Source organism: Hydra vulgaris, chromosome 04 (genome assembly GCF_038396675.1).
Source record: "Hydra vulgaris chromosome 04, alternate assembly HydraT2T_AEP".
NCBI lineage: Eukaryota > Metazoa > Cnidaria > Hydrozoa > Anthoathecata > Hydridae > Hydra > Hydra vulgaris.
Genome location: NC_088923.1, coordinates 10239447 through 10360000, shown reverse-complemented (window position 1 = coordinate 10360000; position 120554 = coordinate 10239447). Strand labels below are relative to the sequence as shown.

Genomic DNA, 120554 nt, shown 5'->3' with positions numbered 1-120554 from the left:
TTGGTTATTTTATTAACTGTTAATAAATTTTTTCTTATTTATTTTGTGAACTCTTTTTAATAATGTTTTTAAACAATAAAGAGTTTATTTTTATTATTTATCAGTTACCGATAACATATTCGTGATCATTATTTTCATTAATTAAACGAACGTCATTAAAACTTTACGTTATTGAATTAACAATAAACAAACTATCTTAATAATAAAATATTTACATCAAAATAAATTGTGCATTTTTCAAAACTATTATGACAAAAAATAATTTTTATATTTAAAAGGAATTTATATATTTAATTCCTTAAGATAAAACTTAAAACACTTTTTAAACTAATTTTTAACAACAACAAAAAAATTATAAAACAAACTGTTTCTTTAACAAAAAATCTATTAGTTTACAATTGCGGTTAAATGCTTTTACTTACGACTTTATTTCTTCTGAATAAAGGTCACGTTAACGACATCAAAAGATAATTTAAATATTCTAAAAGATAAAAGTTTTTGCGTAGGGCAAAACTGCTGAACGCGTAGGCAATTCGCCTTTTCGCAGGCAAAATGCGAGCTGCGTAACGCTTCTTAACAAGGCCTGAGTGACCTTCTTGGCCTTGGGGAGGTAAATAATAATAATAGGTAATAAATAAAATCTCCAAACAGTACCATCCAGATTCTTCTGTCAAATAAAACCATTTTTCATCTACATGAATTGTGTTGAAAATATATACAATCTGAATTGTACCATTTGCAAAAAATTGTAAGCGAGAAAGAACAAAATCAATACGATACTTCCTATTTTGATCTGTTAAAAAATGTTTCACAGTTGACATGCACACTCTCAGATCACCAGTCTTAAGTTGACGATAAAGCGTTGTTGTTGGAATATTTAAAGATCGCCAATGCCAATGATCGAATGGTTTTACGCTAGTTCAATGAGATTTTACTAATTCTTCTTTTCACTTGACAATTTTTTCATCACATCTTCTCTTCTTTTTGGAGCACATGTTTGATGGCATATTTTTTGTCCACAATGCTAAAAGGTTACTGATTGTTTTAGGCTAAACTTTTTAGCAGTATTTTTAACTAAGCCTTTTTTTTGTTTTCCATTAATGCTTTGGGATAACAACTTATCGTTATTCACTCTATGCTGCTTGTTTGTAAGTTCACATATATCACTTTTATTCAATTTTGCAAAAACTTAGTATTTTTAAAGTAACATAAATTATGTTAGACGTTTCTAAATTTAAAATATATTGTTACTGTAGTAGAAAAATTCAATAAAAACGCCACAAATTAAACACCTGACTTTATTTGTTACAGAATTAAAAACAAAAAAGTCATCTGAGCATTATTTGTTACAGAATTAAAAACAACAAAGTCATTAAGTATAAAGCATCTAAACTAAATAGTTTTAACAACTATTAAATAAATTATAACTGGTAATAAATTATTAAAAAGCTGTTACTTATACTAGTTAGGAACTTTTAAAAAGCTGTAACCATTTTCTTTTTTCCACTAAAAACAATAAAATGTTATTAAACTTTTAAACTTATAATTCATTTTTAATAAATCAGAACAGTATTTTGGAACAAAATATTTCATAAAAAAAAATTCCTTTTTAGAAACTAATTGTGTGATGGTATTATATAATACTATTGGAATAAATTGTTTATAACATTATACAAAAACATTGATGTTTTATATAAAAAATGCGTTTAATTAAAAACATAATTTATTTTTAATAATTCTTTACATTCAATGCAAATCAGAACAGTATTTTGGAACAGAGAGAGTATATAATAAAAATATTAATATATATACATAATATATATATATATATATATATATATATATATATATATATATATATATATATATATATATATATATATATATATATATATATATATTTATATATATGTATATAAATTTAATTTTGCTCTGTTCTTTAAGAACATTGAGCACTCTGCTTGTAGAATAGACTAACATAATTTATATATATATATATATATATATATATATATATATATATATATATATATATATATATATATATATATATATATATATATATATATATATATATACGTTTAAATGTACAGTGTTTCATCAATAAAGACTCGTCTATGACTTTAATTAAAAAAATTTTGATAGATAAAAATGTATCAATAAGAATTTTCTAATGAGTTTTTATTGATGATTGATCAATGAAGACTGATTTAAATTATTTAACTGATTTAAAATGCTTATTTAATTATCTAATATAATATATTATTATTTTCTATTTTATTGTAAAAACATCGGAGGCTTATTATCTTTGAATATTTTATTTTTGCAAGAACCAAAAATATTTAGATTTGCAGATACACGTGCCGGTCGAAACACGGATTCAGGCGGATGTTTATTTCAGGCACGTTTCTTATGGATTTACTTAAAAGGGGCTTTAGTAAATCCGTAAAAAACGAGTTTCATTTTACGCATAACATTTATTGAAAATTATACTCTTAGCCTGAACCCAAAAACAAAGTTTATTTTATTGGAATCCATACCCTTACCAAACCCTAAGTTAAAGCTTGAGCCTAACCCTAAGGGTCAAGGTTAGGGTTTGGTTAGGGTATGGTTTTTAACAATACTCGTTTCGTATAAGACTTTTAGGGACTTGCTAAAGGGGCACCCTGAAATACACGTCCGCCCGGATTTACATCATTAAGCTTGGTTTCTAATAGTAGTAGAAACATCGTACAACAGTTGTACAACAATAATCTTTTATAATGGAGATGTTTTCTTGCGTATATTACATAACTTAACTTCGGTTGTACAACAGTTTATGTTGTAAAACCAAATTTACGGAAATAAAAACAAATCAATTTTGGCAGCAATTGTTGTACAACAAAAACGCACAAATGTTGTACAACATTTCTTCAACTATTACAAATCAAGCTTTAGGCCGTTGCTCAAAGTCAGGAACTATGTTTTAAGGAAGTAAACTCGTGTGTTTATATTTAGTGAATCAAAAACATAAATGTTCACAATATTAAACTCCATAGTTTGCCTGTATAAGGATTTTTGCTATAACCTTTCGTTAACGCGTTTTGTGTTCATGATGTACCAATTTTTGTTATTTTGAAAAATGTGTAAATTATTGAACAAATTAACCAGTATCGTTTTTTCAAAAACTAGAATATAATGGTATTATTCAAAATATTACATTAAAAAAAAAATCTAACAACTTATATTAGGGTGTGTAATACTATAGGGTAAAACACCCTGTGTTTGACATGTGACCTAGTCTTCGCCACTTGGTTACTAAAAGACATGCAAAGCAAAAACTAATTTCTGGAAAAGTTTTAAAACCGTATTTAAAAAAACTCTTTAGAACTGGCGAAAACTTGACGATAAAAGCTTTAAAAATAAAAGCACAGGATTTATTGCAACAAAAAAAACTTTGCCTAAAAATTCTTAATGCTTAATGACAAATTTTAGATAAGTTTTTGGATAATCACTTAAAAACATATTATCTATAATTTAATTCATTTTTTTATTTCTCGGGTTGTTATTAGGATGCAGGAATACCTTATAAAGAAGGAATAAATCGATGAATTTGATAGGGTGAGCATAGGGTGGTGGTGGCAATTAATGGAAACAAAATAACCGCCTTGCGGTTATTTTGCTTACATTGATTGCTTTTTTTTAGTTCTTTGATAAAAACACTTTATGTGTTCTTAACAAAGAACTAATAAAGCTAATCAAAAACAAAAAAAACTCCGGTTCAAATTAAAAGTAAGTGGTTTCGAAGATGATCTGAAACTTTAATACCTGGAAACAAACAAAAAAAAGTAGCGATGGAGGTGAAAAGAGCAGTATTTGAGTATAAAAAAAATTAGCCGCTAACGCAAAATCGAATCCAAAAATGATTTATTCTTACATCAACAAAAAACGAAACATCAAAATTGGTATCAAAACGAAATTTGATTAATAAAAAAAAAAAAGTTTAATCAAAAATTTAAAGAGTCTTTTATCGAAAAAAATTTAGATGAACTTCCTAAATTTCCGATACAAACTTACTTCAAATGCGATAACAACACTGAAAATATTTTCAAATAAGAAGTGGTTAAAAAAAACTAAGAGAGTTAAAAAACATAAATCAAGCGGCGTTGACGTTGACGTTGACGGAGTTCATCCTCATGTACTGTCTAACTGTTTTAAGCCATTGTTTCACTCAATTCTATTCTTATTTAAATTATTGTCTAATAGCGTTAAAATGCCGGAATTATTGAGACTAACTAATGTTACGCCAATTTACAAGAATGGAATTCGGGTAATTCAAATTACAGGTCCATTTCCATAACATCGGTGGTCTGTAGAGTAATGGAGAGCATCATAAAGGACATAATAGTAGAACATTTTTCAATAAATAATTTAACATTAAAGGATCAATACGGCTTCGTTAAGTGAAAATTATGCACAACAAACTTGCTTGAATCGCTTGATGTAATTACAAAAGCTACCGAGAACGGCATTTCAGTTGATATAATAATGAAAAACCTTAGCAAAGCATTCGATCAACCACCACACACACAACTTTGTTTAAGAAAATTAATAGCATACAGAATAGTAAATAAGATGCTCAATAGGATAATTAACTATTTAAAAGATCGAAAATAGCGTGTCATACTAGGAGACGCCGTTTCAGATTGGCTTAAAGTGCTTAGTGGGGTTCCTCAAGGCTCTGAGGAACCCCACTAAGCACGTTAAGCCAATCTGAAACGGCGTCCAAAGAAGTGGACGCCATGGGGTTCCTTCTTTGGACTGCTTCAGATTGGCTTAAAGCCAATCTGAAGCAGTCCAAAGAAGGGCAACTAAACTAGTCCAAGAGGTTAGATGTAAAACATATGAGGAAAGGATCCGCTGCCATGGTCTGACAACACTTGGAAAAAGACGTATAAAAGGAGACCAAATACAACAATTTAAAATAAAAAATGGACTAAATAAAATAAACTTTTATTTAAGTTTAAGCCAAGAAAAATATGATCACGGCACAAGACAACAAAACTATTTAACCAGAGAACAAAACAAGTCTGATATCCAATACAACTTCTTCCCAAACAGGATAGTTAAACACTGGAATCAACTACTAGTAAACTGTCAAAACTCAAAAGCAACAAACATTTAAAAAAAGAATTATGACAAATTTACAAAAAATGAATATTTACAACTACTATAAATGGTCTTTATATAGCTATTTCTCACGACTTTGTTGTTGTAGTTTGATATTAATAGTAATAAGCAGATAAATATTTTTTAGTTATCGCCATACTCACTTTCTAGTAGTTGCCACTTTCTAGTAGTTGCTCACTTTCTAGTAGTTGTTTTAGGTAATTGATAATTTTAATTTTTTATACACTTTTTGTCTTTTCCAGAATAATCTTCAAAGTATATCTGTGGCGATTGGTCAATTTATGATAAGTGCAAATATGAAATATTGCAGGAGAAGAGTTTGAAAATTTGATTTGTTGCCATAAATCAGGTAATAATGAAAAAAAAACTTTTCATAAAAATTAATTATTATTTTTTAAATTACAGAAATATACGAAATATAACAAAACTGCATTCTTATCTCAACATGAACAATTTTGCACTTATAAATTGGCCAATGGCCACAGATATATACGAGTAACTGTATTTTAATTTAAATACTTTTTTAGTTATATCGTTAAATATGAAGTAAGTTTATAACTTATAGAAACAGTTACTGGAATTTTTTCTATTCAATAACTTTTTTTCCCTCTTTTTTCGTATGCTGTAAATCTATTAAAGTAAATACAAAAATGTTACACGACGTCAAGTGTTTATGGTAGTTGGTTTTAATCAATAATTGTTGTTAATGTGTTTATACGATTTAATGTGTAATTGTCAAAGTGTTTATACAACTTTTAACAATAATTTTTGAGGATTGTAATTTAGTATAAATTGTCAAGAGAATTTGTAACGAGATAGCTGTAAATCTATTAAGGTAAATACAAGAATGTTCCATGACGTCAAGTAGTTTAAGGTAATTGGTTTTTTAATCTTTTGGAGATGCTCATCCATAAGAGGTCAAACAAAGCAAGAAATTCCACAAATTTCAAAATTTTCCATTATCAGCAGTGTTCGGTTTTTTGGGTATTCCTCTTTTTCAACGAGTTGTAAATGTTTGGCATCATTTGTTTTATTGTGTCGCAGTCGCATCTCAAACTCATTTCATGACTGAAAATTCACTAGATGTTCACTGCTTTTGTCATGCTCTAAAAGAAATGCAGACATGTTTTTCTAATCAAGTGAACCATTAGAAGAAAGAGATACTGTGAATTGCTTCTGCATCAGAAGCAATACACAGTGTCATTACTGATAGAATGCTGCAGCCAATTTCTGCGAACTTCACCTCTATTGACAAAACGGCAGTTGTAATAGTTTTTTGAAAAACTTCTTTGTATACTATCCTTAGCAAAGTCAAACTGATTGACTTGTTTGGGTCTATGTCTTATCAAAAGTTACTAAGTAGCCGGATTGCCATAATTAACATATAAACCAGAGAATTTATTGATTTCATGCACTTCAGATTCTTGGTGTGTAGCATGCAGGATCCAGCTTTTTTTAGTATTTGAGATAGCTAACTTCCAGACATGAAGCAAACACCAAACATTTATATGTTTATACTTATGTCAAATAAGGATGCTTTTCAAAAAATTGCGATGATTGGAGGCTGGGAATAAAAAAACCCCAAATTTTGTGCCCCCCTGCCCCAAACGTGAGAGCAACAAGTTGATGAAATATTTTTTGCATTTTTTTTAACTAGACTAATATTCATCGATAAATTTTAAATTTCATAGTAAAATATTTTAGCTTTTAAAAGTTATGACCATATAAAGTTTAAACCCCCCTCAATTTGAGGGGGTTATAAATTTTATATAGTCATTATTTTTGAACACTAAAAGATAATACTATGAAACTTAAAATTTATCGATGAATATAAGTCTAGTTGAGAACAGTACAAAATATATTTTATCAACTTGTTGCTCTCACGTTTGGGGCAGGGGGGCACAAAATTTGGGGTTTTTTATTCCCAGCCTCCAATCATCGCAATTTTTTGCAAAGCATCCATATTTGACATAAGTATAAACATATAAACATTTTGTTGTTTGCTCCATATCTGGAAGTTAGCTATCTCAAAGACTAAAAAAAGCTGGATCCGCCCCTGGCATGTATTACATTATGTAGTTCAAACTCTTTTGAAACTGTCATCTCATCGGCTTCCTTTTCTGCTTCAACTTGATTGTTTATTATATTTGTGCTATTTTCATTTCTCTGCGGTGTAAATAGATACTTTAACAAAGAATTAGCCTGTTTTGTTACAAATTCTTTATTTGAAGCCCATCCTTTACGATATTGTGCACCAGTCATTTTCACTCTGCCATCGTGAATTAAAATAATGAAAGAAACTGATAACTGTACACCTTGTACATCTTGTGTACCTTTAAAACATTCAAATTAAAATGTTGTTTTAACTTCTTTATAAAAGTTTCAAATTTACATTACATAAAAGTTTTAAAGCCCTATAAATATAAATAATTACACTCTATTAATATAAAAACACAATATAAATTAACCAATTTATTATTATAATACTTCATTATTGCTATATATTTAATTAAAGTATACTTAATTATAAGTATATTTAATTAAAGTAAAGTATATTTAATTAAAATTAGTATACTACTTTTTCTATTAATTAACTCGCCAGTAAACTTAATAACAATATACATAAATTATAGCAAATGCTTAAGCATTTGCAAGCAGGGCAACTAACGAAGCCCCGCTATGATAAATGTCAATTCGTTTTGTTTTTGACTAAAAGTTTTGGAAAAAATAAGTCAAGTTGACTTTTAAGGCCTTAACTGACTTTTAAAGGCCCCAATGTTTCAGTCAGGTACACTGCGATTACAGAGGAAGAATTCTCTTTGTAAACAGTTTGCTACTGCTTGATGTTGAAGACTTTGTGACGTTGAACTCTTTGTGAATAGTTTGCTACTGCTTGACGTTGGCCGTGGAGGACGATGCACGTTTAGTGCTGCAGCTAGTGAGTTTGGTTTACAAAGCTTAACTTCGTTAATGCCGTGGTATAGTTTGAAAAACTGTATTAGGTCACCCTTAAGCCTTCTATCCTTAACAAATTGAATGTTTATTGCAGCTTGACTTTGGCGATAACTTAAAGGCTTGAGATGAGGTACAAGCATAGTGTTTCTCTTTCTTGCAGTGATTCAAGAGCATCTATGTCCCCGCTATAATAGGGATTTTAGAGGGCATAGCAAAACTTGAGATGTGATTGTAAATAAGTTGCATAAATTACACAAAAGCTGGTAACGCTCCAATATCGTATTGCCCTTTTTAACATGCCTAGTATCGTATTGGTTTTGGCTACAACGTGTTTCAATAGATGCAGTATTGAGGCGGTTGTTAACTTTCTTGTTAAAGAACATGGCTTTAAACTTGTCCTCGTTAAAACTCATGTGAGGGTCCATTTAATTAGACGATCGATGTACTCTTGGAAAAGTTGGTAGTCAGAGGTGTCTTTGATAACAGCTATTAGTTTTGTATCGTTGGCAAAAAGTTTACTGCAGTGATGGGTAAGGCTTAGAATATCGTTGATGAAGATAAGGAAGAAGAGGGGTCCTATTACAGAACCTTGTGGAACTCCACTGAGGACATCCAACCAATTAGAAATGTAGTCACCTTGTATAGCTCTTTGACTGCGGCAGTTTAGGAACGATGCTATCGAGCTAAATATACTTGTGTCAAAACCATACGCGCGTAGCTTGACAAGTAGAAGCGAGTGATTAACCTTATCAAAGGCTTTAGAAAAATCAAAAAAGATCACTCCAACGGTAACGAGAAACCAGTTAAAATTAGAACAAGATAAACAACGGTAAGAGAAAAAAATTATGTAGTTGAAAAATCAGGCGAGACGAGACTCGTTAAATGGTGAGAAATTCCGAAAAAATCCAAGCAGAAACGAAATAGATTTATTCTCTAAATTTCTATGAATTTTTCGAAATTTTCATATAAGTTTATCTTAATACCATTTTTGTAAACTTTATTTTATAAAAAAATCAACGCTTTGTTATGGTTTTTATGCTTGGATCGCGAAATATACTAACACTTCAAGAAATAAGGAATTACGAAATTTCATATTTACTTTATAACAGTAAATTGGACCCGATCAGCATCAGTAGCTGTTGTACCTTTTATTGTATGATAATCAAGAAGGTTAGATCTCAGACGTCATTTTCGGATTTTAACCTGTTTTAATAAGAAAGAAATAAAATGTTGTAACTTTTTGAACATGACAATTACTTAAATATCATGTTAAAAACCGTTTTGAGCACTTAACGTAAAATAAATAAAATCTTCTTGAGAAATTACGAATACTTTGTTAACTTTTGGCTGTAAAAACTTTTTGGAAAGTCTTTACAAAGGTTTTTTTTTATTTTCATTAATGAGTTTCACTTGATCGAAGTTCTGTTGGATGTAAATCAACTTGTCAACAAACTCGTGTTTAAGCTTTGTTTGTATAGTTGTAACAATTTCTTCGCCTGCTGAGAAGACTCTTTCAGAAGTTGTAGAGGAGATGGGTATGCACAACCTAAGTCGAGCTTGTTTGGCCAGTAAAGGAAATGTATTCTTCTTATTTTTCCAGCATTCTAACGCATTGCCCCGTTTGTCTGTTTTTAATCTATTCATAGACATAGACAGTGAGGGAGTTTTTCCAGGAATTCAGGAATTTTTTTTTTGGGAGGGGGGGGATGCTTAAGTATTTTTGTATTTTATACAACATTTGTGTCTCCTAAAAAAAAAAAAAGGTTCTCAATTTCTTTTTTTTGCTGCATGGTTCTTATGATGAATGGACGTGCTTGAGACTGAGTTGAAACAAAGGAAATATACTCTCATCCGAAGGATGTAATCATTTAAGGTTTTTCGCAATTAAGAGAAGCTGATATTTTTAATTTGATAGAAACACTAATAACCGAGATCTTAGAAAGTTTTGATATGGATCAATTCTCTTCTATCAACATTACTCTTGGCTCCGAAGATCCTGCAAGAGAAAACCTTAGAAAGCGATATAAAATTGCAACATATCTAGATAACATACATTTGATGTCGATTTCATTAAAAGAAAAACAGCTTCACAAAAATTTAAATTTTTTTTATCTAATTCCAAACAAAATAGTCAACAGTTACACCCATTACCTGATGTAAATCTGTTGTCGACTTTAAAAGAGCTCGTCGATTGCGTTAAAACAATCATATTAGAAAGCAAGAAAGTTATATACGACCTACATGGAAAATATGAAGAAATACAGCAACGTGCAAAAAAATCGAAAAAAATCAAAATGCGCTGCTGTCTAACAGCTGCAGTAATTTATCAAATCAAAAACCTCTTAATACTGAAAACGCTTTTGTTTCTGGTTCCATGGAAAATCATTCCTCAAATACTAAAAATATTTTAAATGATGTACCTTTGCGTTTCCCTTATGATGAGACTACCATTATGTAGTCTAATTTAAAAACATACTAAAACGGAAACCAAAATAGAGTCACCTATGCTAAAAAGACTCAAACGCAACCACCAATTATTGAAAAAGGAGAGAAAAAAAATAATCGTTCCTTTTTGAAAGTTAAAAAAATACAATGTTGCAAATAAAGCCCCAACAGAAAAGCCTAGAATAAAACCCATTTTTGGAAATAAAGTTGCATTCAACTGAAACTAAGGCGAACGTACGGTCAAAGGCGAACGAAAGGTCCTCAAAACAAAAATTTATCCAACTGAATTGTGTCAAATACCCGACGAGCTGGCTAAATTCGTGAAAAAACCGACTATAACTTGAAAATTACCTTCTTCGGGGGTGGTGGGGAAAGGGAGGAAATTTAACACACCCTTACACTAAGGCCACGCGGTTAACCGAACCGTTCTTTCGGTTAAAACCGAACTAAGAAAACCGAATCGAACCGAACCGATAAAAATATTTTAAATAATCAACCGAACTGAACCGAAACCGAAAAAAGCTGAAAAACCTATATAAAAATTTTAAAAATTCTAAAACTTAATTTTATATTTTTTTAATAAACTTTATTTAGGAAAGTTTAGTATTATTAAACCACAGAAAAAAAATAAGTCAAAAAGATGAGATTGTAAACATAACTCCAAAATAGTCGTAAACAGTTGCCGCAAAACTATATCAAATGTTGCGGACCAAGAAGAATATTGGCTATTAACAGTTTTTGATACCATTGTACTGTAACATGTGAGTAAATTGAACTTTTTTTCTAAACTGTTGTAATTTTTTATTTTACTTAAAAATTAAAATATATTGTATAATATTTTTATTATAAGAACGTTGCTTTTTAATTTAGATAAATAATAAAACAAATAAGTTTTACTGTTTAACATATATTTATTTTTCATAATAGCTTGACAAACATACAAAAAATTGTAAACTTTAAATTTGAATAAGCCTTCAATTAAATTTATTTGTGAATATACTTTAAATATAATTTGTGATTTACTTTGTCTTTAATCTAACTTTAACAATTTCTAATCTTATACTACTTGTTATCAACTTAGTTATCTGTTACTTGACCAAAACAAATATGTATATATGTTTATTTTATTTAATTATTTTTTTTACATTTGAATTGAAGAGCATTGATGATATTTTATTTTTTACCTACATTGTTTGATTTTAAATGATGGTAGCAAGTTCTGAGCTCTCAATTTTATATACAGTATATTTAATTCTATGTTTTTAGCATTGAGATATAAAATAAATTAGGATTATAATAAGTAATTATAAGCCACTTTAATAATTTAGTGAGTTTAACGCGAAATTAGACTATTGGCTTTTACTATTTAACTTTTTGAATTAAATAAAATTATTAATGAATTTTTAAAATTTTGTGGAATTATATAATAGTGTTTTTTATTATGCTTCCATATGATAATGTATATTTAAATTTATATTAAATGATTTAATGAGCTCAGTGGGAAACATCTGAATTTTAATTATTCTTAAAGAGCTATGATGAAGTGTTTTATTCTACCTACATCTGTTTACATTGAAATTGAAGATGCCGAAAGAAAGTGGTATTTGGCAATTCTTTGAAAAGCTGAATAAATTTGAAGCTAAATGTAAAATTTGCTTTAAATCTTACAAAATAAACTGTGGCAGTACTTCAACAATAACCAGCCATGTTAAAACCAAACATGAAACATCTTGGAAGGAACATCTTTTAAAAACCATAGAGGCACCTAATAAACGAAAGTTTGATATAAAAAAAGACGACAAAACAACAACAATTGAAAGTAGTATATTAAAAAATCAAAAATATGGGTTAAATGATCCAAAGCAATTAAAGTTTGACTTAGATTTAACAAAGTTTGTCTGCACTCTAGGTCTACCTTTTGAAGTTTTGGATAATAAAGGAGCTCAAGAATTTATCGATGAAGTAAATTATAAATTTACTGTCAAATCTGCATCAAAATTTAGACGTCATAAACTTCCAATGTTGTATGACAAAGTTAAGGAAGGGTTACAACTAGAATTTATCAAAGATTTTCCAAATGTGACTGGAGTTAGTTTTACAACAGATCTCTGGACAAGTCGAAACAATGATTCCTTCATGAGTCTTACAATTTACTACATTAATTCAGATTTTAATTTATTGAGTTTTCTCATTGCTTGCACACCATTGACTGGTAGACACACTGGGGTAGCAATCGCAGTAAACCTTGATACTTTTATTGCTAATTTGAACTTAAATGAAGAAGTGTACAGAGCCTGCGTTAATGACAATGGCAGCAACATTGTTTTAGCTGCTAAAGAAAGTGATGAAATTAACTCAGAGTTGCGCTGCAACGATCACACAATCCAGCTAGTTATTCTTAAAGCAATTAAAAATTCAATTGAACTTTCAAAAGCAATTAAAAACTGCACAGATTTAGCATCACACGCACATAGAAGTTATCTCTCTACTGCTAAGCTTCAAGGTGCATGCGAAGAACTTGGAATTAAGGCCAAGAAATTGATTTTTCCGTGTACAACACGATGGAATTCTGAGTACATGTGCATAAAGTCAGTCCTTCAACTCAAAGAAGCGATCAAAACACTTGCAAAATCAAATGAAGAATTTGAAAGGTCATGCCCCTCAGATGATCAATGGAAGACATTAGAATACAGCATGCCGTTTCTTGAAAAAATTTACAATATTTCAGTAGGTTTATCAGCTGATAAAAGACCAACAATCCAAGATGTAATACCTGAATTATATTCCTTACACCAAGAACTACTTGCCCAGCAAAATCACAAAGACAAAGCAACAAGAATTTTTATAAAAATGCTGATAAGTGAACTACAGGAAAGATATCCTCTCAATGGTGCTGAGCAGCTGATTAATTGTTATGCTAATTTTTTAGATCCGCGTTACATAGGCCTGCATTTAATTGAATATAAAAAAATTGATGATATAAAAGAAGCATTATTGACGCAGAAAAAAGCAAAAAAAAAAGAAAAACTTCCAATCACAAGTAGTAAAATAGACAATTAAAGCAATCCAAATACCAAAGTTAATCACCACGAGTTGCTTAAAAAAAGACTAAAATAAGATATTTCAGCACGCAGCGCTTCGACGACAACTAAATTGAGTTTAGAAATTGAGCATTATTTAGGAGCCGAAACAGCAGACGAAAAAACAAATGTTTTAGAATGGTGGAAAATAATGAAGTTACAGTACCCAATTCTATCTGATTATGCACGAAAGTACCTATGTATAACAGCAACTTCTGCAACATCAGAGAGAGTTTTTTCAACTGCCGGTAATGTCGTAACCGCCAGAAGAACCACATTGGCCATTGAAAATGTCGAGAAAATTGTTTACATAAAAGAAAACATTAAAAAAATAAAAATTAATTTATAATTGGGTATTTTTTAAAAAATTATATTTTAAAGTTGTAAAATATATATATAAATAATTATCTTTAAAACCATATTTTGTTTTTAATCGAACCGAACCAAACCAAACCGAATTTTGTTTTAAACCGAACCGGAAAAAAACCGAACCGATGGGTTTAAGTTTAAAATCGAATCGAAAAAAACCGAACCGAAAAAAAACCTTAACCGCGTGGCCTTACCTTACACCCCCGTAAAATCGCCTCTGCGTACGGTGCGAGAATTTTATACCTTTGTAGGAGGGGTCTGTAACTCAATATCGGAAGATTTGTCTAACCACACCAAGAATGAAATAGGTATCAAACCGATTGATGTAGAACTTAACCGTGAAAATAAATACAATCGTTCATTCAAAGTGAAGATAAAGAGTATTAAAAAAGACAATACTTTTTATTTTCACTTTTAATAAATCCTAAAGGCTTATGTTTGAGACAATAATGTTATCGTTAAACCATTCAGGCTTCATCGTGATACCTCAAGAAGCAGAGTGCAGTTAATACGATACACTTGTACAACCACCTAAAAATGTATTTTCAAAGTACATTTCAAAAATAACATTCTTTTGCACGACAACGTTCTCACTCAACTTGAATACCAAATTTTAATTCAAAATGGAAGGAAACAAAGTAAGTAAAACCTTTAAAAAAAATTTTTTTTTTGTGCATTTAATTGCCAAAGTTTTAAATCGAATTTATATTTCCGAACTCATTTGATATTATCTTCCTATCGGAACATTGGTTTTTGAATATTGAACTTTTTGTGCTAAAAAGCATAACATTGCCGATACATAAAGAATTTTTCATGCGGCAGGAAAAAAGGTATATGGAAGACCATTTGAAGGAAATGCGTTTATTATTAAAAAAGATGTTCTATTGTCTCCTCACATAATTTATGAAAGTGATAATATTCTCGCTATTTAAGGTAAACAAAAGTGTCAAAATCTAGTCTTTATCGGTATTTATCTTATATCATGTAGAAATAACGAGGAATCCCTTTCAAAGTACATACAACCATTAAACTTAATTACGTCCGTCATAAAAAACTACGAAGATGCAAATGAATGTATTATTGCTGGAGATTTTCAATCATATCCCAAAACAGTTTGCGATTCTGAGAATCGTAATAATAAAACTCGCAAAAAATTCTCTAATCATCTAATTAGTTTTATTACATCAAATAAGTTCTCTTTAATCGATATAAGTAATAAGTTGTGCTGGTCCAACATACACCTATCAACATAAAACTCTCGTTAACTCATCGTATATCGATTACATTGCAGCTCTATAAGAGTCATCCTTATTTTTTATAAATACCAAATTTATTCCCCCTTCACCTTTTAATTTTAGTGATCACTTACCAATTGCTACAATTATCGTCGTTGCACATACTGATCTATCAACCGTAATAAATAGCATAATGGACAAATATCATTATATTCCGAAATATGCATGGAATAAAGAAAACTTCATTAACTCGAATAATTATAACCTCTCCATAGCCTTCAATAACTATACCTTCAATAAAGAAAAAATTGAACAAGAATTAAAACAAACATTCAAAAAATCGAAAATGCTTCTTTATTAGCAGCTAAGCAGTGCCTTAATAATCTGTAAATATTCCAAATCGAGGTGGACAATGGACCTTACGAAAAGCAAAGAAAATCTTTCATTTAACTATAAACTATGGCAAAAATCTAATTGTAATAAAAAACAAGAATGCATTAAATACAAAAATTATATACTTGCACGAAAAAATTTCCGTAAAGCGGTTAAAGCAACTCATAACAAAAAGATCCACGAAAATACTATAAATATTGAAAACCTTCGAACTACAAATCCTCAAAAGTTCCGGGATAAAATTCGAAAATTGAAAAATAAAGCAACAACTCGGTTATTTAAAATTAATAAATTGCAAAACATAAAAGACAACATTTTCAAACTCTACTCAATACGCCTCTTATTACAAATAATAACCATAATCCTCCTTAAATTCCACCTATAAGTAACGAGCCTAATTCACTAGTTGTTACATCAATTGATATTATAAATTGCATCTCACAATTAAATAGTAATAAGTCCCCAGATAGCTTTAGGTTAAGTACTAAACACCTTAAAATCTCTCTTAACAACAATCTTATTTTGTAGCTCGCTAAATATTATAACAGTATTCTAACAAATGGTAAGGTGCCAAACGATCTATCAACTTCAAAAATTGTTCCACTTGTTAAGTCTTATAAAAAATCACTTAATAATTCAGATAATTACCGAGTAATAAGTATTTTACCAATCTTTAATAAACTTCTAGAATATCTAATACTATCTATATGTTTTAGTATAACAGATCGCCATTCCCATCAATTTGGTTTTAAAAAAAACAGCTCTACACTCCACGCAGAATTTTTATTGAGCGAAAATATTAAGCACTATAAAAACAATAACAAGTCTTTTTATATGTGCAGTTTAGATGCAAAAAAAGTTTTTGATACTTGCAACTAGGATTTGCTATTTGAGAAGCTCTATTTCCAAAAAAAACTTCCGTTGTCTGTAGTACACACAATCTCATCATTTTATCTTTCTGGTAATGCAAACATATCCTATCAAGGAGTTACCTCAAATCATTTCGGTCTGTCACAAGGGGTGCGACAAGGGTCTATTCTATTGCAGATGATGTAAGATTGCAAAGTTCTATAATCTCTGGTCTGCAAGAACTGATTAATAGATTTCAAACATACGGAGTAACAAACTTTATCAAGCTAAACCCTGAGAAAACAGAATTTCTAATTTCTGGAAAAAGCAATATTTTCAACAACGTAATTCAAATTAACTGAGCCTATTTATATCTTCAAAATAAATTAAAACATCTGAGTTTCCAATAGGATAACGATAATAGCAAAAACAAAAATGCAACACTCCAAAAACAAATTTAAACGAGCGTATAACTCAGTTTCAATCGATTGCAATAGCTCTAATTTACAGTAGGATTCGTTACTGCCAGCCGTCAACAATAGTCCATTTGTACAATACCTTAACTATGCCGAAGCTCTTGGTTTAAACTTCGTCCAGTGCATGATAAGTAACAAAAAAATTAAATACACGCAACCTATCAATGACCTTCAACCTAATGTTGTGTTAATACTGAAAGAAACGTTCCAGCTTTGGAATATGAAAGAAAAGAGAGAGCCGCCAAAAATTTTGATGAAGGAGAATTTTCTGAGAAGTCTGATCCAATAATTTGTGGAAAATACACCGGCTGGATATTAGCATTTAATGTTAGCAACTGCGAGAGCTATGTTATTTTAGCTGATTTTAATTTAATTGGTGGCTGTTTAATTATAAATTATTTTACCTGTAATTTATTACAGGGTGATTAGAAGTCAATATAATGTAATAATTTCTTAGATATTTTAGGACTTTCAGATTCTGATGAGGGAAGTGGGTGAATGAGGGGGGCGAAGCATACTTCATTTCCCCCTGGATCCATCACAGGACGTAGAAGTGTCCCATTTTATTTTTTATGTCTAAATCGCTCTTGAACTCAATACTGACAGTAAATTTAGCTGCAGCAGCAGGATCGGAGTATAATTTTATGACCTCATTGTCTTCGTCAACTTCATCAGTAACAGGTTGTGTTCGAACTTTATTTTGCCTGTCGATGTAGGATTTATTTAAGTATACAGTTTTCTTCTTGACATCTTCAATCTTCCATTTAGTATCAACCCGGTCAAAGCATACTCCTATTTAAAAAAAGTGGATAAACAGTTTGTTAGTATAGCTATTATTCGTTAAATAAATTTTTTCAAGAACTATAATACACTCACTTTTAAAATATGTTTGAATGATTGAGCTAACAGGGTAAATCTTGTTTTTTGAACCCCAAAGTAGTTAATGTTCCAATAAATCTTTTAGCATAAGCTAGAAAAAAGTTTTGGCAGAACAAACATCAATCAAATTGATACTTCTCTCCAATTTTGTATGGTTGGAACTTTGTCTGCAGATGCCATTTCTGAAATTTCTTCGAATCACAACAAAACAGGCATGATTTATTTAACAAGATCCATTTGTTCTGGAGATTCGATAAATTGCGCCAACTTTTCAACATCGTTCCCTAAAAAAAAAACATTTGTTCATTAAGTTTTTAATTTTTTCACTGAGCATATAAATCATTGGACATATTTTTATTTGTTATGATAATATGTAATAATTTTACTGAAATGTTAATCATATAAGTTTGTTATTATTACATTTTAACACATGTTTATCTCGTTTTAAACTGATCAAACATATTAAGTTTTTAGAAAAACAGACCTTCGGCTATTAAAGATTTTCAATTAAAGACTTAGTTTGTACCTGGATTGTCACGGATATGATCCAAAACTTTTCTGATTTTGATCACACTTTCGACCATCATAATGACAGAATGAGCGGAAGGGATTGATCAAAGCAACGCAAGCCAATTTCTACACAGCGTGTCTGCCTTGAACCAGATTTTGAATTGGCTGCGTTGTCATGAACAAGCACAATTTGTGCTCCTATTTTAATTACTGGTATATTATGGATATATTTAAAAGACAAAAATCGTTATCATGAAACAGTTATTTTTATACCTTACAGGGTATGTTACTTTTACATTACTTAAATTTTAAAAGTGTAAATACTGTAGATAAGTAAAAAATGTAAATAAGTGTAAATACAGATAAATTACAAATTTAATTCAGTGATTAAAAAGGCAAAATTAAATTAAGTACATTACTAATTAATAGTTTAATTAAATTTACTTTGACAACCTATTAGCAATTGCTTCTCCAGTGTGTGTGTGTGTGTGTGTGTGTGTGTGTGTGTGTGTGTGTGTGTGTGTGTGTGTGTGTGTGTGTGTGTGTGTGTGTGTGTGTGTGTATGTGACTGCCATTGAAGTAAGTACAATGAGCTTTCTGACTTTAAACTTAAAAACTTTGTAAACAAACAAACGTTTTTGAATGTTGATTTTCATTAAATTTGGTACAGCAAAAGAATTAGGTTTTTTTTTGATTAAATCTCGTTTTGTCTTGAAATGAAGCGAGATTAGATAACTTTTATTTATCGTTATAACGAGATGGCAACGGTATATTAAAAGTAAGCAAATGCCTTCCGAAACAATTAACTGCTGCGTTTCGTTTCGTCAATCTCGCTAAAATTTACCGTTTCTTTCCGTTTAGTTCTGAGATGCAACTGATTAGTTATTAAAGAATTAACAAAAAAAAAAAAAATAAATAAATAAATTGCAAAAAATAACATACCTCAAAAACTTTTTATTGATGGAAAACTCATTTATCATAATGAAGTTATTACTGAGAAACTGAACAGTTTATCATAATGAAGTTATTACTGAGAAACTGAACAGTTTATCATAATGAAGTTATTACTGAGAACAGTTCTTTTCTTGATGTTTGTTCAAGCTTAGCAGCGAAAATTCCATTTAGTCAAAAAGGATTTCCCAGTGGGCACAGGACCTAAATAAGACGTCTTTTGAACGTTCAAAAGACGTCCAAAACGTTCAAAAGACGTTTAAAAGACGTCTTTTTTACGTCCTGTGCCCACTGGGTTGATTCATATCCTACAACAACTAATATAATTATGGACAAACCAATTTTGAAAAAAAGTGAATTGCATAATGCTTTTAATAGTCTTAAAAAAAAATAAAAGTGCAGGTATTGATCAAATTAATGTTAATGTAATTAAATCTGTTTTTAATATTATTCAACCCTCATTATTCCATATTTTTAATCTTTTATAATATTTTTAATCTCTTAAATCTAATATTTTTAATCACTTAAATCAGGTCATATTCAAGATAAATTAAAAATTGCAAAAATAATACCTATTTACAAATCTGGAGATGAGGCTAATATTTCAAACTACAAACCTATTTCAGTCTTGCCCTGCTTTTCTAAACTAATTGAACGCATTATGTTTAACCGACTTTATAAATATTTAACTGAAAATAATATTTTATTCTGCAATCAATATGGTTTTAAAAAAAAACCATTCTGCTGAAAATGCAATAATTAAATTATCTAAACATAAATATCTAAAAGTGATTGCTATACAATTGGGGTTTTTACTGATTTATCTAAAGCTTTCGACACAGTAAATCATGAGATACTTTGGATAAAACTAGAAAATTATGGTGGTAAATATTGTTATGAAAATTCCATATTAAATATATCAAAAAGAAGATCTCAAAAATTATTTCGATATTATATCGAACCAAACCATTTTATTAATAATGAATAAATAAAAAAAATTTAATTTTCGTTCATAAACAGCTATCTTTTTTACTGTAACATTGCCTGGGGTAGCATAAATCACACTAAACTCAAAAAAAGTTATAGCAAACAAAAACATGATTTCAGGATAATATTTGGGGCAACAGGAATGCACATTGCAAAACTCTCTTACCTCAGCTTGGAACTTTAAATATTTATAGGATTAATATTCAACATTTCAGTCTTAATTTAATAAAATCTCTAATAAATATCCTACCAACTTTTCAGTGAATGACTTTGTAATTCCCATAAACCATCTTAAATTAAGCTCGTACCAAATTCAATATCGGGGACGTTTTGTTTGAAGAAATTTTCTTCATATTTCTCATGAAAAAAACAAGACTTCGATTATAAACTGCACTTTAAAAAGTTTTAAGGCTGGTGCAAAACGGCATTTACTAAAAATGATGTAATATAAATACTTATCTATATTACATCATTTTTAATAAAACTTAACGCATTTTTTTTGTGATTGATAACTTTTATGATTATCTTACTTCTATCTTATTTTATTTTCTAAAATTATTCAGCTGGAAGATTGTTAGTAAAATTTTATTTTATTGCTGAAGTTTTGTATGTACTTATACTGTTTTATTTATCATTTATTATTTATGTAAATTTTTAAGAGCGTTTAAAAACACCAATACAACGGGGTTCGGCGATAAGACTAGTCTATCTTCCTCTCCGGCCAGGATTTTTTATTAATGTAATATCTTTTTTGTAATTTTTAACAAACGGCAAAATAAAGAATAAAAAAAAATGTACATTTATATTTATATAATGACGGCTTAATGTTATTTTTTATTAAAAAATAACATTAAATTACTTTTATAATAATAAATTTCATGTGAGACTATTGTATATATAAAGTTACCCCGTTGATTATACACTATAATTAACAAAATACAATATTATACAAGTTCAATGTATAATATTGTATTTTGTTATACAATATAATACAAGTTTAATGTAATTAATGCAATGCAATAATTCATACTGAATAAAATGCATGGCGATGGTTTGATGTTTTGTAATACAAGTTCAAAATTAAATTGGAATATAAAGGTTTGGGATCCTAACTACTATTCAGTGCCTATATTAATTCAGTGCCAGGGCTCTCTTTTTTGTTAACCCAGCACTATATATATATATATATATATATATATATATATATATATATATATATATATATATATATATATGCAATTAATTTCTATTATTTTACAAATTGTAAATACAAAATTGCTTTTCAAAAAATTCGCATGCCGATGCAAAAACAATCGCATCTTTTTGATTAACGTAAATTGTGGTTTTTCTGACTGCAATAGAACTAACTAACGTAAAATGCGGTTGACTTAAAGACAAAAAAAAAAAAAAAAAAAAATACTGCTGGACGTGATTTATGATTATTGCAAATTTTCCGTATTGTTATTTTCCGTAGCAATAACTCGCCCACTACAAGCTTTTATAATTTTTTTGTTCCACTAACTTTATATACTTTTACCATAATAATGTCTAGGAAAAATTAGAATTTGATCCGAATTATAAAATTTTAATAGTTTTTTTCGATTATTTTTGTTATATCAGAATTGTGACATACAAGGTCTACATCAAAAAATTTGATGTAGACCTTGTATGTCATTTAATAATTTGATTTATGAGATATAAATGGGGGTTATGTGTGGCTAAGGTATTTATAGCATTTAGGTGATAGTAACATAAGGCCCACATCTGAATATTATACTTAGTCGAACATAAATTACGTAACGCTCTAAGGAGGGGGAGGGGGTTAGTGGTTTTATGACGACTCGGGACCTGTTACTAAAGTGTTATGATTTTGTGACGAGGGCGGGCAAGGAAATGGTGGTTTAAAACGGTCGAAAATTGCGTGACGTAATTTATGAACGACCCCTATCACCTAAGTATAATAAGTAATAACTATACACATGGCCCATATCTACGTCATCCTATTAATTGAGTGGAGCTATCAAATGCGGTACGCATCAAATTTTTTTTGGGATTCTTTTTGATAACATTTTGTTGCAGTCGTCTTTAATATTTTACATCGTCTTTTTACGTCATTATTTGGCGTCATTTTTTATCACCCATACATAGAATTTTATAATGAAACTTTTACTTATTTTGAAAATTCATTGAAATCAGAAAAATATTAATGTTAACCAACATTTTTCCGATTTCACTTATAAGTGCTCGTGCAAGCAATAATATTGCTGCAATATTTATGAATGTTGAAAAATTTAGCGCAAGATATTTTTAAAAAAGCATGAAAAGCATTTTTAAATAGTTAATATTTCGGACCCTTTGAAGCGAGTTATTAATTATTTTAATTAAAAAGTTTTACCAAGAAATATCTGAATAAAAAATGGCTGCAGGCTGCAGATCGGACTTGACTGTCCACAATTTCTCACTTAAAGCTCAACAGGTACTCGAGCAATGCACTAGCAAGGTAGTTACCTGATCTTATTTAATATTGTTTACAAATGTTTTTAATTTAAAAAAATATATCTATTATATTAAAATATGATGAAAACTAGATATCGTAATTTGTTAACATTCTTGTTTTTGTTATGATAATATTTTTGTTTAATTTCTGGTACTTTTAAGTTTTATGGCAACTACTATAAAATTGTTTGGGAAGATTCTTGGGTTCCTGCTGGTGTCTTATCATTGGTTCCCGATCTTATTGAACGTTACCACAAAAACATTGAAAATAAGGTCCATAATTATTTTATATTATTTTTATAGTATTTTAATGTACGTTTTAATAACGATGCTTTTAATAATCAAAAATAAAATATGGAGTTTCCGAGCTTATTTCATCATAGAATTTTGAGATATTTTTTAATTTTGATATTGTATAAGTACATTTCAAGAATGTTGCATTTAATTTTTTCACCATTACCATACACCAATACCAATGATAAGAATGCTTTAATCTATCAGAAATAGTTATTCCTTGAAAAAAAGTCTGTGATTTGTGTGTGTGTGTGTGTGTGTGTGTGTGTGTGTGTGTGTGTGTGTGTGTGTGTGTGTGTGTGTGTGTGTGTGTGTGTGTGTGTGTGTGCGTGCACATGTATGTATTTATATCTACATATTAAACCTTATGAAAGACTTAATTATGAATATAGGTAATTAAAATTGCCACATATTTGTTAAATTTTTTATCTTCTTATGTATATGCGTATTGCTATTCAGTATGGCAGAAAAAGTTTTGCTTTATTTGTGAGTAAATCTGTAGTGTAAAAAAGATTAAGGTTTCATTAAAAGAGTTAAAGATCGTCAAAAATGAAGCAAATTTTTATTTTGCTTCTGTTTTGTAATTGTAATTATTCTGATCTCATAACTTTATTTTCTAGAAAATTTTTTTTTTGTCTCTTTATATTTTATTGTTTTTATTTGAACTTCTTGTAATATATTAAACTTAGATAAATGATTTTTGAATATAGGTAATAGACTATGTTTGCGGTTGCAAAATGCCTCTTGAGTAATCAGGGCAAACAAACTTTTAATTTATGCCGTAACCGCGATTTTTATAACATTTTCAATTTTATTATTTTTCAAAAACAAATTATTATTATTTAATAAAAGTTTTTTCAAATAATATTTATTATTTAAAAATAAAGCTATAGGTTTTTCATATGTAATAAAAAATACAATTTTGCGTCCAAATTTAAAGAGCCTAATTTCGAGATTGTTGCATTGTTATAAAGCTGAATTAAATATTCTCAAAACAAAATAACAATTAGATATGGATGTAATGGAAACTGGTGATGAAACTAAAGTTGAAACTCTTGAGAATTTTATGGAAATGTCAACCGGAGAGCTACAGTTTTATCTCCAACAGCGCGGTTTAACATCTTCTGAAAATCAAAGCTCCCTTGCTGCTTAAGCTTTAATGGCATTATGTCGTTAAAAGTGCCAAAAATATTTGCAAAAAATTAAACACTGACTACAAAAATCTTTCAAAATCTTTTAAAACAGATTTTGATCCATTGAAAGCCATTGACTTTTAATGGATCAAAATCTGTTAATAATTTGTGGTTTATTTTTGCATAAACCACACCCATATCTTGGCACTTCTCCTGACAACATTTTTCAATGTCAGTGTTGCCTAAGAGCTTGTTTAGAATATATTGATGGTATCAAACAATGGCCTGTTACAAATATTGGACAAATATTTGCTTTTATCTTAGAAAGCAAAGCCTTTGAAACTGAGTATATTGGTCACTACAAACTGAAAAAAGCGTATTCATATTTTGGAAGTGGTTTTGTTGGCAAGTTGTATTGCAAAAAAGTGAATGATTATATTATTATACATACTTGGGTCACACCTTCTCAACATATTCAGGCAAACTTCCATCAACTTTAGATTTTGTTTAATATAGATGGTGCCATTTGCACAGCGTTTTGCACATGTACCACAGAACAAAGTAAATGTTGCAACCATATTGTAGCAGCAGTTTATAAAATAGAGTTTGCAAACACTCAAGGCATTACCGCTCCTACTTGTACTGACAATGTTTGTAACTGGAATGCTCCATCCAAAGAAGTTCAACCAATTATGGTAAAAGATATGAACATTTTTCAACACAAAAGTGGTAAGTCACATAAAACTTATTTGATGTGTAAAGAGAATAGAGATTTTGATCAGAGACCAGAAGAAATGCATGAAGTTATGGGGATGCTGAAAAAAATTCTTTTTTATTAAATTTCAAAACAGTTCTTCTTTAAGGTTGTTTTAAATACAATGTTTACTCCTACTCCAGAATGTGACAGAGAGAGAGAACTGTTTTTTAAACTTTATGTCCAACGTTACCTGCTTGGATTTATACATTTATATACATGTCCATTGTGTGACAAGTCTTAAATGAAAATGATTTTGATACTGAAAAAGATAACAGTATTGAATGCAATATTTGCGGTCTCTCATTTCATTGGGAATGCTGTGGAATCAATAGAAAGACAATATTAAATGATAGATATATTTTGCATACTTTGCCAATAACTAAAAAGTACTTAAATATTGATTTATAGATATTTATATAGTAATGCTGATAAAAAGTGTATCATTTAAAAATTATATAATAAATAATTTATTTTTTTATGAGATTTTCAGTAACAAACTATTGACTTGAAAGATTTGAAAAGTTTATTAATTAATAAGGTACCTCCATATTTAGATTAAACAGTGTATATAAAAAAAATCAAAGATAAAATCAAAATTTTTGTATGCAACAAACCCATAAAATATGTAACAAAGTAGTTTTTCACACACCCTATGACTTGCTCAACATAAATTCTAACATTTGCAATTTTTGAGGTTTCCCATACATCATTACATGTCATCTGAAAATTTGTGTGTTTTGATGGGGGAATAGCTATGTTACACTGGTAAAATGCTAGAAGATCTTTAATCTTAAAACCTCTATCTGCAATAACTTGATCACCAGGTTATAAGTATTTCAAAAATCTTTAACTATAAAAGCATTACTAGCTCTGCCACCATAACAGTTAGACAAAAAAGAAACTGCACCATTGGGCATTATTCCAACTAAATATTTTACAGTATAATGGTGTTTATAATTTGAACGACAAGCTGCAGCTATCTCCAAACTAGATGGTGTTTCAATAAAGAGTTCAGAATAATCAATTATTACAGAGCATTTTGGATAGTACTTTCTGAACATGGTTGGTAAATTTCTTTTTATAATATTTCTGTTTGGAAAATGTATAATCCATTTTAACTCAAGAGAAAATAGTTTTATCCATGTCATAAATACTGAACTAACTACAGAGGTAGAAACCATAAAACGATGAGTAAGATCTTCAGTAAAAAGAGCTAAACGTAATTGCATCGTTACAAGAAGAAATTCTTGCTGCAATGTTAGAGATTTTAATGATATTGCTTTTAAATCTCTTGGTGAAGATAAGTCTTTAGTTGTATTTTTCTTACCTTTCCTGTAGTGCATTACATTTCATTTCCTCTGGATATAAGAAAACAATATTTCAAAAATATTTGAATTTGCTAGGCCAGTAAAAAACTGAACATCAGAATCTCTAGTTAAATTATTAAAAATCATTGATCCTATTATTGGTTCATTGCACTAAATAGATTTATCACAACTTTCACTTTCTATACCTAAATTTGTAGAGAAACTGTTTAAAAGAAACTGATTCCACAATAAGATACAATTTTTTAAGTTTTCTTCTTTTTGTTGGAGATTCCTTATATGCATTACAAATATTCAAATACAAAGTTGAAATAGGTGAAGCAAAAGTAGGTTTTCCGAACTCGAAATGATTAGAGTAAATCACTTTATTATCAGAAACTGTAAAATTTAATAAACCAATTTTTCCAACTTGATTTACCCACTGATGTCTTTTTTCAGAGTCTTTAGGAAAATAATGAAATTTTAGCTCTGTTACTTGACTTCTTTTGAGTAACCTATCCGGACACCTGTAATCGTTATTGCAACACAGCAACAGTAGTTTTGCATTTTATGATTATATTTTATTTATCTATAATAGATTTCTCTATTATAGATAAATAAAAAATTCACAATATAAAACATCAAATCATAAATCTAAGCGCTAGATAATAAAAGAAATAAGAAATTGGTCTTCAGCTTTGATTTAGAAAAACGAACTTTGTTTGCCCTGATTACCCAAGATGCATTTTGCAACCGTGAAAAGATCTATTTAAAGTTTAAATAAATGCTTTAGAATTATCATTAGGCTCAAAAAATTGTTCTTTGCAAAATTTTTGTTCAAGTTTTTTGGTTTTTATACAAACTGTAAGTATAAATAATATTTAAAAAATACTATTTATATTTAAAAACATTAAAGATAGATATTAAACTAAAATGTTGTGTCTGAGTTTAATAACCATATAGTATTTTTAGTTTCTAGAGTCTAGAAATTAGTTAGTTTCTAAGTTTAGAAATCGTTTACTCTATTTTCATAATAAAGGTTCTAAAACTTTTTTTTTAACAACCTTGCAAAAAAGTATTTAAGTTATAACACTAACTTAAATCAGATAATGTACAAATTTCTTGTAAATACATTGTTGACCAATAATCAAAGTAAACATTGACATAAGCATTATATTAAATTACTAAAATAAACAATCAAAACTTAAGTTTTCCTATAGGTGCAGCAGGTGTATGTTCTCAAGTATCAATAAACTGATAATTTTGTAATACATGTTTGTTAAAAACTTATAAGAACTTGAAGCAAGTTTTAGATTTACTTAAAACATTCTTGTAATTGTTGCTTTTAAATTAGCAGCAAAAATAAAACTTTTGTAATCCTAAAAGGTTAGATTAGGCTCAATCTGCATTAATGATATAAGTAATTTTTTAGATTAGGCTAAGACTAATTTAGTCTAATTTGGTTTATTAATAAATATAATTATGCTGCTTTAAAAGTTTTATAAAAATAAACTTGACCATTTTCTTTATTTCATTTTTTTTGGATATTGATGAAAATACCTAAATAGTAGTTTTTTAAAAACAAATTTGCAAAAATTAAAGACTTAATGTTGCAAAATGTTTTTAAAAATTGGTGAAAGTCATGTCTATTTAAAAACCAATACTAAAATTTTTTAAAATTTTTGATTCTTCAAAGTATCCTCCCTTTGCTTTTATAACAGCAGCACATACTCTGTGCATTCTTACAATCAATTTCTGCAATTATTCAGTTGATAATTGATTCCAGCATATTTATATGAGTAGACAAAGGTGTTTTTGATTGGCTTTTTTTTAACTTTTCTATTTAACTCGTCCCACAAAAACTTGATCAGATTTAAATCCGGTGGCTGAGGAGGCCATTCCATACATTTTAGTTCATTTTGTTTTTCTTTGGCTGTGATATAATTACAGCAGAATTTAGACATGTGTTTTGGATTGTTATCCTGTTGAAAAACCACTATACAACCCACAATTCTTTTCCAGCGCAGTAATGCATATTATTGGGGAATGTTATGACTTTTTTTTTTATCCATGATGCCCTCAATTTGCACAAGGTCACCAACTTTTTCCCCAGCAAAGCCTGCCCAGACCATGATTGAAAGACCACCATGCTTGACTGTTGGGATCGTGCATTGTTTTATCATGCGTTCTCCAATTAAATGACAAACATTGTTGATGGTTTCCTCCAAAAATTTCAAACTTTGATTTATCAGTAAACAAGACTTAAGACCATTGTTAAATTGTCCAATCTTTATGTTTTTTTGTCTATTTTATTCCTTTAATTTTATTTAGCTTGCGTAGTAATGGTTTTTTGGCAGCAACACATTCTTTCAAACCGTAATTACGTTTTACAGTTGAAACAGGTACTGGTGTTTCCTGCATAGAATTTCAGGAGGAGCAGTTCAAGTATGATTTCTTTTACTTTGAACACATGATTTTGTCTTCCCGGCTCAGCGTTGCTCTAGGCCTCTCTGAACAATGACGACTTTGGTTACATCCAGTTTCTTGCTTTCTTTGCAACGCTCTCATAACTGCATTTCGAGAAACATTGGTTTTTGAAGCAATTTTTCGTGTTCCTTGTGTAATGGCACAATAACAGCTCGTTTTTCTACACTTAGCTCTGCTTTATTACCCATTTTTTGTCAATCAAAAAAAAAAGTATATTACTAGTCTTCAATTTCAAAACTAGAAAAAAATTCTTTAAATTGTTTTAATGTTCATAATAGTTATCCTATGAACGTTACAATATTTAACAAAAACAATGTTTCATTTACCTTTCTGTATAAATAAGACTATAAACAACAACAGTGAAAATAAAGTTAATCAAGTTAGTTTTACAGCAAAATATATCCAATTATTACAGTAAAATATACCCTAAGTATTCATTATTGTAATGATGATAAACTCTATGTACACAAATAGATGTGTGAATCTCATTGTAATCAAAATGTCATTATAAGTTCCTAAAATTAATGTTCAATTTTTGAAGAAAATTGCATAGAGTTGAAAAATAGAGCAAGTGAGCCCAAACTTTTGACAGGTAGTGTGTGTGTCTATATATATATATATATATATATATATATATATATATATATATATATATATATATATATATATATATATATATATATATATATATATATATATATATATATATATATAAATCTATAGTTTGTTGGCTTTGGGAAGAGCGGAAGGAAAAAAGTGATTCTTACGCCAACATATACGTCACTTTTAATTACTTTTAACTTTCGTCCAACATTTTCGTGTTGGACGAAAGTAAAAACCATTAATTTAATTACAAATTAATCGTTTTTTAAAAAAACCACAAAAACGCAAATTTAATTGACCAGAATGTTTTTAAAAACATTCTGAATGTTTTTAAAACATTTTAAATGTTTTAAACAATATAAACAATGTTTTTATTTTTATTTTTTTTAATAAAATGTTTTTATTCTTATTTTTTTTAATAAAATGTTTTTATTTTTATTTTTTTTACTGTAAATCATGCACGGAGTGTTGCTACATCGACTATCTTATAGCCTGACTCGCAAGGGAGTGCTGCTACATCGACTGACAAATAGCCTGACTCGCAAGGGAGTGCTGCTACATCGACTGACAATGAGCCTGACCCGCAAGGAAGTGCTGCTACATCGACTGAGGGTTTGGTTGGGGCAGGCATTCTATCATTATTAAAAAAAAAAATTCCGGTCTTGCATTTTAATTTTTACTTTTTGTCAACAAAATATTGAAAAAACTTTCGGACAACATCTAAGGGTTCTATATATATATATATATATATATATAAATATATATATGTATACATATATATATATATATATATATATATATATATATATATATATATATATATATATATATATATATATATATATATATATATATATAAATATATTTAAAATTTTTATAAAAGACAAAATCTCTATATATATATTTATATATATATATATATAAATATTTTATATATATATATATATATAAATATATATATATATATATATATATAGTTCAATTGTTATCTTACTCTTTAAACTTCATCTTTTCCCTTCCATTAACTTCCAACTTTAATATTGGTTGCTTGCAGCCTTGTTGGAAGTAAAGATGTTAAAAAAAAAATAAATGTATAAATATATTAGATAGTTTGCAGTTAAATAAAGTTAATTGTTTTTGGCACTTATAATTTCTGCATTATTACCATATTAATTACTATACAAATAATAATGATAATATTTAAGGATAGCAAATATAAATAAATAATATTTTTTAGTCTTTATTTTTAATTTTTGTATAAAATATGTTTTAGAAGGAATCATTGCTGCATGCAAGTAATCGTAAGTAATGTTTAGATTATTATTTCAAAGTGTGAGCTTTGATTCCTCATTGTTATTATTTATCATCATCATCATCATCATCATCATCATCATCATCATCATCATCATCATCATCATCATCATCATCATCATCATCATCATCATCATCATCATCATTTTCATCATTTTCAATATGAATAGATGGATATATGCAAGAAAGATTTAAAATACTTTTTTTGCATTTAATAAAATATATTTTAAGAAAATCCAAAATAATACATATATATTATTCAGAAATTTAATCATTTTTGTGTTAGTAAAAAAGTGTTATTATTGTGTTTATATATTGTATTTATATATTGTTTTAATATTATTGTATTTATATAATATATTTTATTATATTTCTCAATTACCTTTTACTCCTAAATATCTCAAATTAGAATTTTAATCCTTCTTGTATATATGCTTCTAAGTTATACTAGACAAGAGATTTATTGCAACTAGTGCAAGAAACTTTTTAAAATTTTATCTCAACATAACCCATTGTGTTAAACAATAATTTTTTTTATAAATTACAAATCTCCAAAATAATGGTTTTATTATGCAAGCTTTGCCACCATGTTTTATTGAAAATTTTTTGTGTAAAATTTGTTGCACCTACTCAAGGTTACCAATTACATAAACCAGGTTTTTGTAACTAAAAAAATACTTATAAATTTGATTTTGTTTGAAAAGTAAACAAATTGCTTTATTTTCTATTGTTTAAAGGATTTTGGTGTAATTTTCTTTTTTTATGTTCAAATATTTCATAAGCAAACAACAGAAAAGAAACAAAACAGAATTTAAAACAGAACCGGTACTAGCTGATATTATATAACAAAAAGAAAGACAGTTTTTTTTTTAAAACTAAATTTCATTTTAAAATATCCATTGAACATTGAGCCACATAGCTACATTGTGTTTTAAAAATTGACATACAAACTCATAAATTAAAAAGAACTCTTTTTTTTTTTTTACAGTTTTTAAAATATTTACATAAACATTAAGAGCCATTACTTGAGAAATATTGGTAAAATAGGCAAATTTTGGAAGTGATATTTTCAAATTGTCTTCATTTTTATTTTGTAGAAAATAATGAAATTAGGCCACAGTTAAATTTTTTTAAAAATACTCCTATCAATCAAGGAGACATTGAGTCCCCGAATTTGATCCATTTTCTAAAAATATTTTTGCATGTAGTACAATTGCTGCTTTAAAGGGCAAATTTAACAAAATGAGTTTGAGAGACACATTCCTTTTTAATTTTTTTCTTACCCCGGGTAGATTTCTACAGTAAAAATAAAAATTCAATATGTTTCACTTTTTGTTGTCTAGAAATCATGATTCAAAACAGCTAAATTTGAAATTTTACATGTAGCTTGAGCATTAATGTCTCCTGAGGCCATAACTTGCATATGACTTACTTAATTGTTTTTTGAAAGCCACTAAGGCATAAACTTGTTTTATCCACACAAAAAAAAAAGTGCATGAAAGAGCATGGAACAGAGTTAGCTGCCAAAAACAGATTTTTGCGGTTAATGCGCTTTGTTAGATTACCCATAAAACTTGTGGCCATAGGTCTGCCATGAAATGTATAAATTACTTGATTTCCTTATTCATGAATCTTCCAAAATCTGAAAAAAATCCATGTGATCAAGCGATATAAAGCTTACAGAAGTCCTAGAAGTAGTCTTATTTTGCCACATTTTGAACATAAAAAATGCCCAAGCAACGGTAAAGATTTGCTTTGAAATGAGTTCTTTACATCGTGACTAATTGTATTCTAATTAAAAAAAAAAAGGTAAACAACATTTTTATAACGGAGCTCTACTAGAGTGCTTGATAAAATTAGTTTTAAATCTTTTTCAATGAGAGAAAGAACCAAGCATCAATCATTCAAACAATGTCAAAAGATGAATATTTTTGGAGGAAATTTACCTTGGTTGGCCACATGAAAGAGTTCTTTCCAGGTGTAGTAAAATATTTCATACAAGAAACATAATTATTGTTGTTAATCTAATGGTTGAGTTAAAAATAAAGCAACTTCTAATTATTTGTGCTTCCTGAATATTTCTTTCATTTAAATGTGATTAATAAATTAATATATATTACATTTAAATGTATATTAATAAATTACAGATCTTAGTGAATGAGATTTATCACTCAAAAATAAAATATTATAGCGTTACAACATACTGCATTTTGAATTATTGCAGGATACTATTGCATATTATGTTTAATAACAACCCAATCACCTATTTGAATATCAGCAGCTAACTCTTTTTCGATCAGCTGGATATTGAACATCAGTTAGATTAAACTCTTCACAAAAAATGGTTACCAGCTTTCCATCTAAAAAAATATACTTGAAGCATGAAAGAAATTGCAAAATATTATTCTGAAGTCTCAAGAAAAGAATAAAGTCACATTTTATATACAAACTTTGGTTATTGTATATTAGTAAATATACAAATTAATTTCCTTTCTTAGAGAATAATGATCAAACTTGTTGAGTTGTCTCATGTTCACTCAGCTTTAACTTTGTTCTGCTCCGGATTCATTTTCTTCCCGCGTTCTTCTCTAGACATAAACATTTGCATTAACAAAGTTTTTTGGTTTGAAGAATATATGAACACTTTACTTCTTGGTAATGCCAAAGTGATGTTTGTGAAGTTTTCAACCCCTTCTATAATGACAGAATGGGATAATGGAAGATAATCAGAAAAGTTTAGGCTCGAGATTTTCATTTTGTTGATATAAGATAGTCTTGCTCTGTCTACAATAGATTTCTTCACAGACAAAAATTGTGGTTTTCTGATAGTTTTTTTCCTGATAAAATAGAGACTTCTGAGTCTATTTTAACTACAGCAACAGCATTTTGAAGTCCTTTACCAGTATAAAGGGTCTTATAAAGATCTTCTGCAGTCAATAAAGTGTCTCTAGCATTATAAAAACTCCTGATGACACAATTCACTCCTTCTGACTCTCTATCATAATTATTTTCACTTTAAGGTTCATTTTAATCATACCTTTTAAGGAAGAACTGTTTTGCTTAGCAAACTTTGTATAAGGCTTCTAAGTAGATGTTTGACAATTTTCATTGAAGAAGAAGACATCAACATGTAGAGTCATTCTTTTTTTTTCCAAAATACTCTTTTTGGCCTTCATGTAATTTAGCTGGAAAAATTTTTCAGCCTAAATCCAGTTTCCTCATCAAGTTGCTCAAAAGCAATTATTAATGATTGTCTTATAGATAGTATTTCAAATGGTTGTCCGAAGGGAATTGCTTGTGAAACAATCATTAATGATTGTTTAGAATAAATATAAAAAAGATTCTCCGAAAGGAATTGTTTGTGTAGAAATCATTACAGTCATTAACACAATTATCACAAAAAATTAGTAGTTGTGTTAAAAATATATTTCTACCTTACTTTTTTTTTTCTTTCTTCGCTTCCAACAAGACTGCAAGCAACCACTATTAGAGTTGGAATTAGTAACTTCCAACTCTAATAGTGAAGAGAAAAAAAAAATAAGAAGAGAAAAAATAAAGATTGTAGAGCAAGATAACAATTGACAGACGACATAAAAGATTGCAAATTATATAAATCAGGAAAGCAAGATGAAGGAAGCGAATTCCAAAGAATTAATGTTCGAGGAAACAAACTAGACGAATAAGAGTTTTTGGAGCACTAAGGAAAAGTCACAGAAAAAGAATGAGACTTAATTGAATGACGAGTAACACGAGAATGAATTTTAGTAGATGGCACAAGAGACGCTAGCTCTTTAGAGCAGCACCCATTAAAGTATTTCTAGAAAAAAGAAAGAGAAGCAACATTATGGCAGTGTGACAATGACTGAAGGTTGGCTGCAAGAGCAGGTCCAACTATGTTTACAATGCGTTTTCAATGCAGAAAGGGCATCATTAGAAGATCTGCCCTAGATATGGCAACAGTATTCCAAACAAGGACAGATTTGAGATTTATAGAGATAGAGAATAGAATCTGGAGTAAGAAAGTGTGGAGCTTGATAAAGAGATGCAACCTTACCAGATGCTAATTTTGCAACTGATTTGATATATGGTTTCCAAGAAAGATCGGAAGTAAGAGTTAATCCTAAAAGATGAAGGGTAGATGACTCATAGGAAGATCTAACTTATTGCAATAAGGATTGGCTGAAAAAAATTGAGTTTTGTCTGAATTAAAGTACACTAGCCACTGTGAGCCCCATGCTGTAGCAGAAGTGAGATCCTTTTCAAGCTCAGATGCCTTCTCCAAGCAATCAGAGAGTGTTGGCTTCTTATCATGGCAAGAGTAAATGGCAGTATCATCAGCGAACAATGTCACCTTAGATGTGAGAATATCTGGAAGATTGTTAAATTTGATTAAAAAGAGTATAAGGCCAAGGATTGAACCTTGAGGAACCCCTGAAGTTACAGAATAATAATAAGAGTGCTTTCCATTGAGGACAATTTTTATACTACGATTGGAAAGGAAGGATTCAATAATCTTAAAGATGTTACCAGATATACCGTAACAGTCTTTCACAGGAATACGTGCGATCGCACGTCTTCATATGACCAGGCAAATTACATTTTGCTTTGACAATTTGATCGCAGCTATTTCAAAAAATATTTTAAAAACGCGCTGAATGAAAAATATTCTGAATTATACCTTAAGTGAAATAAATTACATCAAAACTTCTTAACTAATGTTTTCATATCAACGAAACGCTTTTTTTAAACAATTTACTGATAATGGTTTTTTTTAAAAGTTTAATTGACAATTGTATATATTTTTTTAATTTATGATATACAAATTGTTTAAGTGTGCGTTTTTTATAATAATTGTTATTAAAAAATAAAAAATTGTTTTGATTTTATAAACGATGATATTCTTCAACAACGAAAGTCTATTTAACGAAATTTTAATATAATAATAATAATTAAGTCAAATCGTCAAAGCAAAATGTAATTTGCCTGGTCATATAAAGACGTGCAATCGCACGTCTTCCTGTGAAAGACTGCCATAAGAAGAAAGCCTATGGAGAAGACCAGCATGCCAAGCTTTATCAAATGCTTTAGAAATGTCAAGAGCGATGGCCTTAACCTTTCCACCTTTGTCTAATGCATGATGAAACCTATTGGTTAAAGACTATAACAGGTATGTTGTCCGGACCACAAGCTGTAGTAGAGTCTAAGCAGGAAATCACTTAAGATACAGAAGCTGGAGTGATACAAATATCAAACAATGGATCAACCTGTTTGGCGGCTAAATCAGATAGAATGCAACTAGTGTAGTCAAGAGATGATATTGATGAAAAGTTCTTAGCAAACAATTCAGCTTTGTCTTTAGGTGAGGTGGCAAAGTCTGAACCATACCAGAGAGGTGGAATAGCAGATTTGCCCTTATTATTGATACTATTAAAGGTTCTCCAGAACCTTTAATAGTATCAGTATTTGATAGATATGGAAATAACAGTTTCGTTTGGAAATCACAGCAGTACAATGTTAAGAAAACAATGGAGAAGAGTGAGGCTTGACTTGGAATCGTCAAGAAGTAATAAAAGATTCCATGCCAGACTGAAGCATCTAAGGGTGAATTTGGAGAAACTGAGCACTGGCTAGGATCAGAAACAAGACATAAGTTGAGTAGAGAAGGTAAATGTTTCGGGTTGTCTGGAAAGCGAGTTGGAAAGTTGATTATTTGAGTTAGAGATTGAAAAAGGCAAAATTTAAGGGCCTTAATGCCAGCAGAGTCACTGATACTAGATATTCAGTGTGATGAGCATTAAAGTCACTAACAACAACATTGGCTGATGGATAAAGAGGGTTTGGTCAATTTAATCAGAAATAACATCAAAAAGAGTGCAGTCTTGAGATGAAGGAGAGTGATATAGAACAAAGAGAAAGGCAATAGTGAAGTGGTGCTAAACAAATGGCATTTGAGCTTGAAAAGGATCTCACTTCTGCTACAGCATGGGGCTCACAGTGGCTGGTGAACTTCAATACAGATAAAACTCAATTTTTTTCAGCCAATCGTTATTGCAATTGTTTCTTGGAAACCATATATCAAATCAGTTGCAAAATTAGCATCTGGTAAAGTTGCATCTCTTTATTAAGCTCCACGCTTTCTTACTCCAGATTCTATTCTCTATCTCTATAAATCTCAAATTTGTCCTTGTTTGGAATACTGTTGCCATATCTAGGGCAGATCTTCTAATGATGCCCTTTCTGCATTGAAAACGCATTGTAAACATAGTTGGACCTGCTCTTGCAGCCAACCTTCAGCCATTGTCACACTGCCATAATGTTGCTTCTCTTTCTTTTTTCTAGAAATACTTTAATGGGTGCTGCTCTAAAGAGCTAGCGTCTCTTGTGCCATCTACTAAAATTCATTCTCGTGTTACTCGTCATTCAATTAAGTCTCATTCTTTTTCTGTGACTGTTCCTAAGTGCCTCAAATACGCTTATTCATCTAGTTTGTTTCCTCGAACATCAGTTCTTTGGAATTCGCTTCCTTCTTCTTGCTTTTCTGATTCATGTAATTTGCAATCCTATAAGTCGTCTGTCAATCGTTATCTTGTCCTACAATCTTCATCTTTTCTCTTCCAATAGCTTCCAACTTTAATTAGTGGTTGCTTGCAGCTTTGTTGGAAGCTAAGGTGTTTTAAAAAAAATTAAAAAAAAAATCTCTAGCCTTAACCAAGAGCCCCAAGGCTTTTTAGGTGTTTTAAGTTGAAGTTGGCTTCACCTAGCCTTTGCCTAAAAAAGTGTATCCTACAAAGCAAGAGATGAAGCAGATTGTACTTGGTTACATGTTACCAGTAGCCGGATAAACTGACTTGACAAAACTTTTGAGATAACACTCTTACTACTTTGGAGATAACACTTTTGTCATTGCATTGTTAATTATTTTGTTACATTAAAAAAGCTTCGAAAATAATTTTTATCAAGCGCTTTTGTAGAGTTCCATTATAAAAATGATATTTGTCTTTTTTTCAATTAGAGTACTAATTACTCATGATGTAAAGAACCCATTGAAAAGCATATCTTTACCGTTATTTTATACATTCAAATGTGGCAAAACAAGACTACTTCTAGGACTTCTGTAAGCTTTTTATTACTTGATCACATGGATTTATTTTCAGATATTGGAAGATTCATGTATAAGGAAACCAAATAGTTTATACATTTCATGGTAGAAATATGGCCGCAATTGTTATGGGTAATCTAATAAAGGACATTTATCGCAAAAATCTGTTTTTGGCAGCTAACTCTATCCCAGGCTCTTACATGCACTTTTTTTGTTGTTGTTTAAAATAAGTCTATGCTTTAGTGACTTTCAAAAATAATTAAGGAGTAGCAAAATAATAAAATAGGAACGAGTCTCTCAAACTCATGTTGCTAAATTTGCCCTTTAAAGTAGCAATTGTACTCCATGTACAAATATTTTTACAAAAGGGATAAAAATTGGGGACCCAATATCTCCCCGATTAATAGGAGTTTTTAAAAAGAAATTTAACAGTGGCCTAGTTTCATTATTTTCGACAAAATGAATAAAAATGAAGATAATTTGAAGGCGTTACTGCCAGAATTTGTCTACTTTGCCTATATTTCTCAAATAATGCCTCTTAAATCTTTATTTTTTGGTAATAACATGGCAAAGCTGTACTTGATTTCTGTACAAAGATGTCTGGCTTTTCATACCCAGTTCATAGCTGTTTAACAAAAGGAAGTTAAGAAATTTTGTGAAATTATGCTTTTATTATATTTGAATTTTATTTAAAACACAATTCATAAGTATTTATAACAAACTTGTTAAAAGCTTGTTTACTATCTATAGTCTATAGTATAGATAGTAATATAGTAATGATATGACTCTTTGTGAAAAGCTAAACTAAAGCATTTAGACTTTATCTACGATTTTGCTTTGCAACTTTCTCTGACCATTCACTTATAACCTTTTAGGCGCCTCAGTAAAGAAAAGGGTTGTCGCTTGCAATTTTTTAATATTATTAGATTGGAGTGGATTTTTGAAATTCAGCCAGTTAAATGAAATACAACTATATTTCCCACAACTCACCATAGTAACAAATAAGCCCAATAAAGCCTTTGGTTAAATAAAAGGGACTTAAAGATATGGTGTGGTCTTTCCAACTAGTATAACAAGAACACTGAATTTCTGCAGTTTTTAAGAAACTAAAGATTAGATCGAAGAAAATTAAAGAGATTCATTGCTCAAAAGACCAAATAGACCAAAGGAACAGTGATACCCAATTTAAAATAATTGAAGTGCAATTTTTAGGTTTGTTCAAAGCATATTTTAAGGTGTTGATTAATAATATTTATAAGGATAGAGACAAAATCTTTTAATGCTTGAATAAGATTCAAACTATAAAAAGCATTACTTGCGCAATTGTGTAATTAAAAAAGTTAAATTAAAAACATGTATTGTTATACACAGTGCAACAATAAAATCAAAACTTTTTATTAACTTTAGTAGAAGAAGCAGTAGCAGAGATTGCATGATTAAATACTCTATTGATATTTAAAGACATTCTTTGAGACAGAAAATTACAGGAATAAAAAACTTTTATAAAGTATCCATGCCATGATTTCTCAAATCATAAAATCAGTAATAGCTTTTATAAAAACACTATAAAAAAAAAGCTTTTCCCTTATGTCTAAATTGGACATAAAAGAAAAGCTTGCTCTTATAGTGTTTTTACTGACCTTCACAATCATTACATCTCAAAATGTAATGACTGTGTAGAAAAGGGCAGAAAAACTGCCTCAATTTTTTTCATTTCTTTTTATATTTTGATTTTTCTCATATAGAATAAGTCCAAAATCTGGATTTAGACATTCTAATTTTTTGTCATAAATATTTGATTATCGAAGAAAAACAAGTAACTAAGAGTAGTTTTTATCGATGCAATTATAAACAGCTTCTTTTTGTAATAACTCTTCGTCTTCCTTTCTTGTATCCAAAGGCTATTATGATATCAAAAATTCAACACGATTAATATAATATCTGGTTGCCTAACTTTAAAAGAAATTATGTTTTTCTCCAACGGACTAACCCTTTTTTTTAACTTAAACTTGCGAATTAAGCGCCATTTTGTCACAACGGCCATATTTTATGTTTAATAAAACACAACTTAAATAAAACACAAATTAAGCAGGTTGTATGTTGAAATTAAGCAGGTTGTATGTTGAAATTAAGCAGGTTGTATGTTGAAAAGAGGAGTCCAAATTTTATTTTCCAAATTTGAAACTTTTTCTCTCCTTATTTATCATTCTTGTATTTTTCCATAGAAATGAAATTTTGATTATAGCGCTAGAAATAACGACCGCTTAATAATTGTCTCCTTTTGAAAAAAATGATTTTTTGATCTCCCAATCATCAGTTGATTAAGTTTGATCAGCAAGAATTGCAAAGCAATAATAAAACATTTAAATACTTTCAAAAAACGGAAAACTAAAAGTTATTAATTAGCAATTAAATGTTTTTGATCGGAATAAAAATAGTTTTTGATCGGGATAAAAATAGTTTTGAGTTTGTAACAATCGTTAAGCTTGGTTTCCAATAGTTGTAGAAATGTTGTGCAACAGTTGTGCGTTTTTGTTGTACAACAATTGTTGCCGAGATTGGTTTGATTCTATTTCCGCAGCCTTTGTTTTACAACATAAATTTTGTTGTACAACCAACGTTGAGTGGTGCAACTTACGCAAGAAAATGTTTCCATTATAAAGCATTATTGTTGTATAACTGTTGTACGACATTCTACAATTATTGGAAACCAAGCTTTAGTTTACAGTATAAAAGAAGCGCAAAAATATTGCCGAGTAAGCATAAATACAGAATTATTTTTTTTCATACTTTATATGTCAGAAAATAAAGAAACAATTAGTTATTAAATGAATTTTTATGAATAAAATGAATTTGAAAAATAGTCCAAATAATTAATATAGCGATCATTAAAGCAAAATAGTTATTTACTTTTGCTTAAATTGTTTAATAATCTTAAAAGTTCGAGATCATGTAATAGTTTTCGTTTTAAAAGTGTTAAAATTGATTCAATAGAAAGTATGAATTAAATAGATAAAGAAAATAAGTCACAAAAATAAAAATTTTTGAGTTAATTCTTTTTCCACATTCTATACACTGAAATCTATCATCTGCTTAAATATTAGAACAGTTATAAAAATTTTGGTCCTAAAAATGGACAAAGAAAATATCAATTTCTGTTGGACAAAGAAAATATCAATTTCTGTTGGACAAAGAAAATATCAAACTAAAAGTAGTTTAGTTTTTCGTTGTTTTCTCAAAATTTGTTTACTTGGACTTGGCGCGTTTTGCAAATAGGCACCTTAAATACAACAGACAATTATTTCATTTACTGTTAAAAGTTTTTACTTTTTTTTTTTAAGAAATAATAATTTTTCAAATTTTTTTCAATCACCCAAAAACAAATGATAGTTTTTTTTTTTAACAAAAATGGTGTTTCCATCGATTAGCTCTTTTTTATTGCAATTTTCTTTCGTAAAGGAAAAACACCCTTAGAAAAAAGTAAATTTTTTAATAAGAAATTATTAACTAAGCCACAAGCTAAGAAAAAGAAAGTTTCTTTTTTCTTAGCGGATGTTTTAGTTAAAAGTGATTATTTAAGTTTCTCTAAGAAAAAGGTAAAAAAAATTTGCTTTTTTCTCTCGGTTGTTAAAGAACTATCGTTTGGGCGATTCAAAATCTATGCTAAAACCGCTGTACGGAGAAGTGAAATGGTTTGAGAGTTGAAAGCAAAATATAAAAACAATATTTTTCATTTCAATCTTTCAATACAGAGTTGATATTTGTTTTTATAGAATACTTTGTTTTTATTATATATACGTATATATATATATATTTTTTTGCTTGTATTACAAAATTACATATATTAAACAATAAAATTAAATTAAGAAAATTCTTATCATAAATTTTTATAGTTTTTATAATGCTCAGTTCCAAAACCACTCAGGCGTTTTTATTATATTAACAAAGCTGTTTTTATCTAAAAAAAAAAAAATGTCCACAAATCGTTTGTTGTCATGGTTTTGAGCTAAGTTTTAAAAGATCTTTCTCTCTCTTCCGAATAGATTTTTATTCAAAAACGATTACAGGATACGATTAACAAAAAATTTAATTAAAAATTATTAACTGAACCTCTCTAGGGAGTAAAAAACTCACAATTTATAAACAGTTAAAATACTTTATCTGCGACATTCCTAACTTTAGTAAAATTCTTCAACTTGTAAATAAAAACTTCTCGTGATTTTGCGTGATTAAGCGGTGTTTTTTGTTTGTTTGTTTGCTTTAAAGTAGTATCGCCAGAAAGAAGTGCTGGATTTTTGTTTTTAAAATTTTCCTGGTCAAATTTGAAGAGTAGTGGTGTTTTTAAGGGTTCAATTATCGATTTACAAATTATCGATTTACAAATCAATTGGTCGTTCATCAACGACTTTTGAATTTTTTTTGTGCTGCTTTGTAAAAGTTTTTTTTAGCAAATTAGTATATTGTATATATATGTTTTTAATTTTCATTTATGTAATATTTTAAAATGCATTTTTTTTAACTATTTTAAGGAAGTGCTTGCTTTATTGACTTTTTCACTTAGTATTGTTTTTAATTTAGTAAGCTTGGTTGATTTTAATTTTAGTAACTATCGTTATAGAAAGTATTGAAAAATCCTAAATTTATTTTTGTTTATTCTTTGAAGTTTTTTAGAAAGGCAGTGAGTTGAAAGAAAGATAGAAGAAGGCAAAAAAAACAGGTTGTTTTTTAAATGGTTATTAGCTAACTGTTATTTTTATTGAGTTTACAAATGTTTAAGTTAGTGAATACTGCAAGAAAGTAATTTTGTTTGTTTCCTTATTAGGTGGTGTTATTGATTTTTTATAAAAAAACTGGTTTAACTTTAAATTTGTAGTCGCCCCTCTTTTTTTGTAGAGTCGATATCTCTGCATTAATATACTTTTCTCCTTACAAAATATAATCTTAAACAAAAGATAAAAGAAATATAGATTCGTTTTTTTATTGCAAGTGAAATATGATCTTTCAAAAATTGATGAAAAGGTTTAGTATTCTTTTGCATTTAAAACTTTTTTTAATAGTTATTATCTTTAACGATTAAGTTAACAAAGTCATTCTTGTTTTGTCTGTATGAAATGTTAAGATTTTTACTTGAATCATCATTGATTTTGTCTTAATGAAATGAATTTTCCTAATAAAATTTTAAACAAAATTTTTACAAATTTATTCGAAAAATTTTAGAATTTTTAACATTTAACAAAGTGCAAAAAAATTTAGACTGTAGCTTATAAGGGTTTTTATACTTGTCTTAATAATGACTTTGTTTTAAAATTGTTTTTTAAAAATTTTATATTTTGATCTACAGATGGCCAAGAATCATTAAAATAAAAAAATGAAAATTGTTTAAGAACAAATTAAATTATTAACATAAGCCAATTAAATTGAATCAATTAAGATGAACCGTATGACAAGCTGATATTTAATTATCCACTAGATTTTATGTTATTTACTTTGATTTTTTTGAACTATCATCTTTTTTGAATAAAACAAGGTTACCTAAATAAAGTTGCCATTTTTTGACAGTATTTCCATTCTGGATATATTACAGTATATACTTGAGATGTTTAAATTTTTATAGGGAGTTAAGAAATTTTGGTCATAAGATTTCTGAATATTTTATGTTCTGGTGTGCCATTGATTTTTAAAAGTACTTTCGTTTTATACTCTACGGTTTTAAATTACCTATAACTACTCAGCAGGTTTCAAAAATATTTGATTTTAGAATAAAATTTAAGGTGACGCTGTTAAACGCCTGGTTGATAAGTTTTTAGCATATACTTGGTTTTAATTATTAGGTGCTTTCCTGAGGTTTTTTGAACTTTTTAACGAATAAATATGAGCAATTTTTTAATTTTGCTAGTTGTTATCATTTTCTTGTTTTAATTAGCAGCTTTTCCAAAAAGAAAAACCTGTAAATTAAAACAAGTCTTTCAGTTAAGAAAACCTGTATATTTAAGGTATTGTTTAGCATTAAGATATTGAACATTAGGAATTTAAAAAAAATTCAACTCAGTTGTTAAAATTATATTTTTGTAACGATTTTCTTTTTTCATAAACGACCATAGGGTGTTATTTAGTTGCGCATGCGCGTTAAAGGTAAAACCCACAATTATAATATTTAGTTTAGAATTATGTTTTCTAGAATTTAATCAATAATATTATGCACAGTAATGCATCTCCATTTTTTGAGGAATCCATTTTTTGCAGTCAGAATTGTTTAAACTTTCCCTTTGCTCAAGCGTAAGCGCAGACGTAAATTGCTTTGCATAAATAATCTAGGTTTAAGCACAAACTAACCTTATAATGAATTTGATGTTAGTAAAACTGACTTTTGTAATATCGTCAAATTTAACTATTTGTAGATGCATGTGTTTGGTGCATTTCCGATTCTTTTTTCTTTTTAACAAAAGGATTGGTCTTTACTTACGTATTTTATGGAATTTCAATTTTTTTTTATTCACTTCATTTCAAAATCATTTTAACAATTTTTTTTATTCACTTCAATTCAAAATCATTTTAAATATATTGTTTTTTTTTTTTTTTGAAATAAGTTGTTTTTTTAGGTAACCATGTTAAATTCACAGCGTCTTAACGTAATTATTGTAATAAAATATTTTTGAAATTGGTTTCTTTTACATTTTAGAGCGTTCTGTTATCAATGGAATTCTTAAAACTTTTAAGGGCTCCCTTAAAAGTTTTAAGAATTTTATAGCAGCTTGTTTTTACTTTAAAAGAAAATTAAAAAAATAAAAAATTAATAACCGTCCTTCCCAATGTTCAGTAATTAATTGCATCAAAACTGCCAAAAATACTTGTCTAGATTTTTTCGCTGACATATGAGATATTTTTAATTAAACTTGAACATCTGTGGTTTCTTTCGCTCATATTCGTTTTATTTTTTCCGAACTATGGTTATAAACTATATACCCGTGCAGCTTTTATTTGTTTGGTTATAGCCGGTTTGAATTTTTTTTCCAAAGTTGTAAATTATTACCTTATTCCTCTCTTAACCAAACAAAATTATTTCTAGCATCAAGTTTAAAAGATTTAAAAAAGTCACCATGTTTTGCTAATAGTCTTTTTTTTTCTCAATTGATAAATCCAGAGTGCCATTAGTGATAAACCTTTTGATCTGAATTACCGATTTTTTTTTTTATTAGTTAAACTTTTGAAATATTTAACTTTTGGCGCAAAAAAGAATCTTTGGAAAATTATAAAATATTATTATATAAATTTGTAATTATTATAATTTTTCTAATTTTTTTTTAATTTAGTAAATTGCTATAAAAGTATTAAAAAGTTAGGGGGAAAATTATAAAAAAAAACATGCGGTGAGAGTTAAAACTTTGTGAGTTAATGATTTGCCTTCAAACAAACAACTGATTTGCTTTCATTGTAACTGCCGATTTCTGATGAACGATTTAAAAAACAAACGAAAAAGGTTCGTTTTTAAAAAAGCTCTGCAGTAATTAAAAGCTATGCAGTAATTAAAAGCTATGCAGTAATTAAAAGCTCTGCAGTAATTAAAAGCTATGCAGTAATTAAAAGCTATGCAGTAATTAAAAGCTATGCAGTAATTAAAAGCTCTGCAGTAATTAAAAGCTATGCAGTAATTAAAGGTATTATTGCTATTGCTATAATAGCTATTTAATTATATAATAATAAAATAAAGTAATTATATAATAATTATTATATACTTATTGGATTTTCTATTCGTTTTTTGTTCTTTAAACGATGTGTAAGCTATAAATGCTGGTTGTTTGTGCTTTAAACGATACGCAGACTTTCAAAGAGAATAATATAAGGATATTTAAATAGTAAACAAATTTCTCTTAATATAAGGTACACTCATTGATTCCCCCCTTTCCCCTTTTTTTTATTTTATAAATCCTAATAAATTTTTTTTGTCATTGATTTAAAAAGTATGAGCAAAATCTCAAGAAGTTTTCTTTTTAAAATAAGTCAAAAAATTTATGTAAAGCATTAAGAATTTTGCTTGGGGCATCTTATGTTAACAAAGAAATTTACATATGTCAACTAAATCTATTGTCTACAAAATCTATGTTTTAATTTTAATTTAAAGGATTTTAATTTTGTAAGAGTCATGAGTTCTTTAAAAGTCTTTAAAATATGAAAAAGTAACAAAAAATAATATATTTAACAGTTTATCTTTCCTAGATGCACAAATGAACATAATAATCAGGATTTATAATTAAACTCACTTTTGAATGGAAAGCTAAACTTTTCATGCTATGACTTTTCATACCATAAAATGAAAGCTATGACTTTTCATACCATAAAATGAAAAAATAAATAAATAAAAAATATTTGTTGAATTGTAGTGAAATTTTTAATAAAAGAAAAAGTTAAAAAATAATATTCTATAGTCTATATTATATAATTTTTGCCAATGGTCGGCGGTGTAGTTTATTTTAATTTATTTTATTTTTTGAAGTTTTTAAGAAACTAACAAGATATTAAATCTCTGGTATACTAGTGTGATTAGGCTTTGTGCATGTATTTTTTGATAAAAACTTTATTTAGCTTCCTCAGTATAAACTTTTTTTTTCATTTCCTAATTGAACCAATGCAAATTGTTTTAAAAACAACTTTTTATGTTTGATAACTAAGGGTTTGTTAGTTTTTACTTTAAAACTTAAAATTGATTTATATCTACTTTTGGCATGGAACTTGTTTGAAGTTGTGGTGATATTTCAAAAATTGTACAATTATATTATTATTTACATCATATATAATAATATCTAGTTACAACAGTATAGTATATTACTACAAAAAAAAAGTTATATTTAGTAGCATTCTCCTGTATTTGCATTTATAGTAAATAAATCTTTCTATTTTAGAAGAGGAATCCAAGAACAGTATGTTAAATGAACAATCGTGCAATTGTTATGTTAAATGTTCATTTTGTAACGAAATGATTGCTGATAATCTGCTACAGTACCATGAAAAAGATCATCTAACTTTTAGTAACTGTTCCAATACTTCTTTACATGAAGCACCATTGAATGTTCTTGTTGTTACTGTCGCTAATCAATATCATGTTATGATGAATGAACATTGTAGTAATAGTTTGTCAACACCCGACTTGGTACCTCCTCTAATGAAAAAGTTTAATTCTATAACGCGTGAAGACTACGATAATCAGTTTGAATCAAAACTGATTAACTCTCAAGATAAACAGCGTGTTCCTCAGTATGATTGTTCAACCTGTCATAGAAAATTTTTTTCTAAGGAATTGTTTAGTAAACACATTGAGCTTCATGCTGAGTCATTAAAGCTTAAAAGTTTACGATCCACCAACAGAAAAGATTTGCGCAATAAGTTACTTATTGGTGATGGATTGTTGTGTCTTAATAATGTAGTTAAAAAAACTACATTGAGCTCTGTGGAGTCTATTGAAACCAAAGGTCTATGTCAGAATGACGTTTTAGAAAATAATAATTTGGTATTTCAGAAAAAGCGAAGAGTATGCGATGATATTCCTCCCATTGCTCTTCAGGCGGCTAAAAGATATATTAAAACTGTTATGCTGAGAAAAAAGCAAGAACAATATTTATCTGGCAGAGATGATTTTTTTAGCTCAGATGAACAAGCTGCACCAATTACATCAGTAGTAAATGGTCGGCAGGCGTATGGCTGTAAGGTTTGTAAAAAAGTTTTTTATAATAAGTTCCATCATAGAGAACATTATAACGTTCATAGTGGTGAAATGCCTTATAACTGTGAGTTTTGCTCAAAGCGATTTCGACAGAGATCTGGTTGGAATCGACATATAAAGTTACATCACAAATACAAAGTATTCTCTGGTCCAATACCTAATCCAGTTGTATGTGCAACTAAAAATACAAGTTTACTTGAATACCAACGTGAAAATATTTGCGAGGAAAATTATGAATCTCCTAATACACATGTAGAAGCTAATAATCAGACTGAACCTTTTGTCTTAGATAAGGAAGAAACAAGCACTGAGTTATTAGTTAATCCACTCACTCGTAACGTTCTATGCGATTTTAATAAAAATAATACAGTTTCTTTTACAAAACCCGATTTTGATTATTGCGGTGGGGCTGGATGCATTGGTTGCACTAACTGTATTAAATCTTACATTGAAAAGTATTCTTCAGGCAAATGGACAGGTATTAAACTAACTGTTAATAACGATAAATCTAATGATAAACACAAAATCAGTAATAATTTAAAACAATCGATGTCTTTAATGACTTCAGGCTATCGTCTCAATACTTCTGAATGTGAAAAAGATCTAAAATTGGAAAGCGCAGAAATTAAAAACTCGTTTAATTCACTGTCTGGAAAATTTTTATCACATGAAACAAGTCCGTCTAAAATTCAAAAAAAAGGTCGTAAATTTCGTTCTGGACGTGAAAAAAGGTTTGAATGTGGAATTTGTTTTCGAAGATTTCTCGCTAAATCGCATCTTAATGATCATAAAATGATACATACTGGCGAATTTCCTTACAAATGTAAGTTTTGCAATCGACCGTTCCGCCACAAGTCTGGAATGAACAGCCATCACAAAAGGCATATCGAAAAAGGTATTTTTAATCGACCTATTCGTTCAAGCGACAAAGATCTGTCAAATTGTTTACAAGTAGAGAATTCCGAAAATGATTTAGAAACAATCAAGCAAAAGTCAAAACAGAAAAGAAAGACGCGAGTTCCAAAACAAGTAAAACAAGCAGACGAAGAAACTAACTCATTTATTTCTACCGCTGATGAATCAGTCTTACAAATCAATAAAGATCAACGTTTTTCTTGTAATTTTTGCAGTCGCATTTTTCCTATACGTACAGCTTACTTAAAACATATGAATAATTCGCATAAAAACACGGCATTATTTTCATCGCAATTAAATATTTTAAATGAAACAACCAATAAAAATATTCAGGATAAAATAGCTGATGCAAGTGCAAACTGTTTTTACAGTACGTTAGACATAAAACAGGAATTAGATGCGGACGCTTGAATGGAAAATTGTTTTTTTAAATAACGTTAAAACTGAGTGAATTAGCTAACTAATCAAAATCAACTGGCTAATCAAGAATTAATCAACTCGCTATTCAAGAGTAGATAAACTGACTAATTAAGACTTAAACTTAGGATGGACAAGTGAAGAGCAACTTCATAAAAAAGTACATAACTTTTACTAATTACGTGTTTTTATAAATGAGCTGTTTTGTGTTTATAAGTTTCGTATTTTGTGAAAAAACTTAACGCTTTTTTCATACTTTTGCAATCAGTTCGATGTTCGATTTTTGTTGTATAATTACTGGTGTTTATTCTATCGTTTATGGTTCTTTAAAGAAGAGCAATTAAACTTTGATGCTTCCATTTTATACATTTTATATCGATAAAAGCATTGTGTTATTCATCACCATAGAAATAAAAATTTTTGTCTTCTATCTTTCTTTACTTACATCGTGGGTAATAGAATGTCTGTACTCCGTAGACGTTACCTTGTTACTGCTGATTTTTTCTAACTAGTTTCTTTGATTTGATTTAATCTTACAAATTGCTTATATTGGAAAAAGTTATTTATTTATAGTTATTATAAAACTATATTTCACAGCAACAAGAACAACCAAATCTTTGAATGAACTGTAGTAAATTTGAACAAAATAAGTAAGCTTCAGTTTTTTGCAATCTGAGCTACACATAAGTTTTTTAAAAAAACATAAATAAAATTCACAGAAATAAGAAAGTAAAACGGCTTTGTTACTTCTCTCAAGTAAAACATTGTTATTCATTACCATAAAAATAAGAGGTTTAGTATAATTAGGCTTTCAGTCTAATTAGACTTAATAAATCGTCTTAAAAATCGCGTTAGTTTTGATTTTTCAAAACTTAGGTTTTTGTTTATTTCTCGCCATAGCAAAAAAACTTATGTAAGCACATTAAATTCTATTGAAATTATGATGAAACAGCTGTTAAAAGATGTGTATTTGACCGCAAGCCGCACTAAAATTTAATTGTTTTAATAAAATATTCCTAACCACCCTTTTGTTAGGACCCCCTCCTCCAGTTTATTATATCTTTTTTTTCTTAAGTTTATATATCACAAACCACTATAAATTTTTGTATGATTTATTGGTTTTGCCTTCGTTTAATTATTTGTCATGTAATCTAAAAAGACCTCCATTTAGTTATTTAAATAATTGCTTTCCTGTACATCTAGTTTGATTGTTAACTAGTGTTTCCATTACTCGGCCAAAAAAGTCTACCCGGGTAATGGGTAATTTTAAATTTACCCTGATAATTTTATCAATTAGATGTTACAGCAGCCATTAAATAACCTATGAGGTGTAAATTTAGTCTATTTTGACAAAAAAAAAACAAGTTTTTGAAAGACTAAAATGAAAAAGTTTTATAACTTTTATCTTTAAACTACATTTTTCTTTTTTTCAAATTTTTTGTAGAACTGACGCATTAAAATCAATGCATTAAGGGTATCATCTACCAATCTATTTCTTATTTTTGTGGCAAAAAATCCCATGGCTGAAAAATCTCGTTCTGGCTCCACTGATGTTGCTTTAAAAGTTAATAAAGCATTAAAAAGTTTTTAAATGCTTTATTAACTTTTTTTTTTTTCGTGCCTTGCACGAGTAGCTTTAAATAAACTCATCTCTTTTTTCAAAATCTTAGATCCAATCTTATCTAAGGTGATAGCTCCATGCTTTGTTTATTGAATAAATTAACAAACTCATTTGAAAGAGGTTTTTTTTTTTTTTTTTTCTATTTTAAATGTTTGATCAGGTGTATTAGTAACTTCAACATCAACTGGTAGCTCTTCACCTGCTTTCTGTGGATAAAGTCTGTTTAAAGTGAAGCAGCCTAAGATATGATATCCCGTTTTTTTTATTTTTAGACGAAACTGACCCTTTTGCTCTTCTAAAGTGTCTGGAGATTTTAAATATTGCATTAATTACAAAATTGGGGTTTCTTTTCTCTTGAATTTAAGCTTCAAATTTTTCTAGAACAGCAAGGATTATTGATGTTATTTGGTTTTTCAGCATCTTGGCAGCAAGTTCAGTAATTTTTCAGCAAGCAAAAGATCAGCATCTTCCTTACATAAATATTCTACAGTCATCTCAATGGGAGCGAGAGCATCACATAGTTCTTTATTCTTCAAATCTTTATCAGAAACATCAAATTCTTGTTCAAGATGGATCATTGCTACTTTAACTTCTTAGCAAACTTCATAAAATCTTCGTAGCATTTTAATAACGCTATTCCATCGCGGTTTACAATCTAAAAATAAAGCTTTTTCCTTTCCAAAGAAGTGAATGTTTTGAGGTTGAAGATTGTCATCATTTGCAACTGGGGACGTTCTGAAAACTTAAACAATTTTACAAATTTTAGCAACAATAGCACCAATATTAGAAACTAGGTTTGTCTCAGTGCTTAATTCATCACATTTCTCAATTGTTTCTTCATAATCCTCTTCCTTTTCAGTTTCTTCAAAAATTAAGTCATCGTTTAACTTATGAGATTTTTAAAGTATATTTCAATTACAAAGATAAATTGCATTTGCAAGACAGTCAACATGAATGAAACTGATCTTTTTTCCGAATTTCATCATAACACTCGCACCATTAGTGGTTGTTGCCACAATAGCGTTGTCTAAATCTAACTGGAATTTAAATAATCTTGACTTAACAAGTTGAATAGTTTTTTCAGTTTTCATGCTTCCGTTGACACGGATCATTCCTAGTGATTGAAAACCATTTAAACTATGTCAGTTCAGATTCACAAAGCGACGGTTTCTGACTGAAGTGGATTTGCCAAGGCTAATAGACATACAATTTCCTACTTCTTGAATCTTTTGAATGTCTTGCTTAATGATGATGATAGTTTTACCATATTCTAAATTATTCTCTGATATTTTGAGGACTTTTTGGCAAACTGTAACCATCTGATTTAAATGCTCTTCTAAGCAGAACACTATTTGCAACTTGGTTGAAACTAAGACCATCAACTGCAACCAATTTGCTTATCACCTCACCAAGAGGTTCAAAGCATTTCTTAAAGAAAGTACCAATGCGAGAAACTTTTGATGTTGTTGGTGATTGTTTTTCTGGTGACAGATCTTAATCGAAATTTAGCTAGAGTCTTATGCTTTGCTTAAAGGTGATATATAAGGCTTTTTTTCCATACGCTTTAAAAACTGCTGAATAAATTTTGCATTTTGCACTATCTTCTGTTTTGCTATACAGAAAACGCTCCCAAACACGTGATTTTCTTTGAGACCTACATCTTTAAAATCGGACATTTTTAAAAAATCTATTTACTCCTGTTAATTATAGTGACGAAAAAGGACAAACAGTAGTTTTATGTTAAATAATAACTATGTATAATTAAAAAAAATAATTACACTTTTTTTTAAAAGAAACCAAGATAATTAAGTATTACTAGATATTACTACTTTTCTTATATTAAACTCTCTATTTTTCTGATCTGATACTAAAAACTCTTTAGAGCTTATTAGGAGTTATATTGAAATATAAATTATTTAAATTTGTATTTCCGTATATTGATTATTTTATGTCTTTCATACGAAATCCCTACTTTTATTTTTATTATTATTATTATTATTATTATTATTAACATCGTTATTTTTATGTTATAAAGTTTATTATTGATATATATTTTGAAAATTAGCATTATAATTACTTTAATTAAATATTGTTAACATTAGTAGGTGTTTACTTTATATTAATAAATTTACTATTTGTAAACATCCTTGAATGTAAAATCTTAATTCAGAAATAATTGATTGATCTACGCTTTTTAGATTTTTAGTTTTAGAAAATCATATTGCTTTCCACATCATATTGTTTTCAACATCATATTGCTTTCAACATCATATTGCTTTCAACATCATATTGCTTTCAACATCATATTGCTTTCAACATCATATTGCTTTCAACATCATATTGCTTTCAAAAATATTATTAAAAGAAGAACTATGATTTTTTGATTAAATTTGTAAAATAAAGCATAATAAGAAAGAGAACAAGAAAAAAAATATCAACTGTACTTCAGAACAGGAAACAGGCCCTTCCATGGTTCCTGAGGACGTTTGCTTTCAGTCCTTCTCAGTCTATAAAACTTTTTTTTGCCTTAGTTTGACAATCTTTTTAAAATTTACTTTTCTATTGTAACATTTTTCTCCGCTTATTTTTCAAAAAACACCAATTTAAAAAAGTTTTATTTGTCCTAGGTTAAGTTTTTTTTTACCTTTTTTTAACATTATGATCAGATTCATTAATTCCGCTGCTGCAACTTTGTTAGCTTTTTAATTGTTTAAATATTTTTAAACGTGACATATTCATAGTACGTGAAAAATTATTAGTTTTGTTTCTAGACTTTGCCAAAGCATTAGATTTGGTTGATTACCAAGGATTATTGTTAAAATTGAATACTCTTGATTTTAAATCAAAATTATTGGACTGGTACCAGGCATTTTTAAAGAACAGACTTTAAAGAGCGGTCACAGGAAACAATAAATCAGAATGGGAAGAGGTAGTGAGTGGAGTACCACAAGGATCAGTGCTAGGACTTTATTTGTAGTGTATAATAATAATATCTCTAACAAAATAAAATCAAGCTGTAAATTTTTTGCTAACGATATGAAACTTTTAGAGCAATAAAAAACAATAATGATATAGTTATATATTGATGAAATTCAACCAGCAAAAATGTAAGAATATAATAATAGGAAATAACCAACACAAAGTTTCAACAAAAAATACAGCCTAAATTTTATTTGTGAATGTCTTAAATTACTGTACTGGTAAAGTTCTAGGATTTCATTCATTGAGTTATTATACTGTTCTAAATTATAGTCACATATTATAATAAAATTCTTAAAGAATTGCAAATGAAAGTCACACACTTCTTTAAGTGAATAAAGAAGTAGTCATATTTAAGGTGAATGAAGAAATGAAGTCATTATTAAGGTGAATTAAAAAATATTTCTGAAATGAAAACTTATATATAGTTAATATTTGCAATTTTTTAATTTAGTTTCGAAGTGATAATTTGCATATCAGGTGGTATAACTACTTTATTTAACATTTGTGAAGGGATTTTTTTATTAAAATACCCAAGAAGACCTCAACTTTGATAAGATATAACTAAACGGTATGAAGTCTAACCTCTTGTTAATAGGAACTCATTACGTAAAGAGCATTTGTATAGTTTGGTTTAACTTAAAAAAGCAAACATCAACAGTTATATTGATAAAGGAAGTAATGTTTGTAAATTTATAACGTATAGAACCTTGTTGATGAGTGTTATACTTACATTATTTGGGGACTTTAATTTAAGTTTATCCAAAACATACTAATGACACCTTTCATTATGTCAATGATAATTTCAATGAAATTTGTTCTAATCTACTCGATTTTCGCCTATTTAACTGGAGACCCTGCAGCTAAAGGTATTCTTTTTTTAAATTCGAGTTTTTTTTAAATTCGAATTTTTAAACACTTAGATCCTTTTGTCTTAGTTACTAAGTGTTTGGATAACAATTGGGCATTAGGATTGTTGTGGTGTCAAATTGGCATCGATAGAATAAAGAAACAGAAGGGATTTAGAGACGATATTAGTGATCCGAGACTATTCAGTTTATTCATAGCAGTTTTCGATGAGATATCAATGTTCCAGGTTGTTTTTTTCTGAAGCGGGACTAAATTAAAATACCTTTAATTGATGCGCCATTGAAAACTCTAACTTTAACTGATTTATAAACACTTTTTTCATAAACGCTTAACTAAAGAACTCGCACATTTTTTGTGCAAGTTCTTTAGTTAAACGTTTGCGACCATGTTTGCGAATGAGACTAAAATATTGACAATCCATGTTTACGAATAAGACTAAAATATTTTACAATTATTTAAATATAATCAATTTAAAAAAAGACACAAAAAACACTCTATATATGACCAAAGGTTTGAAGTTTTAAGTAGATTTAATTTAATAAAATTTCCAATTAAATAAAATTAAAGATTTTAAGATGACGTTTGTTAATTGATTTTATATATCATTTATATATTATATATTATTTATTTATTATTTGCTTACATCGTTTATTCGATCCCATAGATTTAACGTCTTTCAGTTCGTTTTGCAGATGCAAGTTGGACAACCGTTTTCATCAAGCTCGTTTCCATTTTCACAATGAATGAGACATACTGGACCACATTTAGGTTGACCTTAAAATTCAAAAAAAATTGAAAAACTTTAAAAATAAAACAAACGAAAAAAATATTAAATTCATTATTAAAAGTAATTCATACATTATAGATGAATAAAAAGAAGCGCAAATTTATATAAATATCAAACGAGTGTGCAAGGGACCGGAAATAAAGTTCGAGATTCAAAAAAGTTCAAAATGTCGAGTAGTGTAGATATCTAGGGTCAACTGTCTTGTAAGAACTGTGGCGAGTCAACAATTTTATGAGGTTCTTCCAGAGCTTTGCATTCAAATGTGACAAATTATATAACATGACAAATTATACATAAATAAACTTAACACTTAAGATTTCAAACTTCTATTTGAGTGTCCAATACCGGTCAAAAAATCAATACCGGTATTTCGGTATTTCAAAAATATAATACAGGAATACCGGTATTAAAACCGGTATTAAATATTTTAAATTTTTAAAGCAAAGTAAATAAATTTTAGAATCACGAAAACTTGAAAAGAATGCAAATTTATTGATCTATTTGGTAGAAACTTTATCTTTTATTCCATGAAAGTAACCTCTTTAAAAAAAAAAGAGCATCCAGAGTTTTTTCGTCCATTCTGCACCGCAACTTGTTTAAAATAATACCGGCGGCAGAAAATGCTCTTTCGGATTCAACGCTAATTGACCAAATCGTTAAAAGAAGATCATAAACCTGTTTGAGATATTTTCCTCGCACACCTTCATCTTCGAAGAGACTCGTTTCTTTTTTTAGACACTTGATCATATCACCAGTGCGTTGTGGTTGCTTCCCAACAGCCTTATAGTTTATTTGTTTACAAATGACCTTGTACATTGTCTTTTTTCATTGATTTCTCTGAATTTTTTCCTTCGTCAATCTCAACTTCGCTAAGCTCAAAGTAAAGAATTTCCCGGACTCAGCAGTGCTTGATTCCAAAGTCCCTTCTGATTTACAATGCCCAAAAGTGAATTGAGATTACTCGCTTTTGGTGCACGTGGAAAATTAAAACTTAATAAGTTTGAGTTTCTAATAACATCTTCTAGAACTTTATGCAGATAAGAAATTAAATTAAACTGTCAAACATAAATGTCAATGCTGAATCCGCAGAAATTAAGTTAGTATCCTTGCAATAAAGTGACTCAACGGCTAATTTTACCGACAAAAGTGCTGAGATAGTAGCTGAAACTGTTTCAAAATCAGTTTCTGTAAAGTTTTATATTAAGTTTTAAATCTATATCTGATTATTAAATGCATGACTTTAATTTGTAAAAACGTTCGAGCATTGCTAATAGGCTATTCCATCTCGTTTTGGAATCTACAATTAAGAGTATTCTTTACGAAATTCGAGCTTTACATAACTTTGTAGTACCTCATCTTTTAATGGTGAAAGTTTGAATATTTGCACAATTTTCCTTATTTTTTGTATAAGGGGACCAATTTGACTAGGTGTTATTTCAGTATCTTGTTTTTGTATATCGTAATCCATCACTAATCCTTCCTCGTATGTATTTGAAATTTTTTCAAAGGCACCATAGTTTTCGTGCTCTTCGGCATCTTAATATGAGTCGAAGTCTATTGATTCATTCGAGCCAAAGGTTCTTTCTTCGGTTGTTTCTTTTTTATATAGAACATCTACAACTGCAAGTTGAATTGCATGGACCAAACACAACTGCTGAGCAGCTGGTATTAATTTTCCTACTTTTTGCACAACTGCTGCACTACTATTTGTTAAACAAACAATATTCTTTTCCAATGACAAACCATACTGATTCAATTTTTCACTTAAGACGCATTTTTCTGTAGGTAAATCACCATTGATTCGGAGAAGTCCTAAATTCCAAAAATTTGACTCTGAGTGAAGATTCACGTTTATGTATCGCCAGTTCCTTAAGGAAGTCCACTCATCAAAAGTAATAATAAAACCTTTTCCCACTTAATTTATATTCTGATATTTCTTTAATTACTAACTATCACATAGTTTCGCTACAACTAGTGACAATTTTTTGTATAGTCGTGGCGGATTATGGAAGTTTATCACTTAAATTTAAGTGCTGTCATTCTATAGAAAATTGCTGCCAGCAAGTCTTCTGAAGTTTTTTAAAAATGTTTAATGATTTTAAGAAAAAGCGTATCAGATATTGAACTAGATTCACCAAGAGGTTCAATAACATCTCGTTTTTGTAAAATTACATCATGCTTAGTTTTCATCTTAGAGAGAGAAAAACAAAACAAAATATTTATTTCCGCCTTTTGAATGTTCAATAAACTTCTTAATTTCACTCTCCATCGGCTAAATTAGAATATTATCTCAATTTGTAAATATGTGTCACATATTTTATCTTCACAATGTTTATATCAGTCACATAATGCGATATAAATATTTAAATGAAATGAATTTAAATAAGTTTAAACTTAAAAATGTTAATTTTTTAAACTTACCAAAGTTGCTCTTGGTAATTATTTTAAAAAAACTATCAAAAAAATAGGTATATAAAGATTTTGTAATTTGTAAAAATGTAAACTCGTTTTTAATTTTAGATCCTCGCCGCATAGCTAAAAGGAAAATCAAGAACTCAAGAACTTAAGAATGTTTAACGCATTGCTTTAATGTATACGCACTTAAGGGGTCATCCATAAATGATGTCAGTGTTTTTTCTTAATTTTTCGACTCCCTCTCCCCCCTTCGTCAAACTCTGACAATTTTTGGCCAACCCCCCGTTATATATGATGTCAGTGTTTGTGTACTCCTCCCCTAAAAAACAATAAAAATGCCTAAAAACCATTGATTTTTTTTTCTGACTAAATTATACATTTTTATAATAGTAGATCTCATCAAATTATATTATATAATAGTCGATATCTCATTAAATAATCAACTAAGCAAATAGTATTATATATCTTTAATATAATCTTCCCATGGGTTGTTAAAGTGATCATCGATTGAAACAATAGGTAGTGAATGCTCTCTGCGCTCTAAAAGGATATCGTATTCTTGAGGTACAATCAAATTCATTGCGTCAACTTCATTTTCATCTAACCATTCAGCAGTTTCCGAACTCTTCTGCAAGGCGATGACTGCCAAAAATTCTGTCTGACGCTTGGCAGCAATACGAACAGGTTGGACCCTTTTGATAAGAGGGAGAGTTATAGCAGAAGAATGGATAGAAGCGTGCTTTTTCAACATAGCTTGAGAGGCAAAGTAGATACTGCACTTTTTACATATTCTATCAGCAAGGCTAGACTGAATTGATGGACAAAACGCATCATACGGCAAAATTGGAAATCCTTTGGCAGTACGAGGAAAAATACTTTCAATGTTTGATGCGATGAGCATAAAGATGGGTGATGGAGACAATTCTTTTGCTCCTTCTGAGACATCTATTGCTTTGAGCCCGTCTCTCGTTTGGTTGACAGGGACAGGTGGCAGAAGAAATCTTGCTCTAATTAGAGTAAAGTAAGAGCTTCTAATAGCCCGACAACAAGAACGATTTTCACATCTCACTATTTGAGTAAAGTATTGACTAAACGAAGATGATCGGCAATCCAACGTTGACTCTAGCTCTGATTTGTCTGGATCAATATACTCTGCAATGGTTGGATAACCGTCAATTTGTAGATCAGACCAAATATCAGCCAAAGCCTGTCCAGCAAAACCAAAGTTCTGTTTTTCTAAATTTTCATCTATTGTCCTGCCTGATTTAAAAAGATATGTTGGTTATTATAGGTTAAAAATTATAATAATATTTTTACAAATTAACTTTTGTCAATGTAATTACCTTGAGAATCAAGATGAGTTCCGAAATGTTCGTGCGGAAGAATCACTCCAGATAATTCTTTACTTAGAGGTGCCATTCGTCGCTCAGCTCTGTTAAATGCACTGCGGCCTCGAGCGTTCGTCATGATGAAAAGAGTGTCAGGTTATTCTTCAAGAAATGGTGAATCCCGATTTCAATTACTTTCTGGTGTCTGGGATTTTTGACGGGTCCTCCATCGACGCTAAACACAACGATAGGCTTAACCATATTAGTTTGAGGATCTCTGGTTATAGAGTCGAATTCTTTGTCCAAGAGCCGCTGAAATTCTAATCCATGAGCAAAGGCGGTCGAGGATGCGTGTTTTCCTGATCGAACAGCAATGTAGGTAGGTCCAGAATAAGTAACAGCATCTGTTTTTCCGAGACCATCCTTTTTGATTGTAATACCAACGTATACAGATGGTATAAGCTTGTGTTAAGCAGCCACGACCCAGTCGTGGTCCGAGAGAGTTACCCGGTACTCCAAATGCATCAACAACGGCGCCTGTTTTTTGGCTGCTGTGATTCCAATCGGCACTCTAGCCTTGTTGTCTTGGCTAATGAAACACAATTCATCTGTCCCTAAAATAGAACAAACTTCTTCCACATATTTTATAGTTGAACTGCAAAAAAGTCCGTCAACATGTTTTAAATAAGATTCATTCTGAGGACTGATCAATCTAACAGGAACTGTTTTGACGTGCCTTTTGCCTTCTAATGTTCCGTAACTTCTCGGAAGTAGACGAGTATAGAGGGCGCTCTTGCTGATTACAAATCCAATTTTGTTCATCTCGGATGTCAATTCGTCGAGAGTTTTAATGCTCTAAATAATAAAGAAATATATTTGAATATAACTAACTTTTGTATAGAAAACGGGATTTATTTCGTAAATTATATTCAAATCAAATCTTGAAATTAGTTGTTAACATTTCAAGGATATTTACAATAGTGCAAGTACTAATTAAGAGTAAAATTCTAACAAATACAATATTAACAAACATAGCTAAGCTATCATTATCCGAAGAACCTCTGACCAACGTCTTTCATCAGAGGACAAACCATGGAGAGCAATATCCATAATCGCCTTCAAAAGAAAAGATTGATCTACTTCTAATGACGGTCGACCAGGTTTCTTTCTGATTTTTAGTTTTTCTTTGACTTCTGAATGCTCCAAGCAGATTTCCTCCATTCTAGCTTTTTTCAATTCTCTAGTTTTCTTCTGTTGAGCTTGATCATACTTTTTTTTGGCCAGTTCTTTACATAGATGAGCTAGTTTCTGAGCTAAAATTAGCCTTTTTTTATCGGGATGAGCATTTCCATACGAGACTATCAATAAGTTAAGTATGCGGTTTTATCCATATTTTAATATTGATTTATTAGTATTGTTGACATCACAATAAGAATAATGATTTTGCTCATCGCTAGCGCAAGCTATTTAAAAGAGTTTCTTCAACCCGCTAGGGAGAAATTAGTGTTTCGAATTTTCAATAGACTTTATGTGTTTGCATTGCATCACGTTTTACAATCAACAAGAGAGCAATTAGAGTTTCGTATTTGAAATAACGACAATTTAATTTCAAAAAATGACAAATTTATGAGTTTACTTTTATGAGTTTACTTAGAACCACATTTTATAATCCGCTAGGGAGCGAATAACGATTGTGAATTTTATATACAAAGAGGTAATATTTCTAACATAATTTGATTCGCAGCCAAATGGTAATATATTAATAAAACGATAGTAATTTTTATTTTACGTTAGTAGTTGTTATTTATTTAATGTCTCTGGGAAACTTATTATATGAATTTATAATATTATATTATAAAATATAATATCAAATTCCCCGCATTTAATATTAACTTCCCCACAAACAAACATCATTTCTAAACCATTTAGTAGATGTAAACACTGGTAAAATCTGCTCATTAAAACTAAAAAAATAATTTAAATTGAGATCATTTTGGCCTCAACACCTCCTCCCCATTGTCAATTAGTGTCAAACTTTCCAGCACTCCCTCCCCCCCCAACCCCCCTATACTTACTGACATCATTTATGGATGACCCCTAAGATAGTATCAAAAAAGAATAAAAACAACAACTTGTAATTATAAACCTCCTGGGAACTTAAATGATTTTAAAAAAGAGTCAAGTAAAAATGATTAGAGTTTCATAAAAGAGTTGTCAATGAATCAGAGCTTGACAACTTTACTTTTATATATTAGGTTTTTACTCAAATAAATAATTTAATCACATAATAGAATAAAAAATATTTAAAAATAAGCAACAAATGTTTACGAACTTTCGTATATTTACAATCTGAAATACGACAATGCGATACGTCTCAAAAATAGTTGCATTTTAATATCTACTTAAATGTTGTAATACTTTAATTAAAACTTTCGTTATAAATGAATTTAAAAAAGTACATGAAGCATACAAATATGGCTAAAAATAATAAATAAAAAAACAACCATTCAAATGCCGAAATAACGGTATTTAAGCCTTTTAATACCAAAATTCGAAACTAGACAAAATCGACCGAAATTCCGGTTTTCGGTATCCTAGTATACCGGAATTGGATTCCCTACTTCTAGCAGATGTTTTTAACAACGCTTGACGAAGTTTTTTAATAAAGTTTTTTGATCACTGTTGATATTACGTTTAAATATTCAGTCACTTATCTAACTGTCAGTTTAAAAGTAAATTTACTTTTTGATATTTAAATACTAATATTTAAATATCAAAACCTTTAGAAAAAATTTAGTCAAATTTTAACATTTACAGCTTTTATTATTTCAAATTTATATAACAAATTTATTAAAAAAATGAAAAGAAAAAAAAACAAACCTTATAACATATCAATGCTTAAAATCATTTTTTAAAATGTTTTTATTTATGCTTTATGTTAGGGATCGTCCATAAAGTACTTACGCTCGGAGAGGAAGAGGGGGTCTGCAGATGGCGTATGTGAGATGGGAGGGCAGTGAGTTGATTATATATGAAAGGAGACTCTAAATTTAAAAATCACAGAATGTTAGATAAATAGGTTAAAAGCGTAGGTACTTTTAGGGAGGTGGAGGGTACTCAAAAAAGCGTATTGCAAAATGCGGGGGAGGGAGGGGAAGGGGGGGGGGTATTGACGAAGAAAAAGTGTACGTACTTTATGGACGATCCCTCATGCAATTAAAAATTTAGCTTTTTTGATGTTCATATTTGAATTTTTATAAAGCACCCTTATATCTTATTCATATTAGTCACGCGTCAAGAATGTCGAGAGAGAGGGGTTTGTGATATTTTCACGACTTTTTAATAGAGAAAAGAGAACGATTTCAAACTTTGTTGTGCAGCAACTTTTAAATTTATGTTGCAGGAGCAAAATGAAAGAAACGAAAAAAATTTTTTTATACTGTTGTCTTAAATATTGCATAGTGGTGGCGTTGCTGAAGGAGAGTTCAAAAGTTAGAGTTGTCTTCTTTATGATAAAATTAAGCTACCAAATGATTGTCGTTTTAAAACACAAGTTAAAAATTTTTATTAATGTTTACCAGAAAGTTATTTATTATGATAAAAAAAAATAATTTATTTCACTTAAAAGAACACCGGAAGTTTTTTTTGAATTAATACATTCTTACGAAAGAAAACTTCAATTTATAAAGATTGATCAAAAATATTATTAAGGTATAAATTTCTGTGTCAAAACGTGAAATAATTGAATAATACCAACTAAAAAAAAAAAAAGAAAAACCCATATAAGTAAATTTATTACATAAAAATAATTATTTGCAAAATTGTTCAAAAATTTACAGACTATAAATTAAAACCGATAGTTATTGGTTACTTTGACTTATTGATAGCAGATGTAAAAATATTCATTTAAACAATTTAAATAAATACAGAAAACCAGCGATTAATCTGAGTGTTAGCGATGTTCTAAATGTTAGCGATGTTCTGAGTGTTAGCAATGTTCTGAGTGTTAGCAATGTTCTGAGTGTTAGCGATGTTCTAAGTGTTAGCGAAGTTTTAAATATTATCGAAGTTCCAAATAAAAAACACCTATTATTTCAATGAACGTTTTTAAATGTAATTGAGTTTTTTTGTTTCAATTTTCCTTCAGCTTGAAACTATACTCAGACTCCTGAAGTTCGAGTTTTAAACTTCAGGAGTTAATAAGTTAATCGTGTATAAAAAAAAAGTTTATATGTTTGTAACATTTTCAACAAAAGTGATTTAGAATAATATTATTTTGAATAATATTAGGTTATGACTAGATAAAAAGACAAACATTATGTCAGAAAATATAGCTAAACATGTTTTTTAGTTTTATTTAGCGGATTTTAAAAATTTGTACAATCTCTTGCAAATGTTTAGAATCAGTTTAGTATTTTTTTAGGTAAAACAATAATTTATTGAAAATGACATACACAAAGTTAAGATTTAGTTTGTGTTATATACATACATGTGTATTTACATAATACACACATGTATGTATATAATATAATCTGCTGGAAAAAATATTGCAGGTGTTTGCATTAGTTTTGATAAAGAAAATTTAAATTTGTTAATTTGTAATGTAAATACTGAGCATATTGATAGAAACACTAAGTAGCTAAACACTTAAGCTGATAAAAATATCGTGAAAAGTTTGTTAAACCAAAAGGCTCTCACCTTTCCCACATCACCACTATTTGTTAGTAAGGCAGGATAATAAATGCAGATAATTCTAGCAAATTTTAAAGGGGGGTTTGTAAAAACGTCACAGTTGAGATTAAAAGGGAAAGGTTAAAAATTGTTTTCTTTATGGGCGATTGCGTAATATATTGATAACTCCTTATATGATGTAAATGTAAACATTAATAAAAACATTATTAAATCTTGCCGTTTGCTAGAAACAATTTACTTACATTTTCCTTCGGCGTTAAACTTATCTAATCCAGGTATTTCTTTTTTAACACATTTAAGATCACTTCCACATAGTCCAAGCATATCAAATGGTCCACCACAATCTTCACCCAAAGCTTTAGCACATACGTCACAACAGTAACATGGATCTTTTACAACTCCAGCTAATTTATAGCAACATAGAAAGACATTGTTAAAGTAAATAAAACAAATATGTGCTTAAAATGAGTGACTGCCTGTCAAAGTGCAAAGCAGTCTCAAAAACTTGTTTATATAATAATAAACATAAGATTGCAATTTAAGAAAAAGTTCGTAAATTCGAAAAAGTTTGTAAATTAAGTATTTATTTTTAATTTTTCGTTCTTTATTTAAATAATGCTTTATTACAAACTGTTATATATTTTATTTTTATATTTTTCAATAAATAAGTTGTATAATATATATATATATATATAGCACGGCTCTTGTAAATACGTTTTTTTGATTTAATTAATTTATTTTTTGTTTTTATTTTTTTCTTTTCTTTCGATTTTTCTTGTTTACTTAATTATTACTCTTAACATAAATATTGTTGAAACTTCATGTTAAGAGTAAAAACAATATTTATTCTTAAACTAATTGGTATTTATTTATAATTTTCAATAAATAATTTTTAAAGTACAAATATATTATATGGTTATTGAAAACACGTACGATTGTAGCTCGGTGATAAGATAAAATAATGTCTGCCCCGCCAGTATTTTTATTTATAAACTTTTAAATTATAAAAGTTATTAAACGGTGCAATAAACAAACAAAGCTAATTTGCATCACCAACAACCACACACACACACACACATATATATTGTATATATTGTATATATTTTATAAACATATTAAATTATAATTTTATAAACATATCAAATTATAATTTTATAAACATATCAAATTATAATTTTATAAACATTTTAAATTTAAAGTCGATAATTTAATATGTTTACAAAATTAAAATTTTTAAATTAATATTTATTAGGTATAATATAATACATTTGTGATTTTTCATTTTAAAGTATTGTTTAGAATCTTAACTTTAGATGGCTTATGAAAATTTTAAGAAAATAAATAAGATTAATTTTTTATATTAATTCAAAAAACTTTATACTTATAAAGTTTTAAATGTTCTTAAAGAAATCAGAGCATCCTTCCTATTTAATGACATAAATGAATATCTTAGACATATCAAAACTTAATTCAATTCAAATACTAATTTTTATGTGTAATAATAAACTGTTGTCAATAGTATTTTGTAATATTTTTAGTGTGGCTTTTTCTTAAAATTATCAAATACCAACCACAACTACCATTTGAGCAGAGTATAATCAACGATGTCAAATTTTTCAGTAATGAGTCAAGGCCTATCTTTGTCGAATCAATTGAAGAACAACAATACAAGAAATTTAAATTTTTTTTCTGTTTTAAACGCCAAGATCCGTATTTGTTTTTAGCCCTGGTTAATGACCCTGGTTCGGTTCCTCGCTGAGTGGTTCAGAGTAGTGAATCCAAATCCGGATTTCGGAATTTCGGAATTCCGGAATTCCGTCATATTTTGAATTTTTAAAAATCCGGAATTCAAAAACGCAAATTCCGGATTTTTCGAATTTCGAATTTCGATTATTTAATTCTTATTTTATTTTTGAAGTTATTTAGAACTGTTTTTATAAAAATTTCAAAAAAAACTTTTGTTTTGTTTTTATATTATGTATTTCTTCCGTTCTAAAAATTTTAATTTTTATTACTAAAAACGTTTTTCAACAACAAAGTTGTCATCCTCAGTAGTATAATACAACAGTTTTTAGTAATAAAAATTAAAATTTTTAAAACGGAATAAATACATAATATAAAAACAAAACAAAAGTTTTTTTTTGAAATTTTAAGAATTTCGTATTTAAAAGAACTTTTACTATAGATGGCAGCATTGTGTACTTTCATTGTTATAAATTCAAAAAATTTAAATTTTAGTAGGCTTAGGCTACTGCAAATGCACTAAAATTTTTTTTTTTAATGAAATATTAACATTAAGAAATTAAATTGTATGCAGAGCAGACAAAGTAAGTCATTATATTAATTTTATGTTTCAAAAATTTTGTAGACTTACATTGTTATTGTTTTAAATCCCAACCCAAGTATGGTAGATAAATCTGAAGAAACTTTTATGGACATTTCAAAAGAAAGCTCAACAAATTCAGTGTGGAAATATTTTCTACGAGGGAAAACAAATCAGGTGGCGAAATGCATGCAATGCAAGCAAGTTTTAAAGATATTGGGTGGATATACAACTCCCATGCACACACATCTTCGTTCTAAACACAACACAGTTTTGAACAAGCGAAAGTTTGATGAAAATACAACAGCTTCTACATCTGACAGTAACGATAGTGTTGTGAGCACAACCCGAAAAACGAACACGATCATTGATTTTTTCAAGTCAAAAAAAGATGAAACTTTTCCTGCTATAGTAGCTAGAATGATTGCTTCTGATGGTTTACCGTTTCGTGTTTTTTGTAAGTCAAACGATTTAAGAAAATGTTTTACAATGCGTGGATTCGGTGATATTCCAAAATCACCCACCAGCATACAGAAAGTCGTGATGGATTATACTAAAAAAGTTAAACAATTGCAAATTGCTGAAATTAATCAATTAAAAAAGAATTTATGCTTTAGTCTAACATTGGACGAGTGGACGTCCTCTCGAAATAGACGTTATATGAATGTTAACGTTCATGGGTCGAAAAATATCTGGAATTTGGGTCTTTCTCGAATTAATGGTCGATTTGCGGCTGAAAATTGTGTAAAATTGTTAGAGGACAAGTTAGAATCATTTCAGTTAAATATAAGGAACGATATTTCGTGTATTGTAACTGATGGTGCTTCTATGATGCAAAAAGTGGGTAGATTATTACCATGTGAACAAATTTTGTGTTTTGCTCATGCAATTCAGATTGCAATTGTAAATGTGATCTACAAACAAACAGAGAAAGAGGTAGATGAAGATGGTTATGAGAGTGTCCTAGATCTGGACTCTGATGAAGAAGATTTAAGTGATGATGAAGGAATGCAAGTGGGGACGAGAAATGAATGTGATGTAGAAATTACTGAAAAGTTTACATTGCGAAATGTAATCATGAAAGTTCGGGTAATTGTTCGAATGTTTCGACGTTCCCCTTTAAAAAATGAAGTGTTGCAAAAATATGTGAAGGAAGATCATGGAAAGGAATTGCAGCTATTGCTTGATTCGAAGACTAGATGGAGTAGCCTGATGTCCATGTTAGAACGTTTTAATCTTTTGAAAAGTTCAATAAAAAAGGCAATAATTGATATCAAAGCGGATACATTTTTGAATGATTCAGAATGGAATATAATATCTACAGTTTCTAGAAATTTGAAACCTATAAAATTAGCCGTAGACGCGTTATGCCGTGCTGATGCAAATTTACTTTCTGCGGATGCAACATTTACGTTTGTGTTAAAAATTTTTGATGAGAATGAAGAAATTGGCCGTGAAATGAAAAAAGAGTTTGAAGTTCAAATTAGTCGAAGAAGAACTGTGGTATCCGATGTTCTTCAATATTTGCATAATGGGGGTAAAACCAAAATTCACAAGAACATATTGCGTCGCTCGAAAACTGAAATAACCAAAATTATCATATCCCTAATCCAAAGACTTAGTGGTGAAGTAGCATTAGAAATAGACCCGACAGTATCTGAGTCTACTAAAATGGATGACGATAAACCTATCGAATCATTGGAAACTCAGTTATCCTTGCAGGAAATTCTTCAGCAAAAGATAAAGATATCACTCTCGGAATCACGGTCAAAAGTTCTACAAAAATCATCGATTCATTCCGAAATTCGCAGTGAAATGAAATTTTGGGATGAAGGGTGATCCCGCGGAACGCTTTTGGAAGATCTTTACAAAAGTTTATTCAACAAAAATTCGATCAAGGCTCAACGACAAAACATTGGATACTTTGTGCTTTTTAAGAAGCTTTTTCTTTTTTGAAAAATGAACTTTCATTTTGCAATTTTATTTATGTAGTTCAAAAATATTTTAATATGAAATATTTCCTTATTTTGTAATTTGTTTTAATTTTATTGTTTTGAACTAAATACATTTATGTTAAAAAATAATGTACTTTCTTTTCTTTATATTTTTTAAATTCTTCTATAATAATTCCGGAATTCCGGAATTCAGTTTTATACAAAAAAATGGATTCACTAGTTCAGAGCTCCCCGCGCGACCATTTCGCATACGAACAAAATTTTATCTTTGATAATCGTTAGTATGTTGTTAAAATCATCAGTTTTGCCTTTATGTTGCAAAATCATATTTAAAAATATCTCATGAAAATGGCCAAATTTTCAGTTTTCAATGTTTATGATTTTTTTCCTAAAAAAAATCTTTTTTTTTTAGGAAAAAAGATTTAAAAAAGTTTAACTCAAGTTTCATATCGTGTTTAAGTTTTAGTTAATTGTTTTTCAACTATAGTTAAGAAACAATTAATTAAAATGTAGACACGATTTAAAACCATAACTAAAGGTTATAGTTAAAGTTTATATCGTGTATTGTACTATCGTGTATTATACTATCGTGTACAAAACTAAATGGTTTCTGAACTAAAGTTGAGAAACCATTAACTAACACGATATAAAACTTAACTTTCTTTACACCTAAGCCTTTGGTTTCAAATTCACTGTGTTGAATTTTAGACGCTATAATGTCTAAAATTCAACACCGTATTTTGTATTAGTTTTTTTGTCTGAAGGTTTTACACAGCGATATAACGAAAGAACATTTCTCCAAAAGTAAAGTATTTTTAAAAAGTATTTTAGACATTTTTTGTCTGAAGGTTTTACACAACAATATAATGATATGGAGCCAAAATTCATTTATAAATATCTACGCTAAGTTATTCAAAAACGAATTTGGCGCCAAAAAAAAAACACCGTAAAATAATAGCCTCTTAAATAAGAAATACCATAAAGTAATAGACCCTTAAAACTCTAAGTATGCATACTTATATTTTATTGATTGTATCATTTGAAAGAGCTTATTTCGTTCTTCTTGAAACAACAAGAGTTATTTCGTTATTTTTGAAACAACAAGAGCTTATTTCCAAAAGTTACAACCAAAAAAGAAAAGTTTTTTTTAATGAAATCCTATAAAGGAAAGGCATAATGTTATATCGGCAAAAAAAAAAAAAAAAAAAAAGTTATAACAAAGAGTTTTTTTGCAAAAACGCTCAAAAACTTATCAAACCCCGTTTTACGGTATACTTTTATAACTCTATTTTTAACTAAATTTTCTTTTAATGATATTTTATTATGTGCTATCCTAATAAATGTAAAATTAAAAGAAAGACATGTGGTTAATAAACTTATTTTATCAATCAAAAACTATTATCTCCATAAATATTTAAATACTATTATCTCTATTAAATATATTTTTCTAATGCGTGAAAAAATGTATTTTCATACATTTAAATGGCAATATATATTTAGACGTATAACCTTTGTAAACCTGGGGGCGTTTTACAATATTTACAAAGTCGTAAATTTTGAACGCTAAAGATATTATTGTATGAAACTTAGAATTTATCGATGCATATAAATTAAATGAGAATAGTTACAATATTTTATCAACTTGTTGCTCTCACGTTTAAGGGTCGTCCATAAATTACATCACGCAGTTTTTGACATTTTTTGACCCTTCCCCCTTTCCTTTCGTAACGCATCGGAACACTTTATTGACTACCCCCTCATCCTTTAAAAAAATTAACATGCTGTAACTACTCCGTTAACGGAGTATACACATCGAAAAAGTAAGATTTAGGTATAATTGATTTTACAATCAATATGCAGATACATCAACTGAGGGTTTCGACTTGGTCATATACTCTTTTAATTAAAAGAATGTCTTTTCTAGATTTAAAACTAAAAAAAAATCTTGCGTCACAAAATCGAGACTCTCCGGCCTTCCATAGCGTGACGTAATTTATGGACGATCGCTTAGGGCAGTTTTGGTACAAATTTTAGAGATTTTCTGTTCAAGGTTCTTATCATCGCAATTTCTTGCAAAGCGTCTTCATTTGATGTAAAAACATATATACGCTTGGAGTTTGTTCCATGTTTTGGAAGTCAGATATTTCAAACATCAAAAAATGATGGATCTGCCCAAATTCAAATCAAATTCCGCAATCTCAGCAACGCATTTCAAGAAAAAATAAATAACGACCTTAAATCTTTACGCAAATCTAATAAAACTTTAACTCCAGCTGACAAAACCTCCAACATGTACAAAATATCTAAAGATGATTACAACCACCTTCTAAAAAACGCAATCACTTCCATTTATAAAAAGGCCGACCCAAATCTAAAGAACGTAGTAAATAAAGAAAGTAAGCAAATTTTGACAAATCACGATATTTTTAATAGAATCGAGATAAATGGAACTGCCGATTGTTTTATAACTTTAAAAGATCACAAAGCCAACTTCATAAACAACCCTACTGTGCGTCTTTTAAATCCAGCAAAGAATGAGGTAGGAAGATTGTCCAAATTTATTTTATCCAATATCAACTCGGAATTAAGAATCAGGCTCTGTTTAAACCAATGGCAAAATACGCAGAATGTGATAAATTGGTTCCGAAAAATTGATGATAAACACCTTTGTAAATTTTTAGTATTTGACATAAATGATTTTTATCCGTCAATTGATGAAAACATGCTAAATAAAGCAATTGCTTTTGCCGAGCAACATAAAATTATAGATGAGCAAAGCAAATCCATTATACGTCATGCAAGAAAATCTTTCATTTTTAACGATGGCATATCATGGATTAAGAAAAAAGCAGGATTATTTGATGTTACCATGGGAGCCTATGATGGCGCGGAAGTTTGCGAACTAGTTGGGATTTTTCTTTTAGATCAACTTTCGCAGTTTTACAACAAAAATGATTTTGGTTTATATCGAGATGACGGGTTAGCTGTTTTTAAGAACAAAAATGGCCATCAAATGGAACAAATAAAAAAGCATGTCGTTCAAGTTTTCAAACGTAACAATCTCAACATCTCTATCAATTGCAATCTTAAAATTGTTAACTACCTTGATTTAACTTTTAATCTTACTCAAAATTCTTTTCAACCATACTGCAAGCCTGAAAATAACCTAAGTTATGTGCATGCTGATTCTAACCATCCACCTAGCATAATAAATAATCTTCCAAAAAATATCGAGCTAAGATTGTCCGCCAACTCATCAAGTGAAGTTATTTTTAATAAATCGACACACCTTTATGATGACGCATTAAAGCAATCGGGTTACATTTATAAATTGACATATAAACCAAGTATAAATAATGTTCCAAAAAATAACCGCAAACGAAACATAATCTGGTACAATCCTCCATTTAGTAAAAATGTTACAACCAAAATTGGTCAACGCTTTTTAACCCTAATTGACAAGCATTTTCCTAAAAACCACCAACTACACAAAATATTTAACAGAAACACAATTAAAATAAGCTACTCCTGTATGCCTAACATCAAATCTATTATCAACTTACACAACAAAAATATTTTATATGGTGATCTAAAATTATCAGAAAAAGCCTGCAATTGCATTAAAAAATCTCTTTGTCCACTGAACAACAATTGCTTGTCTAACAATATCGTTTACCAAGCCACCGTAAGCTCAAACAAACCTCAATACAACGATAAAGTATACATTGGGATAAGCGAAACCTCATTTAAGCTACGTTATGCGAACCATCAAAAATCTTTTAACATAAAAAAATACAAAAACGACACTGAATTGTCTAAGAAAGTATGGGAGTTAAAAGAAAACAATTTTACAACTTCAATCAAATGGAAAATTATTAAACACTGTAAATCATACAATGCTGCGTCAAAAATTTGTAAGCTTTGTTTAAATGAGAAATTCGAAATATTATTTTACAAAGGGAAAAATCTGCTAAACAAAAGAGGTGAATTAGTTTCTAAATGCAGACACAAAAATAAATTTCTCCTTTCATTATTTGATAGCGGAGATTAGTTTTCCATTACGTCTTCTTGTAATATAACGTCAGAACTCATTCTACCGTAGTTTGTAATTTTTAAACGGTTTTTTATATTTTTGATTTTGTACTTCATGGCTGATGATTGCCGATAGGCATGAAACTTTAAGTCCCATTAAAAGTTGTTTTTTCTAATATTTAATTATAAAACGCTCTGTTTTTGAAAAAATATATATTTTCTTAAATATTGAGCACTTTACAACAATCAAGAGTTTAGTATTTTTAATACTAAATTATACAACAGCAATATATATATATATATATATATATATATATATATATATATATATATATATATATATATATATATATATATATATATATATATATATATATATATTTAAACAACTTTAAAAAGTATTCTACACAAAAAAATGCTCAATGTTCATAAAAGAACAGAGCAATTATATATTAGTAGAAAATCACTTAACAAAAATTTTTTCCATTTAACACTGTGTTTCATCAACAAAGATTCATCAATATATATATATATATATATATATATATATATATATATATATATATATATATATATATATATATATATATATATATATATATTATATATTAATAGAAAATCACTTAACTAAATTTTTTTCCATTTGACACTGTGATTCATCAACAAAGATTCATCATTTCTGATGAATCTTTGTTGATGAAACACAGTGTCAAATGGAAAAAAATTTAGTTAAGTGATTTTCTACTAATATATAATTGCTCTGTTCTTTTAAGAACATTGAGCACTCTATTGTGTAGAATACTTTTTAAAGTTGTTTAAATATATATATATATATATATATATATATATATATATATATATATATATATATATATATATATATATATACATATATATATATACATATATATATATATATATATATATATATATATATATATATATATATATATATATATATATATATATAAATAAATATATATATATATATATATATGTATGTATGTATGTATGTATGTATGTATGTATGTATTTATGCATGTATGTATGTATGTATGTATGTATGTATGTATGTATGTATGTATGTATGTATGTATGTATGTATGTATGTATGTATGTATGTATGTATGTATGTATGTATGTATGTATGTATGTATGTATGTATGTATGTATGTATGTATGTATGTATGTATGTATGTATATGACTTAAAAAACAAAAGTGTAGCTATCTTAAAATATTATTAGATAAAGTAAAGAAATTAGATAATAATATAGGAAAATATTACAAATATAAATATCGTTTTATATTATTACTGTTGTTATTATATCATTTAAAAGTTAAATAAAACTCACCTTTACATCCATTTGGAGGTTCGCATTCAACTTTGCTACATTCCATACATGACAATGCAGTGGAAGAATAAAATAAAGAAAGACACAAGCACAACGTGAAAACAAAATGAATCATCGCAATTAATTTTTTTTGATGAAAGCTCTCTTATTTAAAAGTTTTTCTTAAACAGAAGTTTTTGACTGTTGTATTTATTATATACACAAAAAAAAAAAACAGTTTTTTTTACAAAATATAAAAATGCATGTTTAACTAGCGCAGTTAGAGAACGTTGTTAACATTGTAAATCAAAATAAATAATATTTATGTTTATGATTTTAAAATAAATATTTAGCTTGCTTTATAATTTCCTTGAAAGATAAATTTCTTATGCACCAGTAATGTAATTAAAAGAAAAGCACTCACGAAAAGCACCAGAAGTGCGTTAAACAGGGACAAAAGTGAACTTCAAAGAACAAATACGTTCATTAAAACAATATCACAAAAAGTCTAAAACTTATCTATTTTTCATTCATACATAGCTATCTCATGTATGCCAATATAGCATGGGGCAGGGCCCATAAATCTAACTTAGAACCACTTTACATACGTCAAAAACACGCTTCAAGAATAGTATACAACAAAACAAATTTACTCATATATAAACTAAGTCTGGTTCCAGAACATTTTACAGCACACTTTTCTAAAAACAATATAAATAAATACAATACAAGAGCAACAGGCAACTTTAAGATACCGTTTGAAACAACAAGACTCTCAAAATTCTCAATTACATATCGTGGTCCCTATTTATTTAACAAATTAGTTTCCAGAAACGAATCACTATTAAACTTAAACAACGAAGACTCTCTAAAAATAAAGCTAAAACCTACAATAATCAAATTGAACAACTATAAGGAATTTTTTTAAATTTAAATAAAAAAATAAATGTAATTTAACTTTTAATACAAATCGATAAAAAAAAAAAATATATTAATAACAAGGTATATATGAAACACATACATATATACCACGTATGCAACGTCTCTGAAAAAGGTACTCGATGACAGCTTCCAATAATTACAAACAAGTAGTTCTTTTTATCAATCTTACACAAATTTCGTTTTTATCATATTTATACACAAACATTATTTTGAAATATGGTAAATAAACTTATAGTGAAACATCTAAGCACTCCTCCGAAAAATCAGCAGATTTATTTTATTTATTGTATTTTTTATTTTAATTGGAAGAATATAGAAATATATTTCTCGGATTCTTTTTACGTACACGTTATAATATTGCTGTAATTGGTATTTATTTTAATCATGTTTCGGAGTTGTATGCAACTATATTTTTATTTACTTCGTATATTTCGAACTTTATGTTTATGATATTTATATTTGCATATCTTTACCACCAATCTGTGATTGGTTACTTGTAAATACTTTGTAGTTGTAAAATAAACATGTACATGAAAAAAATCCATTTAAAGTTGGGGTAAAAAAAACCTTATAATAAGCTGTTGCATCTTGAAACTAAACGCTTCATTTCAAGACAAAACGGGATTTTATCAAAAAAAATCTCATTCTTTTGCTGTACCAAATTTAATTAAGGTGGCTACCCACTATTTAAAAAAAATATTGATAGAATCGCTTTTTTACCTCATACTTAAACATTTTAGTAGCATTGGAATCAAAACAGATAAAAAAATACAAATTTTTCATATTTTCAACATTACGTCATTAATTATGTGCATAATTATCTTAAAAACAGCATATTTTTCAACAAGGATAACTAACTGCCAAATTTTTCAAATTAAGTCAAACTTTTCAAAAACATTGTTTATTGCATGAACTATGTGCTGAGTCAAAAAAAAAATTATATATATTTTTTAATGTGTTTATGCCTGTAGCTAGGTCTGAGTTATATTTGCACCAAGATTTGGCTCCTTTTGGACAAAGTTCATGACGTTTGTTTGAGTCATCATTTTCACAGCAATGAAAAATGATAGCACCAATTGCTTTTTTCATTTTGTAAAGATTATCTGTATTTTGGCGTGTTGTTAAGCCATAATAATTCTGTAGTCTATTAATTACTTTGTCGGTAAGGCGTCCTTTACCTGCCAAAGGTTTACCATCTGTTAACAGTTTACCACGATAGTTTATTCGCAAAGTTCTTAGCCGTGCACCACATCGTTTTTGCACATGCCCTACACATTCTGCTTTTCTAATTTCAAAGCCTGGATAAGGATTTGATGTAACAACACTTTGGTATGACTTGGTATCTCCATCACCAATGTAGGTAGTGTACCGAAGTTTGCGATTATTTACTGAACGACCAAAGATCTTTATTGCACCTTCTACTTCCATTGCACCAGAGCTGCCCGCATGGTTGATTTTGCAGTTGTGTCCGAATTTCCACAAATTGTAGTCAGCTGACCCTCGTTTCTTTTCCCATAAACTGCAAGATCTACAGATTTTTAAAAGAACTTCAATGTCAACACACTTTCCATTAGATATTTGGGTGACTACACCATTTAAAGATGTATATCCACGACGTTGCCATGATCCATCTGTAGTTGCAGATACATTGACAACTGTACCTTCATGGTAGTTATCATTGAATACATTTTGTCTGATTTCAAATGCAGCATTTCTAATTGATTTCTCTGCTACATCAACATATGAATCATGCAAGTTCTTGTTTGCAGTCTCAAATGGTTTTGAATTCATGGGTGGTGGCATATTCATAATAGAGCAAAATCTTTTCATTGCAGTAAAGCTACAACCTATCTCACGAAAAGCCATTATTAATCTGTAGTTTACTTCATAAGATTTTGGACCATTTTTTCCATGATCTTCTATAATTGGTTTAGAAGTTAAAAAGTTTATACTCCAACCACATTTATTGCAAGAGAGAAGAAAACTGTGAGCAAGTCCATTTTTATTTTCCATGTCGTGAAAAACTTTGATTGCAGCTGTGCAGTTTGGGCACCGACCAATAAAACTAAGTAAATTAATTAGCAAGTCTGAATTAACAACCAAGTTACAATCATCATTACTAGCTTCCTTTTGAATGCTATTTGTTACTTTTAAAAAAGACAAATCAATTTTGTTAAACGAAGTTGATGCATGTGAACTGTCGATAACAGGACTTACAGTTACTTTATTTAATGCAACTGTTGGTGTTTCATCTGGAGTTATGTCAACCTCAACAGATTTTCTTTCGCAAAAACGTCTTTTTTTTGCTCTTACCTTCTTATATCTGTTTTTAGATCCCATATTATAATAATATTATCAACATAAATTCTTAATAACACTGGTGAACTGTCGCTGGAATTTTGGCCCGCGAAAATTTTTATCCTGGATCAAAATTTTCGTTGAAATTTATGGTCCGGCCGGATCAATTTTTTTGATAATTTTGGTCAGCTTTGAAAAAAACGATCCGTGATAATATTTTACAAATTGCGCACAAATTTTGCAGTTTTGATATCGGACCAAAATATGACTTAAAATTTTTGATCCGTGTGAAAAAGCGTAAAATATTAAATTTGATATAAATTTTTTTTACAGGTTTTTGAAATCAATTATTCAAAAAAACAACGGTTGACCTATTTATAACTTTTCATAACTAAAATTTACGGACATTGATTTATGCTTTTTCACTCTCCCAGCACTTAATGATATTTGCATATCTTTGTACTTCTTGATTTTGATGGCTTTGCCTAGTTGCATAAAATTTGCGTCTTGGACTAAATTTAGACTACCCTATCATCATAGTATAGCAGAGCTTGATCTGATTTTTAAATTTGTCTGGAAAACCGTCAATATTCAGAACAAACTATAATAGACTTAAAATCAAACCTTAGGGTACATCGATAGTAACCATGGAAAACTATGCTTTGATCCATGCACAAAGCATCCTCATTGATTCCTTGGCTTTCCGGAATAAAAGCTTCTTATTGATTACATAGCTTTCCAGAACTTTGTAAAAGGTAAAAGGAAACTCTGAATATTATTTCAGAGAATGAATTTTAGTTTAATATTTTTTTTTTTTCTGTTTAATAAAATATACATATCTTTTCAGAAATGCATTATACAAAATTTTATTTTTAATAAAAAGTACGTACATAAAATATTACACCGAGTAATAATTTTAACGGGTCACCGAGTAATAATTTTAACGGGTTTAATGGGTCAATGAAAATTTTATTACATATACTTTGGGGGACGGTTTAGAGACGGTTGGGAAATTCTGCTCTAGGTGTACCTAAAATGATTTAGGTTGCCACTATTGAGAAAGTTTAGAGTATTTTTTGGTGCACCTTTCTTTGAAAGTTAAAGCATATGATGTATGCCCAGCATATGCTTCACACGGTCGTTTGTAATAGGAAAGTTATTATATGCATGCGCAGTGGAATTACATTTCTTGAAGAATTTTTAAAATGGCTACGGTAATAACATTATAAAAACTAATCATTGACAACGAGTAATTTGTTTAATTTTAGATAATTAAATAGGTTTTTAACTAGTTTTTTCATGACATTATTTTGAAAATACCTTGTAGCTGTACGAAGAAATTTTTCAAATAAAATACAAGACCTCTGAATGTGAATAATATCTACTTTCAGCTAAAGCAACTTTAGTGTTTTTGTTTACAATTTTTAAACCTTTATTAAAATATTTTTGAGCGTAGAAATTTTAAATTTAAATTTATTCAGCAAGATAAACCTTTTATTTTTTTTGCATTTTTTGCTTATATGAAGATTCAATTTTTTTTGCAGGGTTAAAAGAAAAGTTTAATCATTAAACTTTTTGTAACCTGTTGCTATGGTACTCTTTTCCGATGTGGCTATATATATATATATATATATATATATATATATATATATATATATATATATATATATATATATATATATATATATATATATATATATATGTATATATATAGTATAAACACTTCTTATCTATTTTTTTGTTAAACCTTCTGAAGGAGTTGAACAGACTGTCAAAGAACAAAAAACTAAATAAATGTTTGACTCTTTTATTACTACTCTCTTCTTTAAGAATATTGAGCACTCTATTTGTAGAATAAATTTGACAAATAGAGTGCTCAATATTCTTAAAGAAGAGAGCATAATATTGTTATATGTTAGTAACATAATATATATATATATATATATATATATATATATATATATATATATATATATATATATATATTCATAATTTATATACATAAAATATATATATATATATGTTATATATATATATATGTATATATATATATATATATACATAATTTATATACATAGAATATATATATATATATATATATATATATATATATATATATATATATATATATATATATATATATATATATATGTATATATATATATATGTATATATATATATATATATATATATATATATATATATATATATATATATATATATATATGTATATATATATATATATATATATATATATATATATATATATGTATATATATATATGTATATATATATATATATATGTATATATATATATATATATATATATATATATATATATATATATATATATATATATATATATATATATATATATATATGTATATATATATATATTAGGGCCCTGCAAATCAACATTTTTTGTTTCGAAATTTTTGAATCTCGAAGCAGGTCTTGATTCCCGAATCAAATCACGAATCGAATCAGCAATTCGTGGAAAACCAAATTTAAGCATTTTCTTTTCCAAAAAGCTGCAAACATAAGCTTTTGAAACAGATGAAAACAAAACAGGCTAAAATAGTTATACAAAATAGTATAATGTACTATATACACTTAAGACATTCACAATAAATGTAAATAAGATTTTATCATTTTTAGCCATCATTTGTTTGATAGTGTGAAGAGCAGTATTTTCAACTATTCTTGGAATTACACTGCCTTTTGTTAGTTTTAAAACATCTGATATGTTGGTTTTAGATGAATATGGTTTTAAATAAGTTGTTTGTGACACTGCTAATGATGACAATGGCAATGTTAATGGCAAAAATGTGGCCTTTTTAGAATATATGTCTTTATGATTTTTATAGATTTCATATTCTTGAATTATATTAAGTTTCATTTGGCATAAAATACATGCAACAGTCAACATTTTAGAGAGAATTTGTTTTGTTACTTGTTAATAAATCTTTATATAATAAATGTTCTTGGCATTGAGGACGTATTGCTTTACTAATTGGCTTTAACTTTATATTTTCTACAATACAAAAAAAGGCAGAAAAGATGCTCGAATTTTTTTAAAGTTGAAGGTTGCTTTGGAATTTTACCGCATATATTACATAAGCAATGTTGCAAATGAGGATTTAACTCATTATTTAGCTTTGATATATCTATGTCTTCATCATGTATTATGGTTATTGCTTCTTTTATGGTAGTCAACATTGCAAATGTCCACATCTTTAAATCATTTTTTTGGCAGCCACTACATCTTGCTTTATTTCTAGATTGTTGTTCAGAAACTACTAAACCTTTTCTAAGCCTTTTTACTGATTGGCAAGTAAAACTGTCATCACAGTGTGGTTTCCATTTAGTACAGAGACCAAGGGCAGTTGATGTTTTTCTTGAAAGCACATTGTTTATTGTACAATAACATTTTTTACACATTTTTGGAGGATGGACAATTTCCGAATCTGCCATTTCAACATGAAACAGCTTCTCTAATTTTACTTTAAGAATTTCTCCTATAAAATAATGCTTTTTACCAAGTAACTGTCCACAAACTCTGCAAAGGAGTTTAATATTTTTGTTGTGAAGTTCCATTTTATTTAATATTAGAATATATAAAAAATGGTATATATATACAATTATATAAATATTTTTTTTTTACAAATCTTAGTAATTCATCCATATTTATCAACCTATTCCTATATATTTATACTCTTTTCAAGATCTATATATATATATATATATATATATATATATATATATATATATATATATATATATATATATATATATATATATGTATATATATATATATATAATATCACATATAAAATTTTATTATCAAAAATGATAATAAAATATTATATGTATTATAAATTTTGTAATTTTATTACAAAATACTAGATCATAAGGCAATTGTCAACTTACACGTCGTCAACAAAAAACTTCTCTGGGCTCAAATTCTTTTTGTATGATTGTACCTCGAATTTGGAATGGTTTATCTATGAACACGTGAAACTCAACTTCTTTAGAAACATTTAAAAAAGACTAAAATATGAATTTTTTATAAACGCTTTTACAAACTCATAGCTAACTTGTTTTAGTGCTTCTGAATTACTTCATCACTATTGTGATTGTTGTAAATAATGGAACTTTAATCTCTAATTATTATTACTATTATTATTATGTAATAATAAGTGTGTGTGTGTGTGTGTGTGTTATTTTCTAAAAAAAACAAGAAGCTTTACGGCTTCTTGTTATTTTTAGAAAATATTCACCTTAGGGGTGTTACTAAAAACTTTATAACTTTTATAACATTAGAGATAATTTTGTTCTGTAAAAAGAATAAAAACACCAATAAAATGTTTTATCGGATGACATTTCACAAATATATTAAAAAACTTTTTAATTTTAAAATAAACGCGTCAAATGACGAACTTTGCTAAATTTTAGTAATTTGATGTTACTTTTTATAAAAAAAAAAATCAAAAAGAATATATTTTCGATATTTATTATTAAATGTACACATTGTTGGACTATTTTAAAAACAAAAAAACTTTACTTAAACGTTTGAAGTTAACTAAAACAGATTTATTTTAGGCCAGTAAAGAAAATTGAATTTTCGCAAAATTACGAAAATGTCGTTAAAGGTGGGATAAACTGTTAAATGACTAGTTTTTGAAAATTGATTCTATTAAATAAAACCAGATTTAAATTAAGGAATATTCAGCCTAAAAATTAAAAGCTTAAGCTTTTAAAAAATGTTAATATGTTGTGAGAATGTTAATAAATAAAGACTCGCCAACTTTAATTTTTAAATGTGTTTAAATATACAAATAAAATTTGAAATTGTTTTTATTCTCATAAAAAACTATTCTATAATCTAGTTTTCTTTGTACACCCAATTGATACTAGACTCATACTTCATTTTAAACCAGAAGAACGGTTGCTTGACTCAATAACTTGTGACAATAACTTGTACTAATTCTTAAATTATATTTTTACACCAATTTATATGAGAATTACATTCCATTCGTTAACAAGGGTGAAGGTAGGTAGAGCAGCGGTACCACAGAGGTAGAATTAACTTCTAATGATAATAATCGTTAGTCATTTTATCAATGCTAACTAATCGCCTAACTAATACAAAGTTCTCTTCTTCCCAACAATCTTCCCATTCGATGTATAGTTTTAATAATTTCCTTTCAGCAGAATACATAATGCTAAATAATAATAAAAATATAATACAATGCAAATAAAATAATATTTATTGACAAATAGATGAACAAGATATAATAGGATTAAACTTATCTGATATTAGTTGATTACCCTCAAGAGAAAAAAACTTTGTTTATTTTATAGTTCAAAATTTGTCTCGCTAAAAAAGTTGTTTTCATAAAATTCATGATATTCTTGTTTGGGTCGTAAGGTATTAAGGTCACGTGATTGTTTAAAAATGTAAACAAAAATTTACGCATAAAACAATAAAAATTTGTTGCTAAACCAGCCAGGTTTGATTACCATATTTTTTAACATAGCTGGAGGTACATAAAATAATTTTTTGATTTTCATGTTTGTAAAAAATTGAATTTTCAATAATTTGGTGCATATTACAAAAAAAATTTGATTTACATTGTAAAGTGATAAAATTAAAAATAGAAATGCATTAAAAACTAACTTTTCTTACAAAAATGAGCAATATGCACCAAAAATCAGATAGAATAGACATTTATTGATAAGTGTTCCAAATTTTAACTATCAATCATGTAGCTATGTGAGAATATCTTAGTTGGTCCAAGACAGGTTTTCCGTAAAAATCGTAAAAAACAGAAAAGTGATCCCAAATCTTTAGCAATATTTTAACAATATCTTATTTTAGTCCGTTTAATGGAAATATTTATTTAACAAGGAAGGATAGTTCTTTTATACTTTTTTAATTTGAAAATGAAAGAATTTATAGAAAAAAAATACTATTATTTTAAAGTTAGTGAATTTTTATACTTTTTACGCGGAAATACTTTTCTTTTTTAAGGTGGTAGACTGCTAAAAAACATTGAAAAAAGTAGTTTTTCAAAAGTTGATTAGTTAAAAACTTTAACTATTGCTGTTTTTAAAAACATACATATTATTTTACAAAAAAACATAAAAAGGCCTAAAAAACAGTTTAAACTTAGTAGGGTGATTTTGCTTTCCCTAGCAACGCTCATAGCAACGTCAAAATAAGGCAATTTTAACTAAATTTTACAAAATCTAAGCACTCAAACCAATAGCTACTTCTTTGTTTTTTGTTTTTCTATGTTTAAATGACATGGTGTGAAAGAACAGCGTTGTTGAATTGGTTTATTACTATATATTAACTCGATAAAGTGCATACTATCAACATGGGTTCTGCAGAAAAAAGAAATAAGTCTAAAAGCAAAAAACGTAAATGTTATAGATTACTTGCGAATAAAATTCACTTGACTTCTGATTATACTACTTCAAGTTCAAATAATACATCAAATAATACATCTCTAACAAATACTTCTTCAAGCAAATCAGCATCTGCTGAAAAGTTAAATTTACCTACTTCTGATACTCCAAGTATTAGTCAAGATAGTAATCCTGAATGTTACATTATATTTAATTCTGATGTCTTGAGTTCAATTTTAAATCTTGTTGATTCTTGTCCAAAATGCCAATCTTTAATAAAATTGAATAATGATTTATCAAGAAAGAAAGGATTTTCACATCAACTTGTTTTGTCTTGCACTGCAAAAAAATGTCAATGGCAAAATGAGTTTTTTACCTCAAAAAAAATTGAAAAAAACAGTGATAATGAAACACAAGGCATGAAATCGTTTGACATTAATATCAGAATGCGTGTAGCTTTCAGAGAAATTGGAAAAGGTTATGCTGCAATGGAAAGTTTTTGTAACATAATAAACAGTCCACCACCAATGCAAAAAAAAACATACAATAACATTGTCTATAAATTGCATTCGTCTTATATCAAAGTTGCCCAAGATTCAATGAAGCGAGCAGCTGCACAAGCACAACGTACAAGTGAGTCTACTATTGGTGACCCTGATATAAAAAATGTTACTGTAAGTGTTGATGGAACGTGGCAGCGACGCGGTTTTTCCTCGCTGAACGGTGTTGTTACAGCTATTAGTAATGGGAAGTGTGTTGACACTCAAACTCTCATAAAGGATTGTAAAAGTTGCCAATATTGGCAGAGAAACAAAGATATACCGGGATACAATGACTGGGTAGAATCACATATTTGCCCAATTAATCACAAAGGTAGTGCAGGTGCAATGGAAGCTATTGGGGCATTGCAAATATTTAAACGATCAACTGTTTTTAACAAACTGCGTTATACAAAATACTGTGGTGATGGTGACAGTAAGTCTTACCAAAATATAGAAAGTAATAATGTTTACCCAGGGTATAAAATTGAAAAAAGTGAATGTGTCAGTCATATTCAAAAAAGAGTTGGGTCTCGTTTACGCTCTCTTAAAGTATTGTACAAGGGAAAAGTTTTAAAAGATGGTAAAAGACTTACTGGAAAAGGAAGGATGACAGATAAAGTCATTAATACATTGCAAAACTATTATGGAATGAGTATACGACAAAACAAAGGGAATTTGTATGGCATGAAAAAATCCATAGCAGGACTAATTCATCACTGTTCTGAAAGCAGCAGCGATGAAGAACGCCATAAGTATTGTCCTCGTACTAGCGATTCGTGGTGTAAATATCAAAGGGACAAGATTAATCAAACTTTGACTTATAAAAACAGTATAAACATTCCAGAAACTGTTTGTGAAATTATAAAACCTATTTTTTCACACAAAGATCTTGGTGCAAACAAGTTATTAAAAAGATGTCTTGATGGAGAAACACAGAATGCAAATGAATCGCTCAATAATGTAATTTGGACAAAATGCCCAAAAAATGTGTACGTGGGTAGGTCAACACTTGAAATTAGTGTTGCATCTGCTGTCATACAGTTTAATGATGGTAAAACTGGTATGATAGATGTTCTTCACAGTTTAGGAATTTTACCAGGACATTTTACTAAAAACGGTTTTCAAAATAGTGATGTACTACGTGAAAAGCTTATGGACATAAAATCATCTGAAAAGTTTAAAAAACAAAGAAAAAAACTTAGAGCAACAAGGAAGGGGTTTGATGATAAGTACAATGATGAAGAAGGAACATTATATGAAAAGGGGGGGGGGGTTTAACCTGTTTTCAAGTGTTAATATATTTGTATTTTCAAAATATAAAGTTTTATTTGCATTTTTCTCTGTTGTAAAGTTTTTCATATTCTGGATAAGATTGCGGGAGCTGTATTTGTCCAACTGATTTGAAATTTTGTACAGATGTTCATTTTTATGAGCTTTATGTCCTGAGATAAAGAAATTTTGGATAAAAATTAAAATTAAATTTTTTGGGCTGTTTTGGGGTCAGGAATTTGGCCTAAATTTAGACGCATAGAAAAAGCTTATGATGCATCGAAATTAAAAAAGATTCAAATTTTTTGTTTATCTCAGGACATTTATCTACTTAAAAGGTACACAACTGTAAAATTTTGAGACTTGATATATTTTACTTTTTGAGATATCTTTTCCAAGAACTTTGCACTTTTTAGGCCTAAAAACACTTAAATTTGCCCAAAAATTAGAAAGAGGAAAATAAATTTTTATTTTTTTTATTTTTAATCCTATTTATCGTGTTTAAAATGAGAAAATCAATTGGAATAATGTCAGATTTTAAAATTTTTTTTTAGCAGTCTACCACCTTAAAACACAAAAATTCTTGTGACGTCAAGCTCGCTTTTATATTGAGTGAAACAGCCGTGAAAAGGTTCATTTTGCTGAATAAATAAAAATTTAAAAATTTCTACGCTCAAAATTTTTTTAAAAATGGTTTAAAGATTATAAACAAAAACAGTAAAAGTAGCTTTAGCTGAAAGTAGATTTTATTCACATTCAGAGGTCTTGTATTTTATTTAAAACATTTCTTAGTACAGCTGCAAGTTATTTTCACAATAATTTCATTTAAAAAAAATAGTTAAAAGCCTATTTAATTATCTAAAACTAAACAAGTTACTCGTTGTCAATGATAAGTTTTTATAAACGTTGCACCCGCAGCCATTTTTAAAATTCTAAATTATTTTTAACTCTACTGCGCTTGCGTATAATAACTTTCCACTTATTTCTAAAGTCTAAACGACCGTGTTCAGACATGTCTGAAAATTTGTGCTTAGCTTTAAAAAACTATTTTAGTGTATAGTGACAAGTGGGCTCATTAAAATTTAATGTAGTTTAGGTTAGTGCAAACTTGAGAGGACTGACAGAACCTTTTTTTAATGGCTATTTTATAAGGAGACGCTATGAAGTGCATATTACAAAGTCTCATTACAGACCTCTGCAAAAATAATGCCAAAATTGTGGGGGAAGAGGGGTCATCAACTCCCTAAATGGCACTATAATAATGTTCATGGTACGGGCCTGATAATAGATTATTTTACATATTGAAAAAATCAGTTAGTCCGTAGGTCGATGCCTAATGTAAATTGTTAGTGTATTCTACAAAATTATATAAGCTTTTTCTACTTGTTTAAATGTAACAGCCCAAACAAAATTGTAAATATTTAATGGTTTAAATACTGATGTTTTAAATACGTATCTTTTAAACGTATGCCAAGGTTCGTAGACAATTTTTCATATAAATTTCCCTGATTTTTTAAAAATCAGTCAATTTTCCTGACTATTTTTAACACGGAATAACATTTAAATAAGCCATCGGCTATATTGGATATGTTATAAATGACATTTTAGGATTGTCAAAACAAATAATTACAATAAAAACCTTATCTTAACTGTATGGTATCAGTTAGAGAAAAAAACACCATAATTATAAAATAAGTCACTTTCTCTATCAAAATTCCCTATTTAATTAAAAATTAATAATTCCCTGACTATTGCCAAAATGAACCAATTTTCCATGTTTTCCAAGTTTGCTACGAACCCTGTATTAATACGTATTGTAGGACTTTTTATGTATGGAAAGATGTTTTAAATACGTATCTTTTAAACGTATTAATACGTATTATAGAACTTTTTATGTATTATGTACGTAAATTTTCTAGAAAAACTTTGTATATATATATATCGGTATTTGTTTTTTTTTGCCTTAAATTTATTTTACTTAAGTATTCATAGGGTTTGTATTACATAAGTAGACTTGGATTGGACGTAGGCTTTGCTTTTAAATTTATAAGCCATATGCAATTATAAAATTTTTTATTTTTAGATTTTATTTCAAAATTATTTCAATAATTGGTTATTTATCCAAATTCTTCATTCATCCATATTATCCATTTATTGTTGTATCAATACATGTTTTTAGCTTAGCAAATAAATGTACTTAAAAAAACACTTTAAAAAAACAAAGGGGATCTACTAATGGCCACCCCAAGATGTACCTACATGTACTACATTCGAATCATTTTGAAAACATTTTAAATCTAAAAATATATTAGGCAAATAATTAAAATAATATCATTATAAGTTAAAAAAATCTCATTATTAACATCACAAGTACAATATATTGAAACAAAAAAGCGTTAAACTGATCTGCAATGTTACCAGTTAACAAAGTATTTTTACCTTACTTATGTTAAATTTCTTTTCTTTAACTATTGGCTAATGATCAATATAGTAAATTTCAAATCATTAAAATTTACAAAATTGAAACCATATTTCAACAGGTAGTTCAATGAAATTTAAACAAAAGGTAGAACTAAAGAAAAAGAAATTTAATTAAAAGTAAATAACATAATCATATTTGAAACATATTTTAAACCTAAACAAATAAAAAATCATAGTGTATAAAAAATTATATAATGGCAGTCTTAAAAGACTGCCATAATGAATACTTTGAAACTAGATTTGGAAACTTTGTTTTATTTAATTCTGATTAAAAATTAACATCTCTTGTTCTAGCAAAACGTGAAACAAATAGTTGTCAATGAAAGAAGTAGTTGCAAATGACGTAGTGACAAGTAGTGACGTAGGCCTAAGACCGCAGCCCTGTTAAAATAAAAGATTACCATGGGTTGGTAACCAGGACTATGAATATATATATATATATACATATATATATATATATATATATATATATATATATATATATATATATATATATATATATATATATATATATATATATATATATATACAGTTATGGCCATTGAAATCCGACCACTGCTGAATATAAAGAAAAATAGTCTATGCATGCGAATAATCAATTTATTTTCTTCCCTGACATCAATGATTTTTTTTTTTTTTTTTTTTTTTTTTATTTAAACTCCCCAAGGCCTAGAAGGCCACTACAGATGAGGAGGCTACTTAATTGTGGTTATAACCCTCTCTCAACTCTATAACTCCGAAACACGAACCTTGACGAACAAGGCCGCTGCGCGGAGAAACAAGTTGAGCGCGGTACTACCAGGGACGTGGTGGGGATCGAACTCGGAACCTCTCGCTTATGAAGCGAAAGATTAGTTAATTAGCTTTTAGCCAATCACATTAGCGTTTATTTTATTGCACTGTAAAATTTATTAAGCTATATATCTCATTGTAGGGTATGGATTATCATTTAACTGTCACAATTTAATTATGACTACTAAGGAAGGTCTTCGTGCTAATATTAAACTTTTATGGGAGGATGGTGCAAGTGAGCGTCAGATATCAGCAAAATTGCGAATGCCAAAATCTACTGTTCATGATATTATACAACTAATCAAAGACACGGGATCCACTGCGCCCAGAAAATGTTTTGGTAAAGCTAGAATTACTAGCAAACAAACAGACAATATGATACGCAGGGCTGCTGTGAGAGATCCAACAATATCCAGCACACAAATCAGGGCAGATCTACCTAATGACGTTACAGTCAGCACTCGAACAATTAGAAGACGTTTATTGAAAGATGCAGGTCTACGTTCTCGTCGTCCAGCCCTCAAACCGCGACTGTCTTTAAAGAACATCTGTGATAGGATCACATTTTGTAGAGCTCACAGACACTGGTCAATAACCAAATGGCACCAGGTAATGTTTAGTGATGAGACACAACTAAAGCAATTCGCTCCGCATAAGTCATTAGTTCGTCGCCCACCTAATCAGCGTTTTAATGCAAGGTATACCGTATCAGCTGTCAAGCAATGTCCTTCAATTATGGTGCGGGGCGCAATAGCTTCATCTGTTCGATGTGGTATTTATTTAATGCAGAAGGGACAGACTGTTAACTCCCAACAATATCTAAAAATCCTCCAAGAAAAGGTTCCAAATTTGATGGAAATTCGTCGTTGCAAAATATTCCAGCATGATGGTGCACTGTGTCACCAATCTCGTCTTGTAAAATCTTGGTTAGAGGATCACAACGTTCAGGTTCTGGGTCCTTGGCTGGGATTATCCCCAGACTTGAACCCAATCGAAAATTGCTGGGTCAAGTTAAAGTCAGCAGTATCCAGAACTAATCCTACATCATTGGACGATCTAGCGCACAAAATTCGTCAAGCTTGGATTACTGAAATAACGCCAGAATATTGTCAGGCTCTCGTGGATTCAATGCCAGATCGCATTAATGCAGTCTTAAAAGCACATGGTGGTGCCACTAAATATTAAAAACATTGAATATGTATGATATGTTACATTATAATCATTAATTGTTACTGTTATTCTTTTATTGCTATAATACAATTGTTTATTACTACATTAAACTAGTTTTAAGTAAAATGATACTGGTGGTCGGATTTCAATGGCCATAACTGTATATATATATATACATGTATTATAAATATGATCATTTCACGCAACTTATATTGCTTTGTTCTTTAACATACAACACATATTTGTCCATGAGAGTAGCAGGTTTCTTTTAGACACCTACCAAATCAAGAAACATTTAAACTTAAAATTTATTGATTGTAAATATGCCAATCAGAAAACAGATTACGTTTTAGTACCAATTGTAAATAAAAATCTGATAGCTGTAACTAAATCCAGGAACAAATACCCATTTACCACTTACCATTTACCATTTGCTATTTATGTATTTTATGTTAGATAGTCAGTCAGATAGTGCACAGCAGCCTTGATCAATTATCAGTTTATACCTTGGTTTGGCAACCTATTTTAAGTAGAGACCCATTTTTTCTAAAATAATTTAAAAAATCTTTTAAAGAACGCTAAGTATACTTACGACTTTATAACTATACTTACATATAAACTATCATATATAATAGTTTTATTATGGTTTGACTAAAATATAGAAAGGTTTGAATTAATGTACCAGATAGATTGAGATAAAATAATTCTTATAAAAAAATTCTAATAAAAATATTCCAATAGATCCAAAGTGATTTGTCCAGATAATTTTGAATAAATCATATGAAAAACTTATGGCACGAAAACTCGTATTAGTATAACTGGTTTATTTTTTTAAAATAGTCATGTAAGGCCAAGTCCAATAAGAAGATTTATGGTGATTACTAAACAAAAGAATGAGCTCAAGATAGAAGCAATGAGTTTTTCAAAAGTTTTTTAGTGAGAGTGCCATCAAGTTAGAGTTAAAAGTTTTGCATTTTAGTGAGAGCGCCATCAAGATAGAGTTAAAAGTTTTGGTTTTTTAGTGAGAGTATCAACAGAAAGAAGAGCGGGTAGTTAGTAAATTTATTTATTATATCACTTTATTTAAACTTATTAAAATTGAAATATTTTTATATTTCTAATAAGTTATAAATAAGTAAAGTACATATAAAATATATTAAATATATAAAGTATATATAAATAAATAAAGTAAAATTTTATATCTTCATTTGTTTAATTCATTCTCTTCAATTAGTAATTTTTTTTTTAATTTGTCAATTGTTAGGATTATATTTGTTGATTGTAAGGATTATATACTTTGTATTAATTTTTATTTTATTTTGTTTACAAATATAAAAACCTATTAGTATGCTTCTTTTTTCATTTCCTTAGTTTGATGATGGAAAATTTGCTTGGAAATATCAAAGTTTATCTAAGTGATGATCAAGTTAACACTGGCAACTATAATAAAAAATATTAACTTTCTTGTTCATTTTTTGAACAGTTCAACTCCTTCAGGTATATCTAAATATTTAAAATTTAAAATTGGTTGTGTAGTTTTTATATGCTACTTAGAAATTGAGATAAAAGTTTGCACTTTTCAATTAGTAACAATGATGCATAGCTTCTTCTGGTGGTAAATAGGTATTTGTTCCTGGATTTAGTTACAGCTATCAGATTTTTATTTACAATTGGTACTAAAATGTAATCTAATTGTAAATGTAATTCATTTAAATCCTCATAATTATCATTATTTGGTTTATTTTCTGATATTGAGTCTGATGATTCAATAAAGACTGAGGAATCTGGAGAAATCACTTCATCATTAAAACATTGATCAAAACTTTCTTTATCATAAGAGCTATAATCAACCAAATATGTTTTGCAATTTTGTAAAGTAGGGTCTGAAGGTTTATAAATTTTGAGATGACTGCCAGTAGCATGTATTGTAACATCTTGAAGTTTGTATACTCCACGGTGAAGGCAACTAAGTATTTTATATGGGCCTACAAATCTATCATTTAATTTGCCTCCTTTAGTTTTTTTACGTCTATGATTTAATTTTAGTACTAAAATAATTTAAAATAATTTGAACTTAATTCTTCCAAAGATTCTGTCTGGAAATCTACATCAATTGGAAGATATGCTTGTCGACCATACATCAGTTGAAATGGTGTGAACTTTGTAGAGTCATGACAAGATGTATTGTACGCAAATGCACAGGTATCTAGAAAAATACTCCATTGTTCTTTTTTAGAGGATACATATTTGACTAGCATATTCTGCAAAGTTTGATTAAATCGTTCATTGAGTCCATTAGCCTTAAATAAAAAAAAAATTTCTTTTATAATTTAAATAATTTAAACTAATTGACCTAATTGACTAAATAACTTGAGATATTAATATCGTATTTCTTTATTAACCTATTTAAGAACTTTTTTAAATTTAACTTACTTGTGGGTGATATGGTGTTTTGAGCCTTTTCTTTATACCAAGCAACACATTAAGTGTATTATTAAGTTCATTACAAAATTCAGTACCATTATCTGACAGCAAAACTCTTGGCACTCCCAACCTCATGAAAACCTAAATGATAGACTTATTATAAAAGTACTATATATATGCACTCCATGATGTTACATAGATGCTAATAAACATTAGAGATAAATAAATCAGAAGAAAATATGATTTATTTAATAAGGTAAAATCAAGATTCTAAAATCAATTAACTATATCCAAGAATAATAACAACGGCCCCTAATAGATACACCAAGTATTTCTAATCTCTTTTCAAGATCATCACTTTTGATCTCTTAAGAAAGATATAAGATTATAATATTATTTTATCTTTATTTAAGTTTTTCTTTTTTGTTGATGTTTAAGATATGGTCAGAAATTATGAAAAAAAGTGGTAGTGAAATGAGGTGGCTAAAATAGGGGAAGAAAAGTATGCATGTCTGAAATTTTAAGGTTGTTTGGAAATATAGAATATAAAAAATGCAAACAATTAGGACCCAATAACTTGATACACAGAAAGGTAGCATTTAGCAAGGATGCTAAAACAATAACAAAAATAAAAATGCAATACCTTAAATAGACATCTTGCGACTGTAACTGCCATTTTGTCTTTAGTGGGTATTACTTCAACCCACTTGGAAAAATAGTCACTAATAGTTAAAATATATTTATAACCATCTTCACTAATTGGACTGAGTGGGCCAACAAAATCTATGCCAACCATATACCATGGAGCCTTCACTTTTATTGGGTGCATCTCTGGTTTCCCACAGTTTAACTTTCTATTCATTCTCTGGCATACATCACATGATATAAGCTTAAACAGAATTTAAAATGGTATAGCAATACCTTATTATTATTATTAGAAAAAATCATAATTTTCTGATAATGCATAATACAAAAACTATATTACCAACTCATGGACACTTTTTACCATTCCGTGCCACATGAAACGCTCTTTTATCCTGCCCAATGTTCTTGTTTTACCCATATGGCCAGAAGTAGGATGGACATGGCAAGCAACTAATATTTTTCTCTTTTCATCATGATTTATGATGTATCACAGAAGTAGTTTATTTTTAAAAAAACATCACATACAAGTATTAATTTAATATCTTTATATAATTTATTTTAATATACTATTTTATGATAATAAAATGATATCATAATTATTCATTTTTTAAACTACAAGTCAAACGATTTACAATTGATTGTCTTTTTATAACTTATTTTATTATATTTAGTTATTAAAATTATGCCATCTATAAGCTATGCCATAGCTTATAGCTAGGCATAGCCTATGGCAAAAATACTGAAAAAAATAATAATTAATTAAATTTGTAAAGCAGAAATAAAAACTAAAATTTTAAACTATTTTTTGAGTTATATTGCCATGTTATATGTATGTTAATTTATAATTCATTTCCTTATTTAAAATTTAGCATGCAGCAATTTCAAAATTTGATGATTTAGGCTAAATAATGAATATTTTATTCTGCTAAATTTTAGCAGAATAAAATATTCATTAACATTATCATTAATCTATATTTTAAAATAATAATATTTATTTTAGAATAAATAATTGTTATAAATAAATGTTGATAATCCAAGCATCTAATTATCAATATTTGTATATTACCTTGTTACCAATATTTATACATTACGGAATTAACTCGATAAAAAAAAGACAAGAAAAAAGACCTAGTCTTTCTTTTACTTAAAAACTTTTACTTTTTTTTTTAAAAAAAAAGACCTTGTCTTTCTTTTACCGAGTTAACTCTGTTACGTAACTAGTTACCTTGTTTTTCTTTTTATACTTATATAGTAATTCCCCTCCTTCAGAAATTATAAACTTTAAAGCCTTTTTTCTAATTATTCTTTTTTCGCCATCTAAACTTCCATCAGGGTATTTCTTATTAGTTAAATAAGTAAAAACTTTTTTAACGAGCTCGTCTTCCATTATAATTTAAAAATATATACATACATGCAAACTAAATTTTTTTTTACGGACCAATTTTTTCTAGCTCAGACCAATTTTTTCAGAAAAAAATTATCCGGGCGGATATATATTTTCTGAGAAATTTAGTCCGGGGTCATTTTTATCGGCGGACCAAAATTATCGTGACAGAACTCAACAAGATATTTTTAAAGTCAAATATGTGGTATGATTTTAGTACTTTTGGCAAATGGCATTTAGCTCGGAATTAAATTAATAGTGTAGATAACAACCTGGTTAAGATCCAGTAAAATTTGTGAGAAAAACTGTTCAATAGTTATGGAGAAAAAAGGTTTTAAATGTCGCTAAGCCCGTTGCTATGGAATTTTTTAAAATTTCAGAAGTTTGCCCCTTTTTAAAAAACAAAATTAGGGTAAGTTATAAAACTTTTATACCATTGTTGTACGTTATTTATTGTTTATAAAGGTTAAACCTTCCACAAATGAGAAAAAAAAAAATTTTACTTTTTTTTTATTTTTTCAGATTTTAATAGTGGGTAGCCACCTTAAAAACTTTTATTAAATTTAGAGTGCAGGAGCGATGCTGAGACAAAATGGGATACTTATATGTCTATGAATAGATAAAAAACAGACAAATAATTTAATGAATTAGAATGGTGAAAAAATAAGAAGGATATATTTCCTTTATGTTGTTTGTTCATACCCATTTCCTCTACAACCTCTGAAAGAGTCTTCTTAGCAGGCAGGAAAATCGTTATAATTAAACGAACAAAGCTTCAACTCGAATCTGCTGACAAATTAATTTACATACAGCAGAACTCTGATCAGGTGAAACTTATTAATAAATAAATAAAAAAATAGAAACTTTACAAAAAATAATTAATTAAATCGTAATTTGGCCAAAAACTTGTTTTTACGGCCGAAAATTAACAAATTATTTGTAATTTCTCAATAAGATTTATTTTACGTTTATTTTGCGTTAAGTGCTTATTAAGCACTTTTTTAACATGACATGTAAGTAATCGTCATGTTAAAAAAGTGACATAACTTTTTTTCTTTCTTGTTAAAACAGGCTAAAATCCAAAAATGGCGTCTAAGATCCGACCTTTCTGAGGATCATCAAATAAAAGATAGTAACGGCTACTGGTGCTAATCGAATCCAATTTAATGTTATAAAGTAGATATGAAATTTCATAATTCCTAAGTTCTTGTAGTGTTAGTATATTTCCCGATAGGAGCATAAAGGGCAAAATAAAGCGTTGATTTTGTTATAAAAAAAGTTTACAAAAATTGAATTAAGGTAAACTTGTATGAAAATTTCAAGAAACTCATAGAAATTAAGAGAATAAATCTATTTTATTTTTTCTTGGTATTTTTCATAATTTCTCGCCATTTAAAGAGTCTCGTCTCGCTTAATTTTTCAAAATAAAAATTTTCCTGTTACCATTATTTTTCTCTAATTTTAACTGATTTCTCGTTACCGTTTCAAATGATTCCGAAGTACAACAGCTTACTTTATAATTTAAGATGTATTAATTGACTATTTTTTTTATCAAAAATTTGAATGCTGACTTTATTGTATGTTTACTTTTTTTCAAAAAGAAAAATTTTCCTTAAAGCGGAAACTTTCAAGAGTATTGCAGTGTTTTTAAAATGCTGCTATTAGGTAGTGCTGCACAGTGAATCGCTTTATATAAGCTAGGTGGACAAAAATATTTTGTTCAGCAATTTCAAAGTATGTAATTAAAAATATTTTGATTAGCATTTTATTGATTATTTTTAAATTTTATATGTAAGTATTTTTTATAATTTAAAGAATTTTTAAATTTTAGTAATGTAAAAAGTTAGGTAATAAAAATAAATACTTTATTTTAACAAATAAATTATTTTATAAAACTTTGCCAAAAATAAAAATATATACTATAATTCAGCTGATAGCTGTCCGATTGGAAGAAGACATGTTTTTATAACTTCCGTGCTATGTACAAGCATTTTGTACACAGTAACAGGCATATAGTACCACGAATATAGATTAAGATAAAGAATTTTGGTTTCAGTTCAAAGTTTTTAAAAATTCATAATAAATAATATCATAGCCTGAGAAAAGTGTTCTTAATAAAATACTGAAAATTTCAATGAGATTTACCACTTAACTCTGGCTTTATAAAAATTCATAAAGCTTTTAAATTTTTGTTTGATATCTTTTGAACGTTTTTAGACGCTAGATTTACCTTCATCGCTTCTAGCTAGCCACTTTTTTTATACTAAATGATAGCTAATGTATAGCATGCACTTAAAAAAGCAAATCCACGCATGCAAAGTAGGCAGACCAAAACCGTAATGTTCTTTTTTAATAACTAAGTCTTTTAATTCACCATTTTCATATTTAGTTCATCATTTTTGGAGTTGTACCACATATATAAAATTTATGTTGGGAACTTGTGTTAGCCAAGGCATTGCAAACTTTTCCATCTATCATTGAGAGTAGTAGGTCATGTTTAACAGCAATTTGAGATTCGCCGAATCTTAAAGATGTTGGAATAAGTTGAGATCATCAGTAGCATCAGAATTTGTAAATCTTTGTTTATAAGTACTGTGACCATAGCACCCACCACATCCCCATTTGCTAATTAATGTGAATGGCGTAGTATAATTTTTAATTGATTTTTAAGAACTTCAAACTGGGCTTTAATTAGGCGTTCAGTAGTTTTATCAAGTATGGCTAGTAGGTTAATTTCGGCACCTGTTTCTGTAATAGAAATAGGTTCATCTAATGGATAACATTACTTTTTTGACTTGCATAGATTATAGTAAGATGGAAATACTATATACCCTGCCTTTAAAGACCACTTTCGCGTGTTTATAAGAATTACTTGCACATTTAGAGACAATGTAATAAGCTAATGCCTCATCACGATTCAACTGCCTGCCACCACAAATAAAGCCTTTTGATTTGATTTTTTCTAATAATTCTAAAATTTTTCTGATTAAAGTAGCTTGGTTTCTGTGCCCCGATATACGACATGCTACTTCAGCAGTGGTGGTCAACTCAATTGCACTTTGCGATTTTATTAAGTCTTCAACCTTCTTTTTTTTGGTTTTAAAGGACGTGTCATTAAAGTTTTTTTTGTGCCGTCCTTGAAATCTTCCAGATGATAAAAAAGGACTTCGCTGATATATACTTATTTCAAATTCTACATCTGCTCCCTCTAAACCAACATTTATTTTTGTTTAAAAAACGGTCCACCATCATATGTGCTACAGATCATTTTGTTGCGAACTTTGATGCCAAACATAGAATTTTTAACTGCAAAGAATTTTTCTCTGAATCTTTAGTAACATTAGTTACATCAACACAAATTCTTTGTAAAATAAAATCCCACGAGAATTTCTTTCTTCTTGATTATGTTTCCGCTATACTTCAAATAACTCCTTTTATGAAAAAGAGCGCACGCGATCTGAAAATAATTAAATATCTAAAAAATGTGGATTGATGTGGTGAAAAATTTTACATCGTTACACATCGTTAAGACTAGCTATACACTATTAAAAAATTAGCTTAGATACATGTGGATACAAAAAGTTGTAAAAGTAGAAAAATTAAAAATAAAAAAAGATTTTATTTCTGTAATCTTAATTGATAATTATATAAATTAAGATTACAACTTTAACGCAGTTTTTCAAACTATATTCTTTTACAAATTGATTCTCCTTTGAATAAAATATTTAATGTAATTAAATACTTATCCACTAAAGTAAAATCAATCACTGCAATATAATAATTTCTTTCTTAAAATTTTTTAAAATGGTTTCACAAACGCTGTAAGTTTGTGCCTAAAATGAAAATACATTTTAGCGACATTTTAATTGCTTATTACTAATTGCTCTGGAATGTTTTTTATAATTAACACTGCAAGGTATTACTAATGCAGCATTGTAATTATGAAAAAATTAAAAACTACCTGTTCGGACCCGTAAAATACGAGTCTTAATAAATCTATTCCACACCGACCTTTTCTATGTTTATTCCTTACTTCAATAGTCTTTAGCAAGATGTAGAAAAATAAATATATACATGTACAAAAACTATACTTATTGTTTCCTTTTTAAAGATTTGAAAAAAAAAAGAATTTTCTATTGCTAACTTTTAAAAACTTATAAAAACATTTTGGTAGTCGTTGCGCGCATCACTGTTTATCAACGGATATCCGCGTTAATTTTTGGCCAAAAATCTTCCAGTGCAAATTGTTCGCGTGACTATGCCATAAATCAAAATTAAGAAGATATTGCCGCAATGAAATTTTCAAGTAAAAGTAAATCTGTAAAATTTGATATAATTTTAATAATTTACATAACTTGAAGTTTACATGTTAGAAATTTGCATAGACTTTAATTCACATAGATAAAATACAAATCATTACGGGTTGTCGTTTCAAAAATATGCATAATAGCTTTGTCAGGGATCGTCCATAAATTACGTAATGCGAAATTAAAATTCTTGACTAAAGACAAAGGATTAAAAGTTTTCCCTTGCAGAGTCTTAATTAAACTAACTAAACAAATCAAATCAAATCAAATGTATTCTGAAATAGATTTTACATTTCATGGAATATTTACATATAGTACAAGTACTAATTTTAAGTAAACACCATAATAAGAAACTAAAACACCAAACTAAAAATAAAAATAAAAAACAAAAAACAAAAAACAAAAATAACAAACAAAAAAAACAACGTAAAACAGTACAATACTTAAACGAAAAACTTTTGGAATAATAATTAAGTAAGAAGTTCGATAAGTTAGGACAAAATTCAAATTACTTTTATACATCTATCTAGAATAAAAGACTTTTATATAATTGAAATATAGCAATAAAAGAGAGGTAGATTATTATAATATTCAGTAACAACATTGTAAATAATGTAGTTATATAAGTATCGGTAAAAATAATAGGTAATAATAATAAAAACTCCAGTTATTGGTAATAATAATCAAAATAATAATAAAACAAACGATAAAGATAACAATTCTATAAACAATAATAATAACAATAGTTATGATAACAATAATATTAATAGTAATAATAACAACAATAGCAGCAATAATAATAGTAACAATAATAAAAAATAGCAATATATATAATAGTGAGAGTTGGAAATAGAATAGTGATATTAATTTGAGAAAAAGTTAAGAAAGAGCAAGTATTAGTAGTAATAAATCAGCATTGAAGTGAAGAAAGTAGTAGAAAAGAATTTTAGAAAAGATCAATTATTAGTTGTTATAGACCAGCATTGAAGTGAATAAGGTTATGATGGATAGTAGATAGTTAGCAGTAGGGTAGCAAAGAAATTAGGAAGAATACTTGTTAAATAAAAAATTAAATAGACTGTTTTTGAATTTGGAAAATGTAGGGAGATATTTTAACTGTGAGGGGAGACTATTCCATGTGCATATGCTCTGATATTTAATCGATTCATGTCCGTAACAAACAGTTCTATATTTAGGTATAGATAACTTGAAGCTTTTAGCTGATCGAAGTTGGTAACGAGTATTTTTTTATAAGTAAAAAAATCAGTAAATGAAGGAGGTAAGGTTTTATGTTGCTGTTTCCAAACAAATAAACAGTTGGAGTGTTGAATAAGGTCTTTAACTTAAATATCTTTGATATGTAGTAGAGGATATTTGGGTCAGAGTTAAAATGCTGAAAATAGGTTATTTTTAGGGCTTTATTTTGGAGGTGAGATAATCTTTTAAGTGTTAGAGATTGGGTTTGTCCCCATATTTGACAAGCATATCTAAGATGAGACTCAAAAATCACATGATATATGTTAAGAAGCGTTTCAAGATTAAGATAATGTTAAACTTTGGCCAACATACCGTTGGACCTGCTTAGTTTCAGTGCTAAGTCTTGAAGATGGACCCAGTTTCAAGTATCTCGATATCAATTTTGATATCGAGATACTTGATAAAATTCACAGTATCTATTTTTTGACCACTTAGTCTGAAATTCAGGTGCTTTTTAATTTTTGTTTGACTTGATTTAAAGATAATAATTTCAGTTTCTTTGGAATTAAGTGATAATTTATTAGATAGAAGCCACTGGAGTAGATTCGCTAAGTCATGGTTTATATTTTTGCTTATCTTTTTAAGTGATTTGTTTATCAAAAGCAGATTGGTGTCATCAACAAAGTGGTAAGCAGTGGAAAACTTCAGAGAGGTATTAAGATCATTAGTAAAGAGAAGGAAAAGTAATGGTCATATTACAGAGCCTTGTGGGACACCATTTGTTGATTTTATTAATTCAGATTCTATCCCATTAATAGAAACATATTGTGTTCTATTTTAAAGATAAGAAGAAAACCATTGGAGTGTTGTGCCTCTGATACCGTAGTACTCCAACTTTCTGATAAGAATGGAATAATCGACTGTATTAAAGGCTTTCTGGAGATCAACAAAAACACCACATGCAAACAATTGTCCGAAGCTGTTCTAATTTTTTCAGTTATATCAATTAGTGCATGAGTTGTTGAATGATTGTTTCTAAACCCATACTGATTTTTATTAAGACACTTGAATTTCTCTAGAAAGTTGTAGAGTCTATTGTGCATAGCTTTCTCAAATAGTTTGCTTATATTTGAGAGAAGAGAGATTGGGCAATAATTAGAGTAATCCAGTAGAGAGCCTTTTTTATGTATTGGAGTCACTTTAGCTATCTTAAGGAGATCTGGGAAAATTCCATTTCTAAATGAGTTATTCATAATTATGGATAGTGGCTTTGAGATTATGTTTGGAATAAGCTGAAGAATAAATATGGGAAGGCTGTTTGGGCCCAGACTTTTTTTGTTTTGAAGTTTCATAATGAGACTCGATACCTCAACTTCAGTCACTGGCTTAAAGAAAAAAGACCTTTCATTAGGATTTTTTAGCAAGTCTCTAAAATCATATTTAGGGGTAATTTTTTTGTTTATTAGATTCTCTTAGATAGTAGCAAATTAATTGTTAAAAATATTAGCAATTGTGGTTGGATCAGAGATGACTTTATCATTTATTTTGAGGTTGAAATAGTTATTGTATATAGTTGGTCTGATGTTGATAATTTCTTTTATTCCTTTCCAAGTTCTCTTAATGCTGTTTAGGTTGTTGTTGAAAAAGGAAATATAATACATTTTTTTGGATTGTTAAGTAAGTTGCTTATTTTATTTCTATATAACCTAAATTTATCAAGGAGTAGATTTCTTGTATTAGTATTGTTTGATTTAACAAATTTTTTATAAATGACATTTTTGGTTGAGATGGATTTAAGAATACCAGCAGTTATCATGGTTTCGATTTAAGTTCAATTTGTTTTTTTGTTAAAACTTTGTATGGAGCATGTCTGTCTAGAACTTTTTCAAATGTATTTAAAAAACTTATCATTTTTTATTTATATCGACGTCTTTTATTTGCACCTCCCAGTTTATACAAGATGTATCTTGTATAAAGGTGTCAGTATCTAAGTTTTTAAAGCATCTTCTAGAGATTTTTATATTCTTTTTTTTTGGTGTAATACCAGGAATACAGAGAAACTGGGTCATGTGGTCTCAAATAGAACCTGTTAGATTGTCAGAGATTGTTTCAGGAGAATAGGAATTTATAAAAATATTATCAATGAGAGTTTTGATTTTTGAGGTTATACGTGTTGGAAGTACAATGGTTGGAAGAAGCAAGCAAGAGCATAATGTTTGGAGATAATTAAAAACAATAGGAGATTCTCTATAATTAATTAAGTCCATGTTGAAATCACCCATTAGTATAATGTTTTTTTTTTCATAACTTAATTTCTCAAGTAAGGTGTTAAATGGTTTGCAATGAATTGTTTTGGATTTAAAGTAGGATGACGATATATGCAGCCAATTAAAGTATTGGTTTTATGAGGGTTGATAGCTTCAACAAAAACTGATTCAAGAAATTTCGAGGCATAGATTGTAAGATCATCACGAACTACATAGTTAAGATTAGAGCTTAGATAAAGAAGAGCCCCACCTTTTCTTGACTCAGTAGGGCAATGTTCAGTGTTAAATCCATTTATGGAAATATCAGTTATATTTGAGTCTTTTATATATAAATTTGATTCAGTAATTCCTATCACCATAGGAGAAGTGTTAAGAGTGCCAATAAGGCTACGGAGATCGGTAATATGTTGTGGTAAGGAAGCAATATTAAGATGAAGATATATATCAGTATTTAAAGAATTATTGAATTCAGTAACATCAAGATATTTACAATTAATAGTTGGATTATATACATTATTCATATCTCTATATAAATTTTTTAGGTGAGCAGGAGATTCAAGAGATTTTGACAGCTTTAATGGAAGATTCTTGCATGAAAGTGTAAGTTTAGGTTCTTGATCGGAAAGGGTACTAAATGGTATATTTTCGGAAATACAGTTCCAATACCATTCTAAAGAATCATTGGAGATAATGTTATATGTTGCTTATTAATTAGATTGCACTTTGTGTGAATCCAAGAAGAGCAGCAGTCACATTGGATGACTCTATGGTTTTTAGATACATTTTTTGTGCAAAGTTTGCAGGATTGTTTTAATATCATATTTCATAAATTAATACTTTTAACTTACATATAAGTCTATTAGAAGTTTCGAAGCATATAGAGATAATGCAAACAAAATGATAGAGCAACAAATTGAAATGATAAAGCAAAACTGAAATGATAACGCACAGGATTTAATGGATTAGGTTTGTAGTTGTAAGTCAATTTTTATGTGTAAGATATTATTCATGTATATAGTATGTATATATACTATCTTTTTATAATAATATTTTAAACAAAGTTAAAAAGAGAAACTTTATATTATAGTCATAACTGAAAATATAAGTTCAGATAACTAAATAATATTTTGTTTTTAAGTATATAGAGGTAATTAAGCAATATAACAGTAAAATATAACTTAACAATAAGAAATATAATTTTATGACATTGGTAAATACACTAATATTATTTAGTAATAATGAGTATTTGTATATTTTAAGTATAAGACTATATAAGAATAAAGCTATATAAGTACACAAACTTATAATATAGATGGAATATAAATTTATTAGAATAAAGCAACTATATAAATTAATATAGAATTTACACTAATAAATTAATATAGAAAATAGCAAGCACAATATATACACTATACCCATGTACATATATACATATACTATGTACGTGGACTGATTTTTTTAAATTATTCAAATAATAGAATGTTATATATCATTAGAAAGCCCTCAAATACAGTATTTCAAAGGTAAAAAAATTAAAAATTTTTAAAATTTTTTTAACTTTTTATAGAATTGTCCGAAAATCGGACAATTCTATAAAAAGTTATGACGTTTTTAGTAGCAAATTTTTGATATATGGATTTCTTGAAAAAACAATGGTCAAAAAATTTTTTTTTCACATAAACTTTGTCAATTCTTATTCAAAAATCTATAACTTGGTATCAAAAGATAGGTGTAAAAATGGGCTTTAATTTTAAACTTTATTCTAGGTAAATGGCGCATCAAGGGATCCAGAGGAGGTGCTAATCCACCACCAACACCTCACAAAAAAACACTTTTTCTCCATAAAAAAGTGTTTTTTTTTTTATGAAATTGATACTATTTATAAATAACATGTTGGTATTATTTTATTCTACATCACTAGCAAGTATTACTGGTCTCGCTTAAAGTTGGGTGTTAGGTTGTGGGTAAGGTTTAAATCACCCTATCAAAATTTCATTCTTTTAAATATTGTAATATTTACTAAAATGAGTAAATTATAAAAAATAAATATATTTTAATACTTTGAAAAATAGTATCTAGTGGTGTATAAGACTGCCGCCCTAAACCTGAAAAAAAAAATATTTAATAATAATTTCACAAAAAAATGTTAAAATGCTTTCTTAAACAGAAAGAAATTAGAATAAAAAACTATTTTACCACAGTACAAGATGCGTTTGATCCATTTTGTCCTTTAAAGGGACCGATTACCCACTCCAACATAAACAAAAAATACACAAAAACAATAAGTACTTTGAAATAAAAAATGTAATTAAGTTTTGTCTTGGCTTTTAGTGAATGGTTTAATTTTTCAATTCCATTAATGAATAAAATTAAATCATTTTTAACAATAGACACCACATGAAGGTAAGCCAGAGCCGTCTATCAAAAAAAATTTGGAAGCCATAAAACTTGCTGTACCACATTTGCAAACTACAAAACTTGCGGTACTCATTTTGCAAGCCATAAAACTTGCTGTACATTTTTATGTAATGCATATAAGTTAATTTCATCTAAAATATTAAATATTAAAATAGAAAATATTAATTCTCCGGTTATAACATCAGCAACAAGCTAGATTTTTTTCATCTTATAATCAACAGCTTTAATATCAGTTTCATCTTGCTTCCAGTAAGAAATAGTGAAAATTATATCCTGTTGTCTTTTGTTTACTTTTTCTACTCTTCCATCATAAACAACTGTTTTTAAATCGTTTTCTTCCGACAATTCTTTCAGACATAACATCAACTAAATCATCAAGTTGTTTGGCAGATAAGTGTTTATACAAATTTATAATTTCGCTGGTAGTTAATACACGCAGCTCAGGCTCCAACTTTCTTTTTTGTTTTTCATCCATTTTTTGTCGTTTAGATGCTTCTCTATCAGCAATCTTTGCTCGAATTTCACTGTGTAATAGTTGAGTTCTAATTCTATATTTACGCGCCATGTAAATAAACTACTTAACTACCTTTTCTCTCGACAACTCCTCAAGATTATCAAGATAATCTATAGTTTTATTCTTTTTTGATATTAATTTGCTAGATATGTAACAAATTGTTGCATTAGGGCATCGTCCTTTGAAATCGCTAAACATACCAATTAATTCTTCACTACATTGTGAAGCCTTGCACTAGCTGTCTCCTTCTTAAGTTCCTCTGTAATAGTAAGAGAGAAATATCTCTTATATTGACGTGTCAAACATCCTTCACTGCATTAAGGCAAGCAGAAGTCATTTCAAGAAGTTGGTCATCAATGGGGAATAAGGTTGAAATAAGTTTTAAAACATGTGGGTCAAGCATTGTCCCAGAAAAATCCATCTTTCTACAAAATAACGCACCTGGATCTGATATGCAACAAGTAATTTTTTTCAAAACATTTTTTACCACCTGGATTCCAGTGACATGATCAAAATTTGCATTACCAGCTGATATATAAAACTTAGTCATCCATAGTTCACTAAAAAGTTTACTAAACAGTGCAAGCACTCCCATTTGTTTTATAGCAGTTGCGTTATAAAATGCTTCTCGCAGAATCGGTTGTAAACTGAAACATTTTACTGTTCCAGTGGTCAGATAATGTAGAAAATCAGCATAGTGTTTCATAAAAATGAAACAAGTATGAAAAAGAATGTGCAAACGGTTTCGACGATACCGTGAAATAATACCTCGAAGTAGTTTTTTATTGTCTCAAAAATTTACAAAACCTTGTGGATCACCTTTGCCATCCTTAAACCTCATTTTGTTCATTGGTAACACAGTTTTAACTGCCATACAATCATATCCAAACAATTTGCAACGTTCAAGTTCTAGAGATTTCAAAACTTCGCAACATGAAATAGCAATTATGTCTAGAGGGTGCAGATGGCAATTGAGCTTATTTAAATTCTTCCCCCATGTATTACAAATTTTGGTAATAGTAAGATGGTTAACTGAGACTCTGTCAGACATTGTGTTGGAAATATTTGATACAATTGAACTACGACATTCATTAAAAGGAAGCAAGTGAAAATCTGAAAAAATAAAAACTAAATGATCAACTGCTCCACATATATGGTTTTCATAATCAACAGCTGTTCCACCGGGTATATGGTCCAGAGAACTGACCTGACAGTAGTTTTCAGATGTGAGGTAAACAGTGTTGATATGAACACACTCTTGTGTTGTTGCATCAAATCCAAGAGTAAGATAAGAATTACTTATAGCCCGTTCTGCTGCTTGCAGTTCTGCTATACTGCCAAGCTCACGAGCCATTTGCTCAATAGTTGAACGATGAGGAATATCAGTAAAGTTAATTCCCAAATATTGCTCAACTTTTGCAATTAGAAATGGAATATTACCTTTTGGAACATTTGCTAATAACATGTTATAAATTATCATTCTTATTTGTAATGGGTAACTTTTATCATCTTCTGACATAATAAATTTTGAATTTGGCCCTCTTTTATTTGGAACATATCGTTTTCTAATTGAACTTTTTGCTTGCCTTACTATCAGTATTATGTTTTAGTTTTATCTGCATTAAGTTTTGTTTTTACTTTTGATGCCTTTAATTTTGCTTTAAGATTGCAAATTAACCTACTGTAATGATATGTTTTAATTTGTTTTTTAAGTTCTCTAACTTCTGTCCACAAAGCTTTAATAATATCTTCTTTTCTTTTGATGCTTTGCCTGAATACTTTTAACTTATATGGCATGCTATTATACTTTGATTTAATTTTTGCTATTTTTTTTCCTGTGTTCGCTGGTCAAGCTCGCTAACTGAGAAGATAAAAATGAAAACCTTTTAAGGAGTTTTCCTTTCTTAGGGGTTACTTCTTCTCTAGATGTATGCTTTCTTCTTTCATTTTCTAGGGATTTTACAGGCAAGAAGAGTTAACTGTTGACAAGAGGTAAAATTGCAATATCTTCATGAAGTGACAGAACAGAAGATCCTGAAACAGTTGTCGATGAAGTACTCTGATTAGGATGTATTTCCTGGCTCATTGGCACGCTAGGTGAATGGTATGTAATAGTTTGATTACAGAAATCATCAAACTTTGAACAATCCCTTGCATAATTGCTAGTAAATTTTTTGGCAACGTTAAGAACATTATAGAGTTGATGTTTACTAATATTTAAGCTAAATAACTAGGGATTGCAATCCCGGGCATGAATTACGATCCCGGGATTTCGGGATTGAAGTAAATAAAATCCCGGGATCCCGGGATCCCGGGATTTTATATAATGTGAGATATTTGCTAAAAAACAGAACTTAATACTGCATATATGAATATACTTCTTGATGTTATCAATTTTTTATTTAATTTCATTATGCCTTAATGACTTAAATTAATTTTCTATGGCGCCTTAAATTGTTTTAATTGTGTAACAGGCAGCAGGTGTATATAAAGATCTTAAAATAATGCAGAAATATATATACGGTACCTTCCATATTATGTTTTAAGATTACAGGCTTTACAGAATAACCTTCATCAAATAATTGGATATGTAAATAACATTTGAACATTTAAATTGTATTTGACTAAAGTAACTAAACAATCAAAATTTCAAAATAAATTTGTAAACATAAATTTTCTTAAATTTGGCTACCGATGTAGCTGCTGTAGCAACAAGCTACTTTGTAAAAAATAACATAATAAGTTGTTTGTTAATATTGAGAGACAAAAATTAAAGAAAATCTTTATATTATATTTATAAATAAATGGTAGCTAAATAATAAATGTAAAACAAAAAAACAATTCATATTAAATGCATATTTTATTTTCTTCAGTTATTCCAAAGTCATTGCAAAAAAATGATGCCTCAGGCATTAGTAAACATTATTATTAACATATATTGCGGTAAACATTATTGCGGTAAACAACAAAAGCAATAAAAAGGTTATCATTTCAAAACGTTCAAGCGACTTAATAAACTCAATCAATCACTTAACCACAAACTCGCTCAACAATTTTACAATTTATCTTTTTAACGCGAGAAGTCTTGCCAACAAACTTAACGATTGTTATTTATACAATAGTCAAACAAACCTGCCTTAATTTGTGTTTGTGAAACTTTTTTCAATGATAAACTCCCGAACTCCATGGTCTATTCAAAAATTTGTTCCATTTATCGTAAGGATAAAGCATAAACAGGATAAACCTGCAAAGCAGCATTATATAACTCGTTATAATTCAGTATAGTTACCAACTTTGGACATTTTGTTTTACAAAATAATTTAATTAGTTCAATCCTGCTATAATCCCGAAAATCCCGGGATTTTGTGTTTAGAATCCCGGGATTTTCGGGACCCAAAAACGTCCGGGATCCCGGGATCCCGGGATACGGGATCCCGGGATTGCAATCCCTATAAATAACTCATTCACTTGTTTAAGAGTTTTACCAACTGACTCACCGTTATTAGTAAATGACAAGATTACATGTCCATTTTTACAGTGTGTAAATATTTCATTGCGCAAATTGAAGTTTCCAGCCAAATAGTATTTCACTGCATCCGCAAACACACATCCACTATTTTTTGGACCATAGTTCTTTCAAAAGAGTACAGTTGAAGAGTTGATATATTTTAATTTTAATTAAATTTCTTGAAAAGTAACGCACTTATATATTATAAATTGTTAACAATTGATAATACAACATGAAAATAAAATGTTTTAAAATAATATACTTACAAAATATTATACATACCTAATACAAACAAGTACTTGTTCAACTATGGTCAAACTAATATTTAAATCTGAGTAATGTAAATCAACATTTTAGGAACTGTAAATATAAGCCTAAATATTTTAAGATGGCATTATGTAACACTGAATACAAATTTTTTACTTGTTAAAGTTTATCTAAGTATATAAAATTATTGACTAATAAATCACTGATAGGTAAACAAATTTTTAATAAGAGTAAAAATTTAAATACTGCTAGTGATTTTCCTTTTATGAGAATTCAAATGAGAACACAATATAAATGTATTAAACAGTGTATATTAATAGGAATAATAAAAATTTGATAACCATTCAGATACATTTTTAATACATAAATTTACCAGCAGAAGGTTGAGCAGGTGGAACTAAAGGTAGAAAAAGTTGTCATTTAAAGATATTGCAATTGCTGAGAAATGCGCACACATATTAAAAAGTAATAGTTTTTAGACATACCAGTTGTTGCAGATGAACGTGAAACTAAGGTTAAAAAGTTGTAATAAGAAAAATTGCAGTTGATGAAAAATGCATACACAATTAGAAGATAAAATACTTAAAACTTACCAATCGTAGAAGATGTACACGGTCCTAAGGTTAAAAAGTTGTAATAAAAAATTAATATAGCAAATGATGAATAATGGACACGCATATTAAAAAGTAATATTATTTAGACGTACCACTTGATGCAGAGGACAACGAAACTAAGGTAAAAAAGTTTTAAAAAAGAAAAATATAGCAATTGATAAAAAAAGGCATACACAAATAGAAAGAAAAATTTTAAAACTTACCAATCGTACCAGATGAAGATGGTCCTAAGGTTAAAAAGTTGTAATAAAAAATTAATATTTCAAATGATAAAAAATGGATACACATATTAAAAAGTAATATTATTTAGACATACCACTTGATGCAGACGACAATAAAACTAAGGTAAAAAAGTTGTAATAAAAAACAAATATTGAAATTGATAAAAAATGCATACACATATTAGAAAGTAAAGTATTTAAAATATACCAATTGTAGCAGAAGAGGATGTTTCTGAGGTTAAAAAGGTTTAATAGAAAATAAATATTCCAATTGTTGAGAAATGCATACACATATTAAAAAGTAATAGTTTTTAAACTTACCACTTGTTGCAGTTAAAGTTGGAACTAAGGTTAAAAGATTGTTATAAAAAATAAATGTTGCATTTGATAAGGAATGCATAACAGGTTTTTAGAACTTACCAACTGTACCAGATGAAGATGGTTCTAAAGTTAAAAAAGGAGTAAGACACCGCAAAAAAAAAAAATAATAAGTTTAGCATTAAATATATTCACAGATTAAAAATTACTGGTTTTCAAAATTGCTAACTATAGCAAGTGATGAAAGGAGAGTTAAACAAAATATGAGTTAAACCTAGACACACATGTTTAAACTTTTGTTACTATGATTCATAACAAAAATTATAATAAACAAACTTACCAACGGTAGACCTTGTTGATTCAACTAAAGGTAACAAAAACTTACCAACGGTAGACCTTGTTGATTCAACTAAAGGTAACAAAAACTTACCAACGGTAGACCTTGTTGATTCAACTAAAGGTAACAAAAACTTACCAACGGTAGACCTTGTTGATTCAACTAAAGGTAACAAAAACTTACCAACGGTAGACCTTGTTGATTCAACAAACTTTATATATTTTTTTTTTTTAAAGGTAACAAAAAAATTGCACAATAAAAAGTAACACCTTGTAATTGTCAAAAGTAAGTTCAAAAAATAACAACTAAAAAATTAAAATATAAAGATTATATGTATATAAACAAGAAGCTAACATTAAGAATGGGTTTATACTTATGTAAACAATTAACATTTATAAATTAGTATACATCAAGAAAAAGGTATAGACAATAATAATTATATCTTAAATTTAAAAAAACTTTAGAAACATTGAGTTAATGCAAAAATGTTTTTGGGAACTATACTTACGAAATCTCAAGAAATCTAAAATAATAGTGCTAGGATCTAAACAAAAAGCAAATATTAGTCATGCTTGTATAATTATTTAAATATTATTTAAAGGATGAAGTAGTACACAACAGGAAAATGATAAAAGAAGATGAGTGTAATTTTTATATCATTTTTAAACTAAACACTAAAAAATATGTTTATTAAGAATAAATCAATATAAATTCAATTTGTAGACTTCTATTGAAATTAAAAGAAAAGAAGCAAATTGAGGGGCTCAGAGGAAAAAGCATACAAGTGACATTTTTTCCCAAAACGATCTAAGTGCATCATTGGATAGCTAAAACACGGTTCTGTTTAGAGGAAAAATAATACAAGTGATTTTTCGAACAACCAGCGCATTCTGTGTGCGGGCAATAATACTTCTTCACCAATGTGGTGTTTTGGTTAGGGGAAAAACAGTACAAGTGACAGTCCAAACATTCTGTTTACATAGAAATGGCGGGATCGTCGTCTAAACGACTTGATTTGAGGTCTTTAGAAGATCTAATGAATGGTAAATATACATTTTTACATTTTTCTATGCAACACAAACAAATACTTAAAGTTTATAATGTAAATATTTAAATAAATCTGGTCTAGGCTGCATTAGACATAACCTAACCTAACTTTTGAAGTTGTATCACTTCACTTAACATCTGCCCTTGATTACTTTTCGGTTTAAAATGGCTCAGAGTTAAACTTAATACTCTTACTCTGAGGAGTCATTCATAATACTATATAATATATAATATTATGAATGACTCCTCAGAGTAAGAGTATTAAGTTTAACTCTGAGCCATTTTAAACCGAAAAGTAATCAAGGGCAGATGTTAAGTGAAGTGATACAACTTCAAAAGTTAGGTTACATAGTACATATTATATATTAGTACATAATATTACATACATAATAATATTACTAATTTTGTATTTGTGTGTAGAATCTGAGTCCGATGTGAACGATCCTGAGAGCGACGAGTATTGACCGTCGTCAAACTCTTCTTCGGATGCTGTTCAGGAATCCAGTGGAGACGATACTGAAGAAGAAGCACATGTTGAACTTGAGCCTACCCTACCTCCTCCAGCTCCTCAACAGAGAAAAGGTCGTAAGCGACAACGGAACGAAAGTAAGAAGGAAGTTGCTAAGAGGAACCGTAACTCTGGAGTCGCATATACCGGCCACAGAGGCATTCCTAAAGCAAGCAGATCTGTGAAACCTTACATGCACAGGTGCCGTTACAAATGCTGCTTAAATATAACTGAAGACCAGCGACAAACTGTCTTTAATGATTTCTGGAAGCTTTATTATTATTATTTATTATTATTATTATTAATATTATGTATTTCGCCGATAAGAAAAGTTTACAAGTTTATGCAATACAAATATATAAATACATGGCTGGGGCAAAAAGAAGACAAGTTCTGTCTTATCACCAAGCCCCTTTAAATAAAACGTCAATAATAAAAATACAAAACAAAGTAACTCGTAAAATAAACGTTAAACAAAACGTTGCAACGTTTTGTTTAATGTTTATTTTACGAGTTACTTTGTTTTGCAACGCAACGCGTTGCGTTAAAATAAAATAACGATAAATAAAAACTAAAAAACATTTTACGCTATATTACAGTGTAATATATCCAAAAGTATACGAAGATTTTTTAATTAATTATTTTAATTAAATTATTTTTTTCCTAACTGGTTTTAGATTTATAAACCTTTTGAATTTAAATCATAAAATAACAGATAATACACGAACAACAAACAAACAAACAAACAAAAAAAACATTTTTTAAAAACATTTTTAGTATCATAATGTATCTTTTATATATGTAAAGTTTATTATATCAGATAAAAAACAACGTCATAATGTACAAATTGAACTGTATATAGAATATATATTTAAACCATATTTATAAAGAAATAGACAAACGTGATTACTCCTAATCAAAGGCTTCAGAAAAATTTTAATTCGTTGTCATTTATTAAAAGCTTTTGCTTAAGTTTGTTTTTAAATTGTTTAATAGAAGAAATAGTTTTTAACTCATTATTTAATAGCATGTTCCATAGTTTAGGACCTTTGTTAGCAATTGAGAACTTAGTAACAGAGTAATAGGTTTTAGGTTGAACATAATTGTTTTCTGAAAATCGTGTTGGGTATAGATGATATATTTTTTCCAAAAAAGAGTTAAATAAAATAGGTGCTATTTTTTTATTAACTTTGAACATAAAAATAAGAATTTGATAAAGATTTAGTTGAAATACGTTGAGAATATTAAATTTAATGAATAGAGGTTTAGTGTGTGAGAAACGATCTACATTTCCAATAATTCTTAAATAAGCTTGGTTCGTTTGACCTTCAAACGGCATATCTGAATGGGTGTGTGAAGGTCGGTGAGCCGAAAAGGGTGAATGCAAATGCTACTGCAAATAAGACCATCTCGAAAACGATATCCTTAATGGGTCATCGAGCGTGTAAAGACTTTTTTTTAAAGACACTAGACATACCAAACTCTCGTTTTTGTCATGTTACGAAAAATTGGTCCAAAAGCGGGATATCTCCCCAAGACGGTCGAGGAAAGTGGCCAGACAAGCATAAGATCTCGGATTGTGATCTAGACTTCGTACAGTCGCACATCAACTTGTTCCCAAAATATAAGAGTCACTACAGTAGGCATGATAACCCCAACAAGACTTATCTTCCATCTCACCTCACATTACAGTGCATGTACAACATGTACGTAGAAAAGTGTGTAGAAGTCAACCGGAAGCCCGTTCTGCTGTGGTGCTACAGGAACATATTCAACAAGGACTTCAATATCAGTTTTCATCCACCTCACACGGATACTTGTCATAAATGTGATCGGTTTGAAAACCTATTGAAGACCTGCGTTGACGGTGAGGCAAACAGTATAAAAACGGAACGGGATCTTCATCACCGGAAGGCTGAGAAAGCGGTGGAATCTAAAAGGTCAGCCAAACAACAGGGAAAGTGTGATGATACCGTTGTGGCCAACACATTTGATCTGCAACAAACTCTACCGACCCCAGTTCTTACAACAAATAAAGTTTTTTATATGCGTGTCCTGTGGACATATAATTTTGCCATTCACAACCTTGCAACAGGCAAGGCGGACATGTTTATGTGGGACAAGTCCACCGCATTTCGTGGCTCTCAAGAAGTAGCCTCCTGCTTGAAAAAGTTCGTCGATGGTTTGCCTGACAATGTTAAACACATTGTAGCCTTCAGCGATAGTTGTGGAGGGCAAAACATATGTGGTGAAAGAAACGGTTATCGAGACGGTGGATCACAAATTTTTGGAACCTGGCCACACCTACATGGAATGTGACGAAGACTTTGGAATCATTGAAAAGGCCAAGAAGAAAACCCCATATGTATTTGTACCTGACGATTGGATTAATACTGTTCAACTGTCCAGTAAGAACTTTCGCGTCACAAAAATGTTGACTGAAGACTTTATATCCGTCGCAAACATGGATGTAATCACAAAAAACACAAAGAAGGACTCTGAGAAAAATCCAATCCGCTGGCGGGAAATCCGTTGGTTACGGGTACAGAAAGACAGACCAACTGAAATGCAGTATAAAGAGAGTCTTACCGAAGACTTAATTCCATTTAAGACGGCAGACTGGTCGAGCAGTTTTGTAGGTAGACCTCCGGCGATTCGACTAGATCCGTTGTACGACGAGCCATTAGAAATAAAGGCTGCCAAGTGGGAAAATCTTCAATAATTGCTGGAGTTGATTCCCCCAGTGCATCATCAATTTTATCGAAACATGCGGCACACCCCTATTCTAGTACGCGGCCGGGGCCGCGGAAGGGGTGCTGTGATTACACGAGGAGGACGAGGAGGACCTGGAGGACGTGGAGGACGTGGAAAAACTACAGCAACAAGAACTGAAACTCAGGTTACCACGTCTTCTGACGAAGAAGACGATGTCGATGAAGATGAACTTGATCGCATAATGGAAGAAAGCGATTAGTTTGGTTAATATACCCTAATTAAAATATATTCTAATATTACCTCTTCTTTTAAATCTATATCATATTTTTAAGTACATGTTAGTTATCATGTTATAACTTTTCTAATGCAGACATATTGTTGTAGTGTTTAAAACAATAAAATGTAAATCACTTGTACTGTTTTTCCTCTGACTGATTGTACACGTCTGAATAATACAAGTGACTCTTACCTTAGTTTGACCTGTCAATATACATTTAATTTTTGAAATTTTACAAATAATGCCTAAAAGCACATATTTTCCAATTATTCAATCACTTTTTGTTTTTAAAATGCACCATAAGAATTTACAATAAATAACTTTGCAAAATAGTGTTTTTCTTTCTTGTTAAGAAATATCACTTGTATGCCTTTTCCTCTGAGCCCCTCAATTATACAAATCATAAAATAATTTATTTTTAACAAAGTATTTGTTAATACACAAGTAAGTATTATTAATACTTATTTGTGTATTAACAAGTTTTTATACTTATATGGTGTTTTAATGAATCTGTGAAATGATACTTTTATCTATCAATAAAATCAAAATAGTTTTAGTCTAATAGTATTAGATTAAAACTGTATTATTAAAAATCTATTAGTAATACATTAATCTTTTTATACTTAAGATTATCTTACCAAGATAAATAAAAAGAGTAAGGTTTTTATATTTTTTATTGTTTTAAAAATAGTTAGCAATAATATCATTATGAAAAAAAAATTTGCATATTATCTGTTAAAGAATCTATATATTTTTGAAACTCTTTTTTTTCCATTTTTACTGTTATCTAATAATAAAAAAAATTGTTTTTCTAAGAACTGGCCCCCCTATCCGCCCCCGTATTTTTATAGTTCGCTGTTACCAAAAAAAAATTCATAAAAACAGAAATTAGGTACCAAAAGTGCTGCACTTAGTTATATATCTGCTCCCATTTTTATTTTGGCTGAAATTTGGCAGGTAAAAAGAAAATACATGTAGAAAGTAGAATAAATAATAAAAAAAGCGGGCTCAACATTTCTTCGATACGAAATTAATGTGAGAACATCGACTAAATTTTCATGAAAAATTGTCAGCAAAAAAATTCATAAAAAAGTTAGGCAACCATACTTAAAAATAATATAAGAATCAAGCTTGAACTTTCTTCTTTCAAAAAAATGTTTATATGTGTTTCTAAAATAAAATACCTCAAAAAAACATTTGCTTAAGGCTACCTAAAAAAAGTGGTATTTATAGAATAACACATAGTAAACTATCTGCTCCCATTTTTTTTCCGTTGAAAATTGGCATGTGCTTAGAAAACGCTTGTAGAAAGTTAAATAAATAATAAAAAAAGCGGGCTCAACATTTTTTCTACTATAAATTAATGAGAGAATATATACTATATTTTCAGGACCATAACAAACCATGAAAAATTAGTAACCATATATTAAAAACCACATAAAAATCACGATTAACCCTTCTTCTTTCAGAAAAATATCTAGCTTTATATATGTTTCTAAAAAAAAAAAACACCACAAAAAAACGTTTGTCTGACGCTACCTAAAAAAAAGTGAAAAAACGTGGAACAAAATTTTAGCACAAAAATCGGCTCCGTAAGACGCGATTTCCGCGTACCTACGCACACATATATATACGCACACATATATATACACATATACATATATCAGTTACACTATATATATATATATATATGCAAATTAACAATATGCAATAGAAATTGTGTGAATAGTAAAGATCAGCAACAAATTTAACTTTTGTTTTACTTTTATATTGTTAACAAGGGTTAGTATAGTCTTATATAAGAAAGCTTGCTGATTTAAATATAGATCAGGTGTACCAGGATATTGTTTTATGCAATACAATAATCAATGCACTTACTCTTTTGTTAGTAATAGCAATAATAATTAAAATCAAAAAAAATTAAAAAAAAAAAAAATTGATAGTCTTGTTAGTATTTAATAATCTTGCAAATGTGAACTTAGACCAGTTGAATCAGAAGATTGAAAACCTTTGTATGTTTATGTTAGATTCAATGTAACGCCAGTTCAAATAATGTGAAGCACCCTGTAGCCTAATTTCAATAAATTCCGATTTTTTAACAATATCTACTATAGCCGTTAGTATAAAGGTAATCCAAACAACTACAAATTATAAAACTCCAAAATAAGTAGAAGCCATTTTTAATCAAGCAATCACAACTGCGCTCCGCGTTTAATCAAGCAATCACCAACTAACCTTTTACAAGCTTTTAAGTCCAGCTTTTAAGTTCAGCAAGCTTTAAACAAACAAGCTTTTAAGTCCAGCAAAAACCGCCGCGCAAAAGTGAAAAATGATCTCCTACTTATATTTTTTAAACAGGTTTTGCGTTGCGTAATTTATGGACAATCCCTAAAATAAAAGATATATTTTATTTACATATTTATTACCAAATTAACAAAGTACAACAATTTTCAATAGTTTTCAATTGTATGTCTATAGAACGAACACGTCATCTAACTGATAGCGGCCCTGGCGCAGAGGTTAAAACGCTTGCTTAGGTATCAGGAGATCCAGGTTCGAAACGAGGTCTAGACGTATTTTCGCGTTACAGTAAGGAAGTAGGCATGAACTTCCAAGTTAAATGTAAAAAAATGCGCCACATGTATTAACTGGAAATCAATTTATTCATACATAATAACAAAATAAAAATACGCCACATGTATTAACTAAAAATCAATTTATTTATACATAATAACAAAATATTTACCTATTTCTGATATTATTTTAAAAATTTAATAGGAAATACAAAAACTTACCTAAAATGCCTCGTGCATATTATCAGTCAAAAGCATCCAAGTTGAATCTTCCAATATTATTCGGAATAAAATGGTTATCTAAATTCTGTCATTGTTGCGCACTCGGTTAAGAATGTTAAACGGGGGCGTGGTGAATAGCTGTAAAACTTCAAATTTCCTTATAACCTCAATATTATATATTTTTAACTTTTTATTATTTTTAAAATTATAAATTTAATAAAATAGTTTATTTTAAATATAAAATTAGAATTTTTAATTATGTTCTTAACAAAAACATATTAAACCCCTTTACTATTTTAAAAAATAAAGGTCGTGGCAAGTTCAAATCATCAGCTTTTTTTTTAAAATTTTTTTGTTATTTAAAATGCAAAACAAAGCAACTTTTTGTCTTTTAACCCTTACCAACCTGCATTTTTATTTTAAAATATAGAATTTTTTATAAAATTAAATTGGATTAAGCATTAAATTTAAATGTGAAAAGAAAAAAAAAAAATGTATGGTTTAGGGTAAATCGCGAACGAAACATATGGTTGTTCTAGTCTCACAAAGCGTATTTTAATTTTTTTTTTTTTTTTTGTTCATTAAGCAATATTTTCTAGTAAAAATGTCGTTGGTACATAATATATGAGAAAACGGACACTCGAAGAGGATCGTAAGATCCTGTCACCGCGAACCGTTTAATAGAAAAATAATAAAGAAATTATTAAAAAAATAAATAAAATGAAAAGTAATTATCGTTTAAGAAAACTTTCATACAAATAAGATAAGGTATCTCAATTATAAAACACCGTTTAACAAAACAATAAAAAATAAAATCAAATAATTTTAAACTCATTTAGATAACACTTATAAAAGAGAAACGAGATCAGAAGAACTCGATTTGTTCCATATATGGAAGATCTGGTATTAAAGATGCTATTTTATTTTTTGTTCAACATATATAACATCGTATTTTTAGAATTAATTAAGTCATTATTGTAAAATAATTATTGTAAAATAAAGTATTTTTAAAGATAAACATTATTGTATAATAAAGTATTTTTAAAGTTATAAAATGTTTTTAATCATAATATTCCGAGCTTTTTAAACTTTAATTGTCATGATGGTATTGATAAAAACAATTAAGATATGGTTTCGAACATAGAACAACTTTGCATTTTGAACATTGTACTTAAGACACTTACTTGCAAGATTTGCTCAAGATCTTCCTCGTCTCGGTAGATCTAACACCATTTTAATAGTCAACATTAAACTATCAGATACTTTTCGAATAAAATTTCTATGCAAAATATTCTTATCTTTTCCATCTTTATTAACAATTTTGTATGTCAACTAAGCATTTGTCATGCAGATACTGAATAAATAGTATACTATGCGATCATAATACTTTGTACTTTTGCGACCAATACGATATAATGAATGGTGCATATCACATATGTCAACCCCCCCCTCCCATGTACTTGTTGTACTCTTTAATAATTGCAAGGCATTCAATTTGAACTTTTTTTTAACTTTACCATCCCATTGTTGACACTGAATCACTACCAACATAAGATGATAACAAATTGACAGATTTGTTATCATTCCAACGAATCTAGCAAATACCATTATCTTTATTGACAAGAGATTCAATAGCGCCTCTTAGCTTCTTATCAAAATTTGGAATTAGTTTTATTTGAACTTGAAAGTTAACAGTATACGGGTTGGTAACCTATCTCTTTCAAATCAATAGTCAGCGCAGGAGATGCAAACCAGTTGTCAAAAAATATCTTGAAATTTTTAAATTTTGGTATATTTCTAACTAATTTCATTACAGCAGATGTACCAGCTGGTTCAAATTTTTTCAAAATAGTTGAAGCACTATTATTAAATTTTGCTTCAACCAATTTTTTTGTTGGTGATGTAGATATTTGATTTCCACCTTTGTACCGTATTGATCTTCTTAATTCTTCACTGGAAGCTGATGCTGAAAGTTGGAGGAAGAACTTTATCTGAAGTTTTGCTTTGTTGAGATGGATTACTATAAAACCGAGATACTGTTAAAGATGAACAAAATGATTTCCGAATGAGCTTAGATCGTTCAGTAACTTACTCATTGTTTGATGAAGTCGTTTTGTATTACAGTAGAGATTGGTGCAGTATTTGTTTTCTCTGCGCCAATATATAGAAAAAAGAGTAAATGATCCAGATGTAGCACCGCATAGAGTTATGAATTTAAATCCCCATCTACACGGCTTTTTTGAATTCTATTACTGCATAGAGCTTTTTTTTACCTTTACATAAGGAACAATCTGTTCATCAGTACTATTATACTCTTCCGGATCAATGGAGTTGCAATTTAGTAAAACATGAAATTTAAACAATTTATCATAATTGCGATATTCTTTACTAATAAGATCACTATTAAACGCTATATGGAAATTATTTTTGATATCTTCAAACCAATTTCGTTGCATCGTATCAGCAATTTTTTAATATCTTGAATTCTGCGCCCAATACATACGAAAAGATGGCATTTAATTAACTCCTTCATAGAACAAGGTACCAATATATTGCTCAATTTCACTTTTTGTCACGTTGATTGATTTGCAGGTATTTCCTAGAGAGTTATGTTAGTTGCACTAGCTAAATGTTCAATCATATCTTTTTTAAAAAATTGAAGAAAAAAGCAATGGGTAAAAATCGACCAGTGTTGCATTTTTCATAATCTGGTATTTTGCCAAGAAAATCTTTCGAGTCAGTATTGATAAAATTTCCATTTGACCACTTGGCAAATTGTAGTTTTTTTCCCGCAAAAGCTTTATATTTTAGAGAAATTTTTTTAGGTTGTTTTATCTCCTTTTTTTTTGGTATTTGACTGTACATTAAAAAATTGTTCTGTTGAATCATAATCAAGAAATTCGTCATTGGATACTTCCTCATCATTGGATGCTTCCTTGTCATTTAAATTGAGCTTTTTATTCAATTTAGATTGCATATCATTAATTTTATAATCATCATCCGAACTCTCATTGTCCATATCAGATTCATCCGCAAATGGTAAATCACATATTATTGCATGTCTCTTTTTCCTTTCTGTTAAATTTTTAATATTTTTTATCTATAATGAGAAATTATATGGAACTATGATGTATATATAAATTTTTTTAATTTGCGCCTAACCCCCAAATGTTCTGTATAAGAAACAAAGCAAAAAATGTGCAATTCAACTGTAAATAATTATACAATTATTTTCATAAAGACAACAAATCTAGAAGTGTTTTTGTTCAAGTTCCTTAATCATAATAAATTGTACCAATCAAATAAAGTTACAATTCTAAAATCAAGATAATCCAGTTAAACCAGTACTACAAAAGACACAAGTACTACAAGAGATCGTAAAAAAATAACGTAATTTTAACAACGACCACAACAAAAAATGAGCAAAAGCAATTGCTTATTTTTTTTCACCCGGCGTAATAAATTATGTGTCAAATTTTCAAAAAAAATTCCAAAATGCACAAATTGCACATTTCATGAGTTTAAAAAAATCCATATATTTATTTATGTATATATATATATATATATATATATATATATATATATATATATATATATATATATATATATATATATATATATATATATATATATATATATATATATATATATATATATATATATATATATATATATATATATATATATATATATATATATATATATATATATATATATATA

The 120554-nt window shown here is 28.6% G+C and overlaps 2 protein-coding genes and 1 non-coding gene across 7 annotated transcripts; 2 read left to right on the top strand and 1 right to left on the bottom strand.

The window, feature by feature from the left end:
- The first annotated feature begins 11722 nt into the window (after positions 1-11722).
- LOC136079902 (small nucleolar RNA SNORD34) lies at positions 11723-11799 on the top strand. Its single transcript, XR_010638318.1, has one exon. It is a non-coding gene; the product is annotated as a small nucleolar RNA SNORD34 (small nucleolar RNA).
- A 10684-nt stretch (positions 11800-22483) lies between these two features.
- On the top strand, positions 22484-49259 carry LOC100210390 (zinc finger protein Xfin). 5 transcript variants are annotated; one of them, XM_065795407.1, is made up of 5 exons: positions 22635-22798; positions 22957-23067; positions 30646-30673; positions 42454-42499; positions 46680-49259. In XM_065795407.1, exon 5 carries the CDS (start codon positions 46700-46702, stop codon positions 48821-48823), a length of 2124 nt encoding a protein of 707 aa, XP_065651479.1. In that variant the 5' UTR covers positions 22635-22798; positions 22957-23067; positions 30646-30673; positions 42454-42499; positions 46680-46699; the 3' UTR covers positions 48824-49259. The 5 variants fall into 5 exon arrangements, with proteins under 5 accessions (XP_065651478.1, XP_065651479.1, XP_065651480.1 ...); XM_065795408.1 differs by having other exon boundaries at positions 22647-22798; positions 42458-42499; XM_065795409.1 differs by having other exon boundaries at positions 22678-22798; positions 42446-42499.
- A 5447-nt stretch (positions 49260-54706) lies between these two features.
- LOC136078984 (venom protein 302-like) lies at positions 54707-73399 on the bottom strand. The gene is made up of 3 exons (XM_065794760.1): positions 73185-73399; positions 63764-63925; positions 54707-55073 (listed from the first exon to the last, which is right to left on the bottom strand). Exons 1-3 carry the CDS (start codon positions 73297-73299, stop codon positions 54976-54978), a joined length of 375 nt encoding a protein of 124 aa, XP_065650832.1. The 5' UTR covers positions 73300-73399; the 3' UTR covers positions 54707-54975.
- Positions 73400-120554: the final 47155 nt, after the last annotated feature.

Excerpts from the sequence above, each read along its gene's own strand:
- LOC136078984 (XM_065794760.1), bottom strand. The coding sequence starts at position 73,299 with ATGATTCATTTTGTTTTCACGTTGTGCTTGTGTCTTTCTTTATTTTAT. Across the intron at positions 63,926-73,184 it reads ACCTCCAAATGGATGTAAAG|CTGGAGTTGTAAAAGATCCA; the intron begins GTGAGTTTTATT and ends GCTATAAATTAG. Across the intron at positions 55,074-63,763 it reads GTTTAACGCCGAAGGAAAAT|GTCAACCTAAATGTGGTCCA; the intron begins GTAAGTAAATTG and ends TTGAATTTTAAG.
- LOC100210390 (XM_065795406.1), top strand. The coding sequence starts at position 22,715 with ATGGCTGCAGGCTGCAGATCGGACTTGACTGTCCACAATTTCTCACTT. Across the intron at positions 23,068-30,645 it reads ACAAAAACATTGAAAATAAG|AAGGAATCATTGCTGCATGC; the intron begins GTCCATAATTAT and ends AATATGTTTTAG. Across the intron at positions 30,674-46,679 it reads ATTGCTGCATGCAAGTAATC|AAGAGGAATCCAAGAACAGT; the intron begins GTAAGTAATGTT and ends TTTCTATTTTAG.